Source organism: Ascaphus truei, chromosome 12 (assembly GCF_040206685.1).
Source record: "Ascaphus truei isolate aAscTru1 chromosome 12, aAscTru1.hap1, whole genome shotgun sequence".
NCBI lineage: Eukaryota > Metazoa > Chordata > Amphibia > Anura > Ascaphidae > Ascaphus > Ascaphus truei.
This window is the reverse complement of record NC_134494.1, coordinates 19,520,035-19,664,213: the sequence shown is the minus strand read 5'-3', so window position 1 is coordinate 19,664,213 and position 144,179 is coordinate 19,520,035. Positions and strand designations below refer to the sequence as shown.

Below are 144,179 nucleotides of genomic sequence, written 5' to 3'. Positions count from 1 at the left end.
TCATTATAGGATTTTTACAGAGAATCTGCAAATTAAACCCCAAAAAGGAGATTCTCGCATTATAGAAATATAACACTGTACACATGCAACTGATGGTTGTAGACTGCTTGCCAAGGAAAATCTGTGACCATCTCACAGTAACTTGTGAGATGGTCCACAGCAGGCAGTAATGGCCCATCAGATTAACACAGCGAGGGTCCCTGTGTTTAAATGGGACTCGCAGCCCGGTAGGATTCACACAGCATGAGTCCCATTGAAATGCAGGAACTCCCGCTGTGTTAATCCGATGGGCCATTAGTCTGGCTGCAGGAATCTCACACTGTGGGATGGGTTTAAGTGCAGAACTCTCAAGGCAAGCCGTCTATAACCGACAGTTGCAACTGTATGTACTGTACAGTGCTTCGGTGGTAGGTGTAAAAGAGGGATCAGTGTAAGATAAAATGCAATAGCTGTAGGCGAATTCTTGGGGATTTTAATTTTCAAATGAGATTTGCTGTCCAAGAACTGAGATTGGGTCCATAAACAACTTCATTTACACAAATGAACAACTGGGATATCATGTGAAGTTGACCACTGCCTCTGGATCTATATAATCTATCAGACAAGAAACCACATAGTGAACTAAGTGGAACCAGAGTCTACGGCAGGGGTGCGCAAACTGGGGGGCGCGCCCCCCCATGGCTGCGGGGGGCACAGGGTTTATAGAAGCCCCGCGCGCTTCCCGAAGGCACTTAAATTAAATGCCGGGGAAGTGGCGAAGTAAACTAAACTGGACTGCACTAACCTTGGCTCAGGTGGCTTTTGGAGACGCGTCGCCAGTGGGTCGTGTGATGTCACGTTACCATGGCAACGTGACGTCATGACGCCCACAACGCCGGAGCCGAGTTAAGGGGTGACACGCGTGGAGAAGGGGACAGCCGGCAGGGGTGTGCAGGGAAAAAAGATTGTGCTCCCTTGGCTATGGAATGCCTTATGATACATTGGTCAATAAAAGTTGTTTTTGCATCCTGACAATATTATTGTAACTTACAAAAACCTAGAGTTACAGTACATTCATAGGCAAGCTGTGCAATATAAATGACTGGGAAAGGGGAGGCTTGAATAGCAAATAAGAGAGACATGGAACGTGTCCAAAGAAAAGCATAGAGGCAGATGGGAGCTGACGCCACCTGGGCCTGTAATATTTGACAGGTCATTGTATGCTATTTGCAGGATTTGTTACCTCTATGGTTCAATAGGTTGGCACAGGATACCTCACAATTAGTACAGTTGAAGGGAAAACAAGGCTAGCCCAAAGATACAAACAACAGAATAAATGACTAGTATAAAAACTATTAGGCTCGGGGTAATCATCCCAATATTTGATTATCAAGAGAATTGGAGGATGAGATTTGACTCATTCGTTGGGATAATCAGGGCATTAACTGATTTGACCCTTTTTCCTTTACAGATAGGGATTCATCCAAAGCTTATCTACATGTATATTATCTCAGAAATGCGCATACTCAACCATCAATTGCATGGGCCTTTGGGACACATGACTTGGCCTCTTCTACATCCAGATAAATGTGCAAATGAACATCTTAAAACTCCAGTCGGATACAAATCTCAGTTTCACTCCATGTCTTGCATGGGAGGTGCCCTCCCTGAAGATCCTCCTACAATGGCAGCACTGGGGACATGTCATTGAATATAAGCCTCATCCTAAGCCAGTCCTCTGTTCTTCCTCAGCACTCCAGCTGAGGATCTCGTGACCAAATTGCTGGAAGGATGGGACTTTACATTACACTATGGATTCTCATTCTGGAAGTTATCTCATTCGTGGACATTGGTAAGAAAAGCAAAAGATTCATTCTAGTCAACTTGTACTGGGTTGTTGTACGTTGGTGGTGTAAATGGTTGACAATGAAGGATGACAGAGAAAAACTGCCTGGCACATCCAGGATTAGGTTGTCTAGAGAAAAAGCAGCATGGGTACATAGACAATTGTAATTAAGACTCTGGGGATGGGTGCAGTTTTTTGTAGTAACCTGTAACTACAGTAAATAACACTGTGGCTTAGTGTAGATATATACAATGCTTTCATTCTTTGGTTTGACAGTTCAGGAAACGTTAACAGGGAACAAAAATTCTATAACTACCTCTAGGACTGCAATATTTGGAGTAGGTGTTGGGTAAAAAACTTGACTCTTTTAGGTCTAGAAAGTTTGGGCAACTGTTACAAGAAATAGAAGTATAATACCTCAAATCCTCGACATAGATAAATAAAGAAATTACTGCTACTGGGTCATTTCAAACATCATCTTTTAGATAAGATTCCAGTATGGATGCCGGGCACTGAGCATATATATATCTTCGTCAACAACGATTGGCAATAACACATAGGTCACTTATGGGGGTCAGTCATTTAACTCTTCTAGTACATAAATATACCTTTGTCAGACAGCCTGCTCAGACCATGAGTTCTGTGTATTCATGCTGGTGAAACTCAATAATGTAGTTCAGCATCTCTAGCCAGCGTTTTCCTTATGTGTGCTTTGTACAGTAGGTAATACCAGACAAGTAAAGGTTTCCCATAGTGTTAGTGCTACAGGGAAAACTTGAGGGGACTAGGTTCAGTAAAAAAAGGTGATATTGTATTTAAACAACCACACGTCAAATGCAGAGACCTCCTACGCGTTTCTCACCCTTCGGCACTTGACAAAGCACCCAAGTGTGAAAAACACATACAGTAGGAGGTCTCTATGTTGTTGTTTAAATAAAATATAACTTTTATTTTAACGGAACATATTCCCATCAAGTTTCAAGTTTTCACGGTAGCACTAACCCTATGGGGAAACCTTTACTTGTCAAATGCTGGAATTCCTGGTCTCAGGGTATGAAAAGTTATGTTTTATGGAGTGCTACATTGTATGTATAAGAACTGTATAGATGAAGCAACTGCCTCAAGAATACAGAACACGTATGGCTCAGGGGATACAGGTACTGTCATTTTTCCTGTAAAACTAGATTAATCTCCATGGGATAGGACATATTTTATCTTGACACACCCAGAACTTGCCTGCTTGAGGTATAGGAATTTAAATTCTGTCAATTCTTTATAGGAAAGGGAGGAGATCAAGGGAATCCGAGCCAGGCAACCATTTAGTTTGATACTGGAGTGTAGCTCTCTGCAAATGCAGACAAAGTGAGTTTGTTGATCTCCTGAGCTGGGTATTTTATGGAATATAGCATGGCATAGGCTGACTGTGTGTATGTGTAGTGAAAAAGGGTTGTACTGCTTATTTTGTATCTATACAGTGTACTGTATACACAGAGGAGGCTGTGAATTTAATGCAACAGTATGTTATCTGTTCCAAAAAGTGCAGTCCTACTGAGCAGCAACATCCTATATATTACATTAGCAACAGAGTGAAAGCACTCAGCCATGTAACACATTTTTCTATTGCAAAAAGTGTTTTTAGTACTTGCACTGTTTCCACACAACTTCTTCAAAGTGCAGGTCTCCTCTGAGACAGAGATACAAAGTGGAGCTCCACTCACAAGTTCATAATGAAGTTCTCCATTTAATGTGGTAGCCAAGAACAGTGGAAAAACAAAGTTTCAGGTCCCGTATGGAGCTTTCATCTGAAAGGTCGATATGGGACCTGAAACGTTGTTATTACACTGTTCTTGGCTGTCACATTAAATAGAGAACTTCACTATTAACTTGTGAGTAGGGCTCCACTTTGTTTCTCTCTCTCAGAGAAGACCTGCACGTTGAAGAAATTGTTTGTCTGTGCTGTGTTGGCTGCACACGCACACTGTATAATTCTAAGCTTCTGTAGGTATATTTTCCCCTTTCACTGTAAAGTCACTAAGTGAGTTAAGCAGTCAATACTTTCTGATTCGTTTTCAGTTCTTGGGAGTGAATGTTACCAGATGGAGTCACAGAAAGAACACCAGAAGTACCTGAGAAATCAGTACGAGACAACAGGTACTGTATGGTCTCTCCAAAAATCTAGAGCCCCCTTTACTTGTTCCTGCTAAATGCCTGTTTCTGTATCACCTGTGGAAGGAGGAACACACTCAATGGGACATACAGTAAGTCCCTTAAGTCACTGTCTGCCTATAGTGGATGGGACAGAATAGAAGTGTCATGGGTCCCTCCTGGCTGTGTCACTCAGCAGTTGGAAGGGCAGACTTGATGGGCCAGGATCCCTGTATATGTCAGTTTTTCTGCCATACCCAATGAAGCACCCCGAGAGGTTCGAAAACTTGTAACAAATCAACTACTTGTTGGTCCAATAAAAGGTATCATACCCCCTTCTCCCTCTCCTCCTTTGTTACTACTTTCCTACAATGTAATCTCTACTATGATACTATCTAATAATAGCATCTTCTTGTTTGTTTTTTTAGCAGTGACTCCGTTTTAACATCACTGCTATTAATTTGGTCATAGAAGGTGTTTCTCGATCTGCCCCTTTGCACCATTGTAACCAGTAACCAAGCATGTTAAGCATAAGTGACATACAGTATTGAGGTGTTCATATGTATGGGCCGCTGTATATGGGTATACTGAGATTTTTATGTTAAAATATTTTTTAACATTTCTAAAAGTTATACATTTTTTATAGATAATTGGTATTTAGCAGTGTCCCATTATGTTTGTCCCTCGTACAGCAGTGTCAGACAGTGACATAGAGACACAAGGGACCAATGGCCCCACAATACACCCTCCAACTTTAGCTTAGTACCACAAAGCCACAGAAGACTAATGAACTGTTGAGCCTGCCTGTAGATTTGAAGAAGAAACCGGTGAGGTTTCCAAAGCTCTGTACACTATAATTGAATCTACAGTAGAGGCAACGTTTATTCTAACATTTGCTGTAAACTAGCCGGGTTACATTCTGGGTATGTTCTGGGCTAGTTTGAGGCACTTTAAGGCATTTCTGCATTGACTAACGACCCATAGGATTAACACAGCAGGGATCCCTGGCAGTCCAATTCAGTTTGAATGGGACTGCCAGGGACCCCCCGCTGTTAATCTGATAGGCCATTAATCAATGCAGAAATGCTGGGGCTAGTTTAAGGAAAGTTTAAGGCATGTATTCAGAATGTACCTGGGTGTACCTGGGTCTTTTGGGGAATTGCCACTGGTTTTTGTTAGAATAATCGCTGCCTCTACTGTATGAAGAAACCTAATGTTGGTCTCTAAATTAATCTATGAAGAAACATAATGTTGGTCCCTAAGAGGTATCACAACAGTTGACAAACCTACAGCTGCAACTGCCAGTTGTAGACTGCACTAAAACCCATCCAATGTTGCAAGATTTCTGCAGAATGCTGCGAGATTTCTGCAGCCAGATTAATGGCCCATCAAATTAACACAACGGGGGTCCCTGCATTTGAATGGGACTCACGCTGTGTGAATCCTACCGGGCTGCGAGTCCCATTCAAATGCAGGAACCCCGATGTGTTAATCCGATGGGCCATTACAGCCTGCTGTGGACCATCTCACGCGTTACTGCGAGATGGTCACAGATTTTCCTTGGCAAGAGGTCTAAAATCGGCAGTTGCATCTGTATATTTCTCCAAGACCAATACTTCTACTATAAACTTTATTGCTTAATTAAAGAAATGAGTTTCGCCTTGTGCTTCCGTTTTCCAACCTTCACAAAATGTTGGACAGTAGGAAAAAAAAACCCCAAAAAAACTCTTATGTGTTTAATAGATATTTTTTTTTGAACCCCTCTTCAGTCTTGCAAAACAATGACCGAGTCTGCAGCACCTGGGGGTACCACCACTTCAATACTTTTGATGGGAAAATATACCACTTCAAAGGAAACTGCACATACGTGTTCACCAGACACTGCCATAACTCCTTTGAGGATTTCAACATACAGATACAACGCTCCGAAGTGAATGGGATACCTGTTATTAGCTATATTATTATGAAGTTGGAGGGCTTGCTCGTTGAGGTGACCACCCACACTATAAAGGTCAACAGTGAAAAGTAAGTGCTGTCACTTTCCCCATGATTTGTGTATGCTTCTGGATCTGATGGAAGGCAAAATAAAACCGGAATGCTTGCATTGGTTAAAAATAGGCTATAGGTGACCCAATGAAAGACCCTGAGAGGTTTGAAAGCTTGTAACCTGTCAACTACTTGTTGGTCCAATAAAAGGTATCATACTACCTACTCAAATCACATCAACTAAGCGTTATTGGCATGATGAAAGAACATTTTAAGTATTGCCAAATCATGAATAACAGGGGGTAGGGTATAATGATTACCCAGTATTTGAATAACAGTGGGTAGGGTATAATGATCACCCAGTACTGCATATGAATAACAGGGGCTATGGTATAATGATTACCCAGTATATGAATACGAGGGGGTAGGGTATAATGATTACACAGCACTGTATATGAATAACAGGGGCTGTGGTATAATGATTACCCTGTACATGAATAACAGGTGGTAGTGTATAATGATTACCCCGAATATGAATAACCGGGGGTAGGGTATAATGATTTCCCAGAATATAAATAACAGGGGATAGGGTATAATGATTATACAGTACATGAATAACAGGGGATAGGGTATAATGATTACACAGTCCATGAATTAGAGTGGATAGTGTATAATGATTACCCAGAGTATGAATAACAGGGGGTAGGGTATAATGATTACCCAGTAAATGAATCACACTGGGTAGGGTGTAATGATTACCCAATAAATGAATCACACTGGGTAGGGTGTAATGATTACATAGTACCTAGGTAACAGTTAACACAGGGATGTGGGGGTTAGTGGGCGTCTCTGAGCCTGTGACAGGTGCTGATATAGTGTGCAGCCAGTTCTGCTGTGGTTTCATCTTCTCCCAGGAGGATCGCTATTTTTTTATTTTCTACTCTCCCTCCCTCCTTTGTTACTACTGAGTTAATGCAGGCGACCCTAACCAATGCACCAAGGGCCATATTTACTAAACAGTCTTCTGCCGCAGGACACCTTCCTGTGCTGGGAGACATTTTACCAGCCCATTTAAGTTAATGAGCTGTAAGGTGTCTTCCAACCCCAGAAGGCATCTTATGTCAGATGGCTGCTTAATATAGTTCTTTTAAAACCTCTCTTCACGGACCCACGGACACACTAGGTTTTTGGGATAACCAGTGCCCCTGCACACACAGGTGACTGTACATAATCTGAATATAAATAGAATGTTTGGGGGCTGCGTCAACCCTAGTGTGGCTGGGGGTCATTGAGATGAGGTTTGGGAACCACAGGTGTAGTAAATATGGGCCACAATCCCATGTATAAAGCTTTAGCACTTCTTAATATTTAAATAGATTCAATGTTTGCAAACATAATTGCAAAAGCAGACAAAAACACATTAAAGCCCACCATCAGAAACTGTATACAAGATGTAATCCTTTTTATGTCAACTGTGTCATTAACTGCATTGGTATAGCAATTTGTCACATTTTCCATATAATTGTATGATAGTAGTATAATACTACAGTATATGACAATATACAGCAGCAGACTTCAGTGTGAACCTCAACAATATCCCTAATGCCTATTGAGTACTGACCTTTCTTTTATTGCTTGCTAACAGGATTGAATTGCCATTCCAAGAGTCCACTTTGCAGATAAAACAAGTTGGCTTACACATCATTTTCTCTAGCAAAGGGGGTGTGGAGGTGACATGGAATGTGGCTGACTACTTGCAGGTAACAGAGAAGCAAAAGTAAAAGATCATTTGTGTCCCATTCTACAGTGACTTGTTGACGTCTCAGATTTCAAACTCAATAATGTAACAAAGGACTTCATGAGCGCGTTGAGGAAAATAGCTCAGTTGTGATGTCTTTAAATAGACCAGCATAGTAGTCGCTCAAATATATAGAAGTACACGAGGTCTAGAGAGTACACAAGTCCCGATGTCTTTTCTGAGTTGTGACAATTCCCCAACAGCTGATAGAACTCTTTGGGCCATAGTAATTAAGCAGTGCTAATATATGATGGACACCTTCCAGCATGGCTTAGTAAATATGGCCCCTTGAAGCCCACAGCCCAACAGTGAGTGGTTGGAGGTGGGACATCCTGGCAGACATCACTATTTGATAAAGTATCTTATAGAAATGGGGTGGCATAGCATACTGTAGCCTTTTAAACTCTTCAGCTTTGCTACAGGGAAGCCAAGGATCACAAGGCTGGCACTAGCTGGCAGTCAGACATCCTAGAAACTGAATTGCACTGGCAGAAAAGCACGTAGCCATTACGACCAGGGAGGAAGAGTAGTGAGAGTTGGAAAGAGGAGGGGGTTACGAGGAACACCAAGTGGTAGGAGGGAACATCTGGAACAAAAGGAGAATAAGCGAACATCAGGGGTAGGTATATGGAAAGAGATGCCAAGGGAATGTGCTGAAAGGGAATAATAGTGGCTGGCATGAGGGATCATTCAACATGCCACAGTAAGTATAGCAGGAAGCAAATCAGGGAGTGGATTCCGGTAGCTGGAGCCGGAATGTCTTGGCTCACGGTGTAGCCAAAGAAGTGGCTTGTTTGACACATAACAGGATATACAGGCACACAGGCAAGCACAGTGGTACCATAGCATGAGGGGAAGGGAAGTCAGACAGGCCGAGGTCGGGCTGAAGTCAAGAGCAAGGTCAGGCAGGCAGCAGGTCAGATAAATCAGAAATGATCAGGCAGCAAGGCTGAATACAATGGCTAAATACACATAGATCTGACAACCAGGAACAGGAAGCAGCCAGCTTATATAAGAAGCCAAGGGGTGGGTACAGGAGACCAATTAGAAACAAGTGTAAGCAACAGTAGGGTGTTCAGGTACAGTAAAAGTATTAAAAAAAATGTACACTGGAGCCATCCCCTGCAGCACTGAGGCCGTGGGTTCAGATCAGGGGCGTACCTATAGGGGGCCCATGCTCTTGGGGGGCCTGCTTTCCTTCCCCCCACCTCCCCCCCTGTCAGCGGCTCATCTGTCTCTCTTCAGATAGAGACAGGCTTGGGCGGGTAGGAGGAGAGCGGAGGACGCCGGCTGCGGAGCTGATGACAGAACAGCTGCAGCCGGGAGGAGGCTGCCTGGCTGCTTAACCACTTCTGGGCAGCAGGTGGCGCTGCACAGCACTTCATAGCTGCTCCTCTCTGCATCTGCTTGATGTGTGTGTGTGTGTGTCTGTATGTCTGTGTTGCTAAGTTTGTGTGTCTGTGTTGGTGAGTGTTTGTTTATAAGAGTGTGTATTTGTAATGCATATGTGTGTTTCATGCATTATGTGCATATATATGTTGTATGATTAGTGGGTGCTTTTATATGTTGAATATAAATGTGTATTTGTATATGGTGTGTGTGTTACACTAATGTTGCATGTTTGGTATGTGTGTATATGGTGAAGTGTTTGTGTGTATATATGGGAGAAGAGGCAGGAGAGAGAGGATGGGGGAGAGAGGATGGGGAGAGAGGATGAGGAGGAAGGAGAGAGAGGATGGGGGAAGGGAGGAGAGAGAGAGAGGATGCGAAAGAGAGGAGAGAGGATGGGGGAAGGGAGGAGAGAGAGAGGATGGGGGAAGGGAGGAGAGAGAGAGGATGGGGGAAGAAAGGAGAGAGAGAGGATGGGGGAAGGGAGGAGAGAGAGAGGATGGGGGTAGGGAGGAGAGAGAGAAGATGGGGGAAGGGAGGAGAGAGAGAGAGAGGATGGGGGGAAGGGAGAGAGAGAGGATGGGGGAAGGGAGAGAGAGAGGTGTTACACCGGTGCTGCCCGCAGACCAGACCCGTCCCTTATACTGAGGTGGGGATGTATATGAGCACGCACCCGCAGCAAAAGGAGCGTGTCCGGAGTGTGGTGTTTTAGGCGTTGCCAGGCCAGGTGGTGTTAACTTAAGCAATACTTGCCGGTACCGGTAAAGAAGTTCCGTAATCGTTGCCGTTAGCCAAGGTCAGGGATTGGAGAATTCCGGAAGGTCGGTGTCCAAGCAGGGATCGAGAGCCAGAGATTGAAGTCCGCCAAGCCAAGTCGTGACCTGAGTGAATAAAGACAGAAAGTGCCAGCGTAGTGATCCACAAGTGGAGACTATGTCGAGCGATGTGGAAGTGGCAGGACAGGCATAATATAGTGAGGCTGGCGAATAGGAAGAGGGGGCAGACCTTGAGGAATGCATGGAGCTGTCCTGGATAGGTTGCCTAAAGAGGAATACAGGTGAGCAGTGTTTGTGGCTGATTGACTTCTGTGAGAGTGTTGGGGGCGGGGCCTCCCTGCAGGAGCAGTGAATAAATTAAAGGGCTCTGACGTGCACTCTGTAACGGGAGAGGGAGCCTGCCTGTGTACAGAGGCAGCCGCCATGGCTCGAGCCGCTTGCGGCTCAGCAACCGCCCGCCGGGGACGAAGAGGGAGCCCCCCAACTACAGCAGCCGGACGGGGCATGCGGGGCATGCGGCTGGGACATTTGGTGAGGGGAGGTCACGCCGCGGCCGTCGTGACCCCCGGATCCTCACAAGAGGATGGGGGAAAGGGAGAGAGAGAGAGGATGGGGGGAAGGGAGAGAGAGAGAGGATGGGGGGAAGGGAGAGAGAGAGATGGGGGAAGGGAGAGAGATGGGGGAGGGGGGAAGGAACTCAAAGGAACTCTGAACAAATGTTCTTGTGTTGACAAAGTACATAGACCCCCATAGGCAGAGATCACACTGAAATTGATTAGCAGGGCAGCCAGAAAGCTTGGACTTGACTCATTACACCCCTATAAACATTAAGTTACATACTGGAGGTGTTTCAGGGGTTTGAGGAAGCAGAGGCATTACTGAATTCTTTCTCAACAACCCTCTGAGATATTTTCAGGTCTCAGAAGGTACCACCTAATACTATACAGAAGGAATTACCTGCCTGACCTCTGTATTTGGGCAGTTTGCAAATTCCTAAAAGATTCATTAGTGCCACAATTCTCTTGGATAAAAACAGACATCAAACAGAAATTTGATTTCACTGAAGAAGTCCATCCAGTAAATGCTACTTTTCTCTTCCTCCTCAGGTAGAGCTCCCGGAGAAATACAGAAATGAAACCTGTGGCCTGTGTGGCGACTTTAATGGGTTTCCCCTTTCCAGCGAGTTCTCACTTGATGGTAAGGGTCTCTAGAACTAAGGCCTACATTCAGTAAGCTCCGATAGGTTAACGTCACATGAAATAGGCTAAGTTAACACCCATTCATCATAACGCAGTATTCACTATGGCAGGTAATGTGAAGTTAACCAGGATTTTCGCCTGTAAAATAAGCATAGTATTATTTGCAACAGCCATTGTTCTAAAGGATATGTAAATTAGCTCATTACAGTCTAAAATAACCATAACTGCCTTAAGGTTAACAGCAGGAAATATTGTACTGTAACATTATGTAAGTCATACCTAACTGTGGTGCTATTCCCATCCAGACACTGAAACATGCCATTTGGAAGGGTCTCTCTGACTATCTCTCTGACTCTCTCTCATCAATATGGCGATCCAATTAATAATAATAGTCATTTTATTTCCCATAGCGCTTTTCTCCCAATCGGACGCAAAAGCGTTTCACAATTACAGTTTCGCGCAGAGTACTAGCACATAGGAATTGTTACAGACATAGTCCCTGCTCAGATGAGCTTACAATCTTTGATCTACGTGACTGAGGCACAGGGATATGAAGTGACTTGCCCAAGGTCACAAGGAGCTGACACCGGAAGTTGAACCAGCCCGCTCTGATTCAAACTCAGTGGCGTTGGTTACAGAGTCAGTGTCTTTACTCACTGAGGTGCACCTTCTCACTATTGAAGTATACAAGGACATATAATGTGTGGTCACAGAGTCACTCCTTCTCACTGATGTGTGTGTGTGTGTGTGTATGTGTGTGTGTGTGTGTGTGTGTGTGTGTGTGTGTGTGTGTGTGATTGTGTGTGTGTGTGCGAGTTTGATCATTACTTTCAACAGAGAGATTATACTGATGTCTATGGAATCAAATCGTGACTTAAATGATCCATTGAAATGAGCATTTAACATACAGTAGGAAACAAGAGAAAGTGAAGGTGTGATTAATTATCTACTCTCACGTCTTGGTTCCAGGAATGCAGCTAGGATTGGAAGAATTTGTGAACAAACACACGATTAGAAGGCCAGAAGAAGTGTGCACGACCAGGCTCTTTGAATCGTATTCATGCCAAGATACTGTAAGAACTGAATATTCTTTGTGTGTACATGGAATAAACAAAATGGTTAATGGTGTCCTGGAACAGGATTGTTCATTTCTGTTCCCCCCTTTGCAACTCTGCCTGCTAGCCCTTTATATTTCAGTTGCATGTTTTCCCTGCTCTGAAAACTGATAGTCCCTTTGTAATCAATACATTATTGTTACACATTCCCTTCTTACACTGCCAGTAGCTGGTTGCCATGTCAACCTCTTTAATCCCCCTGGCTAAGTGGACTTTTCCATACTCCCCTGCCTGTATTCACAGGTAGCATAGTCCTGTCACTATTCCTGTGTGACAAAGATTACTCACTTCCTTTTCCATCCTAAGCAGGCTGAGTGAGTACCTCTCATGCTATCTACCCCCTGGCAAGGCCATTTCGTTTTTACCTTCCCTTGATACAAAGCATTCCACATAGAGAAGCACTTTCTTATCACTCCACAACATCTACAAGTACCCTTTATTTGCTGTGACCTTCCCAATAAAGTTAAGAAAATACATAAGGACTTGTTGTGCTTTCAAAGAGGGATGAGTTAAGCTATCTGGCTTCATTCACATCCTACACGTGACCCTAGTTCCAGAATAAATGGTAACCTATAAACTGTGTAAACTATAGCTCCAAAAGATTGTATACTGTATGTATACTGCACAAAATCTAATTACAATGACATACATTTCTTAGGGAAATATGTATTGGATAAAAACAAAAAGCGAAAGTTACCGGCCACCAGGTAGTGACAAATTAGCGATCATTACAAAAAACATAAAGGTCATGTGACCTGTGAGGATATTAATGTATAAATATATGTACTGTGTAAATATATACAACACAGACTGAAAAACGAGATACTGTAAATCAAAAACAGGTGCGAATCAATATAGTGTCTATCACACACATAAGTGATTACAACATACATGTATATAGTGTATAACCTGTGTTGTTGACAAATGAGATTCTGCTGCTGTTTAATTAGGGTGGCTCAACATCCTGATAGGCTAATAGAGAAAAAAGGGCAGGAGTAATAGGTAGTAGTTACATTCAGGGAAAGAGTTGCTGGGCAGAATACAGTATTATAATGGGATGTATCAAATTACTGACTGTATTTTTAACTACCAGTTTTTCTCTCCCTTTGTAATTATAAAATTGGACAGGTCTGAGGTGGCATTAGTCTCTATACCCAGGAGTTGAGTAGAGAAAAGCTAGAATTGGCTACATTTTAAACTACTGTAGCATCATTCTTCGCAAATAGTACAGTATAGTTTCCGTAGAGCACGTATTCTGCATCATTTCTGCACAGGATTTAGAATGCAGTTACCTTGAAGTTGTGATGCCATTAATGCAGAACTGTGGACTTACTCCATATTTTCAAAACAGTCTGATCCAGTCCTTGTGTTCTACTCCTTTTCAAAATATCCAAAAGGATAAAATCTTTAAGTATAGAAAAGAGGGACGACAAATTAAAGATAGCAGCAAACACATTGATTTAAGGATTGATTAAAAAGGAGGTTTACAGTAATAAGACATTAATTCTTATCAAATGTATTCAAATTCACTTATTCATCCATCCACTCCCTATCTCTCCTCCTCTAACCCATACTATTGCTCCATATAACCGTTCCCCCAAAACTCTTCCCTTTTCTCCATATACAGCAACTGCTCCCTATAACCAATTCTATTACTCCATATAAATGCTCCCTGTAACCCATTCTATTACTCCATATAAATGCTCCCTATAACCCATTCTATTACTCCATATAAATACTCCCTATAAACCATTCTATTACTCCATATAAATGCTCCCTATAAACCATTCTATTACTCCATATAAATGCTCCCTATAACCAATTCTATTACTCCATATAAATGCTCCCTATAACCCATTCTATTACTCCATATAAATGCTCCCTGTAACCCATTCTATTACTCCATATAAATACTCCCTATAAACCATTCTATTACTCCATATAAATACTCCCTATAAACCATTCTATTACTCCATATAAATGCTCCCTATAACCCATTCTATTACTCCGTATAAATGCTCCCTGTAACCCATTCTATTACTCCATATAAATACTCCCTATAAACCATTCTATTACTCCATATAAATGCTCCATATGACTCATTCTATTGTTCCACATAACTCCTACCTAACTCCTGCTAGACACCCATACAGTATATTGTAACAGCTTCAATATTTATATTTATACTATGCATTATGTCCAAACCGTAGAAGCACTAACCATATGATTGCAAGAATATGCCATTATTATTATTATTATTATTATTATTGTGTTATAATGAAATTGCATCCCATAAGTTCCCAAGAAGGGGTGTGAATTTCACATCTCTATTTGTTTCCTACTCAGAATGAAACATGTGAAAGCCTGATGAGAAGCCCTGAGATGTCTGGCTGCATATCTCAGTTTTCTATTGATGTCTATGTCAGCCTTTGTATCAAGGACATCTGCCTTTGTAAACAGAAAGCACACCTGAGCACCTTCTGCCTCTGTGCCACGATATCAGAATACACCCGGCAGTGCGCTATCGCTAACGGAGTACCAGAAAACTGGAGAACCCCTGAAATCTGCAGTGAGTATCTGCTATATACTGCTCTGCAACACATGACTGTTCCCTGTTTTTCTGAACACCTTGAACATATATTTCTACTACTCTGACTAATAAGGAACTTTATATACATCAATATCAATATATATATATATATATATATATATATATATATATATATGTAGCCCTGGTAAGATTAGGGGCAATATATCTATCCTCCTCCTGTGTGTAAACTCTGCTAAGGGCAGATTGCCAAGAGTTATCATGGTTTTCCCCCACTTATGACAATGTGCTGAGTAAGTGAAGGTAGGTCACTTGACCTTGTGTCCAATCAAGAGGCATAGGGGCGGTGCCTATTGGAAGTTACAAAGGGCAGTGTCACTTCCTATTTAGTGTGTTGTAGTGAGTGAGTTAGTTAGGTAAGCAGCCTATGAGTAGAGCTGATAGAAGGTAGTGAGGTGGACCAAATACCTCCTACCCTGCATAGGGGGTAAGGGAAGAGCTAGCCCCACTCTGGACGGCCCTGAGTCCAGAGTGGAGGCAGGGACCATCACAAAGGAGAACAGCTAGTGGACATTGTATATCAACTGTACCTGTCTGCTGCTGCTGGAGACTGAATAAATGAGTCTGCTGTTAAAAGGATCATTGTGTGAGACTGGAATCTCTCATCCCTTGGAGGGGGATTTCTGTGGTAGGGATTCCACCCCGTATTCCTGGGGTTTACTACAGATGGAGGCGCTGCACCATTCAAGAAGAACGAAGGCATCCACCCCAGTAACCTGTCCTGTTGTTCCCCCATGACACCGCGGGAGACTCAGGCCCTCCTGTTGCCAGCAGGTATGCACCACACTAAGTCATGTAGCCAGATCACAAAACACCTTAGGGGGCCCGATCTGCGATTGGGTGGGAGTCTATGGGTTACAGTTGGAGGCGCTGCTGAGAGAATCAGGACAGGTTTTCAGCGAAGCAGAGCTGAAAGTAGTATGTACACTTTCAAAGCAAGTGCTGCAGAAGGATGGGCATTTTTGAAGACTAGGGGTAGTCAGGAGGGACTGTTCTCTTGCACAGTACACCCTAGGTGCCCTAAGAGGGTGATGTAAATTTGGGTACACTTGGCTATAGCTGTTCTAGTCGCCTTGAGGCAGATAGTGTAGGATTCCTGTGGGGGTAGCCTGGTTAACATGGTACAGGGACTTCAGCATAGGGTCAGCACTATGAGTGGCCAAAAGTAGGTTGACGCCAAGTACTTAGGAATGCCAAGTACACTAGCCAGTATCCAGAAAACACACCACAAAGTGCTTGTAATGAACTGTCAGCGAGTGCGGTGTACAAGGAGAGAGTTCTGCCTAGCCTGGGGTATGCCATGCGTTATATTCACTGGTTAGAGCACCATTGAGAGTAGTAAGTGTCTAGGAACGAGTTGCACCATAGGCACTGAGAGTAGCGCTATTGTGGGCTTAGAGGGCTCACTAAAGATGGCGGCGAGAGATACATGTGCTCTGCGGGGCATGGAGGTTAAAATGGCGACTGCTGCGCCATTCACTGCAACGCATGTTGCAGCCAATCCAAAATGGCGACTCCCGCCAAGCCTAGATCGCGCAAGTGCTGCGTGCAAGCAGGCTGCACAAAAAATGTAGTGAGAGATGCGCAAGGGTTTGGCGCCAAAACCAGAACCCCAGCTAAAAGAAGGGAGCGGCGCGAAAGCTGTAGCCGCACCCACCTGTGCAGTGACTGGCCAAAGGACGAAGCCACATCACACAAATAGAGAGAGTGCCCCTCCTCTGCTTTCCACCAGAGGGAGGGGGCACACGGAGAACCAATCCCAACAGTCCTCCCCAGCGGAAGGAGGGACAGGAAGTGAGACTGAGGAACTTCACTTCTGCTTGACTGGTGAAGGAGAAGGAGCTGATTGTCAAACCAGTAAGCTGAGCGAATCAACAGCTGCGCAAAAGATGGCTGACCTAAGTGTGAACACATCAGTTTCCAGGAGGCTTCCTGGTTGTGGAGATTGATGGCCGAAAATATCTGCGGTGCCTGTGCGTCCAATGCAGGTCACCCGGATCAGCCCCAAGTACTACGGCACGGTGCCAACAGTGTGGCACGTTCTACCTCTGGCCTATCGAGCCATGCCCTACAATAGTGACCCTGCGAGAGGCCTCTCCAGCGACGCTGATCGAAGTGGAGGAGGCGGATGCGAAGGCTGCCCTGGTCCCATATATCACCCCTGCGGTAGGGACCCAGGCCCAGCCACTAAGAAGTGCTCCGATGGAGGAGAGCGCGACCGCAGTGGAGGTACCGGAGCGGGCCTGTTTCGTACCTATACCCACTGGCGGTGCATCAAGGACCCGAGGTGACTCCCCAGCGGAGGTGCCTTTGCAGTCCTCGTCGGATGATGAGAGAGACAGCCTGTCATCGGTGGTGATGCGCTGGCCGGCGGACCACCCCAGCTGAAAAGTAGAGAATCCACTTACCCAAGAGATGGAGCAGACGAGTCCGGAGACCCCCCGACGGCGATCGCTAGTGCAGCCTGAACCGCGTAGAAGTCCCACGGCTGTGGCGACTCCCAGTGCGGCGGAGATGGGACCCGAGACAGCTTCAGAGGAACCAAAGAGCATCGCAAGACAGCGGAGCGGTAAGAGGACTCCACCACCCCCTTATTCCCGCCAGGTGAAGGAGGAACCTGTGGAGAGAGAAGGGCTTGAGGCCTACCTGCTTGTCTGCGACCCTGATGGTCCACCGCCGCCCATTCCGTACCTCGACACACTTCTGGTGCGGGACCAAGGAGCGGATGGAGATTCCGCGACGACCAACGATGATGTCACTTCTGGGTCAGACTGGCGCAGAGGCCCGGAAGCTTTGATTGCTTCAATAAGGAGAGCTGGGCTGGATGCAGAGTTCGAGGAATTTAAGGCCCAAGTAGCCAAGCGGGGAGCCTGAAGCGCTGCCGCAAGAGACAGTAAGAGAGTACCTACCGGTTGTGGCATCGCCCGACTCAGAGACACTGTAATGGACTATGGCGATCATGTGGTCACCGCCCCTAGTGCCATTGCCCCGGCCACTGCCCCTGCCCCGTCACGTGTCGTGCCACCGGGTCCTAGTGGGAGTAAGCTGGATAAGATGCCCAAGTTTTCAACTGATTGGTGGGATTGGGTGACAAGTGATGAGGGTTCTGATGGGGAGATACCATTGTCAAGTGTGATACATGTACCTAACCCCACTGTGTTTAATCCTGTTCCTAGAGGTAGGGCCCAAGGGCCCCAGTCTACTGCAAAAGCGGGTCCCGCAAGTCCCAAGGCACCTAAGATGAATCCCACGGTTTACAAGAATGTCATTAGAGGGAGGCGTAAAGGCTCACACTCTACTGAGGCAGAGACATCTGGTGTGTCCTTGCGAGCTGAGTCCGAGGGAGGTATGAGTGTGTCATCCTCATATGAGCACCGAGATAAATGGTGGGCACCATTATTCACAGGGTATGATGAGGGGATGGACCGCACCAGATTTGTATTGATAAAGAAAGATACTGTAGATCACTGGTGGGATGCAGGCACCTATTCTCCACAGGAAGTTGCCGTTGAGTTAGATAACAGGTGGAGAGACATTATGCAAAAAGTGGTCACCCCCAAAGGCTCATTTATTCTGTATGATGATATTGCGCCTGAGGAGCCAAAGTACTGGGTACTGTCAGGAAAGGCTGGGAACCGGAAACTTACTAAGTTAAGTCGAGCAGATAGAGCCATAGCGGAGAGATACCGGCAGTCTCATGGTTATGAGTTTACGTACATGCCAGAGCCGATCATGCAGGAGATCGAGGATCAAAGGGACACCTGGCTCAGAGATGCGGTCATTGAGCACCTACGAATTAAATTAGGTAGCACTGCTTACTTGAGGGAAGACAAAATATGTTCTGTAATGAAGTCTTGGAGTACAGGCAGGAACATATTTATGCACAACATATTGTACAGAACGGAGAATGGGCCTGTGCAACCTTTCTTTGTTAAGATCGTGGATCACGATGGGCAGGAAGTGAAGAAGCCTGATCCCCGTCATTATTATTGAGTTAAGGGTTCTCCGTGTTGGGAGTTTCCTGCATGTTATGTCACCATCATGGGTGTTACAGTCTCGTGTACACGATATTAATTATGTTTGTATGTTCACAGATTGTTCACCTGCAGGATGGTCCAGCAAATTAGGTCCAAGTGGGGACCATTGGATTCCACCTGAGGGAGAGTGTAGCCCTGGTAAGATTAGGGGCTATATATCTATCCTCCTCCTGTGTGTAAACTCTGCTAAGGGCAGATTGCCAGGAGTTATCATGGGTGTTCCCCACTTATGACACTGTGCTGAGTAAGTGAAGGTAGGTCACTTGACCCTGTGTCCAATCAAGAGGCATAGGGGCGGTGCCTATTGGAAGTTACAAAGGGCAGTGTCACTCCCTATTTAGTGTGTTGTAGTGAGTGAGTTAGTTAAGTAAGCAGCCTATGAGTAGAGCTGATAGAAGGTAGTGAGGTGGAACAAATACCTCTTACCCTGCATAGGGGGTAAGGAAAGAGCTAGCCCCACTCTGGACGGCCCTGAGTCCAGAGTGGAGGCAGGGACCATCACAAAGGAGAACAGCTAGTGGACATTGTATATCAACTGTACCTGTCTGCTGCTGCTGGAGACTGAATAAAGGAGTCTGCTGTTAAAAAGGATCTTTGTGTGAGACTGGAATCTCTCATCCCTGGGAGGGGGATTTCTGTGGTAGGGATTCCACCCCGTATTCCTGAGGTTTACTACAGATGGAGGCGCTGCACCATTGAAGAAGAACAAAGGCATCCACCCCAGTAACCTGTCCTGTTGTTCCCCCAAGACACCGTGGGAGACTCAGGCCCTCCTGTTGCCAGCAGGTATGCACCACACTAAGTCATGTAGCCAGATCACAGAACACCTTAGGGGGCCCGATCTGCGATTGGGTGGGGGTCTATGGGTTACATAATATATATATATATATATATATATATATATATATATATATATATATATATATATATATATATATATTGTCCGCATTATTTCCTTCATATTTTCTCAAACATTGTCTCATGTTCCTGTTCTTTGCTACTCAATCTACTATGATCCTTCTTGTAGTGACTATCTCTTTTTCCCTTCCATGTTTTCTCTGTTCAACCCCTGTATTGCTGCATCCAAGAGGTAACAGCAGAGTCACAAGAAGCGGATTTTAAGTATTTTACCTTTGTGTGTTCACGGATAGTTGATATTTAAGTAACAATCCCCGAAGAACATACAGTACTGCCCTGGCTGGAAGAGTTGAAGGCCCGAGGCAAAGCAGAGGGTCTTTAACCCAGCCAGGGCATTATTGGCCAGTATTGCCCTGTTCTTCTGGGATTATTACTATTATAGGCTAAATGTAGGCTTAATTTTTTTTAAATTTTCATAAAAAAGATAAACACTTTTGTAAACACTTTTTTAATCATATTGATTTTTACCAGCATGATCATCTACATTCTTTTACTGCATGTGTTTATTAAAAGGAAATTGTACATACTGTACACACAGCCCCCCTCTATACACACACACACACACACACACACACACACACACACACACACACACACACACACACACACACACACACACACACACACACACACACACACACACACTCTGCAGCCCCTCCCTCTACACACACAAACACACACTCTGCAACCCTCCTCTATATACACAAACACACTCTGCAGCCCCCCTACACATTATGCAGCCCCCCCCTCTACACCCACAAAACACTCTGCACCTTCTAGTCACAAAACACACACTGAACACACACACACACACACACACACACACACACACACACACACACACACAATACAGCCCCCTGTAAACCAACTAAACTGCTGACACACACACACATATACACATACCAAAACACACTCTACAGTCCTCTATCACCCTCTATACCCACAGAAGACACACACACTGCAGCCACCTCTAAACCTACAAAACACACTGCAGATACACACACACACACACACACACACACACACACACACACACAATACAGCCCCCTGTAAACCAACTAAACTGCTGACACACACACACATATACACATACCAAAACACACTCTACAGTCCTCTATCACCCTCTATACCCACAGAAGACACACACACTGCAGCCACCTCTAAACCTACAAAACACACTGCAGATACACACAAACACACACACACACACACACACACACACACACACACACACACACACACACACACACACACAATACAGCCCCCTGTAAACCAACTAAACTGCTGACACACACACACATATACACATACCAAAACACACTCTACAGTCCTCTATCACCCTCTATACCCACAGAAGACACACACACTGCAGCCACCTCTAAACCTACAAAACACACTGCAGATACACACACACACACACACAAAACAGACTGCTACCCTCTACATCAGGGGTGGGGAACCTTTTTTCTGCCAAGGGCCATTTGGATATTTATAACATTGTTCGCGGGCCATACAGACACAGACAGGCAGGCACACGGCAGGCACACGGCAGGCACACAGCAGGCATGTAGGCACACAGAACCCCGCCCCCTACCTCTGGTAGTTGCTGCTGCTGCTTGGGGGATCGTGTAGGGCGGATGCTGGGGTAAGTGCGGGGGGAACAGCTGGAGAAGCATGGGGGAAGTGCGAGGAATGCTGCGGGGGGAGTGCGGGGGAAGTACAATGGCTGCTGGGGGATCGCTGGGGCTAGTACGGTGGCTGCTGGGGATCGTGTAGGGCTGCCGGCGCCTCACACCACCTCCTCCCAATCAGGCGCGTGGCGGCCATTTTTTTAAAAATTAGCGCGACCCCGGTTATAGCAGTTGCCTTAGCAGGGCCAGACCAAATGATTTCTGGGCCTGACGTTCCCCAACCCTGCTCTACATCCACAAAACACAAACCAGCAGACACGCACTACACCCTCTGCAGCCCCCTGTACTGTAAATCCACACACTGCAGACACACACAAAACACTCTGCACCCCTCCTCCACCCACAAAACACACACAGCAGACACACACCAACAAAACAGACTCTGCTGCCCCCTCTACACCCACAAAACACACACCAACAAGACGCACACAACAAAACACTCTGCTGCCCCACTCTAGACCCACAAAACACTCACAAACCTTTATCCTCAGTGTTCTCCTGTGTGGAGCTCTTGGCAAGCAGGGTGGGGGAGGAGTCAGTGTCTGGCTGCAGGCAGGGTGGGGGAGGAGTCAGTGTCTGGCTGCAGGCAGGGTGGGGGAGGAGTCAGTGCCTGGCTGCAGGCAGGGTGGGGGAGGAGTCAGTGCCTGGCTGCAGGCAGGGTGGGGGAGGAGTCAGTGCCTGGCTGCAGGCAGGGTGGGGGAGGAGTCAGTGTCTGGCTGCAAAAAGGGAGGGAGAGGAGTCAGTGCCTGGCTGCAGCAGGGTGGGGGAGGAGTCAGTGCCTGGCTGCAGGCAGGGTGGGGGAGGAGTCGGTGCCTGGCTGCAGGCAGGGTGGGGGAGGAGTCAGTGCCTGGCTGCAGGCAGGGTGGGGGAGGAGTCAGTGTCTGGCTGCAAAAAGGGAGGGAGAGGAGTCAGTGCCTGGCTGCAGCAGGGTGGGGGAGGAGTCAGTGCCTGGCTGCAGGCAGGGTGGGGGAGGAGTCGGTGCCTGGCTGCAGGCAGGGTGGGGGAGGAGTCAGTGCCTGGCTGCAGGCAGGGTGGGGGAGGAGTCAGTGTATGGCTGTAGGCAGGGTGGGGGAGGAGTCAGTGCCTGGATGCAGGCAGGGTGGGGGAGGAGTCAGTGTATGGCTGCAGGCAGGGTGGGGAGGAGTCAGTGCCTGGCTGCAGGCAGGGTGGAGGAGGAGTCAGTGCCTGGCTGCAGGCAGGGTGGGGGAGGAGTCAGTGCCTGGCTGCAGGCAGGGTGGGGAGGAGTCAGTGCCTGGCTGCAGGCAGGGTGGGGGAGGAGTCAGTGCCTGGCTGCAGGCAGGGAGGGGGAGGAGTCAGTGCCTGGCTGCAGGCAGGGTGGGGGAGGAGTCAGTGCCTGGCTGCAGGCAGGGTGGGGGAGGAGTCAGTGCCTGGCTGCAGGCAGGGTGGGGGAGGAGTCAGGGCCTGGCTGCAGGCAGGGTGGGGGAGGAGTCAGTGTATGGCTGTAGGCAGGGTGGGGGAGGAGTCAGTGCCTGGCTGCAGGCAGGGTGGGGGAGGAGTCAGTGTATGGCTGCAGGCAGGGTGGGGGAGGAGTCAGTGTCTGGCTGCAGGCAGGGTGGGGGAGGAGTCAGTGTCTGGCTGCAGGCAGGGTGGGGGAGGAGTCAGTGCCTGGCTGCAGGCAGGGAGGGGGAGGAGTCAGTGCCTGGCTGCAGGTAGGGTGGGGGTGGAGTCAGTGTCTGGCTGCAGGCAGGGTGGGGGAGGAGTCAGTGTCTGGCTGCAGGCAGGGTGGGGGAGGAGTCAGTGTATGGCTGCAGGCAGGGTGGGGGAGGAGTCAGTGTATGGCTGCAGGCAGGGTGGGGGAGGAGTCAGTGTCTGGCTGCAGGCAGGGTGGGAGAGGAGTCAGTGCCTGGCTGTAGGCAGGGTGGGGGAGGAGTCAGTGCCTGGCTGGAGGCAGGGTGGGGGGGGGAGTCAGTGTCTGGCTGCAGGCAGGGTGGGGGAGGAGTCAGTGTCTGGCTGCAGGCAGGGTGGGGGAGGAGTCAGTGCCTGGCTGCAGGCAGGGAGGGGGAGGAGTCAGTGCCTGGCTGCAGGTAGGGTGGGGGTGGAGTCAGTGTCTGGCTGCAGGCAGGGTGGGGGAGGAGTCAGTGTCTGGCTGCAGGCAGGGTGGGGGAGGAGTCAGTGTATGGCTGCAGGCAGGGTGGGGGAGGAGTCAGTGTATGGCTGCAGGCAGGGTGGGGGAGGAGTCAGTGTCTGGCTGCAGGCAGGGTGGGAGAGGAGTCAGTGCCTGGCTGTAGGCAGGGTGGGGGAGGAGTCAGTGCCTGGCTGGAGGCAGGGTGGGGGGGGGAGTCAGTGTCTGGCTGCAGGCAGGGAGGGGGAGGAGTCATTGCCTTGCTGCAGGCAGGGTGGGGGAGGAGTCAGTGCCTGGCTGGAGGCAGGGTGGGGGGGGGAGTCAGTGTCTGGCTGCAGGCAGGGTGGGGGAGGAGTCAGTGCCTGGCTGGAGGCAGGGTGGGGGGGGGAGTCAGTGTCTGGCTGCAGGCAGGGTAGGGGAGGAATCAGTGTATGGCTGCAGGCAGGGAGGGGGAGGAGTCATTGCCTTGCTGCAGGCAGGGTGGGGGAGGAGTCAGTGCCTGGCTGCAGGCAGGGAGGGGGAGGAGTCATTGCCTTGCTGCAGGCAGGGAGGGGGAGGAGTCATTGCCTTGCTGCAGGCAGGGTGGGGGAGGAGTCAGTGCCTTGCTGCTGCCTCCTGTCCAATCAGCTCCCCTGAACACTTTCACTCTACAGCCGCGGCCCCTTTTATTCTCCAACATCTCCTCATTTTTTCGGTGATTTTTTCCGAATGCCACGCACGTCACCGCACTTCACCGCACTTCACCGCATTCATACAGCATTCATGTTGCATACAGTATATTCAATATTACGGGGGTCACGCAGTAAGCGGCGGAAAGGCACTTAGAAAAAATCAGGCCTTTTTCCTGCCTCGGATTGATGCCGGAGGTCTCCGGAGCTGATACCCATTAATAGCAGCACCGGAGGCCCCCGGCATGCATCCGAGGCAGGAAAAATGCATTTAAAGCCCACTTCATTACCTTAGCAGCTAACCGCTAAGGCAATGATGGGGTTATCCAACTGTGCCAGGTTTATTGTGGTTAGTGGGGGTGGGTGAAGGGGTTATTTGGCCCTTGGTGGTTGTTTGGGGCTTGCGGGGGTGGGGGGAGGGTTGCGGGTGCACTTAACCCCTTAATGACCTTAGCGGTTAATACCGCTACGGTCATGAAGGGGTTAAACCCTCCCGTTACCCACCCGCAAGCCCTAAACAACCACCGTTGGGGCTAATACCCCCTTCATCCACCCCCGCTAACCACAATAAAAAAAATACACACACAACAGCCCCACACTAAATAAATAAATATATATATATATATATATATATATATATAACAAACAAAGGAAAAAAGCAGCGCCTCTGCTTATGGTTAAATAGGTAAATATAATATATATAATATATAATAAACCGGCTGTGATTAATAATAAGGATCTACACTATATACACTAATAATAGTGAAAATACTAAATAATTCTAGCACAGATAATAATAGAACCTGTAACCATAAAAATTAAAAATTAAATATATAAATATAACAAATATACATATTCAAAAAAGGGAAAAAAGAGTGTGAGAACCACTCCCAGCACTCACTGCACACTGCTCACAGCACACACTCTCACTGCACACTGCTCACAGCACACACTCCCAGCACTCACTGCACACACTCTCACTGCACACACTGCACACTGCACACACTCCCAGCACTCACTGCATACTGCTCACAGCACACACTCTCACTGCACACTGCACACACTCCCAGCACTCACTGCACACACTCTCACAGCACACACTCCCAGCACACACTGCACACTGCACACAGCACACACTCTCACTGCACACTGCTCACAGCACACACTCTCACTGCACACTGCACACACCACACTGCACACACTCTCAGCACTCACTGCACACTGGTCACAGCACACTCTCACTGCACACTGCACACAGCACACACTCTCACTGCACACACTCACTGCACACACTCCCAGCACTCACTGCACACTGCTCACAGCACACACTCTCACTGCACACTGCTCACAGCACACACTCCCAGCACTCACTGCACACACTCTCACTGCACACACTGCACACTGCACACACTCCCAGCACTCACTGCATACTGCTCACAGCACACACTCTCACTGCACACTGCACACACTCCCAGCACTCACTGCACACACTCTCACAGCACACACTCCCAGCACACACTGCACACTGCACACAGCACACACTCTCACTGCACACTGCTCACAGCACACACTCTCACTGCACACTGCACACACCACACTGCACACACTCCCAGCACTCACTGCACACTGCTCACAGCACACTCTCACTGCACACTGCACACACTCCCAGCACTCACTGCACACACTGTCACTGCACACACTGCACACACTCCCAGCACACACTGCACACTGCACACTGCTCACAGCACACACTCTCACTGCACACTGCTCACAGCACACACTCACTGCACGCTGCTCACAGCACACACTCTCACTGCACACTGCACACACTCCCAGCACTCACTGCACACTGCTCACAGCAGACACTCTCACTGCACACTGCTCACAGCACACACTCTCATTGCACACTGCACACACTCTCACTGCACACTGCACACACTCCCAGCACTAACTCTCACTGCACACACTCTCACTGCACACACTCTCACTGCACACTCTCACAGCACACTCACAGCACACTCTCACAACACACAGCACTCACAGCACACTCTCACAGCACACAGTACTCACAGCACACTCTCACAGCACTCACAGCACACTCTCACAGCACAGCACACCACACCTCGCACTCCCCCTCCCTACCTTTGGTGTCAGCTGCTGAGATCGGAGTGGAGCTGGCATCAGGAGGAGGGGGGGGTGTCGGGAGGAGGGGTGTCGGGAGGAGGGGGGGGTGGTGTGGATGCCGTTAGGGGGGTGAGTGAGGAGCAGGCTGGGACTTGGAGGGCTGCGTGGGCTAGGCCCAAAACTGATTATGCCGCGGAGGGCCGGTAGGTGTGGGAGCCTCGGGGGGGGAGGAAGTGGATGCCGGTGGAGGGGGATGGATGCCGGTGGTGGGAGGTAAGGAGCAGGTTGCGGCTGGACTCGGAGGGCCGTTGCTGGGGGACGTGTAGGGCTTCCGGCCACCTCTTCCTTCCTTCCCTCCTTACTCCCTCCCTCCCGATCAGGCGCGCAGCCATTTTTTTTTAAATTAGCGCGACCCCGGTTCTAGCGAGGTCGGATCGGGTGGCCCCCGAGGACCGCGCTATAACGGGGTTTAGCTGTATATATAATATACATGTATTACAGCAACAACCCCTCTACCCCCCTAACATACACATACAGTATATGCACATCAATGATACTATAGGCCGGCGGTGGCCCTCGGGTGTTAACCCGCAGGCCTGCAGTACCAATTCTGTGCCCCCCCCAAATTAATGTCAAAACACATACATACTTATAAAGAAATAACCCCCCCCCCCCCCTAACACATACAGTATAGTAATGGGCACAATTACTATTATCCACAAATGGATAATAGTGAATGTGCCCATTTTAAATACATTAAGAACAATAAATAAAATAAATACATACTGCACTCACCCATGTCCGTCTGCCACGATGAAGGCCATCCTCATCTTCATCACCGTCCATGCCCCCTCCAATGCTGCAAAACATGAACAAGAATAAAAACAGCCAATGTAATGTCCCCTAACCCCTTATTAACCGCTACAGTCATTAAGGGGTTAACCCACCCTCACCCTCCACTCGGGAGGCCTACATACCCTCCCCCACTACCTCCCCACCCCGTGAGGCCTAACCACCCTCACCCAAAACCCAGTCGGGAGGCCTACCTACATACCCTTGGGGCCAATACCCCCTCCCCCCACCTCCAGTACCCACAATAAAAACAATACACAGCCCCACAATAAACATCATTCTATTTATTAAATACAAAAAAAACCGCATCGGCCCGCAGTTATCAAAGTTGTGCCGATTCGGCTGCATTAGGATAAAGGCGGCCGCCACTGTATGTGGATGAGAACTGAAAGCTGATTGGCTGAAAAACTTGGCAGCGTGCCAAACATTCCAGGCCATTATTTAATGGATAATGCCCAGAATTTTAACCAATCAGAGAGCAGCGATTTCAATAATGCCCGGAATTTACCAGCTTTAGCCTATAATTAAAAACACTGTTCCACAACAGGATGCTTACATTGAACTTCTCCCTTCTAGCCATAAGGTGTCCCCGAAGCATGAACTATCTCGAGTGCGGCCCAGCTTGTGAAAATACCTGCAGCAATCAAGAGAGAGAGTTAATATGTGACCATAAATGCATAACCGGCTGCTTCTGCCCAAACGGTATGTGTAACCTCTAACAACCCTTATGAACTTTTCTGCTGTCTGATACCTGTTACTGGCGGGACCCATGCTTACTTCGTACACTACACTGCTACTCACTTCAAGCCCAGGGCTACACAAGCAGCTCATCCCAGTAATTATTATTCATTTGCATGCTCCTATACAACAATTGCTTCAAGTTCTGAGACCTATTTTCAGATCTAGATGAATGTTCTTCGCAGATGTCATGATATGAAGGGGTCTGTGTTTCACGGCAATTTTACAGCAAAGCTTGGGGCAAAGAGGCATTTTTGTCTTGCACCTCTTTGTGTCAATGAAGCAAGGTACTTCATTCTAATTGTACATAGGATGCGCCAGTCTGAAATACGAGGAGTCACTTGGTGCACATAATATGCTATGATGAGACAAGTTCTGTATCCATGTTACCTGCGGTAGGATTAAAAAAATGGAACAACCGGTTCTTACCTGGGCGGCATCTAACCGCATCTCCCAGCATCTATTTCCCTGCAAAGCCTCTCAAAATGGCGTAACGTCGTGACGTCACATAGCGTCTCGTTGCCATAGCCACGGGTGTCACATGGTGCAGTTACATCACGTGGCGTGCCCGTTGGCATGGCACCGCAGCGCCATTTGATGCCACGTGACCATATTGAGAGGCTTTGCAGGGAAATAGATGCAGGGAGATGCTGTTAAACGCCACCCGCCAATGAAGCTAGATTATACACCGGTTCGGCGAAATTGTGACATTTTTGTAACAGGTTTGCATGAACCGGTGGGAACCGGCAGAATCCCACCACTGCATGTTACACGTTGTTTTTCCTTTTACTTGCAAATCAAAGTCTGCCGGATCTCAGTTCCCATAAACCTCACTGATTAGCAATTGGCATCAGATATAAGAAATCTTAATGGCATTCTTCTGCACTGATGCAGCATGAGAGCAGAAAATGGGCCAAAACACTTTTCTGTATGTTACAGCCTCAATAAGGTGGGAATGTCTCCATGAAAAACTTCCATGTTGCATAAAGATGCAGCGGCCGTTATTCGAACATTTACCTGGGTACATCTTGCGTTACCCCGCGTGGTGGACCCGAGATGGTCAGTTGCAGACTAATGGCCCATCGGAGTAACACATAACGGGGCCTGTATCCTGGGAAGTAGTCGGTCCCCGGACCTGACATCAATGCAGTTTAGCTCCGGAGACCCCCTGCTACATCACTGTAATGTTAGAATTTTAATAAAACCCCTGCGATTCAGCCTCTTGCGTCTATTTCATAAAGGCAGACCCCAGTAGGACTCACACAGCAGGGACCCCTGCTGGGTTACACCGATGGGCCATTAGTCTGATGCGGCGCAACTCGTGACGATCACGGCCATATCTCGAAATTCCATTTCGAGATTTGTCCGAATAACGGCCGCTGCATGTGTATGAAACAGGAGTCACAAGTTACAACGTAACCAAACCAACCATGTCTCCGCTGAGACTGATCGTTAATAACCCCACTGTTTTCATCCAAGCTTTTCCTTATCGATCATGCTACAATGAGCCCTTCTTTATAATGCTGGAAGTGATCAATAAAGTGTGTAAATACACATGTACAGATGTAACAGATTCCATTGTTACCCGGATAACACAAAATAGTGTATGTTGCAGAATGGCAAAGGGCTTCCCCAAGGGTTTAATGGCAGCGTTGGTGCAGAATATATTTTACAACATATCTCGCCAAAAGGGCACAATGAAGCCTATTACATCTGTTTATTTTATGATATTGTTTTAATAAAGATGGGGAAACAACTGGCAGACACTTGGAAAACTACAGTATGAAATTGTGGATACTCATAACTGTAACTGTAGAAATGAGGCTCCGATTCCTTGTTTGATGATCAAGTTCCAGCACAAATTTGCACATATTTCTGGGATTTTCTATCATTTGACAAGTTTTGATAAGACTCTTGGGGATAATGTTGATTGATGTAAAAAATACACAGCTTTTTTAGCTACAGTAACACTAACCTTTGTACCTTTGAAAAACAAACTGGGATAATATGGCATATCTTTATTTTTGAGTGTAGAATAAGCCTTTAGTCTGTTATTTATTAAGTTCCATCACTTTTGGTAGTTGTCCCACAGAAAAATATAATGCTTATTTGTATTACCTCCTAGAACAGTGGTTTCCAACCTTTTTTTGGTTAAGGAACCCTAAGTGAAATTCTGAGGAAGCCCCAACCCTCTCTATTAGCAACTCTGCGATCAGATGTATTGTAAATTCTTCTGTATTTGATACAATTTTCAAATGACAAGAAAATTGCAGGGAACCCTTTAGGGATGCCCGGGGAACCCAGCGGTTCCTAGGAACCCTGGTTGAAAAACACTGTCCTGGAGACTTGCCATATGGGAGGTGGGGGGGGTGGGGGGGAGCGGACGATTTGCTCTAAGACAGTGTTTCCCAAATCCAGTCCTCTGGGAACCCCAACAGGTCAGGTCTTAAGGATATTCCTGCTCCAGCACAGGTGGGTCAATCGGCGGCTCAGTCATTTTGACTGAGCCACCTGTGCTGGAGCAGAGATATCCTTAAAACCTGACCTGTTGGGGTTCCCTGAGGTCTGGAGTTGGGAAACACTGATCTAAGAAGTAATTGAATCACTGTTGCTGTGCTGATGATTAACACAAATTTATGAGTTAACGTTTATGTGTAACAACTAGCATTATTTAAAACTGAATTAACACAAATAATCAGGTCCAGTATGCAAATGAGATTATAACTCACAACCCATTTATGAAGAAATTATTCTTAGCGAATATGGCAGTAATGTTAAAAATGATCGCCGGAATGCCATATTCTATTTTAACCCAACATGATCGACCCGTAGTGAATCTCTGTCTTTTCTTTGCAGGCACAGTGCTTGATGACATCAACAATTTAGGCTGTATCCCTCCATCACAATGCTACTGCAAGTACGCAGGGAAAATATACCCTCCACATGGAACATTTTCTTTCTCCTGCCAAACTTGGTAAACCATTTATTTACAGGTTTTTCCATTGAATCAGTCACTCATTAAAACCTGTTGGAGGTCTTAACACCATTCTGTCTGTTAAACAATACCACCCTATTGTGGAAAGTAAAGGTAGGCCAGACAATGTATTTATTCTGGTACTGTCTCCATGTCATTGTGGTTGGAAGGATGGACTTGATGGATCATTATTGACTCTTCTGTCTCTGTAGCACTACTGTATGTTTCCCTAGAGAGGTAGATGCAGTAGGGTGTATATATATACTGTAGATTGTCTATCTATGTTGTTATGAGGTTGGAATGACTGACTTAACAGGCCAAATTATCTCTTTTTAATGCATTACTATGTCCCCATGCATTGAAATGGTGAGATTTGATGAGCTACAGTTGCGTTGTGATACTGTACTCTTTGTGACTAATACAAATGTAGCAGCTTTCATTGTCTCCTCTGGTGCATAATGGTGGCATACGATGTGATATTCTGCATCAAATCTGACACTGAATCAGATGAAAAGTAAAACTTTGTGATATCCTACTTCATCATTTGATATGTTGTGTTATCTGGAGAAACAATGTTATACACGACATCTCTAAGTGTGGTTCCTTATGTGAGGCTGGAGGCAAACATGTAAATTATATATTTATACATCTAATATAGTATCTGTACAAATGGGCAATGGGACTGTGCAGACTTTGACTGTCCGGGGACTTGCTCGGTGGAAGGAGGTTCTCATATCAGAACTTACGATAACCAACTTTACCGCTTCAATGGAGAATGTTCCTATGTCCTGTCAAAGGTAACCGCAACCGCACCTCCTAGAGATATTATTAGTGCATGCACTCGATGGGGAAAGCAACATTCTTTGCAAAGTTGGGAAACCTGTACTGGGAGAAAAAGGAACCCTATTGGATGCACACTACTCTACTTAATCAAAATAAATACTGTACATTTTATTGAAATAAACTTGAAAACAACACAAATATATTCTTATTTAAAACCTAACATGAGCGCTCGGTTAGGTTTTAAATAAGAATATATTTGTGTTGTTTTCACTTCTATTTCAATAAAATTTATTTATTTTGATTAAGTAGAGTAGTGTGCATCCAATAGGGTTCATTTTTCGCTCATGACTATTGATATGCTTTGTCCCTGATAGCACCTCTCTAGTAAGTAATTTTGTTCATTAGGCTGAGCAGGGATCCCCCTTCTTTGTTTTTGCACAAACCTGTACTGGACCAGATATTTCTTACTAGCTGTGACATTAGGATGAAGCCCTTATAGCCAAAGGGGGACTGTGGAAACAAAATCTACACTGCACTGGTACTGTAGTAAAGAGTGTCTCATTGTTTACTTAGGCCTAGATTCATTGAAACCTGTTAGGCCAAACCGCTGTGTCCACTAAGGACGAGATTGAAATGTTAAATTATGTTTTCTCCCGTAAAGAGCATAGGGTTAACCATAATGGACATTAGTAATAATGAGATGCAAATTATATGAAAATGACACATTGTCATATTATCTCTTATAAACTAAAGTCTGGTAAGGTTAACGCAGGGACATAACATTACTTTATCATGTCAGTTAAACTTGGCAATACTTCCATCCAGACACTGCAATGGGGCTTTCACTATGTCTGGATGGCTGTAATGTCTCTCCCCACTCCAGCAATTGCCCTATTCAGGGTCTGAATACGAATAACTACACGACATATAACTTCATGTTAGCCTACAATAACGGGACGTTGACCCATTGCTTTGCATATAATTAGCTTAGTGGATTGGATGTTGTCAGGGAACAAAACGCCCTATGCATTTTTCAGTACTGCTATTCAGTAAATAAGGTAATTTAATGGATTAAAGTGAACACTACCTTTGTCCTCAGAGTTAAATTTTTATGGATATGTCCTTAATGCAACAAATTAAGCAATGTGAGCCCAATGCCGTAAAGTTCAAATTAATCAGAAATTGAATTAGGATACACATTATATTTGTGAAATGGGACACACAGCACAATACCTCAAAATGCGTAGGTACTGTCTACTGCCATTGTTCTAGTGAAAGTCAGTCCAATACTGTAGATCAGGGTGCGCAAAGTTTCTCGTATGCCCCCCCCCCCCCGTCTCATCTTTCCTCCGGCTCGCGATCCCCCCCTCCCCCTGCGTGAAATGATGTCGCGGGGTCATGTGACCCCGCAACGACATTTGACGCCGGTTGCCATGGAGACGCGTGGCTGGAACTCCAGGTAAGTGAAAAGTTACAGAGGCCTCGCGCGATCCACGGCATGTATTTTAAATGCCTTGGGGGAAGCGCAGAGTTTCTGTAACAGCCACGTCCCCCCTGAAAATCTCGAGGCGCGCCCCCCACTTTGCGCACCCTTGCTGTAGATCCATCAGATAAGAACCTTTAGAGGTGTTTCTTCATTACGTTTCTTTTGGTCATGTCGTGTGTTTTTGAATCCTTCAGGTGTGCAGGCAGTCATTGTTCACTGTTCATGGAGAGCTGAGGTCATGCAACCAGAATGATGGTGAGACGTGTCTAGTGGAAATTGTGCTGGTCCTACATAACACACAAACAGTAAGAGCCATAAAAAAAACTTTTACCTACCCTTATCCAAAAATCTACTAGCTGCTTCTTCCAATCTTTTTCCCATTAAGAAATCTTCCTACCAAATGATGCTAAAATCTTTATTGATTCCCAGACCATCATGACTATTTATTTCTTGCAGTACTTCGACATCTTCATGTATAAAGACTTGTGTAGTTCAAAACAAAAATGAATGAATGTATTGCATTAAGAATGAATTTACTCACCTGAAATCATTAGCCACATATCTTGGTATGTCATTATTTATGTTCTTAAAGTTGGCACCCGCTTTCTTATCCTTTGTATAGTGTGCGTCATGTTCAGACATATGAATGCACTAATAAGTGTTTGCATCTACTTCCATTTGTCTTTTATGCCAAGAAAAACTTGATAAACAATTGTAATGCATTTATGGCGCACAGAAGTGGCTCATGGTTGTAGTGTTACATAGTTACATACCGTAGTAGATGAAGTTGAAAAAAGACGTACGTCCATTAAGTTCAACCTATGCTAAATTTAGACGGCAGATACTTTATCCTATATTTGTATTTCCAGTATATTGATCCAGAGGAAGACATAAAAAAAAAAAACCAGTGCAATATCATCCAATGATATCTCATTAGGGGAAAACTAAATTCCTTCCTGACTCCATATATTGGCAATCAGATTACTCTCTGGATCAATCTCCTTCCCATGGTTACTTATTTGGTATATCCCTCTATATCTTTCCTTTCTAATAAGATGTCCAACCTAATTTTTGTAGATATCTTTTGGATCTGCCATCACAGTCTCCATGGGTAATGAATTCCACATTGTTACTGCCCTTTTCTTTGTTGCTGGTGAAATCTCCTTTCCTCCAACCTTAAGGAATTACCCTGTGTCCTTTGTACTGCCCGTGGGATGAATAGTTCTTTTGAAAGCTCCTTGTACTGTCCCCGAATATATTTGTATATAGTTATAGTGTAATCTACAATATCCAATCTCTGCTACTAAATCCACCTCTAGCATAATTTGACGCACATACAGCACCATATCTTGCTACTCCTACAGTACTGTATGTGCATCTGTTTTACCTCAAAATCACTCAGACGCTTCATACATAGGCTACCATGGTCCGGATACATCAAGCTCCATTAAAACTGAGTTAATACCGCACCCGTCCAAAAATAAAACACTGCATCTTATTACCTCAATTTTATTACGGAAGTCACCAAGATTCTGGTAATAATTTACCGATTACGATACTTTACTCAAAGTTGTGATGCGGGACGAATTAACGCGACCGTTAATTACGCGTTTATTACCACATTGCATTGATAATATTTATATCATAGGCTTGTGTAATATCTATTAATACCCAACCCTATGTCAGGAACATTAACCGCTTTGATGCCTTTGTCTATCAAAGGGGTTAATATACCAACAAAATACACTACCTACCCCCCCTTGGCTACCTTAAGGGCTACTAAAACATTGCCACACAATGCTACTATTACTAACCCGCAATACAAGCAAAGGGTTTACTCCTACCACCTCCCTAAGGGGGGCCTAACCCACCTCCCATACCATCAACCACTGATGTCATCTAACGAGTGGGGAACACATGGTGCGTCAACCAACCTCTCAGGAGGCCAGAAGTTACTGAAGAGGCCACATCCGGTGGCTGAAGCAAGAAAAGGTGAAAGAAAAAGACATCTTTCGAAAAAACGAGGAAGAAAAGAAAAGTTGCAAAGTCTCCCTGGGTTGGGGTTGGCCAGGGTTAGCCTTTTGTTTAGCGTAGCCATTAGTAAAGCATTGCATGGCAATGATTTACTAGCCACCAAAGTGGTAGGTAGTGTATTTTTATGTTTCTATTAACCCCTCTGTACTAAGTTAGTCATAGAAACCCCACTTGGTCAACTAAGGGGTTAATATGTACTGTAATGTAATTACAGTTACAGTTAAACCAGACTGAAATGGTTTAACTTATCATATATATATATATATATATATATATATATATATATATATATATATATTGAACATCACGAAAAGAAAAAGATGTCCCACCAAAAGCACTCATATATACATATATAATGGGAAATGTATTATATATATATATATATATATATATATATATATATATATATATATATATATATGTATTTCCCATTATATACATACAGTGGGCATGACAAAAAGTGTGGTATTTCTGCCGTTAATCACGTTCCGATAATATGGCATGATAATACCTAAAAATGTGGTATATGACTATTTTTTAACAGATCCGATATATTTAATGAATACGAATAAAAATTTATTATTTTTATTGGTGCCACTATAAAAATAACACTTTTTTGGGTGCGATAATACTGCATTTGTAGGTTAACAGAGCTTAATGTATCAGGGCCTATGCCTCTTCCTACAACATTTTTAGAATATCCAAAAATCTACCTTCTCCTTATTCAGAAATCTACCTTGTTCCTCCTCCCTAAAGTTGTGAGTGGAGTACCTCAAGGATCGGTACTGGGACCCCTGCTTTTTAACAATTTTTTAACTTGGTTATTAATGACCTTGAAATTGGCATAGAGAGCAAAGTCTCCATCTTTGCTGATGACACTAAATTGTGTAAGATAGTAAAATTAGAGCAGGCTGTAATTTCTCTCCAGAAAAATTTGGATAGACTGGAAACTTGGGCTGGTAAATAGCAGATGATGTTTAATACAGATACAAGGTTATGCATTTGGGAAACAAGAATAACTGGCAACGTACAAATTAAATGGGGATAAATTAGGGGAATCCTTGATGGAGAAGGATTTTGGAGTGCTTGTAGACTGCAGGCTTAGCAATAGTGCCCAAAATCATGCAGTAGCTGCAAAGGCAAACAAGATCTTATCTTGCATTAAACGGGCAATGGATGGAAGGGAAGTAAACATAATTATGCCCCTTTATAAAGCATTAGTAAGTTAGCAAGGAATTTATTTTTCCCCTTCTGAGATATCAATAGATGATATTTCACTGGGGTTTTTTGTTTGTCTTCCTTTGGAACAATACAAATATAGGATAAAGTATCTGTCGTCTAAATTTAGCAGAGGTTGAACTTGATGGACGTATGTCTTTTTTCAACCTCATCTACTATGTAACCATGTAACTAATACAGAAATGTATCTTCTACTTCCAAATAAAATGTTCTAACCTAGAAATGTATCTTGTACATCTTTGATACCAATAAATCTACCAAATGTAGAAATCCCAAGTCAAAAACACATACCTTCTGCCTCCAAGCCCAGTAATGACATTTCCGCCACCAAATAGATCTCCTCTTATGACTTGTTGTCCTTCTTTATTTTCCTTTTCAGACACAGGTTTTGTCTATCAAACCCAATGGGGAAGTTAATGACAACTCCCAGATCGCCGAACTACCTTACCATACAAGTGAGTGATGCAATAGCATTTTCTTGTATAGCGCTGCTAGATTTACAGAGACATTTTGCAGGCACTGGTCCCTGGCCCATGGAGCTTACAATCTATTTTTTGGTGCCTGTGGCACAGGAAGATAAGGTGACCTGCCCAAGGTCACAAGGAGCCGACACCGGGAATTGAACCACTGCCAGTCAGTGTCTTTACTCACTGAGCAACTCCTTCCTATTCTCTATATACTTAATGGGAGGGTGAATTCTAAAACTGTCCAGAAAGAAAAGATTCAAGAATCTATAGAAGACCTCATGTACAGTATTTGAAAAGCACTTGATTTTTTTCTTATACCACGTGAGTGGGAAATGTGAAGTCTATTGAACATTTTGTTTAATTTTTTTTTTTAGCATCTTTGCACTATGTATATTTTTTCCTGTTTTTCTTATATGAACTCTGAGATATTTTGCACTTTGACCAGTTGCTGCCTTACTATGTAGATGTTGGGAAACATCTTTTGAAAAAGCTGCATCTGATATTACTATAGTTTTTTTTTATATTTCACAGTACTTTCACTATTTTAGCACATTTGTCCTATTGTGGATGTTTCTAGCACTTAATGTCTCTCTGTAGACACATTATCACTTTATGGAGCCTTTTCTAGTAGCTCCGAAGTGCCACAAACTGCTTTTAAAATGCAATTTAGGAGTGGCTTGGCATGCTTTGCTATTCTGTAAGTCCTTATCGCATGTCCAAACTGCATCTAAACGGCTTTTTTTAGAAGCATTTTAACTCTTGCTCTGACAATCCGATCGGTTTGTCAAAAAAGCCTCCAACTCACATTTTTTGGCAACAACTGCTATTCCCGTAGCTTCGTTATGCAAACCGCTTCTAAAAACGGGCAAAAATACCACCTCAAAGGCGGCGAGATGGGTATTGCGAGTAACATCCAGAGCCTGAAATATGGGTTTGACTGACAGAGCAAAACTCCTAAGTCAGACTGGGGATGGCGTTAGCAGCACCTCTGGTCATTCCTCTTCTAAAGCAAGTACAATCCGGGCGGTTTGTAACTTTTTGTAGACACGGTTTGCAATAGAGAATACCGTTTTTATAAAAACGTGACATTTGGCAATGACAACTTCGAAGCTAATACTATAGGCCTCTATGTCTCACTGAAGACATTCATAGTATTTAACTTTGATTGTTCTCTCCATTTGGAGAGCAATTCACTCGATCACTATAAGGGATTTTTGTGCGCTTGACTTTTCTGTTTGGTATTAAATATTGGTTGGAGAAGTGATATTTTGGTATTGTATGCTGCCTAATATTCATATTCTGGGTCAACAGGCAATTTTACTGTTTTCCAACCAACAACCTTCTACATTATTGTGCAGACCACCATTGGTCTCCAGTTGACTGTCCAGCTAGTTCCTATCATGCAGGTCTACATACACTTGGATACTTCCTACATGGGTCGGACATGCGGTAAGTTTGGATTTCACATGACAACCTCACCCAACATATGTAATACATTTAAACTTCATAAAACTAGCAAAGGAGTTTATGGGCATTACTAATGCATGCAATGACAAGAACAGAAGACATACAGGCCCATTTACTTTAGTGGCTGTTAGATGTCTTCTGGCGCCAGATTGTATTTTGTAGAATCGCACTGCTTAGTAAATATGGGCCTCCATTCTCTCAGTGATACAAGTTAACATAGCATAATACCAATAGTTATCCTGACCTCAATGCTGCATTAAACATCCACAAAGACGTTTCATTGTATTACCTACATAACACAAATTGATTTTGTATTTCAAGTTAAACAAATGTTGAGAAATGTTAAATACAATTCTTGACATTAAAGCTGCAGACCAAGCATTATCCTACGTGTGTGTTTTTTAATAAATCAGTTCTGTACTATAAAAAAAACCCAACTCTGAATGATACTTTTAATGTACTATAATGTAACAAGCGTTTTTTGTGTCTATAGCAACCATTTACAAAGTCACATCCCCTTCCTCTTCTGAAACAGGCTCGGACACACCCCTTTTTGAGCCCCGCCCTCTCTCTAGCAGGGCACCAATATCTAGTGACTGCCTGGTCACATGATCTTCCCCACAGAACTTTGCATCTTTGGTCCTCTTCTGCTGCACTGACAGCCATTTAGTGAACCCCCAAGCCGAATCTTCGCCAATCGATCCCAGGAGAACGAATCGATCGGCAACTTAGCTAATTACTTATCATTGTGTGGATTATATTGATACACATACTGAAAAAATAATAATAAAGTCCTGGCGCAAATATCATGGAGAATACCAGTCCTTCCAAAGAAATGCGGAGAGTAGAAGAATGGAGTCAAGGACAGTCCTGTTTCCACCGTTCTTTTCTTTATGTGGAGTATTCTCTTGTTCCTATTCTTTTGTCCTCCTGCTCTGCAAGGAAAAGGCACAAAAACAAAAAACCATTGCGCAGTATCTTCAGAGTGACAAATACACCTCTCCCCAGCCACTAGCTACTTACAGCAAGACTGTAGGGAATAGACACTGATTGGTATCTTTATTGCTGATTCCAGGCACCCGCAGCATACACTGGATCACTCTGCGCCACATCTTGTCTTCAAGTATCTATTCTGACACTCAAGAGTGCCCAGAGGATATAGAGGACAGATATGGTGCAAATACCGCTACAAAAATGTATTTAAAAAAACATATACACAAGACACCACAAGGTATCACACTCACATTTAAAATGTGATGGTTGGACCATGTACAATGTGCCGTCCGCTGCTTGTAAGTTTTAAGCTGCATGCACTGGTAGCTTGGGTAGGATCCCTTCCTCCCTCCTTCTCGCGGCCGCGACTCTAATGAGATCCTCCCCCGATGTAAACACTGCCAGGCTGCTGCTCTCTTCCTACATGCACGGGATGACGTCACCAATAAGCTCCACCCTACGCGTTTCGTAACTATCGCGTTACTTCGTCAGGGGCATCTTTGGAAGGCAAAATAACCTCACCGGGGAGGAAAGACAGCAGTCACGGCCGCGCAGCAAGTGAACAAGGCTGGACTGTGCTGTGAAAAAAATCTTCTTTATTATAACATGGAAGTTAAAAAAGAGAGAGAGGGAGGCACCCCCCGCAACTCTAACGCGTTTCAGCCGCAACGGGCCTTTCTCTTTGGAAGGACTGGTATTCTCCATGATATTTGCGCCAGGACTTTATTATTATTTTTTCATATTGTTGGTACAAGTCGCTGGATAGACTTGTTATATTGTCCTAAGGCTGCCATCCCACAATAGTTGTAATTGGGATTATATCACATATGTATTGTTTTCACGTTAATTACATTTATCACATTGTAGTTTAGGTTGAACGCACAGTGTAGTATATTTTCTAGTCATTGATACACATACTGTATTAAAAGGGGGGGTAGAAAATAAAAAATGGCAGCTTGGACTGCTGCTTTAAAGGCAGTTTCTATAACTGCTGAACTGATTTTTGACAGATGCTGTATAGACTTACCCCCTGAATGCAAAAACATCAGTAAGGGGCAATTAAGAAATGATGATATGATTTTCTTCCCCTATAAAGTTTGAAGCCAGCCAGCTCAATGTGTAATGTCAGGTATAACATTGGAACTATCCGAGGGGATCTGTTAATAGTTCAGATTCATCAATAATTCAGAAACAAAAGAAATTGTGCATTCTAAAGAAATCTGTACTAAAAAAATGTGACTATATATATGTGATTAAAAAAAGGTCTAACCTAAGGTAGACACAGTCTGATAAAAAAAAGGTCAAAGGTAGACAAAGTGTGATATACTGTAGAAGGTGTATCTATCCACAATAAAACAGTGTGTGTAGTAAAATACAAACATGATTAGTGATATAAAAATACAGATGGTCACAAATAATGTCCAAATTCAGTGATTCAGATGTCCTTGGTCTGCTTCTGTTGGGGTGTGTGCTGTACTCCATCTGAGATGTCCTCTCACGGCACATACAGTATAATAGTAAAGAAAAGCGCAAAAGCGCCCATAGCTTAACACAGTTTTAATGAATATAAATTATAGAAGGTAAGTGGGGAAACAACTCACAAAGGGTCTGTTAAAAATTGGCACTTTATGGGAAGTATGAAGCTTTCAGCAGGTCCAGGGAGACAGAGCCTAACGTTCTCCGCTCGGCCAGCATTTTACTAATTAAAACTGTGTCACGCTATGGGCGGTTTTATGTTTTTCTTTTCATTAATAATTCCACCTGGTTTGGATGCCTCGCAAGCAATGACATCACACATTTTATTTACATCTTTCAATGATGTTGCATCTTTCTATTGGCTGATGGAAGAAGCCTTATCCCATAGCCATTTTGTTTCCACCAGGCATGTATTGCTGCCCAGTGGACAAAACGGCCCATAGCTCAGGCAGCTCCCAGAGGTCGGAGGACATTTAAAGCAACCCCCCAGTTCAGATTAAAAAAAGAAATACAAAGTACAGCTCAACCCCCTTATAACGCTGTGCTTGGGGTCCACAGAATCAGATCGCACTATAAGCGGATCGCGATAGAAATAATGTACAATTGTATGCATTGTACAATAAAGTATTTAAGACACCAATAATCGTTTTGTAAAGTATTCATAAATACGAAAATTGGGAGCCACCCTTGCATCGCGCTATAAGCGGATTCGCGTTGTAACGGATCGCGCTATAACGGTGGTTGAACTGTACCCACCCAAATTTTTGGAGCAGCACGGACTGCAGGTTTCAAAGAAAATATATAACAACAGCCAGACTACTATTGGTTTTGGTTCTTAGGAAACCAAAATGAAGTCTCTATTAAAACCTATTCATTTTACATGTCAGAGACAGCAACTATTCTGGTTCTTCTTACGGCTGATGGACCTTCCAATCATTCCAGCGCACGCCCTGCAGATATGGAAACTGGCCTTTGCCACAATTCTATTGGTGGGAGATATGTTTTGTACTTGAAATGTCACTGGATTTGTGGGATTTCTCATCTTGATATCTCTGTGCTTCATAATCATCCAGGTCTATGCGGGAACTACAATAACATTCAGAAGGATGACTATAGAACAGGGAATGGAATGATAGCCAGACTTCCCACAACGTTCGCCAATACTTGGCAGAGTAGAAAAAACTGCAAACCTGTACCGAACCTGTTTATTGACCCCTGCACCCACAGCATTCAAAATGGTATGCAATACAGTGTTCAAATGAAATGATTGTATGGTATTATACTCTGCAATGCTTATACCCCAGAAGGGCTTGGATTTGTATTAAACATCTGACAGCCTGGAACAAGTTTACACACAATAAGGGCATGGACACCCGATACCACATCCGAGTATGTGCAGAAGGAAACAAACAGTTTCAACGTTGCAGAATAACACAAAACTTGTAAACGTTAGCTAAATGAATGATTTTTTTTTGTTGCTGCTCAGAAGCAATTAATTAGGAGATCACCATCATTTGCTATCGCTAACCCTAACCAATAGGTAAGTTATAGTTCATACGAGAACATAACGCTCAGGTTAAAGAAATAACACACATGTTACCATTGTTTTTAGTGGAGCTGCGTTATTTCTTGGGTTAAGTATTGCAGTAGCGTTAACGCTATGCATTGCATGAATTGGGCAGTATTGTCTGCTACATCTGTATATAAAAGCCTAGAGGAGTATATATATATATATGTAGCCCTCTTTCCCCCCCCCCCCCTAAGTCAGATTGGGGTGGGTAGGTGTATCTGACTACTTCTCAGTGTGGTGCTATACCTGTTGGCTCACAGGAGGGCTGAGCTTCCGCCAAGGGGAACCTGGGGCATTTATACTAGGGGTACTCACTTACAACGATGCAGCGCCTCCACCTGCGATGGCTCCCACCGGAGGGGGAGTGGTTCCTCGCAGGACAATCACAATAATCACTACTCACACACAGATATATATATTAACTAGTGACTTTACTGAACATGGAAGACAACAGATCACGGCAATATCATAATAACCTGTGCCCCTCTCTAGAGGAGACACTTACTGAGTCGCGCAGGACGCTTCCCCAACACCAGGTGATCCCACCCAGTGTCCCGAGAATCCCCACCCAATGTCCCGCACTCTAGGAGAGAACGTGGGTGACTGCGCAGTCACTATTTATACTAAGGGCCCGTTGGTGCACTTGTGTATTAGATAGTACCTGCCGAGCACTCCCGTGCTCGGATCTCCAACTGGCTTCACAAAGGATCCGTAGTGTGATGGTTCCGTCTGATCCTACACCGGACTCCTTACACGCGGACCGCCAGGGGCGATCCGGACCTGGAAACAGTCTCTGCGGACCCCAACTTGGGTCCGAACCTCTTAGCAGGAACCGCAGCGTCCGCTGTGTCCCTAACTAAGCTACCCTATTGTGACAGGATCCCTAACATAGGACCTGTCCCTACAGCACTAAGTGACACGCGCTGTACTATAGGCCGTCCCTACAGCACAGCAACCTGTAATGGCTTTGGGGAAAACTCCTAGGGGCCTACAGGGGTAATAACCTGCCCCACATCCCTAACACTCACTAACACTAACACTAGCAGCTATGCACTGCAAACTTCGGAACGCGTACAGCAACTTGCTGCACACTAGCACTATGCCTTCTTGTCAGGCCTCACAGCACTGCCAGCCGTGATCCTGACAAGACAGCACACACACATGCACTAAGGGCAGCGTCCCTATCTTGGGCCGTCCCTCAGCACTTACCCACTAACCTGGTGGGGAGTTGGGGCCTTACTTGGGATGTGGGGGACCTTACTCGATGCAGAAGCTGCACATGCTCTCTGCACCCTTCCTTCCCTCACAGCTCCCCAGCTCCAACTAACTAGCCTGCTGCATTCCCAAACAATGTATCCACTTTCTCCCTCTGGAGATCCTTGGCCCTCATTGGCCACACGGAGGCACCTGGTGTGCTTGGCCCTAAGCCTCATGGGAGTTGTAGTTCCGTGGAGGCTGCAAATATATTGGGGCCGCGTGCGCGCCTTTCCTGCGCCTGCGCGAACCCCTAATGGCCGCCGCAACCTCTCCTGAACAGTCCCTGCCCTCGCGCGACTTCCTAAGGGCTCTGGGGTTCTTTCTGCGCATGCGCGATCACTCTGGGGCTCTCCGGGCGCCTAACTATCCCTGCGCATGCGCGAGCGGTTTCGCAATGGCGGAGCACTGTACCCCAAGCCGCCGGGACCTCGGCAACGCGATCGCGGCCCTAACAACGGGCCGCTCGATTCCCCGGCAACCGGCTGCATCAGGGAACAGCGCGCGACTCCCCGCTCCGGCCCCCACCCTTGGAAGTAGCCGTCGGGCCCGGCGCTGGCTCCGACGGCACCCTCGACCGCACTGCTCCAAGGGAGGGGGGTCTCAAGGAGATTTTTCTGCGGGAGCTCCAGGCTACATATATATATATATATATATATATATATATATATATATATATATATATATATATATATATATATACTGTATAAATCAAAAATGAATAGACGATACCGTTCTGTGGCTAACGAAATGCTTTTATTTGTGCGAGCCACAGAACGGTATCGTCTATTCATTTTGGATTATTAAAGCTCGGCTAATACTGCACCGATACCTCGACATACATATATATAAATGCAGGTAAACGTTTAAGTGTTCCATTCGTTTCCTGATTTGGCTGCATTAGATGTAAAAAATTATGGTTTGCTAAAGGTGATACAGTGTTAGTTCTCTCCGCACAGAACCATTTGCAAGCTTCTTTTGTTCCAAACTGCAAGATCAAACTGAGATTTTCTCGGCATGTCATAGCAAAGTCGACGTATTAAACTTTTACGAGGTAAGTAGCCATATTGTTGATAACATTATTATTATATAGTTTCAAATGAGTGGGTGCATTGGGAATACACAAACATGGTACGAAAGTTTATTCAACTGAATGACCACTCAGACTCCATCAAGGTAATTATTGGGACGTCTCCATTCTCATTACATTGATCTGAAACAGAGGTCCTCTTTAGTAGTCATCTCTGAAATTCTCCATACAGCTCATGGCTTTTTGTCCCTTTACAAGAGAGTGATGAAGGCTTATTTGTATGTCTACGATTTACATACAGGTCATGAGCAATGGTACATTACGGTTCTCCGCTGTATTATAGAACCCCTGATTTTAAGGAAGGTAAAAAAAGACGCATCCAATCAAGAGTACATAACCGATTATTGCCACGGAAAATGCCTTTTTATACTGTGCTTTGGGTTCCATTTATTTTCCAAGTAAACATTATGTAAATAAATTAATACAATAATTCTACTGCATAGTGTGGACCCCGAGAATTTTTTTGGAAATGGTGTGTTTCAGAGTTTCCAATTCATGTAAATAAGGTGGAGGTGGAACTTCTCATAAAGTTGTTCCGCAGTGCCTTGTACTACCATGTAACAATTCTCAGAGTCATCTCCTGTGTCTCATTTGCAGAACTGCTTGTTCGATGCCTGTGTGTGTAAAAACCAACAAGACTGTATGTGTGCAGCATTGTCGTCATATGTCCGAGCTTGTAACGAGAAAGGAATCCATCTTGATGGATGGAGAACCAACCTGTGTGGTAAGTTCCAGAAAGGCACATTTCAGCTGTTGGAGTTTGGGTTTTAGTTAATGTGATCCAACAGAGCCACTGAAAGGCAGCTCGTTCATGGCCCTCCCTTCCCACTGAGGTATTTGAGGGAACTAAAGTATAGATGTAGCAGGATTTACGGTCTCCAGAGCTGTGGCTGAATAAGCAGAAAGCTGCGGCTCCGGAGACGGTGCTGCTGGGACATCGCTGCAGGAGGTCAATGCTTCCAGATTGGACCCCGCACAGCGATAATCCCCTGGAGCCCGAACAGTCACATAACTTGCCCCGTTGCCAGAGACCATAAGTCCTGCTCTGTAAGTTTATTTTTAAATGGATATAAAAACATTTCCACTCATCGTAAATCACAATAGCAGAGATCTAGAAAATAGTTGAAGGGGTGGGGGAATGAGTGTGGCGATAGACCACATAGTTCTCCCAGATAATATATAATATCCAGCGAAAATGAAGAATATCCCCGTTTTTTCAACGGATAGTGTAGTGTTGGTGCAGAAGAGATCACAAAATATCATACCATAAGCCAGGGCACCAGATGGAACAATACAGTCTGCCACATACAGTATGCACTGTATATATGGATAAAGCAGGCCTCTTGAGGTCTACATTTATTCATGTGCTGTATGTAATTTTATCTATTTCCATAAGCACGAAGAATTATTACAAGAAGTTTAGGAAATAGAACAAAAGCTGAGTGTGTCGGGTCTAGAGTTTAACAAAACCAGCCGGACAAAGAGAACGTGATCTGCGGTCAACGTCTGTTTCTTTAATATGACATTGAAATCTATCTCTAGATAATAATTACTCACCTTAGGTCTTGTACGTATAGTTATGCTATCCCATTGTGTCCCATCAGCTTTAATTAAATGATATTCTGATAAGGTACTGTATCTTCTCGGTCTGAAGGAAAGTTTGAATAGTCCTCAACTAGCAACAACAAAGAACATGAAAAAGGAAATTCCTGTCTGACTCACTTTAACTTTAAATGCCATGTATATCCCCTATCTCTAAATAAATGCCTTAAATAAGATTGGATTTGGTTTCCACAAGAGCGCATAAGCATCACCAGATGATCGTAAAAATCTCCCCTGCATGAACGTGATAAAACCATTGCATCCGTTTCCTTTATTGCTAACAGAAGGAAAATAATGTGTGTGGGTCTTCCTCTCTATCTCTTTAGACAGCTACAAAAATGCATGTCCAGAATCCATGGAGTACCAGTACTTGATTGAGACTTGTCAGCCCACTTGCAAGTCGCTGAGCGTACCGGACCCATCATGCATCGTGAACTTTACTGCCATTGATGGTTGCGTGTGTAAGGCAGGGACCTACATGAAGAATCCTGATGAGTGTGTGGAAATTGATGCCTGCCCATGTTACAACATGGGGAGCCCTGTTAACCCTGGGGATAAGGTGAACAAGAATGAAGTTACATGGTAAGACCATTGCATGTCTGGTTTGTAGGGTAGGGAGCATGAGAAGGAGGGTCAGTTACTTCAAAGCAGTATCCCCCCTTAGGTGGTGGAAAAATAAGTGTGAATAGCGCTAGTGTAAACAATATACAATATACAATATTAATTGAACCTGTGATACAGAGTTGTTAAGGTAATCCTTGAGCAGCCTGAGAGGTTGATCTGGTATCTCCCAACCAGATATAAAGTCTGTGTGGATGAAAACCTCCTATGGCGCTGAGGGAAGAATGGACGTTGATTCTCTTGCAACAGATCTTTTCTTTGTTTTTTTCAGCTCAAAGAAAAGATCTGTTGCAAGAGAATCAACGTCCATTCTTCCCTCAGCGCCATAGGAGGTTTTCATCCACACAGTATCCCCCCTTAGTCTATACTTATTGGTCCCATCCTTGCAGTATACTTACAGTAAACTGGGTCAACAAGTTTCTCTTATTCTCTATAGAGAATACTCTATACAGAGATCTCTTGTGAAATTTTCACAGAAGATAAGCTTCTATTCCATAACTTGAGTTCCCACATAGTATGTTGAATTGAAGTAGAACCAGGTCCATCATAATAAGTCTTTCCTGCACTATCCTATTATGCTGATCCAGAAGTAAATATGGTCCACATTCCTGTAGGTCAAGGACAATAAAACCCGGATTCACTAAACACTGATAAGGGTAAAATATGCGTTACAGGGAAAAATAATATGATTTATTTCTGCTGGGTAATTCATTAAAGTGAGATCGCAGAAAACAATATATATTTAACAAACAAGGAAATGAGCACGGAAATGATGTCATAACTCCAAATGACTATTTTATTTACCGTATTGGCCCGAATATAGTGCTATGTTTTTTTCCTAAAAGTGTCCTTCCTGAAAACTGTACTCGTATTATATGCGCAGCCTAACACCTTTTATTTTTCATGTAGAACACGTTCAAAACTTTAGGGTCGTATTATGTGCGAGGCAGTAATATATTCGGGACAATACGGTATTTAAATATTTTATTTATTCAGAGGCTATTCACTAAATTCAGATACCTGGAGATATCTACTGCCCAAAAATAGCAAAACATTTGATCTCCTAAACCAGGTAGGCAGTATGCCTATCTTGCCTATGTACAGATGTAGCAGATCATATTGCACCCATTAAAGCTGCAGTTCAGTCTTTTTTTATTATTATTATTTTTTTTTACTTTAATAGTTTTATGTGGGCAATCTCTAATTACCTAAAGAACTGTATAGCTGCAGGTCAATTCGTTCTCCATGTATTGATCGGCGAAATTTGGTGACATCATTAGTGAAGGGATCTGTTTTTCTTCTGCTTCTGTCACTCAGTGGAAGCTCATGAATATTCATGAGCACTCCTGCACTGACATGTGCTAGAGGGAGGGCAGGGCTGACAAAGGGGTGTGCCAGGGCTTGTGACAGGACATGAAGGGGCAGTGCCTTAGCAAATGGTTGTTAAAATAGAATACAAGAAAATTGGTCTTTCAAAGTTGTTTTTTTAAAACCAGAAAATGCTAAAAGTATTTTTTCTTACTACAGAACTGATTTATTAAAAAAAAACCCACACATGCAGGATATTGACTGAACTGCAGCTTTAACTCAGCAGTGTTGCCAAAATCATGCAACCAATTTGTTTCAGTCTCGTGGTGTATATTGCCCCAGCTTTGATACTCTGCGTCGAATTGACGGGTGCAAGCACATCTGCTACATTTGTATATAATGGCCAAGCATACTACAAACAAACACAAGCAGAGCCCCGTGCTACATCCAATGGCAAAAATACACAGTGAAATACCTATATATTTCTTGAATAAAAGGGTCATTTAGTTTAACACTTTGGCCAAAGCATTGTAAGCCTGTGAGCCCCTCCAAGGCATGACCATAATTCACAGGTCCTAACACTGATTACAATTCTTAATAACCTGTACAATACTAGGAAGAATGATCATAGTTGATCTGTCATAATCAGCTGCATGGTTCATGCCAACCCATACAGCAAAAAAAATGTCAAAAGGGGAAAAGAAGGAATGTAGTCTTAACATTGCCACGCCTCTAGCTTGAGATCAAAAGTCAGACACTAAGCCAACATCTAGCAACAAAACAATAGGTGGCGCTCTAAACACCCACAGTGATAAAGTGCACAGTGAATATAGTGTAAAAAAACAAGTGACCAAAAATGCAATAAAGTTTAGTTTTAGCAAGGTACTCCTCCACTCAACTCTTGTAAGACTGTTCCAAAGGTCTTCTCCACAACGTACTCTCCAAAAGCAAGAGGAGCGGGGGACTGTACATAAAGAGAAAACTATATCGAGTAGTATGTCAGTGAAATAGTGTACGCATAGAGAAAATACCCTCCAATGGTCCTACTCACAATGTTGGTGGGTATTAAAGGCAGAATCCAAATCAGGGGCAATCCTGATAATCTTGGTTATGAAGTGGGTGATTTGGTAATGTGCTCATGTGAAAGAAGAAAATACATCAATGGTGTAGATGTTAACAACAATTGTCAAAACATAAACTTCCAAATCAAGGCTTACATCAGCTCAGATATACACGGGCATTGGTGTATATGATGTCCCATGGACCCGGTAAGCTGCAGTCTCCCTGTCCGCTCAACATCCACCGCTCGCCTCCACGCTCGTGAGTCCCGTTTCGTCACTTCCGGGGACGTCACTTTCGGTTTTCAATATCCAGTTGCGGTTACACAGATGGGGGAGGGGGGCGAAGCCACTACTCGGGCTGTCCAGATCCTCAGCTTTCACCGGTGAAACTCCAACACTAGGAGAAGCTGCATCTGAAGATATTTTCCTCTTGTTTGCTTCTAATAAATGAAAAGGAGATGAAAGTTTGGGGCCTCTCTATATCCACAAGGAGCATGAATCACTCCCTCTGGGTTTTCTCAATCAACGTTGCTCCCTTCCTCCGTTAACACACGAGAACACTTATCTGCTCCCGGTATCACAAGGCTAGGTTTGGAATACGCATGCGCAGCACTATCACTGCTGGTTCACTTCGTTGACTCATTCAGAAAGCGGAAACCAGCACACGCCGTCAGGAAACAGTTTATTTTACTGTGGGAGCTGGCAAACTCAAATTCGCCACACTTTCATGGCCAATTCGCCACTTGTGGCGATTGGCAACAAGGTTCCCACCTCGGCTCTACAACACCAAGAGGACTCCCAGAAAAAGCAGGAGTACTGGTGTTTCTACTTGACAGTGGAAGGGGGAGGGGGGCACACTCCTGACAAAGCTTGGAAAAGCGAAACGTGTAGAGTGCGAGCCTCTGAGACACTCATAGCAACAGTTAGACGCGTTATCCAGCCAGAAGTCCGTGACCGGATGTGATATTGCCCATACCGGAAGTGACGTGCGGGACCCAGGGAGACGCTGGCACAGCCAGATACCAGCGAAGCAAGTTGGAGAGGCACAGAGGAGGTGCCTATAGAGATGCCGGAGACCCTGAGGTGAACGACCGACACAGCTGGGGACCCAGCACCGGATGCAGCAACCCACGACGGAGCGGTGGCGGTGAGATTATCGCGACGCCAGGCATTTTATACACTATTAGTGTGACACGCTTTTATATTATGCACAACATGTAAGTGCATTTCGTATCTGTTTTAATTCATAAAAAATATTTTCATTCTATCTGCACAATGGTCCCTGTTCTCCCTCTTTTCACTGAGATACCAACTTCCTGATACTTTGAAGACTGCCACGTTTGTGATATGCCTTAATTATATCACTACATTGTGAGTAGGAATTACACAGGAGCCAAGATACAAATATCTAGTCACTTATTAGAAAAACATCTGCATTTAGTTGTTTTTTCTTCTTCTTTGTTGTTGTTTTGCTTCTTTTTTGCTGTTTTGCATTTCTCCCATGCTCCCCCTGCATTTTTGAAGCAATCTTGAATCCGCAGGGACCTTCGGGGACAGTCCCTACCCGTGGGTTTGAGCAGGGAGTAGCAATTATATTTACTTAATTTCACAGTGCACTTATTTTTCACTGTGCACTTGTCACTTAATTTATTATATAAAGTCACTCATTAATAATATATTCACAATTTATTCATATTGTCACTTGAATACGTCACATTATTATGTGTATGTGTAGGAGCGCCTAAGTGTTTCACCTTCTTGTTTACGTAGAATACCGCTATGCCCTTCGCATCAGCAACGTATCTAACATTGTAGAAACGTTATAGCTTAGAAGCTGAGCCTTAGAAGTAGCAGGCTTTGTATCACTACAATCATACCCTTAGCCATCAATGGTTACTGTTGTCGATCTTACGCTTTGCCTTTCAGCACCTGCATAAAGGGGAGGCTGATCTGCGAAGCCAGAGAAAAATACCGTATAGGTAAGAAGAGCCGGATGATTTTACTGAATGTCATATGCTCAGATTGCATGCCCTTTCTTCTCTGTTCATCAGCCCAGGGGTATTTGGGAGGCTATATGGGAGGTCGTCTTCCTCGTTGTAGGTCTCTCACCCATTTACCTAATGACTGGTATTAGAGGTACACAACTTTACCCTTACTTACACTGATTTTAGAAATACTTCTTGCATGGTACACGTCCCCAGTCTTCTAGATTGGATGATCATCTTCGTGTATATGATCTATCCTACAGACTGTAAACCTCCCATGACCTATTTTAACTGCTCGGTGGAGCCCGAAGGCAGCATTGGAGTTGAATGCTTAAGAAGCTGCCAAACCTTGAATGTCGACTGTGTGAGTATAAGTAGGGGGCTGCTTTTAATCGTTCATCAAGATCAAGCTTTGGAAACGGTACATCGAGCAACGGTGTTTGTGGGCTCGTTGCCACATTGTAAGAAAAAAAATTAGCTTGAGGCTGTGAAATCAGAAGAGTTTGTTAATCAAGTTACTTGAATTTGCTGCAGATCACTAGAGAGGTTAATAATAATAATAATAATAAAAAAAAATAATAATAAAAAATAATAATTATATTTATATCGCGATTTTCTCCCAATGGGACTCAAAGCGCTTCACAGTTACAAAAGGTGAAAAGAAGAAAACATTAAGGTTATAAAAGAGACCAAACACAAGGAAAGATACAATACAGGATGGGACGGTCCTGCAGTTATTAATGCTGGACAGGTTGTGGTTCATTAATTAAATGCCTGTGTAAACCGGTTGGATTATGCCATTTTAGACATCATAAGGCTTGCTCAAGGAAAAGGTCAAAAAAAAAATATTAAAAATAATAAATAATATTATATGATGGTGCATCGGTTAACTCCGCCCATTGCTCCATATTACCGCTCTCTATAATTCTGCCTTAACTCCTTTTGCATGATGTGAAAGCTCTTTATACTCACCCCTCATATTGTTTTATAACGCTGCTCTCTAGAAATCTTTCTACAGTAACTCTACCTATTGACAACCAACATATTATAAGATGATGCACATGGGGAAAACTAGACACAAAAGGGAAGATTTGCACATAAACACCACACATTGACACACTGTACATTGTATACTGCATCAACTCCCAATAGTACAAGTTGCATTCGCAGAACATCACAACTACACCAGCGGCACATCATTTTTACACTATTCTGTGTGCACATAGTTTAAATGTGATGCTACGTGAAAGGAATTTGTTTTAAATAGAGGTGGGCGAATTCATCCAAATCCGTTTCCCGGATTTTCGCTGATGTTACCGCCAAAATCTGTTTGGCGGAGTAAAATCCGGCATCGGATTTGGGCGGTTACGATCTGCACGGATTAATCAAAAGCCGTCATTGGATACAACCCGCGGACAGATTTGTAGAATCCAATCCGCGGATTCAGCGATCCATTGGTGGATGCACAAGTGGATTGGTAATAATAAAAAAAAAACAGCAGAACGCGAATCGCCCTTTTTGAGATTGATCCGCTGACGATCAGCTGTGGATCCAAATTGGCCCCCCAAAATTCGCCCATCTCTTGTTTTAACGTGACACTTTAATAACAATTAACATGCATATCATAAAAACTACGGTTTACATAAAACAGAACACAAGTCTTATACAATACTGTACACTGTACAATATATTTTAATATCATTTTAAATTAATATTAAGACAGAAAATATCACACTATGCATCACAGCTTATTGTTAGACTGCTGATAATACCGTCCAGATGACCACAAATGTGCTGATCATTCATCCTCTAAACTTACCAAAGAGCTATTTGCACAATCCTAGATTTGTTGTAGGTTGCGAGAACTTTTTTTTTCCATAATGAAAGGTCTTCACAGGTGAAATTATAGTGTACAGTTTTCAAGACCTCTTCATCTGAATTGTCTACTCATGTTGAAGAGACCGTGTACTGTAAACTGGAAGAAGAGACCGCCGAGATGTCTTGAAAGCTCTGCACAGTATAATGTAATCTACAGTATGAAGAACACTCACATTGATCCATTAACCCATTGAGTGCCAGACGGGACACGGCACCAGCGTGTTACGGTCCCGCTTGCACAGCGCAGTCACGTGACCTTGGTGGCCCTTATCCCGGAAACGGAAGAAAAGGAGGAGTCCACTTCCATTTTCCTCTACACCAGATCGCGTCCTCCGCTCCATGGACATGAACGACGCGATCGAAGCTGGAAAAGAAAGCACTCTTTGGGCATGACGTAGCTACTCTTCCATGGGGTCCCTGGAGTGCCAGACCCCATGACGTACAGTAGTGGCTACCTCTTGGGGCGCCCAAAGGGTTAAAGTGTCCACAACGTATTTAATCCTTTTAACGGGTGTATAACGTTTTGATGCACGGATAGGAAATTGTCTCCATTCTTCTGAGAAATGAAATGTGTCCTAAATACATTTGACAAACAATTTAACATCTGTGGCTAGTTATTAATGTCCCCAAGTTCACGTAGAAGTCTATTTACCCATAAGGTGATTCATTCCAGTAATGTAGTCTCTCCTGTTCTCTTCCTATGAATCAGATTAATAACCTTTCCCTACTCTGTCTCTCATAGTACAGCATTGAGTGCATCTCAGGCTGCGTTTGCCCCGGAGATCTGCTGGCTGATGGCACTGGAAGCTGTGTTCCCAGTAACAAGTGCACCTGCATCTACAATGACAAGATATACCAACACTTGGAGACAGCCACGATTGGCTGTTCCTTATGGTATGTGCCAATAACATCTAAATTGCTGGAGAGACGTGGTGAAAGGGATACAGAACAGAGGGCCAGATAGTATGTATCAAGCAGAGCAACAGTGCTCCAAAAACTGGTGGAAATTGAGTCATTTGGTCTCTGTGCCACTGTATCAAGGTACAGCTCAACCCCGTTATAACACGATCTGTTACAACGCGAAACCGCTTATAACGCGATACAAGCATGGTTCCCAATTTTCGTATTTAGGAATACTTAACAACACGATTATTGGTGTCTTAAATACTTTATTGTACAATGCATAGAATTGTACATTATTTCTAACGCGATCCGCTTATAACGCGATGTGATTCTTTGGACCCCAAGCACAGCGTCATAAGGGGGTTGAGCTGTACTTTGTTCAGGTTTTCCTACATTGGCTCCAATAAGCCAATTTGCGGAGTGGTTATTGGAGGGATTAAGGGAAGTGATACACCATAGTCAGAACACTAGTACAATGAGATGCATCAAAATGTATTACTATAACTGGTGCTGTTTCAATTTCTCTTTGTCTCAAATAACTGCCAAGTTAGGCCGCATCCATAGTTAGCGCAACATCACGCTCGCCGCACACGAAAGCCTGTAAGGCTGTCACCTCTAGGGCTGGGCAACAAGGGATTGGCTCAAGGAAAGAATCGGTCACTTTAATTACTGTACATTTGGCAGATGGGTTAAGGGAAACACAGCAAGTCCCGTCAATTACTGGATAGTTATGGTGTTAATGCAGGGTTATAACCCTGTGATCTTGAAGATTGCGTGGGGAATTGTTAAGGAATAGCTGCTAGGGCACAAAGAGTGGACAGCACCTGTACTGGTGGCTTTGAGTATTGCGTGCAATGACATACATCTTTTCCCTTTTATGGTTGAGTGGCTCAAAGTATTGGTGCAGGGACACTCAGAGAGTCACTATTGGGACTGGATGGATAAGGGATGCGAAAAGGAAGGATGCGAAGGGATGCAAAGAGGATGCTAAGGGATGGATAGAAGAGGAAAAGATACTCCTACCTCACGGACCCAATGGATGGGTGAAAACACACAAAGGGTCTATCCCATCTAGAACTTGGTGGCTCATGATCCACTCAGTGAGGGGATGATTTCAAAAGCCTGTCAACCTCTCTGACCCACTGTCTAAGGGGATATATGCAAGATGTAAAGGTGACCTGGGCCCTTTGCATGCCTATATCCGCTGCCATTTCCATCATCATCATCATCATCATCATCATCATCATCATCATCACCATCCATCAAAATAAGAGTATGAGTTGCAGGTGTGGTGTAAATGGTAGTGGAAAGCTGCTAAATGTGTACTTACTTTTCCACCAGCACCTGTAAGAACCGGAAGTGGGACTGTGAGAAGGGAGAAATGCTGGGAGTCTGCACCGTGTATGGGGAAGGAAACTATATAACCTTTGACAGCAGGCAATACAGATACAGTGGGCAGTGTGAATATACCCTGGTTCAGGTACTATGCGAGCTGAGCACATACTTACAGGACCACTTGAGCATATCCAAGAGTATAACATATTGTAACATATTTGCCAAGCAGTATTTCGGTAATGAGACACCTTTCAGAGCTGGGAGACACTTCACAGACCATGCAAACCATTAGGCTGCGCTTACAGTGCCCACGACTGCGACGCGACGTCACTCGAAAACAAAACAATTGACTCCATCACCAGCGCTTACAGTAAGCGCAACGGCGACAGAGCACCAGAGCGCCTGGAAAATTGGTAGCCGGGTCTATTTGATTTTTTAAAGACAGTCGCCACATGTGACTCTCTCTAAACCAATCAAATTGCGCGGCCCGCCCCCTTTAATAACGTCACTGGCGACCGTCACTAAAAGAAAATTACAACTTTCGCGGGTGGCGACGGCGATGGGTGACGTCATCGGTCGCCGTCGGCAGCCCCATAAGCGCGGCCTTAGACTGTAAGGTGTCGTTCAGCACATCTGGTGTCCTATGGCAGGAGACTGCTTAGTTATTGCGGAACATTATCCATTAAAGAAATTCTCCCAAATGCAACAACCTGTTAGAACGAGGATACCGCACTGTGTGTTCGAACATTTGTATGCAAAATGCGCAGTATGTACAGTATTTCTACTACTGATAGCATACACTTTATACCTCTCGCTTCCTACTGTAAATGTGGTTATAAATAATAACTTTATTTCATATAGCGCTTTTCTCCCAATGGGACTCAAATCGCTTCACAATTACAGTATAGCGCGGGGTACGCAGCACGGTACATAGGGCTTTTACAGACACAGTCCCTGCCCTGTGGAGCTTACAATCTATGTTTTTGGCACCGGAGGCACAGGGAGATAAAGTGACTTACCTAAGGTCACAAAGAGCTGACACCTGGATTTTAACCAGGTTCCTCTGCTTCAAACTCAGTGTTATTGTCAGAGCCAGTGCCTTTACTCACTGAGCCGCTCCTTCTCCCCTGCTAATGTGTAATATATGCATAAATTACTTACAAATAATATATACCTTGTACTGCAAAACTAAAAGTCCTACTCTCACTGCTAAAATCCATTATTCAGCTTCAAATACAGCTCAACCCCGTTATAGCGCGAACCATTACACTGCGAATCCGCTTATAACGCGATGCAAGCGTGGCTCCCAATTTTCGTATTTATGAATACTTTACAACACGATTGTTGGTAGCTTAAATACTTTATTATACAATGGTACATTATTTCTAACGCGATCCGCTTATAGCGCGATGTGATTCTTTGGACCCCAAGCACAGCGTTATAAGGGGGTTGAGCTGTACCTTCATTTCAATATGCATTTCAATATGCACTATACATCTATTTCAATATTTCATTTCAATATGCACTATACATCTATTACTGTTACCATATAGTGCAAGATGTGGTGCCTACTTAGAGATAACCAGAAAAGGTCTTTATACAAATAATTGCATAATCATGACCTAAAAAGTAATTTCTTCAGAGGAACTGGGAAATCACCATCTGAATCTACACTACATTTGTCCACAACCTGTACAGTTAGTGATACTCTCTGCATACACTGTACACGTCGCACTGCTGACATACAGTATATACTAAGTTGTGATCTTATTTGCAGGATTTCTGTGGCCAAGAAGCTATGAATGGAACTTTCCGAGTTATCTCTGAGAACATTCCATGTGGCAGCAGTGGCACAACATGCTCCAAGTCCATCAAAGTTATCTTAGATGTAAGTTCTGGGCCTCATGCTTCCTATAAAATATAGGGGATGTATAGCCGCTCAGTTGTAGAACATAATGGGGTCCATGCCCTAAGGCAATTTTGGAGCAGAGTAAGTGTGCTTTGAAGTATAACCCCATTTTTTAGAGCTTTTGTAAGTTGTATCAGGAATGGAAAAAAAAAGACGTGGGATATATAAAGCTTAGCTAAATACAATTTTGGTGGAGAAGTGACACACAGAAGGGTTACAGATTCACGAGTCTTGGTGTGCCAATGTATAAACCAGATTGTTATGTGTCTTGTGGGTCAAAAATGATACCAGTGTGTGGAATTAGAGGCCGAGTTTTGGATGTTGATGTGGTGCACATATGCAAAATATCTACAGTATATAACATTTTCAAAGCATGCACTACTTGTGTGCTCCAAAAATGCTTCAGAATTGTCCTCCATGTTTTTCTTGGCAAGAACGATGAATGCAAGTGGATGTAGATTGAATGGGGGAAAAGTGACATAGAGACGTTGAATTTGATACCTCTCATTATAATCCATGCATCATGTAACTTCTCACTAACTTCTCCTTTTGACACTCCCCAAATCGCAAGCTGGTGCACAATTGGTCAAATTGCTTGATACATAGAGACAAAAGATCATTTTTGTCAATTGTGCTCCAGGAGTCACATGGCTTACTTAGTCTTTTCTAAACATCTGTGGATTTAATGTTCTTTGTTAGAATTACCAACTGGTGCTGAGCCAAGGGGAAATGCATGTGACCAAGTCGGGAAATGAGTTTGAGGCCCCTTTCCAGACTCGTAATTCTGGCATCTATTTGATCATTGAAGCCAAGAATGGACTGATCCTGATGTGGGATAAAAAGACCAGCATTATCATCAAGCTCACCGAATACTTTCAGGTGAGTTTTCTCCTTGGTGTTTCTTCTTTGCTGTCTGAGCTACACAGAATCCTGCTTGTACCTCATTACTCTGGTAAGATGAATACTGCACATCATGGGCAAAGTAATTACTGGGGCATTCAATATTTTAAGGGGGTGAGTCTTCAGAGAGGTTAGCAGAAGTGGGATGAAATATACTGGCTAGAGAAGGGCGAATCTGGCCAAATCTGAATCCCGCATTTTCTCGCATTTTTCACCCAAAATCCGCTTTGCGGTGCAAAAGCCACAAACGGATTTAAACCGGTTTTAATCCGCGCGGATTCATCAAAAAACGCCATTGGGCACAATCCGTGGACGGATTTGTAGAATCCAATCCGCGGATTCAGCAATGAGATGAATACGAGAAAAGCTTTATAGTTAACAATAATAATGCGTAGAAAATAATGAAGAGAATTACTTTAGAAAACAAAAACAGTTTTCGCGCTCATGGCCGCACAAGTACATAGTGGAACGTCAGACCAGGGACCCAAGGGTTACAATAGGGTTTCCCTGAATCTTAGCCTGTGCTGTATCTTTATCATCATGTTTAGTTATTACAGGAGGTTCGTATGACAAACTACTGGTACTTTATATTTATTATAAAGTAGAGATTTTACCTGCAACATAAACCACATTACTGTAAATATGCCCTAGGAAGTTATTCTATCATAGTAAGAGTGCCAGAAAAGAGAAGGAAGACAGAATCACTCTACTCTTTCCTAAATCTGTCTCAGCGCCACCCCTGCTGAGATCCCTCTCCTGGCTTCCAATCAAATCCCGTATCACACTCTCAATTCTCCTCCTCACTTTTAAAGCTTTACACTCTTCTGCCCCTCCTTACATCTTAGCCCTAATTTCTCGCTATACACCACCCCGACTCTTGTGTTCTGCTCAAGGATGTCTTCTCTCTACCCCTTTTGTATCTAAAGCCCTCTCCCGCCTTAAACCCTTCTCACTAACTGCCCCACACCTCTGGAATGCCCTTCCCCTCAATACCCAACTAGCATCGTCTCTGTCCACATTTAAGACCCACCTCAAAACACACCTGCTTAAGGAAGCATATGAGTAGATCCATGGCCGATAATTAACACTTTTTACATTAACCTTGGCCCCCTGCAGACGCACTTACCAGAACGCACTCCTACTGTCTCTGTACGTTCTTCCTACCAACAAATTAGATTGTAAGCTCTTCGAGCAGGGACTCCTTTTTCTAAATGTTACTCTTATGTCTGAAGCACTTCTCTCCTTTATGTGCAATTGATATTTGTTATTTATATGATTGTCACGTATATTACTGCTGTGAAGCGCTATGTACATTAATGGCGCGAAATAAATAAAGACATACATATAGTGGGATACAACACAAATGGGATTATGTAGCGGGGTAATCAGAGACTGCACACCAGACTTAAATCAAAAGGGCTTTTCTTCAGCATAATAGGCAGAACACAAAACAAAATCCATATAAATATATAAAAGATAAAAAATTTAAAAATGTATATATAAAGAGAGAGGATAAAAAAGGCACTCTCTGGTCCTTCAGGAGAACTGATCATGACTACTATGTAACTTCCCAATCTTTATTCCTACTTAAGGGAACAGTAGTACGATAGTCAGGTCCCTTGGCTCAAAACAGTAAACAGGCATTTTAAGAGAGTCACAGGTTGTGCAAAAACACCCTTGTCCAGCAGTCTCCTTGCGCTGATGTGCAGCCATAACCTTCTCCTGTGGTGTCCCTGAGCTTCTGCCTCAGCCCTGATATGGCTTTAGAAGCCCGATTAATTATCCTAGCGCACCTGGAGCTGAGGAATTACTGTAGCTGCAGGTACACTGGAAACGGAAAACTGACTCAGATAGAGCCAGTCTGCATACAAAGAAGGGGAACAGTGTATTTCCCTGTCACGTATACCCTCTACTTTGTCTGTACCCATTCATTTGTATTACTACTTTGTTTCTCTTATTCCACTTTAACAGGATAAAGTCTGTGGACTGTGTGGAAACTATGATGGCAATGCAAACAACGACTTCAACACCAGAGGTCACTGTCTGGTGGAGGATGTGATAGAATTTGGTAACAGCTGGAAGCTGTCCCCAAACTGTCCAGAGATCACGTTTGTTAAGGACCCCTGTGAGGTCAACCCATCAAGGAAGCCCTGGGCGCAAAGGCAGTGCAGTATCATCACCAGCCAAACCTTCCAGCCCTGCCATTCCCAGGTGAGGCCAATCTCACTGACATCTATGCTTAAGGTCATAGGTCAGATTCAACAAGCACTGTGTGGGTCAATGAAAATGTATAGACTCTTTCCTATTCAAGATGCTGTGTATTAAATCCTACAAATGTAGCTCTGTCACAGTTTATCATGCTGAGCACCCTCTATTCATAAACAAGGGAAGTGGCCCTTTAATACAGACCATTATCTATGCTCATAGGTGGACCCCCAAAAATATTATGAGACCTGCGTGAAAGATGCCTGTGCTTGCGATATGGGAGGAGATTGTGATTGCTTCTGCACAGTGGTAGCAATCTATGCCCAGGCTTGCAGTGAGGCCTGTGCCTGCATTGACTGGAGAACACCAACCATTTGCCGTGAGTACCGGTGGGAATCCAGGATCTACTAGTAAGTCCAGTAAAGACTGAGTATTTATTTAAAATAATGGATTTGAGGCAATGCTCAGATGCTTAAGGAACACGAGAACGTCCCTTTTCACTGAAAAGGCAGGGCAGTGTTGAGCATCTGATCTGCAAAGGGGGTAGGGAAATACAGTGATACAATTACAAGTACAGCTCAACCCCCTTATAACGCTGTGCTTGGGTATCCAAAGAGTCACATCATGATATAAGCGGATCGCGCTAGAAATAATGTACAATTGTATGCGTTGTACAATAAAGTATTTAAGATACCAATAATCGTGTTGTAAAGTATTCATAAGTACGAAACTGGGAGCTGCGCTTGCATCGCGTTATAAGCGGATTCGCGTTGTAACTGATCGCTTTATAACGGGGTTGAGCTGTACATGGGATATGCCACAAGGAACCAGAGAACTTAGGATATTGAGCAACAATTCTAAAAGCATAAACAAAAGAGGAATGTTAAGAGTAATAAATGGCCGTAATCTACTGTCCCATGCTTCTAAAACAAGTATTAACATTTTAAACCATCAAAAGGATATATTTGAAGGGCCATGGGTTCTTTCTGCCTCTTTGCCACCGTGCTGTGTGGGGAAGCAGGTGACTTTATTCAAAGTTCCCTTCTGCCTCTGTATTATTTATTCCACACTGCAGTGACAAACCTGTATATAGAGCCATTTCCCCAATCAGTGAGAGCAGCCATATCTTATGTCTGTCGTCCTATAAACACCTTCCCAGCAACACAGTTTCAAGGAATAGAAAAGATCACAGCTCATAATTTAGTACTTTCTCTTTCCACAGCTGTGTTCTGCGATTACTATAACAAGGATGAGCAGTGTGAATGGCATTATAAGCCGTGTGGAGCTAACTGCATGAAGACATGCAGAAACCCCGGAGGAATCTGTTTGCATGAACTATCAAAGTTAGAAGGTAGGTAATGGAGATTGACCTTCAGGCGGCACCCAAATGCCATGTGATGGTTATGGGAGCGATCGCATGATTGCAAATACTCACCCCCCCCCATCAAAAATGGTCATAAATAGAATGAGGCACCTAGTATGGCATAAAGTGTCCTTGGTGTGCCACTGTGCCAGTGCCATAGGTTAATATTATTTCCCTGCAGTACGTAGTATTTTGCAGGCCCCACAAACCTAACAATTTGATTTTTTGTGCCTGGGCGCCAGGAGATAAGGTTACTTGCCCTTGGTCACAAGAGGAGCTAACACTTGTGTTCATACCGATTTCACCTGCTTCAAAGCCTGTGTTCTTACCACTAAGATACTACATCAGGCCTTCGCTAAGCTTCGTCTTCAGTTCCATAAGCAGACCAAGACAATATGGCATCATAAGCCTGTTTAGGGGGTTATTATCTACATTTTGCCTGCTACAAAGCTACAGTAGGGCAACAGAATTGCACTACATTTAGCTTAGGTTAATATGGTGCAGTTCCATGTGCTGATTTTGCTCCAGTTTTGCAGCAGGATTAGTAAATAGACCCCTCCATGTCACAATTACCTGATACTATTATAATACATTTTGCAAAGCAACAAGTTCCTCGTGGTTTTCTCTTGTATAGACTACGAGAATACACACAGAGACTATGGGGATATGTACCGTACCTCTCACTGCCTCCTCTGCTTTTATGTCACCTGTTTGTTACTAGCCCAAAAGCTTGGTTTTACATAGGTTTACCAGATCACAAAAGGCCATTCTTTACATGTGATCCTGTTACATAGTTACATATTTACATAGTAGATGAGGTTGAAAAATGACATACGTCCATCAAGTTCAACCTATGCTAAATTGAGACAACAGATACTTTATCCTATATTAAGCATCCGAAGAAGAGAATATAGTTTTAGGTTCCAAAAACTCCTGTGTTGCTTGTGTAAAATATTCAAAAAAATCTTACAACCGGTTATTAAAATGCCTACTGTTTTTGTATTGAATATTATATTGTGGTGCTTTCTAGAGAGGCAATAATCAAGTTATATAAAGCTTGTGCTGGTAGAGTGGAGTAAAGAGGAGACAACGCACAGCTTATCTGAATAAATATTGACTAAGAGATTCAAAGTCAGAGTTGGAGTTACTAACTCCGTGATCCCAAGCAAGAAATGATGAAATGTGTTATGAAGAATAACTCTTCAATTAATTAGTATGCCAGATTCTCACTTTCTGCACTTCCACCTCCCTCTAGGCTGCTACCCAAACTGCCCAGAGGAAACTCCATTCTTTGAGGAAGTTGGCATGAATTGTGTGGCCCAATGTGGCTGCTATGACCAATTAGGCAAATACCATCGACCAGGAGACACAGTGAACTCATGCAACAACTGTGAGACTTGGTGAGTTCTATTCAAGGGGCGAACACCCCACGTGTTGTACTTTCATAAGAGTAATAACAGATATTGTCCAGCATATCAAGCTGCGAAACTTTACTAGTCATTTCTCTGTCTTACAGTAATTGCACCATGAGAGGGATTGAATGCACCTATGATGTAAAAGGTAAGTTAAAATCAGTGGTGGACATCTAAAGACAAACACAGCTACAATTTTATTTTGGAGATTGAAAAAGAGAAGGGCTGTTGGAATTTCTTCGATTTTAATATAACCAGCCAAGGGAAAAAAAATGGCATCAGGATATCTTTGTATAATACCGGGGGGGAAAAAGTGAGACAAATTTACTAACAACCAAAACATGTTTTTGTTTTCATTTAGATTTGTTTTCTTTAAATATGTAGTGCAATTTTTACCCTTAGATTCCATCAATTTTGCCCCACAGAAACAGTCGTGGGGCCATCAGTAAGAATGAATAAATCGGGTAACGTCCGGTACAGTACAATTTACAGATGCAGCCACGAGTATCCGAACACGTGCCTGGGAAAATCTGGGGCAATCGCCCAGTAATGCTGCAACATTTCTGTGATATTTCTGTAAACAGACTAATGGCCCATCGGATTAACACAGCGGGGGTCCCTGGCAGTCTCATTCAGTTTGACTGGGACTGCCAGGGACCCCCGCTGTGTTAATCCGATGGGCCATTAGTCTGTCTGCAGAAATGGCACAGAAATGTTGCAGCATTACTGGGAGATTGCCCCAGATTTTCCCAGGCAAGTGTTCGGATACTCGTGGCTGCATCTGTAAACCCCAAATGGGTTGAATCTTTGGCCCGGATAGATCAAGTTGAATTAAATCAAAGTTAATATCGCACCTGGCACACAAAACAAAATACAGTACTGAGTCTTATTACAGCAATGAAGGATGGAAGTCATTAAGACTGCGTTAATAATTTACCGTTATTTGACCCATATTAGCAAAGCGGGAGGGAACATGACCACTAATAACGCATTTATTACCGCACTGTGATCGCATTAATAATATTTCTATCATAGACTTCTGTAATAAGCTATTATTTCAGAACCCCTATGTTAGAAAAAACATGAATCCCTTTGATGCCTGTTGCTACCAAGGTATGCCACAGGCATCCAATAATATGAAGGTGAAACAAATGAAGGTGAAAAATCTGAGCACTTCCTGGGATTTCGAGACTGAGGCACGCTTGCAGGAATGGGGATTCAGCATTGAATAGTATCGTGAGTACTTGATGCCTGTACCTCAAAGTGGGGCTGTTTATTCATCAGCCAGTGTGGTTACAGTCGACCACTCACCTTTGTGTGGAGTTGTGAGACGTAATCTGGATACTCATCACGGGGATTTCTGCTAGTGCGGGGTCCATCTCGGTGTTGTGTTACTCTTCCCCCCTGCCCCTCTTCCCCACATGGGACATCAGGTGAGGTGGTGACTGCATGCATTCCACATGTAATTGGGCTTTGCTTATACATCATAGACCCACATTTTTTTCTACAATTCTTTATAGTTCCTTTGCTATCTTCAGAGATCTTTCAGAGAAACAGCATTTATCTTTCATTTACAACAACATATCTCAGCGAAGTTTTAGAAGCACTAATTTTTTGGCATCTAATAATACACTATCTACCACCCTTGGCTACCTTAGGGGCTAGTAAAGCATTGCCATGCTGTTGATGTTGATATTAACCAATTTTTAGCTCTTTGTAGTCAACTAGTAATGGGAACTTTGACATGACTTCTTGACCGCTTGAGCTACTACGGGGTTAATACATACTGTGATGAATTTAAAGTGAGATTTTATCATTCAACTCCATACTGGCTTAGCTTATCTTGCCTATATATTGGCCATTTTATAAATACAGAGAAAAGAAAACAGGGATACTGTATGTTACTAATAAACAGAATTAACCATATTTTAATTGATCGCCCGTGCAGGAACAAAAAACAAAGTTTCGGGGGGCACACGCCCACCCTTCGTCAGGTGGGACATCAGTGTGTATACATACTGTAGGCAAGAGTGGGGTAAAGTCAGCCTCGAGTAGGTGGTAAGAAAAGGGTGGTATTTCTGCTGTTAAGTCCGTTGTGATGAATATTGGAACGGGGATGTATGGCATGATAGTACCTAAAAAACCAGTACCGTGACTATTCTTTTTAACGGGTCTGGTAAAAATGTGTTACGCCTTTTCTGGTGATAACACCGCATTTGTTACTTTCCAGAGTTTGATGTATCTGATCATTTGTACCATATGGTTTTAAAATATTGCCACATGGCCAAGATATATGAGCATAACCACAGCTCACCAAAAAAGCAGATGATAGCAAAAAACTTACTATAAAAAATATGCAACAATATCAAAGAAGAGTCAACCTTTCAGATTTCAAATTGAGACCTTCATCAGAACTAAAAAGGTGCAGTCTGCAGTGTAGGAATTATGTTTTGATTAGAAGGATTGGTTGTGGAAGAAGCACACAGGCGCCTTTCTGTAATTTAGCTTACTCTATATTTAAGACATCAGCTCAGGTACAAGCATAACGTGACATTTCATGATAAGCCAATCCTTTCCTCAGACCATACACCCTTGCTTCTTCCACAACCAATCCTTCTCATACTTGCTTGGACCCAGCCTTGAGACGTCGGGATCAACGGAGGGTGAACACCAGGGAGGGGAACATTGATTAATTATCTTTAAAACAGCAGTGTGCCACTATTCCAACTCTATGTTTTGATTAGGCTCGTCTTTTTGCGTATTATGTGTCCTCATTTTTATTTATGGAAGTGTTCAGCATGTATAGCTTTTTTGAATTGCCAAGGTATATCCATGGTTTGGACAGCATCTATTATACTGTATTAGGTTTGTCAGTTGACTATCTCCCATCATGTCACCCATTGTCTCTGCAGCCTGTTACTGTGACTACAATGTACACATATATGCCTACAATGAAATAATTTACCAAACCTATGATGGTCAAGGACACTGTCTCACTGCCACTTGCGGAGTCAATGGGACAATTATCAAAACGATCAATCCTTGCACGACCCCACATCCACAGACCACCTTGAAAGTCTCCATTCCAGTCAAAACAACTAAAGGTTTGTTGGGAACTAAGGGTTTGTTAGGTTAAACTTTAGCTATCACACAAATAAGAACATTAAGTCTTCAGTACATGAAAAGTATTAGTGATATAATCATATAAAATATTAGAGCTATAGCATCACTTTTACAGTGACATCCGGAGTGTGTATCTCCCTCTCTCTCCTCACAGTGATATCAGGATGGAACCCACATTTCTGTAATCTCTCCTCTTTCCACAGAGACATCTACCACACATGACTTTTAATGTATGGGCAAAGATTCTCTTTAATAATAGAGGCTGTAGGAACACATAACTATCACAGCAAGCTACCAGAGTTACATAACTATCTAAAAAAAAGTGAAAGTTAGTTAAATAATCGCTAAACTCACTTATACAGGATACCAGTTTGAGGAAAGCAATGGATAATATATATATATATATATATATATATATATATATATATATATATATATATTAATGCCACCACTGGAAAGATGCTTCTCCTGAAGAAAAGACATTCCAAAGAGTCTCAAAACGAATACAGAAAAATCCAGTGGTATAAAAACATAATAATAAAATAAATCTATACAGTAGTGTAATATGTACAAATATATTAAATGGGAAGAAATACAATACAGTCTCACTCACAAAACTAGAGATGTAATCAGGCTCTTCGAAAGATCTCAGGCTTTTCAGAAGAACACCAGGTTTTCAATAAAGATGAATCCTGATGGGCTTCAGGGAAAGAGAGGAACATCATACAATAGACACCGTAAAATACTGTTTTTAGTGGTAACAAAAAGGCAATAGTATCAAAACACACTGAAAAATGACATAGAAAAACTTTCATAGAGACCCCTCATAGGGCCATACCAGAATGCAGCAGCCCTTCACCGTGGGGATGCGATCATCAGGCTCTGTCCATGGTGCTGGTGACATCCCATTCCGGGATTCTGGCATCACTGTTGGGAGCACAGTGGGTCCTTCCCAGTTCATACAATCTTGGCTGTCACCAGTCTCAATAGTCCATTGCCATACGTGTTTCGCTGATATACAGCTTCCTCAGGAGCCGTAGTAGTCCATGGTCCAAGGGGGAGGGGAGGGGGGGGGGGTGAACGCCTTTATATACTATCAGTTTATGATATCACTGGTTCTTCGAATATAAAGTGGTTCATATATTTCATAGAAACTATAAAATGAATACAATTGATATAATATACACCACGATTCTGAAAGATACAATGGAAATCAGCTAAAATGAGATACAATTAGAATATTCCCTCACCACACAGACACCAGGAACATATACAGTACCTCTCTCTATATTTCGCGCATAAATATCTCTGCCACGTTTCCTGTGATATGAAATCTCTGAAAAATGTTTATTTTATTGTTTCCCTTTTCAGTGTCCCGTACCACATACTGTGTGTCAGAAAAGTGCGCCTGGTCTCCATGGTATGATGTAAGCACCCCAAGGAAAGATAAGGATGGGGGAGATTTTGAAACATTTTACAAAATAAGAGAGAAAGGGTATGCTGTCTGTGAAGCCCCCCGAGATATACGTTGCCGGTCTAAAAAGTACCTCGGCACTCCATCTGAGATGGGTCAAATAGCGATCTGTGATATAAGTACTGGTCTGGTATGTTTAAATAAGAAACAGTTAAAACGATTCTGCTACAATTATGAGATCCAGTTCATGTGCTGTGAACCAGTTCCCTGTATAGAACCAACACGAGTTCCCACCACAACAAAACCAATGCCATCGGGCAGCTCACTTTTTACAGCTTCACCTAGTCCTTCCCAAACTTCAGCTGTTACAAGTCAAGCTACAAGCATAAAGCCCTTTACAGTCACACAAACTATTTCAGTATCAACGCCCTCAGTTACATACATGACTGGGAAGGCTTCTTCGATGATTACTGCTCCATCGACTTGGTCAACGGCAACACACATCACAAGTGAAGGATCTACAACCAAGTGCTTCTGCTATGTTAATGGAAACTCATTTTCTCCTGGTAAGTTAGGTTTCTCTATGCAAAATGATATACTTTTCGTTACCTTTTTGTTTTTATCGAGATACAGTATTTAACCAGGATTGATCCAGAGAGACGCACATCTGATTTTCACGTTTGTCTACAGGGAAATGCAAGGGGTTTGCCAGTAATTAGAGTGCAAGTGGTCCAAGCAGCAGCTTAACTAACAAAATTCTGTTTATCTATCAATGCTTTAGCCACTATACCACGACTGCTCCCCTCTTGTCACAAGAAGGATGTCTTCTCTACCCCCTTTGTATCTAAAGCCCTCTCCGGCCTTAAACCTTACTCACTTTCTGCCCCGCACCTCTGGAATGCCCTTCCCCTCAATAACCGACTAGCACCCTCTCTATCCACCTTTATGACCCACCTTAAGACACACTTGCTTAAAGAAGTATATGAATAGCACTGTGGATAATAGTAGACACATGATACATAAAGCTTGGCCCCCTGCAGACGCACTTACCTGAACGCCCTCCTACTGTCTCTGTACGTTCTCCCCACCAATTAGATTGTAAGCTCCACGGAGTAGGGACTCCTCTTCCGAAATGCTACTTTTATGTCTGAAGCACTTATTCCCATGATCTGTTATTTGTATTATTTGTTATTTATATGATTGTCACTTGTAGTACTAATGTGAAGCGCTATGTACACTAATGGCGCTAGATAAATAAAGACATACATACATATATGACAGCTTTAAGACTAACAACTAAGAACTGTCCATTGAGCACAGATCACACATCCTCTTAAGTTTAGGAGTTTTATGTACTGAATTTTCAGAAATAGAGTGCTGGCTGCTGGCATTGATATATTTACTCTATACGACACTGGAGAAGGTCCACCGCAGAAGAGTCCGCGCTCTTGTACCCCTCCCGACACTGCAATGCCTAGCGCTACTCAACGCATTGTGAAGTGCGATCGCGGAGAGTAGTGCGGCGAGTGATTGCTCTTCCATGGGGGGTGAAAATGCGCCGCCTGGCTGCTGAGTGCAGAAATTAGCCTCATGCGTACAAATATGCATGGAGTTAATTTGGAGTGATCCCAGACATGTTACAGGCATCTAAGACACGCTTAAACAAACTGTTTCTACTTAAAACGAGAAAGTATACTGTCATGTGAAACTGATTTCTGAAAGTTCGTGCCAGTGGAAACAGTTTTTTATACAACAGTGGGTTGCTTTGCATGATTTGTAGTAGCTCTTTAGGTCTTTCGTAAACAAGACAGATTAGCCACATATCATACTGTAGGCATGTGTTGTGATATATTGCTTCAGTACTGTAGCGGGGTAATCAGAGGCTGGACACCAGGCTCGGATCACGCCGATCTGGAGACATTATCCTGACAGTTATCTTCAAAGTCTTTTCTACCAGATATTTGATTTGCAGAATAGAAAGCAGTAATACAGCAGCCAGGTCCTTAGGATCAATCACAGCTTAGCACTTTGGAGGCAGTTTTAGCAACATCTCAAGTTGTGCAGCCACAGCCTTCTACTGCAGTCTACCTGAGCTTTGGTGCAGCGACACCCTTCTACTGCAGTCTACATGAGCTTTGGTGGACACACCCTTCTACTGCCATCTACCTGACCTTTGGTGCAGCCACACGCTTATAATACAGTCTACCTGAGCTTTGGTGCAGCTACACCCTTCTACCGCAGTCTACCAGAGCTTTGGTGCAGAGACACCATCCTACTGCAGTCTACCTGAGCTTTGGTGTAGCGACGCCCTTCTACTGCAGTCTACCTGAGCTTTGGTGTAGCGACGCCCTTCTACTGCAGTCTACCTGAGCTTTGGTGGACACACCCTTCTGCTGCCATCTACCTGAGCTTTGGTGCAGCCACACCCTTATAATGCAGTCTATCTGAGCTTTGGTGCAGCTGCACCCTTCTACTGCAGGTTACCTGAGCTTTGGTGGAGACACACCCTTCTACTGCAGTCTACCTGAGCTTTGGTGCAGCCATACCCTTCTGCATGAGTCTCTATGAGATTTCTGCCTCAGCTTTGATATAGAGTTAGCCGCCTGGTATATTAATTCAGTGCACCTAGAAATGAGAAATTAGCTCTTCATCTCCAGGTGCACAGGAAATCCAGAAATGATTCAGACAGAGGCAAACTGCAGATTAAAAATGTTGTCTTGCCCTGTCACAGGCAGTACAAAGGAATTATACTGCATGCAAAATTGACACTATGCTGTGATATATTGTAATGCAGTACATACTGTTCATGGCCCTGATTATATCTTTATATATCATGACTTCTACTTTCATCATGCACACTCTAATTGGCACTCTTTTTGTGGCAGGGGAAGTGATTTATACAAAGAGAGGCGATGACGGATGTCTTGTTGCAACCATATGTGGAAAATCATGCAACATTGTGATTCAAAAGTTACCGTGTGAAACAACAGCAGCTTCTGCAACATCGGTTAGAACTGCTACTGCCACCTATACCGGAACCGTCACTCTACCTGCAAGCTCGCCATCTGCCCGTATTACTTCTCCAAGATCTGCCCAGACGTGGTCACCAACGGTAACATATGTCAGCAGATCAACTTCACAAGCAACACCTGGAGAGACCACAGGTCCTAGAACAGTATCCGTCAGCACTACATTTCCCACAAAACCCTGCTTTTGCTATGTTAATGGAACATATTTCTCCCCGGGTAAGTTTCAAACACTCAAGTCAGCCGTCATTTGTGGAGAGCCTCTAATGCCGTAGACACACACGAAGAAAATAAGTAATGTTTGTATAAGTATAAGTAGACATGGGGGGAATGTATACAAATTTGGCCTGCAAATATTATTATTTTTGTTGATATTCGCACCGTCAACAAATATTCATCTGCACAGTTTCTGTTTTGCGAGAGTGTCGCAATTGCTATGCATACCACCCCAAATACACATTTAAACAACATGTGGAGAGCATACATGCATTAAAAAAAGGAGCACACCTGAGATATCTGGGAAATATACTAATGTGGATATGCAAAGTATATTCAAATGAGTTAGATTAGCATATCCTTCAGGTATCTCAGGTGTGCTCCTTTTTGTGCACAGGTATCTCTCCATGTGTTGCTTAAGGGTGGTATATATAGTAATTGGAACTCTAATAAAATAGGACACAATTTGCTAACAGTGACAACCAGTGGAATTGCATACATTCACACTAATTTTTAAAGGCTTTTTAAAGTTGGGTGAATCAACGTTTTTTTGCTCAATGAACGAATATTCGCCCTTGCAAATAAATGCCATATTCGCCGTGAATTCGAATGTTGGCAAATAATTTGCTCATCTCTACTCGATGTTTCGTAACTTCGGTGCTAGGAAGGCCTCTACAATATAGTACGAGAAATGTATTTGGTCTAAACCCTGATTTTGTCCTTCCCATCTCAAATACAGTATGTTGCTGGTTAAAATTCCATTCAATGTATCAGAAAGTGTACCTTTATAACTGCATGAGTATGAGATATGAGATGGTAAGTACAGATTTGTTATCTGCTTGTTTGCGTGCTTGTACGAGTACCAAGCTGGTTTATTCTCTGCACTTCATACTCCTGCTTTAATTTCAATTGAAAAGTATACAAAGAACCCCGTAACTGAGAAATAATTGCTAAGGTTGAGTTTGTTGACAAATGCATTATACAGCCGTTGAATGTGATTTCTTTACACATGTTCTAATTTTGACTCTTTGTGTGGCAGCGGACGTAATAGGTTCTGAAGTAGACAGAGATGGCTGTGTTACTTTAACAGTATGTGGCAAATTCTGTCGCATTGTGATTAAGAAGTTACCCTGTGAAAGATCATCAACCAAAGCTCCTGTAACATCTATTAGGACATCAATAGCAACATCTGTCGTTACTCCCACTGCAACATCTGCCAGGACCTCAATAGCAACATCTGTCCTTACTCCCACTGCAACATCTGCCAGGACTTCAATAGCAACATCTGTCCTTACTCCCACTGCAACATCTGCCAGGAGAACAATAGCAACATCTGTCCTTACTCCCACTGCAACATCTGCCAGGAGAACAATAGCAACATCTGTCCTTACTCCCACTGCAACATCTGCCAGGACTTCAATAGCAACATCTGTCCTTACTCCCACTGCAACATCTGCCAGGAGAACAATAGCAACATCTGTCCTTACTCCCACTGCAACATCTGCCAGGAGAACAATAGCAACATCTGTCCTTACTCCCACTGCAACATCTGCCAGGACCTCGAAAGCAACATCTGTCCTTACTCCCACTGCAATCTCTGCCAGGAGAACAACAAAAGCCACAACCTCAGCAGCACCACCGGCCAGCACAGGGACAGCAACAACATTCTTCTCCTCGGGGGGTCTTACTAAATCTAACTACATACATTTTTTTTCCGTAACTTCTCGCTGCCGTTGCCTTATAGGTGATCAATATATAAATCCGGGTGAGTTTGAAATCCTTTATTACTGTATATATGGGAATGTGCTATCCTCTGAACTGTGGATTAAGAATGAAAAATCAGCGTGTAGCGACGCCCTTCTACTGCAGTCTACCTGAGCTTTGGTGGACACACCCTTCTGCTGCCATCTACCTGAGCTTTGGTGCAGCCACACCCTTATAATGCAGTCTATCTGAGCTTTGGTGCAGCCACACCCTTCTACTGCAGGTTACCTGAGCTTTGGTGGAGACACAGCCTTCTACTGCAGTCTACCTGAGCTTTCGTGCAGCCACACCCTTCTATTGCAGTCTACCTGGGCTTTGGTGCAGCCATACCCTTCTGCATGAGTCTCTATGAGATTTCTGCCTCAGCTTTGATATAGAGTTAGCCGCCTGGTATATTAATTCAGTGCACGTAGAAATGAGAAATTGGCTCTTCATCTCCAGGTGCACAGGAAATCCAGAAATGATTCAGACAGAGGCAAATTGCAAATTAAAAATGTTGTCTTGCCCTGTCACAGGCAGTACAAAGGAATTATACTGCATGCAAAATTGACACTATGCTGTGATATATTGTAATGCAGTACATACTGTACTGTTCATGGCCCTGATTACATCTTTATATATCATGACTTCTACTTTCATCATGCACACTCTAATTGGAACTCTTTTTGTGGCAGGGGAAGTGATTTATACAAAGAGAGGCGATGACGGATGTCTTGTTGCAACTATATGTGGAAAATCATGCAACATTGTGATTCAAAAGTTACCGTGTGAAACAACAGCAGCTTCTGCAACATCGGTTAGAACTGCTACTGCCACCTATACCGGAACCGTCACTCTACCTGCAAGCTCGCCATCTGCCCGTATTACTTCTCCAAGATCTGGCCAGACGTGGTCCCCAACGGTAACATATGTCAGCAGATCAACTTCACAAGCAACATCTGGAGAGACCACAGGTCCTAGAACAGTATCCGTCAGCACTACATTTCCCACAAAACCCTGCTTTTGCTATGTTAATGGAACATATTTCTCCCCGGGTAAGTTTCAAACACTCAAGTCAGCCGTCATTTGTGGAGAGCCTCTAATGCCGTAGACACACACGAAGAAAATAAGTAATGTTTGTATAAGTATAAGTAGACATGGGGGGAATGTATACAAATTTGGCCTGCAAATATTATTATTTTTGTTGATATTTGCACCGTCAACAAATATTCATCTGCACAGTTTCTGTTTTGCGAGAGTGTCGCAATTGCTATGCATACCACCCCAAATACACATTTAAACAACATGTGGAGAGCATACATGCATTAAAAAAAGGAGCACACCTGAGATATCTGGGAAATATACTAATGTGTGGATATGCAAAGTATATTCAAATGAGTTAGATTAGTATATCCTTCAGGTATCTCAGGTGTGCTCCTTTTTGTGCACAGGTATCTCTCCATGTGTTGCTTAAGGGTGGTATATATAGTAATTGGAACTCTAATAAAATAGGACAAAATTTGCTAACAGTGACAACCAGTGGAATTGCATACATTCACACTCATTTTTAAAGGCTTTTTAAAGTTGGGCGAATCAACGTTTTTTTGCTCAATGAACGAATATTCGCCCTTGCGAATAAATGCCATATTCGCCGTGAATTCGAATGTTGGCAAATAATTTGCTCATCTCTACTCGACGTTTCGTAACTTCGGTGCTAGGAAGGCCTCTACAATATAGTACGAGAAATGTATTTGGTCTAAACCCTGATTTTGTCCTTCCCATCTCAAATACAGTATGTTGCTGGTTAAAATTCCATTCAATGTATCAGAAAGTGTACCTTTATAACTGCATGAGTATGAGATATGAGATGGTAAGTACAGATTTGTTATCTGCTGGTTTGCGTGCTTGTACGAGTACCAAGCTGATTTATTCTCTGCACTTCATACTCCTGCTTTAATTTCAATTGAAAAGTATACAAAGAACCCCGTAACTCAAAAATAATTGCTAAGGTTGAGTCTGTTGACAAATGCATTATACAGCCGTTGAATGTGATTTCTTTAAACATGTTCTAATTTTGACTCTTTGTGTGGCAGCGGATGTAATAGGGTCTGGAGTAGACAGAGATGGCTGTGTTACTTTAACAGTATGTGGCAAATTCTGTCGCATTGTGATTAAGAAGTTACCCTGTGAAAGATCATCAACCAAAGCTCCTGTAACATCTATTAGGACTCCAAGTACAACATCTGCCAGGACATCAATAGCAACATCTGTCCTTACTCCCACTGCAACATCTGCCAGGACCTCAATAGCAACATCTGTCCTTACTCCCACTGCAACATCTGCCAGGACTTCAATAGCAACATCTGTCCTTACTCCCACTGCAACATCTGCCAGGACTTCAATAGCAACATCTGTCCTTACTCCCACTGCAACATCTGCCAGGACCTCGAAAGCAACATCTGTCCTTACTCCCACTGCAACATCTGCCAGGACCTCGAAAGCAACATCTGTCCTTACTCCCACTGCAACATCTGCCAGGACTTCAATAGCAACATCTGTCCTTACTCCCTCTGCAACCTCTGCCAGGACCTCGAAAGCAACATCTGTCCTTACTCCCACTGCAACCTCTGCCAGGAGAACAACAAAAGCCACAACCTCAGCAGCACCACCGGCCAGCACAGGGACAGCAACAACATTCTTCTCCTCGGGGGGTCTTACTAAATCTAACTACATACATTTTTTTTCCGTAACTTCTCGCTGCCGTTGCCTTATAGGTGATCAATATATAAATCCGGGTGAGTTTGAAATCCTTTATTACTGTATATATGGGAATGTGCTATCCTCTGAACTGTGGATTAAGAAAGAAAAATCATGGTTCTTGAAGAAGTATTTGTAAACAATTTGGGCCCAGATTTACTAAGCTCTGTTAGCTTATTTAAGGTCATGTAACATAAGTTAACGCACATTAATGATGACGCAGTATTCACAAAAGCAAATACAGGAAGGTAATCAGGATTTACACCTGTAAAAACCGTGGCGTTGTTTATAAGAGCCGTCCATTGAAATGACATGGAAATGAACTCATTATAACCTTAAAAGATATTCATCCCATATTCAGGAAGCTCCGGTAAGCTTGCTGGCGTGTTATTTAACAGCAGCGCTACGGAAACCAATGGTTAAGGAGATAACGCACGCATTAGTCAAACCATACACGTTCACGATATCATACATTTCACTTTAACAGGGTTAACCATGCCTGCTACATTTGTAAGTCTTATGTAACCGAGGGAGAGAAAAAGAGAAGGGAGAGTGGGGAGAAGAGAGAGAGTGTGAAAGAGACAGGTTAGGATACAGAGGAGGGAAGGCAGGAAGGGGGCGAAGAGTGAGGTATCTATGATCACACATGATAACCGGGATAGGTTCTAAGTTGAATCATTTGAATACATTTTACATATTTAAATTAGCAGATTTCCAAGGTATCTCATCTCAAAAGCCCTATTTCAGTGTATGGATGGGCATAACGCGAAGACTTAAATAACTTAAATACTTAGACTTAAATAACATCACGTTTATTTGACGATAATGCAGCGTTATCCTGAAAGAGGATGATACTAACCCTGTGCCAATGAGCTCAATTAGGGCAGCTATTTTTGCATGTAACAAACTACCTTAGTGAAAGGCAAAAATGGTGTAAGGCACAATAACGACCAGTGCTATTTTAATTACTTGCCGTGATTTAAAGGCGCTTAGTAAATCTAGACCTTAGTGTATTATATCACATAGGCTAAGAGTCTACAATATGTTGTATCACAAACCCAATAACAGCGCCATATCAAAAGAAGCTTTAAAGGAAGGACTTCCAAATAGCCTTTCCGGTCTGTTATAAAACCTGGCACACATGTTCCTGATGCTCTCAGAAAGATAATGTATGCTGTGCCTCCTAAATCCAACTCAGGTTTACAGCATAAAATACCCCTTTGAAATCACCAACAAAGAGTCTTTGGATTTCTAATAAGAACATTAAGACCTTCTCTGATATTGATTGATGTATTAGCTTTTAAAATAAACATGAGTAAATAGATTGAATTTTGTATGTACAGTTAAATAGCCACTATAACTCAATCTGAAATTTGTGATGGGAAGAAATGGTTGACCTAATTTCTGTTGCATATGACACATATTGACTTGTTTCACACATGCTCTAATTGTGACTTTTTTTTGTGGCAGGTGGTAGCATATTTTTAGGACAGGACCGTAATGGCTGTTTTTATATGATATATTGTGATGAATCCTGTCACGCTTTTAAAAGGCTGTTACGCTGTAATAGATCATCAACCAAGGCTCCTGTAACATCTATTAGAACTTCAAGTGCAACATCTGCCAGGACCACAATAGCAACATCTGCCCTTACTCCCACTGAAACATCTGCCAGGACCACAATAGGAACATCTGCCCTTACTCCCACTGCAACATCTGCCAGGACCACAATAGCAACATCTGCTCTTACTCCCACTGAAACATCTGCCAGGACCACAATAGCAACATCTGCCCTTACTCCCACTGCAACATCTGCCAGGACCACAATAGCAACATCTGCTCTTACTCCCACTGCAACATCTGCCAGGATCACAATAGCAACATCTGTCCTTACTCCCACTGCAACATCTGCCAGGAGAACAATAGCAACATCTGTCCTTACTCCCACTGCAACATCTGCCAGGAGAACAATAGCAACATCTGTCCTTACTCCCACTGCAACATCTGCTAGGAGAACAATAGCAACATCTGTCCTTACTCCCACTGCAACATCTGCCAGGAGAACAATAGCAACATCTGTCCTTACTCCCACTGCAACATCTGCCAGGAGAACAATAGCAACATCTGTCCTTACTCCCACTGCAACATCTGCCAGGAGAACAATAGCAACATCTGTCCTTACTCCCACTGCAACATCTGCCAGGAGAACAATAGCAACATCTGTCCTTACTCCCACTGCAACATCTGCCAGGACCACAATAGCAACATCTGCCGTTACTCCCACTGCAACATCTGCCAGGACCACAATAGGAACATCTGCCCTTACTCCCACTGCAACATCTGCCAGGACCACAATAGGAACATCTGTCCTTACTCCCACTGCAACATCTGCGAGGACCACAATAGGAACATCTGTCCTTACTCCCACTGCAACATCTGCGAGGACCACAATAGCAACATCTGTCCTTACTCCCACTGCAACATCTGCCAGGAGAACAACAAAAGCCACAACATCTGGCAGCACCTCGGTATCAGTACCTGCCAGCACAGGGACATCAACAACATTGTTCTCCTCTGGAGGTCTTAGTATGACATCTACCCAGACTTCACAGCTCACAAGCTCAGCTCAATGCTTTTGCTTTTACAATGGACGTTATTTCAGACCTGGTGAGTGTTACAGTCTGGATTACTGTATATAAGGGAATGTATTATCCTCTGATTAGTGGTTGAAGAAACAAGGATGAAACAATTTGGGCCCAGATTCACTAAGCTCTTTTAGTCTATTTAACATAACGTTAACTTAAGTTGATTAATTATAACACAATATTCTCAAAAGCAAATACAGGATGTTAGCCTGAATGTACTCCTGTAAAAACCGTGGCGTTATTTATAATGGCCGTTCGTGCAAATGTTAAAATGTTATGCAAATTAACTTACAGATGAAATCTCTGGTTCGGTGTCCCCATCTTCAGGGCTCCTGTACGGGAACTCCCTCCCCCCGCATGCACTTAAAGCTTGCATGCGCTTCGCCTGTCTTTTTACAAGCAGTAGCAGGTGAACGCGCACTGTGCGTGGGGGGGGGGGGGGGCACACAAAGCGTAGCGTGGTCGGAACCGGAGCGGCTCGGGACCGGAGACTTCATCTTTATTACAACCTAAAAAGATATTCATTCCATATTCAGGAGCTCCAGTAAGCTTGCTAGCGTGTTATTTAACAGTAGGGCAGGAGGGGGGCAAATGTCATGAGAGGGTAGGCTATATATACAGTATATATATACACAGGTGTTCTGTGGTGCTGTAGCTCACCTGTTTGTTACAGGAGGTCTGAGTTGCTCCACGGATGTTGTGTAGGGAGCAGCAACAGGGCAGGCTTTTCTTCCGTCTCAAGGTGCAGCGGCTCCATCCCATGAGGATCCTGCTGAGAGCAGGATGGTCCCCACAGGCAATTCTCCTTCACAAAAACCGCAGATTATTGTTGGTACAACGGCATCTTTATTGTACAGACAGCATGGCATCGTCTCCATTCCCTGGAGCAGACCCCAGGAGCTTGAGTCCCTTATAATCTCCTTTACCCTCTTGTAGGGAAAGGGGTATCACACCATACCACACAGCTTAATCATAGCCCCTCCTTAATTTGGTGGAGTGTCAGCTTTTATACCTGGGGGGAGGGGCTTGTAACCCTGCCCCATAGCAGGGCAGGTCCAGGTACTGACAGACATCACACCATACTCATGTGACCCAGTCAGTACCCTTCCCAGGTATGACACTCCATCTATCGGTTTAGGCCTGCCCCTGGATATGTGGCAACATAGTACCCATCCAGGCTGCAACTGCAGGCTAGGCCCTGTGCAGGAGTTAAACCCCAACACTGCCTGTTCCTATCAAGACTTAGGCTGCGTCCATACAGGGGCAGACCGCGCGGACGCGTCCGCACGCTGAGCGATCGGACTGCCTAAAGTTAGTGATCGCATCTATACAGCGTGCGGGCGCGTGCACGCGGAAGCGGGAAGGGCGCGCGACGCGCGTGAAATCAGTCAAAACTGATTTCTCGGGCGGTCCCTCAGCCTCCGCGCGCCTCCGCACGGGCAAAGTGTCTAAGGATGCAGCCTTATAGTGTTGAGGCTAGTGGAAGACTATTGCAATGGGCACTCTGCTACATATATAGCTGTGCTCAAAGCTGTGAACATGCAGCAAGCTTAAGCCTATAGGGAACCATGTTTATGGTTTTGAAGTAAAAGGTGGCAATGTGTGCTGATTTACATGTCATTTCCCAGAATCCCTTGCTGCAGTGGAAGTGCTGTGTGCTGTGTGATAATGGTGAAAGGCGGGGTTGTAGACCTGTCTAAGACATGCAAATGAGCATACAGTAATATTTCCATTTTATATACACACACACACACACACACACACACACACACACACACACACACACACACACACACACACACACACACACACACACACACACACACATACTGAACATATATGCACATATTTTCCAGGTACTGTACTGATCTCAAAAGCCCTATTTCAGTGTCTGGATGGGAGTAATGCTAAGACATAAATCGCATCACATTATTTAAATAATTATCCCCGAAGACCAGGCCATTACAGACCAATAATGCCCTGGCTGGAAGAGTTGAAGGCCCTGTTCTGATGGGATTATTACTATTATAAGATAAAGTTGGGCATATTTTTTTTCTTTTACATTTTTCATAAAAAAGATAGACATTTTTGTAGTCATATTGATTTTGATCAGCATGATCGTCTACATTCTTATGCTTTTACTACACGTGTTTATTAAAATGAACTTGTGCATATACACAGCCCCCTCTATATACACACACTCTGCAGCCCTCCTCCACCCTTTACACCCACTGAAGACATACACACACTGCAGGCCTCCTCTACACCAACAAAACACACTGCAGACACACATACACACCAACAAAACAGACTGCTGCCCCCCTCTACACCCACAAAACACACACCGGCAGCCCCCCCCACCACCCACTACAGACCCCCTATAAACCCACACAATGCAGACAAACGCACACCAACAAAACACTCGGCAGCCCTCCTCCACCATCTACACTCACAAAACACACACTGCAGACACACAAACACACCAACAAAACAGACTCTGCTGCCCCCCTCTATACCAACAACACACACTGCAGACACACAAACACACCAACAAAACAGACTCTGCTGCCCCCCTCTACACCCACAAAACACACACCAGCAGCCTCTCCCCCATTACACCCACACACACATACTGCAGCCCCCTCTACACCCACAAACACACACTGCAGACACACACACACCAACAAAACAGACTCTGTTGCCCCCTCTAGACCCAAAAACCACACACAGCAGACAGATACAGACACACACCTTTCTCCTCACTCTCCTGTGCGGCGGTCTCTGCAGGCAGGGTTAGGGTGGCCAGATTTAAAAAATGAAAAACCAGGACACAACAAAATTATTAATACAACAAGTGACATACCTAAAAAATGGATCTTATAATGATATTTATCTAAATAGTGTCACCATTAATGCTGTATTATTCATTCTACCTCTTCCCAGTCTCTCTCTACCTTCTCCCCCATTCTCTCTCTACCTTCCCCCCTTCTCTCTATCCCTCCCCCCCATTTTCTCTCACCCTCCCCCCCATTTTCTCTCACCCCCCCCCATTTTCTCTCACCCCCCCCCATTCTCTTTCTCCCTTCCCTCCCCCATTCTCTCTCTCCCTTCCCTCCCCCATTCTCTCTCTCCCTTCCATCCCCATTCTCTCTCTCTCCCTTCCGTCCCCCATTCTCTCTCCCTTCCATCCCCATTCTCTCTCCCTTCCCTCCCCCATTCTCTCTCTCCCTTCCCTCCCCCATTCTCTCCCTTCCTTCCCCCATTCTCTCTCCCTTCCCTCCCCCATTCTCTCTCCCTTCCCTCCCCCATTCTCGCTCTCCCTTCCCTCCCCCATTCTCATTCCCCCTTCCATCCCCCATTCTCTCTCTCCCTTCCCCATTCTCCCTTCCCACCCCTCATTCTCCCTCTCCCTTCCCACACACTATTCTCTCTCTCCCTCCCCCCCCCACATTATCTCTCTCCCCCCCCCACATTCTCCCTTCCCACCCCCCATTCTCCCTCTCCCTTCCCACCCCCCATTCTCCCTCTCCTTTCCCACCCCCTATTCTCTCCTTTTCCTCCCCCTTCTCACCCACTCTCCCTTCCCCCATTCTCTCCCCATCCCCCCATTCTCTCCCCCATCCCCTCATTCTCTCTCTCTCTTCCTCTGCTCCTCCATCATCTCTCTCAATCCCCTCCTCTATTCTCTCTCCCCCCAATTCTCTCCCCCTCCCTCGTCCATTCTCTCTCCCCACCTTCCTCCATTCTCTCTAGCCCCCCATTTTCTCTCTGACCTGCACAGACACACAGCCACTGACTGGCTGACACACACACACACACACACACAAACACACACACACACACACAGCCACTGACTGACACACACAAACACACACACCCACACAGCCACTGACTGACACACACACACACACACACACACAGCCACTGACTGACACACACACACACACACAAAGACTGACTGACACACACACCAGGTCTTAGGAGCAGCCGTAGGGAGAGGAGGGTGTCCTAGTGTGTCCTACCTTTCACTGTACGTCATGGGGGGGAAGCAATCTTGGGCCCTGGCAGCAGACACCTCACGTCCGGCTCTCACTGTTGAGGCTCCGTTGTCACTAACCCCGCCCCCACCCTCTGCAGCTAACCCCGCCCATTTTGGCCATCAGAGAGGGGGGGGAGCAGCAGAGAGCAGAGAATGCAGGCAGAGAGGAGAGAAGGAACAGAGCAGAGGCCGGTCTGACTGCAGAGGGTCACTCTGCAGTCAGACCGGCCTCCGCTCTGTTCCTTCTCTCCTCTCTGCCTGCATTCTCTGCTCTCTGCTGCTCCCCCCCCCTCTCTGATAGCCAAAACCGGGACAGCTACAAAAACCCGGGACATTTTAAATAATGTCAGACAGTCGGGACAGACATTCAAAAACCGTGACTGTCCCGGCTAGACTGGGACATCTGGTCACCCTAGGAAGGGTGGTGGAGGAGTCAGTGCCTTGCTGGTGCCTCCTGTCCAATCACCTCTCCTGACTGAGAGTTGCTCTCACTCTGTGTGGTTGAGAACTGAAAGCTGATTGATTGATAACTTGACAGTGCCAAAAATTCCTGGCCATTACTGAATGGATAATACCTGGAATTTAAACCAATTAGAGGGATTTCAATAATGCCCAGAATCTACCAGCTTTATCCTATAATTGATGATAATGGAGCATTATCCTGATGAGGGAGATGCTAATCCTATGCTAATGAGCTAAATGTTTGCATGTAATTATCATAGTGAATAAGGCATTAACTCAGGCAAAATAACGACCTGTCCTGTTTTAATTACTTGCCCTGATTTAAGAGAGCTTAGTGAATCTACTGTAGGTCTAGTCCTAGATCAGGGGAGCGCAATCTTTTTTCCCTGCGCTCCCCTGCCGGCTGTTCCCCTCTTCCACGCCCCCTCCCCCCTCTTACCTCGACTCTGGCGTCATGACGTCACATTGCCATGGCAATGTGACGTCACATGACCTCACAGCATCATTTCACGCTGCATTGCCATGGTGACACGTCTCCGAAAGCTGCTGGAGCCAAGTTAAGTGCAGTTTACAGAGGACTTCGCCGCTTCCCCGGCACTTAATTTAAGTGCCTTCGGGAAGTGCGCGGGGCCTCTGAAACCCCGCGCCCCCCGCAGACAATCTCGCACCCCCCCAGTTTACGCACCGCTGTCCTAGATTCTACAATGTGTTGCATCACAAACCAAATACCAACTCAATATCTAAAGAAGCTTAATAGGGAGGACTTCCAAATAGCCTTTCCTTTCTGTTATAAAACCAGGCAAACGTGTTTCTGGTGCTCTCAGAAAGATATTGAATGTTGTGCTACCTAAATCCAACAGAGGCTAACAGCATCCTTTGAAATCACCAAGAAAAAACCTTCGGATTTCTAATAAGAACAGAACTATCTTAGTTGATATTGTTGGTGCATTAGCTTTTAAAATCAACAGGAGTACTGTAAATAGATTGAAATGTGTGTTTACAGGTAATCAGCCACTATAACTCAATTTGAAATTTGCTGATGCATTTGTCCAATCTTGACTTGTTTAACACATGCTCCAATTGTGTCTCTTTGTGGCAGGCGATGTCATATATTCAGGAGTAGATCAAGATGGCTGTGCTACTCTTACCATATGTAATAAGTCCTGCAAAATTGTGAGAGAGAAGTTACCATGTGAAAAGACGACGACAGCTGCTGTAACATCCATCAGCCCTACAACACAATCAGCAACACCTGCCAGTATCGCAGGCCCCACTACTGCACCGGCAGCCACATCTCACCTCTCCACCGCGCACATTTCCGTCATCACCACAAAAGGTTTGCTGGCACTTGGTGTTGATGGGTTTCTTACCTCCTCTTCTCACCACAGTATGCCATTCTGGGCTCATGTTTGAAACTCTGGGGCCTTTGTTCTAAGATTTTATCTATTATGTTTTTTTTCATGCAACAAAATGTCAGTGCTACAAAGTTATACCAGCCTTTCTAAAATGGCTGCCGTGCGTACAGTGTGACGGCTTGTTTTTTGTAATCATTTTTTCACGCGCCCATTGCGCCATGTAGAATACCGGATTGATACAATTAAAATGAAAACAGCATTATATGCCCGTGCGGGTATATTTCATTTGTAACTTGTATTAGTAAATATCAATTATTAGCGTAAATATTACTATAAGGCTGAGTCCCTGCTGGCACTGAGCGCGCTGAGTGGGCGGTGCTAGCCGTTGTTAGTTAAATAAATGTAATAGGGCAAGTCCCCGCTCACACACACGCTCACCCGCGCTCGGTGCTTAGATAAACAAAAAAATCTAACTTTCCAGCGCTCTCAATGCCCCCACCCCGTGCGCGCGTAAATGCAGGACACCTGGCGCTAATGCTTGAAGAGCTCTCCAAGCATGAGCGCACTCAGCACCAGCGGGGACTCAGCCTTATTCATAATAGCCATGCTGTGAAAGTACAGCTCAACCCCCTTATAACGCTGTACTTGGGGTCCACAGAATCACATCGCGTTATAAGCGGATTATGTTAGAAATAATGTACAATTGTATGCATTGTACAATAAAGTATTTAAGATACTAATAATCGTGTTGTAAAGTATTCATAAGTACGAAAATTGGGAGCCACCCTTACATCGCGTTATAAGCGGATCCGCGTTGTAACGGATCGCGTTATAACGGAGTTGAGCTGTATTACCTTTTGGTGAGCTATACAATAAAAACATCCTTGCTGTGTACAGTATTGGGGTTCATGCATCGCAACTTTATTCCTTTCCTTTTATGAACTGTCTTTTTAGGGTTCAAGGCAAGTTGAGCTTTTTTTTTGGCACAGATATATTCTTTTTTTATTACATATCATAACATCTGTACGCCTAGTGCAGTCCCGTTCTGTACACCCCGTCAGCCCCCAAAACATTATAATATTTGGTGCAGAAGAGATGTCAAGTGAGTACATACAGTAGGCACACACAAACACAATTTTAAATAAAATGTCTTTGCACCATAAAAGAAGGATAGAGCTCTTAGTACTGGGGTTCTCAACTCCAGTCCTCAAGACACCCCAACATGTCATGAGTTTAGGATATCCCTGCTTCAGCACAGGAGGCTCAATCAGTGGCTCAGTCTTCATACAATGATCCCTCTGTACTACTGAACATACAAAGCACTTCCATTTAATTAGTACATAGCAAAATTACATCTTATATAGTGTCAGGTGGGGAAGGGAGGGGAGGCACATAACACAGACCCCTCCTGTTCCAGGGACAAATACAAGTGTTATTGATCCCGCTGGCAAATTATGGTGGAATAGTTCTGTATGTGATATTCTGTGTTATCACTGAATTGAATCCTATGGACACTCTGTGATATTCTGCATTATAACACAGTATTCTGCATTATCAGTAGATAGAATAAAGCTGGCTACATCTACACAACTCCCTCTCTTCCCCAGGTAAAAAAAAAGCCATGTGGACTAAGCAGTGCTACTCCATAAGGCACCTTCCAGCACGTCTCATAAAAAGATGGCCCCCTGTATTCAAGTGAACGGGCGGTAAGGTGTCTTCTGGACTGGAGATGTTTTATGGAGTAAGGCTGTGCTTATAGTGCATTCACCCGCGCCGTGATGGTAATGCTGACGTCACGCTGCTGTCGTTGGAAAAATCAAATTGACTTGACTTCCAGCGACCGCGCCGTCGCCTCGCTTCTACTATAAGCGCATGCGACGGCGGCAATACATTTGTTTTGCCGCAAAGTCGCGTCGCCGGCACTATAAGCGCGGCCTAGCACTGCTTAGTGAACAAGGTCTTTTTTGGTCCATTTACTTGAATAGGGCCTTGAGTCGTCTAGTAGAATTTCTTAGTTAATATGTCCCAAAAAGACATCAGAAACTTCCCGTACAACCACTACTGCATATATAGACAACAGAGATTTGAAACATTGCCGTGACAACATAAACACCATGGGCAAACGCATTCCATCTCTTTTGTTTTTTCGTATTGATTTCAGCTCTGCGGAGCCCCTACTTCCTGAGATAACTACCTCCGTAGGGGGCGCCGGTAGCAGCTCTGGCTGGGCTAGTTGGGGTTATCGGAACGGGGGCTTAAATTTCCTGAATCACACAGGCCAATAGGAAGACGTGACATCATCCCTTGTGTCTTCCTATTGGCCTGCGTGACTGGGAGATTTAAAAAGCAGAGCGATACCGGCACCCCCAATGGAAGTAAGTAACTCGGGAAGCGCGGCGTACCTGGAGCTGAAATCAAAGAGGTTCAGCTCCGGAGACCCCCTGCTTCAATCCTTTTTTTGTTTTGGTTTTTAGAAAACATGTCGCGTGGAGCGCTTCAACTGATACCTTTTTTTTAGGTATACTAAAGTATTTACTTTTTGTCATTCTACAGTGTCTCGTACCACAATGAGCTCGAAGGCTCCTTCTGGTACATCCTCGACCAGTGCAGCTACTTCAGCTCCCATAAAAACATCCAAGGCTCATGTGACCACGGGAGCAGTCACATCTAAATCTGTCAGTGCCACAACTCCCAAACGAACATCTGTCAGTGCCAAAGCTCCCACTGAAACACGCTTAAGCACTGCAGCTACTTCAGCGCTATCTGTCAGTGCCACTGCTCCCAAAAAGACGACTGTCATTGTCACAACTGCCAAAAGAACATCTGTCAGTGCTAAAGCATCTACTGGGACATCTCTTAGCACTGCAGCTACTTCCCCGCTATCTGTCAGTGCCACTGCTCCCAAAAAGACATCTGTCAGTGTCACAACTGCCAAAAGAACATCTGTCGGTGCTAAAGCATCTACTGGGACATCTCATAGCACTGCAGCTACTTCCCCGCTATCTGCCAGTGTTACAATTCCCAAGAAAACATCTGTCAGTGCCAACGTTCCTACCAGTACTCCTGTGACTACTACAGCTACCACACAAATATCTGTAAGTGTCACAACTGCCAAAAGTACATCTGTCAAAGCCACAACTCCCAAAAGAACATCTTTTACTGTCACAACTACCAAAAGAACATCTATAAGTGCTATAGCTCCTACTGGGACTTCTGTCAGTGCTAAAGCTTCAACTGGAACATCTATCAGTGCTAAAGCTTCAACTGGAACATCTCTTAGCACTGCAGCTACTTCCCCGCTATCTGTCAGTGCCACTGCTCCCAAAAAGACATCTGTCAGTGTCACAACTGCCAAAAGAACATCTGTCGGTGCTAAAGCATCTACTGGGACATCTCTTAGCACGGCAACTACTTCACCGCTATCTGTCAGTGTTACAATTCCCAAGAAAACATCTGTCAGTGCCAAAGCTCCTACAAGTACTCCTGTAACTACAGCAGCTACCACACCAATATCTGTAAGTGTCACAACTTCCAAAAGAACATCTATAAGTGCTATAGCTTCTACTGGGACTTCTGTCAGTGCCAAATCTTCTGCAGGAACACACTTTAGCACTGCAGCTACTTCACCAATTCCTGTCAGTGCTACAGCTCCTCAAAAAACATCTGTCAGTGCCAAAGCTCCTACTAGTACTCCTGTAACTACAGCAGCTACCACACCAATATCTGTAAGTGTCACAACTTCCAAAAGAACATCTGTCAGTGCCAAAGCTCCCACTGAAACACGCTTTAGCACTGCAGCTACTTCCCCGCTATCTGTCAGTGCTACAGCTCCCATGAAAACATCTGTCAGTGTCACAACTACCAAAAGAACATCTGTCGGTGCTAAAGCATCTACTGGGACATCTCATAGCACTGCAGCTACTTCCCCGCTATCTGCCAGTGTTACAATTCCCAAGAAAACATCTGTCAGTGCCAACGTTCCTACCAGTACTCCTGTGACTACTACAGCTACCACACAAATATCTGTAAGTGTCACAACTGCCAAAAGTACATCTGTCAAAGCCACAACTCCCAAAAGAACATCTTTTACTGTCACAACTACCAAAAGAACATCTATAAGTGCTATAGCTCCTACTGGGACTTCTGTCAGTGCTAAAGCTTCAACTGGAACATCTGTCAGTGCTAAAGCTTCAACTGGAACATCTGTCAGTGCTAAAGCTTCAACTGGAACATCTGTCAGTGCTAAAGCTTCAACTGGAACATCTGTCAGTGCTAAATCTCCTACAGGAACACAATTTAGCACTGCAGCTACTTCACCAATTTCTGTCAGTGCTACAGTTCCCAAAAAAACATCTGTCAGTGCCAAAGTTCCAACAAGTACTCCTGTGACTACTACAGCTACCACACCAATATCTGTAAGTGTCACAACTGCCAAAAGAACATCTGTCAGTGCTAAAGCATCTACTGGGACATCTCATAGCACTGCAGCTACTTCCCCGCTATCTGTCAGTGTTACAATTTCCAAGAAAACATCTGTCAGTGCCAAAGCTCCTACAAGTACTCCTGTAACTACAGCAGCTACCACACCAATATCTGTAGGTGTCACAACTGCCAAAGTTCCCACTGAAACACGTTTTAGCACTGCAGCTACTTCCCCACTATCTGTCAGTGCTACAGCTCCCATGAAAACATCTGTCAGTGTCACAACTGCCAAAAGAACATCTGTCAGTGCTAAAGCATCTACTGGGACATCTCATAGCTCTGCAGCTACTTCCCTGCTATCTGTCAGTGCTACAGCTCCCATGAAAACATCTGTCAGTGTTACAACTGCCAAAAGAACATCTGTCAGTGCTAAAGCATCTACTGGGACATCTCTTAGCACTGCAGCTACTTCCCTGCTATCTGTCAGTGTTACAGCTCCCAAGAAAACATCTGTCAGTGTCAAAGCTCCTACTAGTACTCCTGTTACTACTACAGCTACCACACCAATATCTGTAAGTGTCACAACTGCCAAAAGAACATCTATAAGTGCTATAGCTCCTACTGGGACTTCTGCACGTGCTAAAGCTTCAACTGGAACATCTGTCAGTGCTAAATCTCATACTGGAACAAAATTTAGCACTGCAGCTACTTCACCAATTTCCGTCAGTGCTACAGTTCCCAAAAAAACATCTGTCAGTGCCAAAGCTCCTACTAGCACTCCTGTAACAGCAGCTACCACACCAATATCTGTAGGTGTCACAACTACCAAAAGAACATCTGTCAGTGCCAAAGCTCCCACTGAAACACGCTTTAGCACTGTAGCTACTTCTCCGCTAACTGTCAGTGTTACAGCTCCCAAGAAAACATCTGTCAGTGCCAAAGTTCCTACAAGTACTCCTGTAACTACTACAGCTACCAAACCAATATCTGTAAGTGTCACAACTACCAAAAGAACATCTGTCAGTGCCAAAGCACCTACTGGGACATCTCATAGCACTGCAGCTACTTCCCCGCTATCTGTCAGTGCTACAGCTCCCATGAAAACATCTGTCAGTGCCAAAGCATCTACTGGGACATCTCATAGCACTGTAGCTACTTCCCCGCTATCTGTCAGTGTTACAATTCCCGAGAAAACATCTGTCAGTGCCAAAGTTCCTTCTAGTACTCCTGTGACTACAGCAGCTACGACACCAACAGCTGTCAGCTTAACAAGTCCTAGAAGGACGTCTGTTAGTACTTCTTTTACGATTACTACTCCCACAACATTGTCGACTGCAACTACAACTAAGTGCTTCTGCTATGTTAATGGAAAGTACTTTTCTCTTGGTAAGTTATGTCTCTCTAGGATGAATGAAATGCTTTTTCTTTTCTAAATTTGTTTATCAAGATTCAGAATCGATCCAGCAAGACGCACATCTGATTTTAAAGCATGTCTACATAGACATCAAAGGAATTGGCCAGTAATTAGAGTGCAGGTGGGCCATGCAGCAGCTTAATGAAGAAGATTCTGTACAGCGATTAAATGCCTAATCCACCATGCCACGACTACTCCCCACCAGCCACAATCAAATCATCATTATGTATCAGGAAGTTGAGATGAATCATTAAGAATTGGTCATTCAGCACGGATGACACAGCCTATCTAGCACTCACTTTCCCTGCTCCAGTACTGTCCCACCCCCTTGATGATGTAGATGACCGAATGAGTATCTACATCATGACGGGGAATACTATAGCCATATTCATCATCTACATCATAAAGGGTTTGGGACGGGACATTTAACACTGTCCTACCCCCTTGAGGATGTACATGTCTGAATTTGGTCCTGTAGTAATCCCCCTCAAGATGTAGATACCCATATTCGGTCATCTACATCATAAAGCGGGTGGGACACTGCTGGAGTGGGGAGTGGGGAGTGCCGGCAATAGCTGCAGGCGGGTGTGTGAGAGGCAGAGTGCTCCCTGGCTGCACATGAGATGGGTTGGACAGGAGCGAACGGAGAGGAGGTACAGTATGGGGGTAATTGCACTGAAGCAAGGGAAGGATTAATGCTTCATGGGATCCATCCAGAAGCATGAACCCCCAAACTGCATCAATTCTTTCTATTTGTGGTGCTGCAATTGGCGCAGTCACGATACCACACGCGACCGGGGCACCAAAACAGTAAGTCTCACTACATCTGTAGCGCGCCAGTCGGAGCAGTAACCCTTGCAACATCAGTACATTATAATACATACATGGCCCGGATTACTTCTCTATATATTATGACCTACTGTACTTTCATGCTCTAATTTGCACTCTTTTTGTGGTAAGTGAAATTATGTACACAAAAGAAGACCATGACAGATGTGTTGTTGCAACCATACAGACCTAGCAATTTTATGGTGGGATATTCTTTGATATTCTACGGTACATTATCACCGCCATTGAATCATATGGATACTCTGTAATATTAGTAGGCAAAAAGAAAGCTTGCTACATCTACTGTATATGAAGAAAATTGTGCCACATTGTAAGTCAGAAGTTATCATGTCAAGATTAAGAACAACAACAGCTGCTGAAACATCTGTAAGAACAGCAACCCTCACCTCTGCCAATAATGCCACTTGACCTGCATGCTTGATTAGGATATCCACTGTGACATCTGTCTAAAAACAACATCTGGAAATATCACAGGTCACTACTGAATTTTCAACGAAGACCTGTTTTTGCTTTGTTAATGGAAAATATGTTTCCCTGGTAAGTTTCATATAATAAGTCATACTGCATTTGGAGAGTGTCTCTAATGCCATAGACACATGAGAAGGAAGAGTTGATTTACTCAAAAGGACATTTATTAATGTCACTGCTAGGAAGACCTATACAATATAATTACGTGATTTGTTTCAACCCTAATTTTGTACCTCACATCTCCAGAACATGTACAGTACACTAGGTTGCTTGTTCAAATACTACATTTATAAGCAAATGTACCTTTACAACGACATGAATTACGTTGTAAACGATCTTCAACCAAACTTCCCGTAATATCTGTCAGAACTCCAAAAGCAACGTCTGCCAGGATTTAAAGAGCGACATTTGCCAAGACCTAAACAGCAGCATCTACCCGTACTAGGACCACAAAAGCAATATCTGCCTGGACCACAAAAGCGACATCTGCTAGGATCTTAAAACCAAGATCTGACAGGACCTAAAAAACAACATTTGCCAGGATCTCAAAACCAACATCTGCAAGGACCTCAAAAACAACATCTGCCAGGATCTCAAAAGCAACATCTGTCAAGACCTCAAAAGCAACATCTTCCAAGATCTCAAAAGCAACATGTGCCAGGATCTCAAAAGCAACATCTACCAGGACCTCAAAAGCAACATCTGCCAGGATCTCAAAAAACAACATCTGCCAGGACCAAGAAAAAGAGGCAGTGAGATTCAAGCACAAATACCATTATGTGTTAAACCCAGTGAATACACTAGTGAAGAATAAAATATATACAACTGGAAATAGTGTGGCTCCAGAAGTGGACTCAATCCAAGTCCAGATGGGTACACAGAAACAAAAAATCAGGAGCGCAAATATATCCAGGACTATGAAAAAACTAAGGAAAACACATATAGTGCAATTATGTTTGAAAGAATCAGGGATAAAAGCAAAATTCATAGGTATCTCACTCACATATTCGTGAGTGGTAAAAGCAGTGCGGTTCTGATGAGTAACCAACTTTTAAGTGATTCTTCAGGAACTCTCGAGGCAAGATGAGTAGATTAAACAATATTCCCATATGTGAAAATAGAGAGGGCACAAGGATAGTGCACATTGCTTTCTATAGGAGGCAATACAAGTATTACACTTACAAACAGGCTGTATATGCAGGCAGTGAGATCACCCAGACAATGGAGGAAAATAGCAGCACTCCTTCCTTCATTGAAGCTCCACCTATGACGGCCGTCTACAGGGGAAGATCATAATGTCCAGGGAAGGGAGAACCAAATCTTGGCTAAAGCTCCTCAAAAAATGTTCACAAATACTTGGGGATCTTCAAACTGACTGTAATGTTCACCATACGCGTTTCGTTCCACTTGAGCTTCCTCAAGGGACAAAATTAACCCCTGAGGAAACTTTAGCAGAACAAAATGAGTAGGGTGAATATTACACTCAGTTTGAAGACCCCCAAGGGTTTGGTGGATGTTTTCTCAGGAAAAAAGGTGTGAGCTGTGTAGCACTATTTGATATATAATAATTGTATATAAACAATAAACTCTCTGTCAGAAATACAAAGTGAGTTAAATATCATGGGCTGCCTCCTAAAAAAACACTTAATACCCAAAGTGAGTGATATAACAGGAAAAAACAGAAACTAGGGGCTCCCTAACATCTGTGTGTAGTGATACAAATACAATCAACAATAAACATAAAATATTACAACAAATTAAATGTGCTCAAATACAACCGTGTAAAAACAGTGGATAATGCTGAAGTAGTCCTCTAAAGTTCAAAGATGTTGAAATACTGGAACCAGTCGTTGCTCAGCACATGGAATGAAACAGTGGATGGAGGCCCCTTCCGGACACCCAGCGGGTCTGGACAGGAGAAGGAGAGGGTATCCAGATACCATACTCGAAGCGGAGGAGCAGCCATTCAGACAATTATTCACGCGCATGACCTACTTGCAGTTTGTAAGTAGGATACTAATGGATGCAGGATTAGTTGATGTCCATTTGTTTATTTTTTAGCTTTTAGTTTTTTGTCTTTGTAATAAATAGTCTTTTTATCCATTTTTTAGTGCTTGCTTAATCCATCTTAATATTTATTATTAGTTTTGTTTTGTTTTCTCTGGTCATATGGTTTTATATTTCCATATTATCAGTATAGGTGCTGTGTATTCTAATAGTATCACACTATGTTGTTTTTTATTTGTTTCATTCCATGTGCTGAGCAACGGCTGGTTCCAGTATTTCAACATCTTTGAACTTTAGAGGACTATTTCAGCATTATCCACTGTTTTTACACGATTGTATTTGAGCACATTTAATTTGTTGTAATATTTTATGTTTATTGTTGATTGTATTTGTATCACTACACACAGAGGTTAGGGCGCCCCTAGTTTCTGTTTTTTTATGTTTTCTCAGGAGCTTTAGCCAAGATTTGGTTCTCCCTTCCCTGGACATTATCATCTTCCCCTGTGGACGGCCGTCATACGTGGAGCTTCAGTGAAGGAAGGAGTGCTGCTGTTTTCCTCCATTGTCTGACCCAGGGTGGTCTCACTGCTTGCATTTACAGCCTGTTTGTAGAGCCTGAAGTGTAATACTTTAATTGCATCATATAAAAAGCAACCTGCACTATCCATGTGTCCTCTCTATTTTCACATATGGGAATCCTGTCTAATCTACCCATCTGGCTCTGAGGGTCCGTCATCTCGAGAGTACCTGAAGAATCACTTAAAAGTTGGTTACTCATCACAACCACACTGCTTTTACCACTCGCGAATATGTGAGTGAGATACCTATACATTTTGCATTTTCATTTTCATTGATTGTTTAAAACATAATTACACTATATGTGTTTTCATTGTTTTTTCATAATCCTGGATATATTTTTGCTCCCGATTCTTTGTTTCTGAGGATCACAAAAAAAGCAACATTATCCAAGATCTCAAAAGCAACATCTGCCAGGATCTCAAAAAGCAGCATTTGCCAGGATCTCAAAACCAACATCTGCCAGGACCTCAAAAGCAACACCTGCCAGAATCTCAATTGCAACATCTGCCAGAATCTCAAAAGCAACATTTTCCAGGACCACAAAAAGCAACATTTGCCAGGATCCCAAAAGCAACATTTGCCTGGATCTCAAAAGCAACATCTGCCAAGACCACAAAAAGCAACATTTGCCAGGATCTTAAAAGCAACATCTGCCAGGATCTTAAAAGCAACATTTGCCAGGACCACACACAAGCAACATTTGCCAGGACCTCAAATGCAACATCTGCCAGGACCTGAAAAGGAAAATCTGCCAGGTTCTCAAAAGCAAAATCTGCCAGGACCACAAAAAGCAACATGTGCCAAGACCTAAAAAGCAATATATGTCAGGATTTCAAAAGCAACATTTGCCCGGACCACAAAAAAGCTACATTTTTCAGTATCTCAAAATAAATATCTGCCAGGACCACAAAAAACAACATTTGCCAGGATCTCAAAAGCAACACATGCCAAGACCTCAAAAGCAATACTGTATCTGTCAGGACCACAAAAAGCAACATTTGCCAAGACCTAAAAAAGCAACATTTGCCAGGATCTCAAAAGCAACATTTGTCAGGATCTCAAAAGCAACATCTACCAGGATCACAAAAAGCAACATCTGCCAGGACCGCAAAAAAGCAACATCTGCCAGGACCTCAAAAGTAACATCTGCCAGAACCTCAAAAAACAACATTTGTCAGGATCTCAAAAGCAACATCTGCCAGGACCTCTAAAGCAACATCTGCCAGGACCTCAAAAGTAACATCTGCCAGAACCTCAAAAAACAACATTTGTCAGGATCTCAAAAGCAACATCTGCCAGGACCTCTAAAGCAACATCTGCCAGGACCACAAAAAGCCAAATTTGTCAGGATCTCAAAAGCAACATCTACCAGGATCACAAAAAGCAACATTTGCAGGACCACAAAAGCAACATTTACCAGGACCTCAAACACAATATCTGCCAGGACCTCGAAAGCAATATCTGCTAGGACCTCAAAAGCAACATCTGCAAGGATCTCAAAAGCAACATATGCCAGGACCTCTAAAGCAACATCTGCCTGGACCACAAAAAAACAAATTTGTCAGGATCCCAAAAGCAACATCTACGTACCAGGATCACAAAAAGCAACATTTGCCAGGACCTCAAAAGCAATATCTGCCAGGACCAAAAAGCTATATATACCAGTACCTTGAAAGCAACATCTGCCAGGACCACAAAAAGCAACATTTGTCAGGATCTCAAAAGCAGCATCTACCAGGACCTCAAAAGCAACATCTGCCAGGATCACAAAAGCAACATTTGCCAGGATCTCAAAAGCAACATCTGCCAGAACCACAAAAAGCAACATTTGCCAAGACCTAAAACCAACATCTGCCAGGATCTCAAAAGCAACATTTTCCTGGACCACAAAAAAAGCTATATTTTCCAGTATCTCAAAATGAACATCTGCCAGGACCTCAAAAGTAACATCTGCCAGAACTTCAAAAGCAACATCTGCCAGGATCACAAAAAGCAACAAGTACCAAGACCTAAAAAGCATCATCTGCCAGGACCTCAAAAGCAACATGTGCCAAGACCTAAAAAGCAATGTAAAGAGGGTTAAGGCTGCACTCCACAAATAAAATAAGACATACAGTTTACCGGTGCTGCTGGTTCAAGGAAGTACCTGCCAGGCAAAATCCAAAGTACACTCAGGAAAAAAGGGATCCAGCGCTCCACGGATTTCTAAATAAGTACATTTATTGTGCCACACAATGTTTCGACCAATAGGTCTTTCTCAAGTCATGGAGCGCAAGACCTAAAAAGCAACATCTGCCAGGATTTCAAAAGCAACATTTGCCCGGACCACAAAAAAGCTACATTTTCCAGTATCTCAAAAGCAACACATGCCAAGACCTCAAAAGCAACATCTGTCAGGACCACAAAAAGCAACATTTGCCAAGATCTAAAAAGCAGCATCTACCAGGACCTCAAAAGCAACATCTGCCAGGATCACAAAAAGCAACATTTGCCAGGATCTCAAAAGCAACATCTGCCAGAACCACAAAAAGCAACATTTGCCAAGACCTAAAACCAACATCTGCCAGGATCTCAAAAGCAACATTTTCCTGGACCACAAAAAAAGCTATATTTTCCAGTATCTCAAAATCAACATCTGCCAGGACCTCAAAAGTAACATCTGCCAGAACTTCAAAAGCAACATCTGCCAGGATCACAAAAAGCAACATTTGTCAGGATCTCAAAAGCATCATCTGCCAGGACCTCAAAAGCAACATCTGCTAGGATCACAAAAAGCAACATTTGCCAGGATCTCAAAAGCAACATCTGCCAGGATCTCAAAAACAACATTTACACGGACCACAAAAAAGCTAAATTTCCCAGTATCTCAAAAGCAACATCTACCACTACCTCAAAAGTAACATCTGCCAGGATCTCAAAAAACAAAATTTGTCAGGATCTCAAAAGCAACATCTGCCAGGACCTCTAAAGCAACATCTCCCAGGACCACAAAAAGCCAAATTTATCAGGATCTCAAAAGCAACATTTACAGGATTTCAAAAGCAACATCTGCCAGAACCAAAAAAAGCAACATTTGCCCGGACCACAAAAAAGCTACATTTTCCAGTATCTCAAAAGCAACACATGCCAAGACCTCAAAAGCAACATCTGTCAGGACCACAAATAGCAACATTTGCCAAGATCTAAAAAGCAACATTTGCCAGGATCTCAAAAGCAACATCTGGCAATACTACAAAAAACTAAATTTGCCAGGATCTCAAAAGCAACATCAGTCAGGACCTCAAAAAAAATCAACATTCGCCAGGATCGCAAAAGCAACATCTGCCAGGACCTCAAAAGCAACATCTGCCAGGACCACAAAAAGCAACATTTGTCAGGATCTCAAAAGCAGCATCTACCAGGACCTCAAAAGCAACATCTGCCAGGATCACAAAAGCAACATTTGCCAGGATCTCAAAAGCAACATCTGCCAGAACCACAAAAAGCAACATTTGCCAAGACCTAAAACCAACATCTGCCAGGATCTCAAAAGCAACATTTTCCTGGACCACAAAAAAAGCTATATTTTCCAGTATCTCAAAATGAACATCTGCCAGGACCTCAAAAGTAACATCTGCCAGAACTTCAAAAGCAACATCTGCCAGGACCACAAAAAGCAACATTTGTCAGGATCTCAAAAGCATCATCTGCCAGGACCTCAAAAGCATCATCTGCCAGGACCTCAAAAGCAACATCTGCCAGGATCACAAAAAGCAACATTTGCCTAGGATCTCAAAAGCAACATCTGCCAGGATCTCAAAAGCAACATCTGTCAGGACCACAAAAAGCAACATTTGCTAAGATCTAAAAAGCAACATTTGCCAGGATCTCAAAAGCAACATCTGCGAAGACTACAAAAAACAACATTTGCCAGGATCTTAAAGGCAACATCTGCCAGGATCTCCAAAGCAACATTTGCCAGGACCACAAAAAAGCAACATCTGCCAGGACCACAAAAAATGAACATCTGCCAGGACCTCAAAAGTAACACCTGCCAGGATCTCAAAAGTAACATCTGCCAGAACCTCAAAAAAAACATTTGTCAGGATCTCAAAAGCAACATCTGCCAGGACCTCTAAAGCAACATCTGCCAGGACCACAAAAAGCCAAATTTATCAGGATCACAAAATGCAACATTTACAGGATTTCAAAAGCAACATCTGCCAGAACCAAAAAAAGCAACATTTGCCCAGACCACAAAAAAAAGCTACATTTTCCAGTATCTCAAAATCAACATCTGCCAGGACCACAAAAAGCAGCATTTGCCAAGACCTACTGTAAAAAACAACATTTGCCAGGATCTGAAAAGCAACATTTGCCAGGACCACAAACAACCAACATCTGCCAGGACTTCAAAAAACAACATTTGCCAGGACCTCAAAAGCAACACCTGCCAGGACCCCAAAAGCAACACCTGCCAGGACCTCAAAAGCAACATTCGCCAGGTCCGGGCAAATGTTGCTTAGTTGTGGGTTGTGTAGATGTAGCTTTTTAGGTCCTGGCAAATGCTGCTTTTTGTGGTCCTGGCACATGTTGATTTTGAGACAACAAACAACCACCATTTGCTAGGACCTCAAAAGCAACATTTGCCAGGACCTCAATAGCAACATTTGCCAGCACCTCAAAAGTAACATCTACCAGGACCTCAAAAGTAATATCTGCAAGGACCTCAAAAGTAATATCTGCCAGGACCTCAAAAGTAATATCTGCCAGGACCTCAAAAGCAATATCTGCCAGGACCTCAAAAGCAATATCTGCCAGGACCTGAAAAGCAATATCTGCCAGGATCTCAAAAACAACATTTGCCACGACCACAAAAAAAGCTACATTTTCTAGTATCCCAAAATCAACATCTGCCAGGGTCTCAAAAAACAACATTTGCCAGGACCTCAAAAGCAACATCTGCCATGACCTCAAAAGCAACATCTGCCAAGACCACAAAAAGCAACATTTGCCAAGATCTCAAAAGCAACATACTACCAGGACCTCAAAAGTAGTATCTGCCAGGACCTCAAAAGTAACACCTGCCAGGATCTCAAAAGTAACATCTGCCAGAACCTCAAAAAAAAACATTTGTCAGGATCTCAAAAGCAATAACTGGCAGGACACAAAAAGAAACATTTGCCAAGGCCTTAAAAAGCAACATCTGCCAGGATCTTCAAAGCACCATTTGCCAGGACCACAAAAAAAAGTAATATTTGCCAGGATCTCAAAAGCAACATCTGCCAGGACCTCAAATGCAACGTCTGCCAGGACCTCAAAAGCAACATGTGCCAAGACCTAATAAGCAACATCTGCCAGTGTTTCAAAAGCAACATTTGGCCGGACCACCAAAAAGCTACATTTTCCAGTATCTCAAAAGCAACACATGCCAAGACCTCAAAAGCAACATCTGTCAGGACCACAAAAAGCAACATTTGCTAAGATCTAAAAAGCAACATTTGCCAAGATCTCAAAAGCAACATCTGCGAAGACTACAAAAAACAACATTTGCCAGGATCTTAAAAGCAACATCTGCCAGGATCTCCAAAGCAACATTTGCCAGGACCACAAAAAAGCAACATCTGCCAGGACCACAAAAGTAACATCTGCCAGGACCTCAAAAAAAAACATTTGTCAGGATCTCAAAAGCAACATCTGCCAGGACCACAAAAGTAACATCTGCCAGGACCTCAAAAAAAAACATTTGTCAGGATCTCAAAAGCAACATCTGCCAGGACCACAAAAAGCCAAATTTATCAGGATCTCAAAAGCAACACCTACCAGGATCACAAAATGCAACATTTACAGGATTTCAAAAGCAACATCTGCCAGAACCAAAAAAAGCAACATTTGCCCAGACCACAAAAAAAGCTACATTTTCCAGTATCTCAAAATCAACATCTGCCAGGACCACAAAAAAGCAGCATTTGCCAAGACCTACTGTAAAAAACAACATTTGCCAGGATCTGAAAAGCAACATTTGCCAGGACCACAAACAACCAACATCTGCCAGGAATTCAAAAAACAACATTTGCCAGGACCTCAAAAGCAACACCTGCCAGGACCTCAAAAGCAACACCTGCCAGGACCTCAAAAGCAACATTCGCCAGGTCCGGGCAAATGTTGCTTAGTTGTGGGTTGTGTAGATGTAGCTTTTTAGGTCCTGGCAAATGCTGCTTTTTGTGGTCCTGGCAGATGTTGATTTTGAGACAACAAACAACCACCATTTGCTAGGACCTCAAAAGCAACATTTGCCAGGACCTCAAAAGCAACATTTGCCAGCACCTCAAAAGTAACATCTACCAGGACCTCAAAAGTAATATCTGCCAGGACCTCAAAAGTAATATCTGCCAGGACCTCAAAAGTAATATCTGCCAGGACCTCAAAAGCAATATCTGCAAGGACCTCAAAAGCAATATCTGCCAGGACCTCAAAAGCAATATCTGCCAGGATCTCAAAAACAACATTTGCCACGACCACAAAAAAAGCTACATTTTCTAGTATCCCAAAATCAACATCTGCCAGGGTCTCAAAAAACAACATTTGCCAGGACCTCAAAAGCAACATCTGCCATGACCTCAAAAGCAACATCTGCCAAGACCACAAAAAGCAACATTTGCCAAGATCTCAAAAGCAACATACTACCAGGACCTCAAAAGTAGTATCTGCCAGGACCTCAAAAGAAATATCTGCCAGGATCTCAAAAACAGCACCTGCGTTGACCCCAAACAGAACATCTATCAGAATCCAAAACACAACACCTTTTAGGACCCCAATGCAACATCTACTAGGACCCCAAACCTAACTTCTGCCAGGAGAACAACAACAATAATAACATCCACCAAAACACCAGTAGCAATACCTGCCAGCACAGTGAGAGCAAAAGAGACACTGTTCTCCTCTACAGGTTCTAGTATTGATCTACAAACACTCCATTATTCACAACTCACTTATTTTGCTTAGGTAATGGACAGTATATTAGTCCTGGTGAGTTTGAAAGCCATGATTACTGTATATAGGGCAATGCAATATCCTTTGAACTGTGGTATAGGAAAGTGATCAAAGATCATGGTTATTTAAGTAGTCTTTTTTTTTAAACAATTTAGGCCCAGATTCATTATGCTCTATTAGAATAACGATGTTAATGCCCGTTAATCATAACGCAGTATTCACTAAAGCAATGCAGGATGCTAAGCAGGTTTTAATCCCATTAAAAGCATGACGTTATTTATAATGATGTATAGAAAATGGAGTAACAGACAGCACCACCTTATAATGTAAATCACAAGCTCAATAATGATTTAGTACATTGGTGCAAGGGGACCTAGTGGAATCCCTTAAAACCCCTCAAGAATAACAATCCAAACAACAATAGTGCGGTCTCCGTACTCAAAAAAGGTGTACAAAGAAAGGGAATACCAATAGAGTTTGGGAAAAATGCAAAAGTTTATATACAAGTACTGTCCCAGCCAGCTTTACTCTAAAGCTTGCCGGGTTAAATGCGGGCCAACCGCGGGGCTTGTCTCCGATTTGAATCGGAGTTTCCCGCGCAGCGGCCGCTTCAATAGATAAGCGCTAATGGCGCTTATTATTGAAAGCGCCCGAGGCGCGGGAAAACCGGCCGAAAAACGGCCGAAGATAGCCGCGTGCTGCCCGCGGGTTAAAAATACCCGCGGAGGCAGCCCCTTTAGATTAAAGCTGGCCGCCACTGTAATAAAGCATACACTGTTGGATGCTATATAAACAACAATAGCGGTCAATCCAGTTAATATGAAAGTGATAAAGCATACACTGTTAACTGTTATATATAACAATAGCCGTTAGTCCAAATAGGCTATACAAAGAAATGACTAGCACACAGGAAGCATATGTGCAAGAGAGACTATGGAGGACTTACAAGCTGTCTCTTACAGGTTATACTGAGCATTCTCATAGTAAGGTACCAGCTGTCTCTTACAGGTTATACTGAGCATTCTCATAGTAAGGTTCAAGCTGTCTCTTACAGGTTACACTGAGCGTTCTCACAGTAAGGTACAAGCTGTCTCTTACAGGTTATACTGAGCGTTCGCACAGTAAGTTACAAGCTGTCTCTTACAGGTTACACTGAGCGTTCTCACAGTAAGGTACAAGCTGTCTCTTACAGGTTACACTGAGCGTTCTCACAGTAAGGTACAAGCTGTCTCTTACAGGTTACACTGAGCATTCTCACAGTAAGGTTCAAGCTGTCTCTTTCAGGTTACACTGAGCGTTCTCACAGTAAGGTACAAGCTGTCTCTTACAGGTTACACTGAGCATTCTCACAGTAAGGTTCAAGCTGTCTCTTTCAGGTTACACTGAGCGTTCTCACAGTAAGGTACAAGCTGTCTCTTACAGGTTATACTGAGCGTTCTCACAGTAAGGTACAAGCTGTCTCTTACAGGTTACACTGAGCATTCTCACAGTAAGGTACCAGCTGTCTCTTACAGGTTACACTGAGCATTCTCACAGTAAGGTACAAGCTGTCTCTTACAGGTTATACTGAGCTTTCTCACAGTAAGGTACAAGCTGTCTCTTACAGGTTACACTGAGCATTCTCACAGTAAGGTACCAGCTGTCTCTTACAGGTTACACTGAGCATTCTCACAGTAAGGTACCAGCTGTCTCTTACATGTTACACTGAGCATTCTCACAGTAAGGTACCAGCTGTCTCTTACAGGTTACACTGAGCATTCTCACAGTAAGGTACCAGCTGTCTCTTACAGGTTACACTGAGCATTCTCACAGTAAGGTACCAGCTGTCTCTTACAGGTTACACTGAGCGTTCTCACAGTAAGGTACCAGCTGTCTCTTACAGGTTACACTGAGCGTTCTCACAGTAAGGTACAAGCTGTCTCTTACAGGTTACACTGAGGGTTCTCACAGTAAGGTACAAGCTGTCTCTTACAGGTTACACTGAGCGTTCTCACAGTAAGGTTCAAGCTTTCAGGTTACACTGAGCGTTCTCACAGTAAGGTACAAGCTGTCTCTTTCAGGTTACACTGAGCGTTCTCACAGTAAGGTACAAGCTGTCTCTTACAGGTTACACTGAGCGTTCTCACAGTAAGGTACAAGCTGTCTCTTACAGGTTATACTGAGCGTTCTCATAGTAAGGTACAAGCTGTCTCTTACAGGTTATACTGAGCATTCTCACAGTAAGGCTGATTTTGAACATTCATTGCAACTAAGATAAGGAAAGTACCACTTGTATTTTTGTGGTGGGAATGGGCCTGAAGAAAGGGTATTCCCCTGAGACGTTGCCGCCCTTACGCCTCTCCTGTTGTATATAGCTATTTAGTTAATTATTTACTTGGTTGTTTACTTTCTGTTTTTTGAGTGTTGTTTACCCCTTTTAGTTTTGTTTTTCACATTAGTGGTAGTTTAGTTTCTGCCCCTCACCATTTTTTTGTTTGTTACCGTGGTGTGCTTTGTAAATATTAGGTTCATCCTCCATAGGGGCCTATTTACTAAACAGTGATAAAATCAGTGAATTGCCGATCGACTTTGCATTGTTTTATCGCGCTATAAAATATCTGGGTCAAAATGATATTCAATAAGAAAAAACAGCATTTTTTTAAAGTTCGGTAAAAAAAATGCAGCATCGGACGGCTTGTTTTTTTCTTTATTTTTTCTAAATGTTATGGCGCTATAAGTCCTATCGATAGGACACTGTTTGTTAAAACTGCAGCCTGGAAGAGCTGCAAGGAGACGCTGCGTCTCCGTGCACGGCTCCTACAGGCGATAGTGCAGTTTGAATATTAGTTTTAATTGTAGGGTGTGGGAGTAGGGGGTCTCCTGAGCTGAACCTCATTGATTTCAGCCTCGGGGAACACCTACTTCCCAAGATACAAGCCCCGGTATGGGAGCCGGTATCCCCACCATTTTTAAATCCTCTGCGTCACGTGACCGGGGGATTTAAATACTGCAGGAGATACCGGCACATCATAACGGGGCCTGTAACTCAGGAAGCAGGGGGTCCCAACGGCTGAAATCAATGCGGTTCAGCTCAGGAGACCTCCTACTCCCATACACTATTAGTAAAAATCCTATAAAGCAGTTTAATCCCATACACTATTAGTAAAAATCCCATTAAAGCAGTTTCATTACCTTAGCGGCCAATCAGGAAGGCTAATCTTCCCTCCCTTTAAGATGACGTCACCAAAAACAAAATGGCTGCCATCATATGTTACTCCAACCAATCGAATTGGGAGATACTGCATACCATGTAAGGCATCACATGGTACACACCCAATCTGATTGGTTGTAGTACCATGTGACAGCTTCCATTTTTTTCAAAGGATGTGACGTCTCAAAAAGGGAGTGACGTCACATCCTTTAAAAAAAAATAGAAGCTGTCACATGGTTTACTACAACCAATCAGATTGGGGGTGTACCATGTGATGCCTCACATGCTATATCTCACAATACGATTGGTTGGAGTAACGTGGTGGCAGCCATTTGTTTTGTGACGTCATCTTAAACGGAGGGAAGCAGAGCCTTCCTGATTGGCTGGCTTCCTTCCATTTTCATGACGTCACATCCTTTACAAAAAAAAAAAGACTCTGTCATATGGTACACCATCCATTCGGAAATCGGATTGGGGTGTATCAATTGACACTCAAATGTGACTTTAGAGGCCGTATATAAGGCCTGTCCCGTCTCATTTGAACGTAAGAAGTCGACAGGACCACATCCGCCCAATGGATTGGATTACAAAGAAAGAAGAAGAAGTTACCTGAAGTTGAGGAGCATTGCGTTGAGGATTGAGAGGTTCCTGCTGCAGTCTGAATCGGAGGGGAAAGTCATCAGAGGTAAGAAAAACATTGATTGTATGTTATTTTTGTATTTTTTTTTATGTTGCCCATTGATTGCTCATGCATTTCTCTATGTCCCTTTAAGGGTATAGATATGCACAGTGACAAGCAATGTATTTTTTTGCAAATGCTTTGTTTTTATTTAATTGCTGTTTTGGCTTTGCGGTTGTTTTTATTTAAATGTATTGCCTTTGTGGTTGTTCTTTAAATGTTTTGACTTTGTGGTTATTGGTTTGATTTAATTGTATAGGATTTTTGGTTATTGGTTATATGTAATTGTTCTGGATTATTGTTGATTGTTTTTTGTATGTTGCCCATTGACTGCCATAGTGGCAAAGCATGCCCATATTATATGGACAAGGTTTAACACTGTGCCAATCAATGGGTAGTGGGGGTGGAGGTAGTTGCCCCGGGGAGGGTGGTTAGGCCTCCCGAGTGGGTAGCAGACGAGGGGAGTTAACCCCTTAATTACTATAGCGGTTACTAAGCGCTAAGGTGATTAAGGGGTTAGTTGCCACTTGTTTGTTTTTTTATTTTAATATTCCTGCCCACGGGGACAGGGAGGATGGGGAAAAAGATGAGGACAGCCCTCATCCTGGTAGGGGTAAGTAGAACTTTTATTTACTTTATGCTGACTGGCAGGTTTTATTTTTAATGAGCAAATGTACTATTATCCATATCTGGATAATAGTAATTTTGCCCATTGCTGTACTGTTTATGTTGGGGGGGGGGGGGGGGAAGAGGGTTGTATTTATGTATTGCACTGTAAAAAAAATTAAATGGGGAAAAGCTCTATTATTTGTCTTTAGTTAATAGCACTTTTACCCATTCCTGTTATTGGTACAGGTTGTGGGTGAAGCTTGTAGTTGCCCCAAGGTGGTGTTTACACCCTGCGGGAGGGTATCGCGAGGGGTTGTAACAGCTAAGGTAATGAAGGTGTTCACTTCTACTGCCACCCTCCCACACCCACTCTGGGGCAACTACAAGCTTCACCCACCCCCTGTACCAACAACTAGTGCCTGCTATTTAGCCCTTTTATTACCTGCAATTTTATTTTTATTGCACAGGATTGATACCAGAGGCCGTCAGGGACCCCCAGGGACCCTTGGGGGTCTCCGAACGGTCCCCAACTGCCTTCGGTATCAATCCTGTGCAATAAAAATAAAAGAAAATGCTTTTATGCATCTTGTAATATCTTTAGCACCAGCCTTTAGCTGGCGCCAAAATATTGCAAGATTTTAAAGTTCGATATGCTTATCACTGCTTAGTGAATAGCAGTTTCTGGCAAAAAAAAGGTATTTTGGTATTTTTTTGACTTCTCATACGACTTTTTTTTGTCAGAGTGTTAAAGCTCGCTAAAAAGCCTTTATAGCGCGAAACTGCCCTGTTATCGAGGTTTAGTGAATAGCAAAATTTATAGTACTATAAACCACTGTTTAGTGAATGAGCCCCATAGTCTCTCTTGTACATATGCTTTCTGTGTGTTAGTCATTTCTTTGTGTAGCCTATTTGGACTAACTGCTATTGTTGTATATAACAGTTAACAGTGTATCCTTTAGTAGTCTTTGTCCATAGTGCAGGATACGGCGCTAGCTATGTAGCTCGCGCCAAAACAAACGCTAGAATGCCAATGCATATACGCATAGTACAGGGAGAGCGATGCTTCGCAATACAAACACGTTTGTATTTGAAGCGCAACGCCAGGAGGAGAAGGAAGCGCGGAAGCTAGCGCGTTCTACTATGGACGCGACCTTACTTGTACCTTTTTTTAAGTGCGGGGACTGCACTATTGTTGTTTGGATTGCTATTTTAAATGATCTTTTATTTTTAATAATATGCAAATTACCTCATTATAGCCCAAAATGTATTTATCCCATATACTCTAAACGCCAGTCAGGTTAACGTACGCCAGGAAATAACAATGTTATTAGTCACCCCATAACTCTGGCGTAACTCCCGTCCGGACGCAGAAAGAGGGCTTTTGCTGAAGGGAAGGGGGGGAGGGGGTGCAGGGGGAGAGAGACTGAGAAAGAAGAGTAGCGAGAGAGGGGGAAAAAAAGAGAGTTAGAATAGGAGGAGTGGGGGGAGAGAAATAAGTAGGAGGCAGAGAGAGGGGAGATACCAAAACACGCCTGAGAAATATGCTATTTAAAAAAATTGAATACATTCATTTAGCCTATTTCCGAGGTATCTCAGCAAGTGCAGTACTGTATATCTAAAAAGCCCTATTTTATTTTCTGGATGGGAGTAACTCCAAGGATTAATTAACATCACTTTATTTGAAGTTATCCTGAAATAACGTGACGTTAGCCCTATCCTAATAAGAACAATTATGGCCTATTTAATGCATATAGTTACCTTAGTAAAGAAGACATTGAATGGCTGTTTTGCCCTGATTTAATGAAGATTAATAAATGTAGACCTCAGTGTTGTGTATTATAATACATCGTCTAAAATTCTATGCTTCAGTGTCTACTTTCAGTTTCTCACATCACCAACCAAATACCAACTCAATACCTAAGGAAGCTTTATGGGAAGGACTCCCGAAAACCCTTTCCAGCCTGTTATAAAATCTGGCACACGTTCCTGGTCCTATCAGAAAGATACCGAATACATTGCTACCCAAAAGTCTGCACCAATTACATCCAACTGAGGTTCACAACATAACCCTAACCCTAACCCCATTAAGATCCACGAAAGAAAAAAAAATGTGGATTTCTAATAAGAAAATGTCAAGCTTGTTTGGTGTTGATTAGTGCATTGGCTTTTACAATAAACAGGAGTACATAGATTTAAGTGTGTGTGTGTGTGTGTGTGTGTGTGTGTGTGTGTGTGTGTGTGTGTGTGTGTGTGTGTGCAGGTGAACAGCCAGTATAACTCAATCTGCAATGTCCACATTCTTGATGCATGTACAGTAACAAATCTTTACTTGTTTCACACATGCTCTAATTGTGATTATTTTTGGCAGGTCAAGTAATAGATTCTAGAGAAGACAAGGATGGCTGTGTTACTGTAACAATATGTGGCCCATCTTGTCACGTTGTTAAAACGAAGTTACCTTGTAAAGGATCATCGACCAAAGCTCCTGTAACATCTAGCAGGACTCCAAGCGCAACCTCTGCCAGGACCACAATAGCAACATCTGCCCTTACTCCCACTGCAACATCTGCCAGGAGAACAATAGCAACATCTGTCCTTACTCCCACTGCAACATCTGCCAGGAGAACAATAGCAACATCTGTCCTTACTCCCACTGCAACATCTGCCAGGAGAACAACAAAAGCCACAACATCTGGCAGCACCTCGGTATCAGTACCTGCCAGCACAGAGACATCAACAACATTGTTCACCTCTGGAGGTCTTAGTATGACATCTACCCAGACTTCACAGCTCACAAGCTCAGCTCAATGCTTTTGCTTTTACAATGGACGTTATTTCAAACCTGGTGAGTTTGACAGTCTGGATTACTGTATATAAGGGAATGTATTATCTTCTGATTTGTGGTTTAAGAAATAAATATCATGGTTCTTTTAAAGTATTTTGAAACAATTTGGGCCCAGATTTAATCAATTCTGTTAACCTATTTATTGTCCATTAATCATGACACAGTATTCACAAAAGCAAAAACAGGAAAGTAATCCGGATTTACACCTGTAAAAACCGAGGCGTTATTTATAATGGCTGTTCGTGCAAATGTTATGCAAATCAACTCATTGCAACCTAAAAAGATATTCATCCCCATATTCAGGAAGCTCCGGTAAGCTTGCTGGTGTGTTATTTAACAGCAGCGCTATGGAAATCAATGGCGAAGGAGATAACGCAAATATCATTGAAATGCCTGCTACATCTGTGAGTCGTAACTGAGATAGGCAAGATAAAGAAAGATGGGGGGAGCGGGGAGGAGAGGGTGTTAAAGAAACAGGTTAGGATACAGAGGAGGGATACGAGAGGGTAGGCAGGAGGGGTTGGGGGAGGGGGTGAGAGAGAGTGAGGTATCTATGAACACACAAGATAACCTGAGATGTTTTAAGTTGAATCATTTGAATACATTTAACATATTTATATTAGCACATTTCCCAGGTATCTCATCTCAAAAGCCCTATTTCAGTGTCTGGATGGGAGTAACGCCAAGTCTTAAATTACATCACGTTTATTTGACGATAATGCAGCGTTATCCTGAAAGAGGATGATACTAACCCTGTGCTAATGAGCTCAATTAGGGCAGCTATTTTTACATGTAACTACCTTAGTGAATAAGGCAAAATAACGACCAGTGCTGTTTTAATTACTTGCCCTGATTTAAAGGAGCTTAGTAAATCTAGACCTTAGTGTATTATATCACATAGGATAAGATTCCAATATGTTGCATCACAGACCAAATACCAACTCAAAAAAGAAGCTTTATAGGGAAGACTTCCAAATAGCCTTTCTGGTCTGGTATAAAACCAGGCACACATGTTCCTCGTCCTGTCAGAAATATACTGTATGCTGTACTACTGAAATATCTGCACCAGTTACATCTAACTGAGGTTTATAGCATAAAATACCCCTTTAAAATGAACAAGAAAAAGCCTTTGCATTTCTAATAAGAACATTAGTACCTTCTTTGATATTGATGAGTGCATTCGCTTTCAGAATAAACAGGAGTAATGTTGTGTGTATACAGATAAACAGCCAGTGTAATAAGTCACTGTGACATTTGTGGTGCGAAGGAATGGTTGAGCTCATTCTTGATGCATGTGACAGATCTTTACTTGCTTCACACATGCTCTAATTTTGTCTCTTTGTGGCAGGTAGTGTGATGTATTCAGGAGTAGACGGGGAAGGCTGTTCATATTTTGGCTTATGTGATGAGTTTTGCGAAATTGTGCTTTCGATATCGAGATGTCAAACAACAGCTGCTGTAACACGGATCAGCACTACCGCACAATCAGCAACACCTGCCAGCATTGCAGGTGTGTATATATTTATTTATATAGCGCCATGCATATACATAGCGCTTCACTGCAGTAATACACGTGACATACCTTTAATAATGTAACACAAGGGGAATAAGCGCTTCAGACACAAAAGTAACACTAGGAGGAGTCTGTGGCAGATTGAAACAAATGGCAAAACTCACCCATGCGCAGGAGTGGCCAGCGTCGCTCGCGCATGCGCACAAGTTGAAACCGCTGATCACGCATGCGCACAAGCAGAAAACACCGATTGTGCAAGCGCGGGGCGGCAGACGGGCCTGCCGCCTCCAAATTCTGCGGCCCCCCAAAATTCTGACGCCTTATCGGGCATAATGGCAAATCTGCCACTGGGAGGAGTCCCTGCCCTGACGAGTTTAAAAGCTAAGGGACCTATTCTCGTAGCTTGGAATTGTGTCAATCCATGTCTAAAGAGCTGTGTCCAATGGGATTGGTATTCCTCCCTATTCTGTGAAGGCTGCACGCATGTCCAATCTGTGCAGAAAATACTTTTTTAGAGGCGGTTTCACTCCGGCTCTACCAAGAAAAACTCAATTAAAAAAAAAAAAACTGTAATTCTCGTAGCGCCGTTCTCAAAACCGCTTCTAAAAACTCGCATTTTCATTCCCGCCACCCCCGAGATTGGTAATGCAAGTACAGTACCACCCGGAACCTGAAATATGGGTTTTGCTGAGAGAGAGCAAAACCCATATCTCAGCAAAAGCCATATGTCAGACTGAGGATGGAGTTAGCACCACCTCGTCATTTTGCTAAAAGAGCAATTACAATCTGGGCGTTTTGGTTGTTAAACCATGTGGTTCGTCATAAGTTCTGTGGGGAAGATCATGTGACCAGGCAGGCACTAGATACAATTGGTGCACTTCTAGAGAGAGGGCAGGGCTCAAAAAGGGGTGTGCCAGAGCCTGTTTCAGAAGAGGAAGGGGATGTGACTTTGTAAATGGTTGCTATAAAAACAAAAAATGCTTGTTGCATTATAATACATTAAAAATGCCAATCGGAGTTGCTATTAAAAAAAAGTGTTTTCTCATAGTATAGAACAGATTTATTATTAAAAAAAAACACACATGTAGGATATTGCTTGGTCTGCAGCTTTAACATCTCCACTGCTCACATTTCCGTCATCACCACAAAAGGTGTGTTGGCACTTTGTTTATGGGTTTCTTACCTTCTCTTCTTACCATACAGCAGCATGTAATTCAGGGCTCATGCTGGGAAACTCTGGGGTACTACTGTATGTACTAATATTATATTAATAGTCTAAGATTATATTGACATTTTTTTAATGTGTGTATAGATACTACAGGGCGCATAAATGTATTATTTGAAAATATTTTTTCACGCATCGTGTGATGTAGAATAGTAGAGTTTTGTGTATATATTTTATTTTTAACTAGTATTAGTAAATATCAATTATTAGTTTAATATTATTTTTTTAAATAGTCATACTGTGAAAATAATATATTTTGGTCACCTATAGAATGAAACATCCCAGGGAGGGGCAGAAGAATGTATGGACTTAAAAGTGAGGAGAAGAATTTTGTGTGTAACACAGGATTTGATAGGAAGCCAGGAGAGAGATTTCAGCAGGGGAGACGCTGAGACAGATTTAGGAAAGAGTAAAGTGATTCTAGCAGCAGCGTTTAGGATAGATTGTAGGGGAGACAGGTGAGAGGCAGGAAGGCCGGACAGCAGAAGTTTACAATAGTTGAGATGGGAGAGAATGAGGCCTGCGTTAGAGTTTAAGCAGTAGAGTAACAGAGGAAAGGGCGTATCTTTGCAATGTTACGGAGGAAATAACGTCAGGTTTTAGCTACTGTACATTGTGAATGTGAGAGAGGAGTCAAATGTGACACCTACTGTAGCAGCGTGTTTGTGATACTGGGTGTATGATAGTACTGTAGAAGGTGGCAGTAGGGCCAGGCTTTGAGGAAGACTTGTGCATGTTGATTAGTGAAGAAAATTATGTTTGGGTAGCCTGGGAGAGGGCAGAGTTGAAACAGGATGGGATACATTTTTAGGGAAGGAAGTCTGTGTCGGGAAGAGCTATGGCAGGAGTGTATCCCAGTGGCCAGAACCGTGAGGAGTAAGCGAACGCGTATTGTAGGCCTGCACAACTCGAGTCCTCAGGTTTTTAGGATATCCCTACTTCAGCACAGCTGGCTCAATTAGTGGCTCAGTATGACGGAGCCACTAATTGAGCCAGCTGTGCTGAAGTAGGGATATCCTGAAAACATGGCCTGTTTGCGGCCCTCGAGGACTCGAGTTGTGCAGGCCTGGCGTATTGGGTCACAGGCAGGCAGCACAGAGGCATCATCAGGGTCACTGGCAGAGGTCAAAGGTAAGCAGCAAAGAGGTGTCATTGGGTCACTAGCAGCGGTCGGAGGCAGGCAGGCAGCAAAGAAGCAGGAACAGGACTGGAACACAGGGACAGGACTGGAACACAGGGACAGGACTGGAACACAGGGACAGGACTGGAACACAGGAACAGGGCTGGACCAAAATAACAGGGCTGGCACAAGGGAATAGGACTGGAACAGGGAAACAGGACTGGGGCATGGGGACAGGTCTGGAGCACGGGGACAGGACTGAAACATAGTAACAGGACTGAGACATGGGAACAAGACACAGCAACAAGGTACAGGAATAAGCAGGATCCGTAGCATGTACAGAGGGAACCAGTATAAACAGGCACCTGGCTGCAGGAACAGGAAGTTTATTAAGGCAGCCTGAGATGATGAGATTACAGAGTGAGAGGGAACGCAGAGGGGTATTCCAGTAAAGACAGGTGCAGCAGCACTCCTGGTGGAGGTGTATGAGAACTGCAGACCAGAAGGTCAGGAAGAACTTGACAGTCTGCGAGTGTGAGATTTCTTCCAGAGGCGTTCAGAGCAACGATTGCTGGAATGCATGCATGCGTGTGCGGCAGTTTACCCTTCTGTGGGGTTAAAAGGGCGACAACGGCAGAGAGTAAGATGTATACTTTGTATATAGTAAAACGACTTCCAGTATGTACAGTAGTATACCCAGGCATATGGCAGAATTCAGAGGCAGCATAACTACTGAATCCAATGAAAACTCGAGGTATGTTCAGGTATCTAGGGGAACAATAAGGGAGGCTACATCTGTACATCAACCTTTCAAATACCAAATTATTCCTAATCTTCTCTTAGATTTTGTGAGTAAGGTTTTATTACAGTAGACCAGGCCTGCCCAACTCGTAAAGTGAGAAGGGCCAAACTGCTCCAAGGAAAAAAAATTTGGGCCGCACGGGTTAAATCATCATCATCGTCATCATCTCTCCTCCAGCACCTCTCATCATCATCATCAGCCTCATATCTCCCCCAGAACCCCTCACTATCAATCTTTACGATACTCCCCATCTATCTCTCATACCCCCATCTCTCCCCCTCACCCACACAATACCACCCTCCACATCAAACACACAATACCCCCCTCCACATCAAACATACAATACCCCCTCCACATCCCCCCAGCCCATTCCATGTCAGCATCCCTCCCCCACAAGTCAGCATCCCCCCATGTCTCTCTTCCCTCAATATGACACACTCTCCCCCTCCCCTCAATATGACACTCTCCCCCTCCCCTCAATATGACACACTCTCCCCCTCCCCTCAATATGACACTCTCCCCCTCCCCTCAATATGACACTCTGCCCCTCCCCTCAATATGACACTCTCCCCCTCCCCTCAATATGACACTCTCTCCCCCCCCCTGCAACTCACATCACACCCTCCCCCTGCAACTCACATCACTCTCACCCTCCCCCTGCAACTCACATCACTCTCCCCCCTTGCAACTCACATCAATATCTCCACCCCCCTGCACCTCACATCACTCTCTCCCTCCCCTGCACCTCACATCACTCTCTCCCCCCCCCCTGCACCTCACATCACTCTCTCCCCCCCCTGCACCTCACATCACTCTCTCCCCCCCTGCACCTCACATCACTTCCCCCCTGCCCCTCACATGTTAGCAGCCCAGCCCTCCACATACATGTCAGCAGCCCCCCCCATACATGTCAGCAGCCCACCCCCTCACATGTCAGCAGCCCACCCCCCCTCACATGTCAGCAACCCACCCCCCCCTCACATGTCAGCAGCCCACCCCCCATCACATGTCAGCAGCCCACCCCCCCCTCACATGTCAGCAGCCCACCCCCCCCTCACATGTCAGCAGCCCCCCCCCCTCACATGTCAGCAGCCCACCCCCCCTCACATGTCAGCAGCCCACCCCCCCCTCACATGTCAGCAGCCCACCCCCCTCACATGTCAGCAGCCCACTCCCCTCACGTCAGCAGCCCACCCCCCCTCACATGTCAGCAGCCCCCCCCCCACCAGCCGTTTTTCACACCCACCCCCCCACCAGCCCGTTTTTCACACCCACCCCCCCACCAGCCCGTTTTTCTCTCTCACACACACACACACACACACACACGCCCCGCCCCCGGCATGCTCTGACCTCCCCGGCAGCCTGCTATTGAAGAAAAAAAACACATGGCTGCCACATCCTCCTCATGCTGCTGCTGCCCCCGCACACCGCAAAACCTGGGGGCTGGGAGGGAGGGGGAGGGGTCTGGAAGGGAGAGGGAGAGAGCTGGGAGGGAGAGGGAGAGAGCTGGGAGGGAGAGGGAGGGAGGAGGGATGAATCGCCGCCATTTTTTTAAACTTTTTTTTAAAATATATTTAATTAACTTGCGCCCGGCCGGAGTCATCGCGGGCCGCACAGAGAGGCCAGACGGGCCGCATGCGGCCCGCTGGCCGTATGTTGTGCAGGCCTGAAGTAGACTAAAGTATTTACTTTTTGTCATTCTACAGTGTCTCGTACCACGCCTCCTACTGCCACAGCAAAATCTGTCAGTGTTACAACTGCCAAAAGAACATCTGTCAGTACCAAAGCTCCGACTGGAACACGTCTTACCACTGCAGTTGTTTTTACTCAATCTGTCAGTGCCACGACTCGCAAAATTACATCTGCCAGTGTTGAAACTACCAAAAGTACATCTATCAGTGCCAAGGCTCCTACTGGTACACATAGCACCACTTTTACAACACGAGCTTTAAGCAGCATGTCTCCAACTTCTTCCCATACTTCCATGAAGACCAAACCTTACTCTGCAACTCTAATCACAGTTTCACCTAATACTACTGTGGGGCCAATTACGACTACGCCATATCATCAAAAAGACCTCAGTCGAACCACTGAACCTTCAAAGGTAAATACAAAATACCATCCCTTCTCCAGTCCAACACTAACGATCGGGCTACCATGCTTCCTGCCATGCAGCAGTAATGAACACTTACATCCACTACATCAACTTTTTGAACATACAGTATCGGATACAAAACCCAGTGAGAATGTTTCAGATGTTTTTGGGTAGGGACAGTTGCCCCAATAACTAGATATGTGATGGACACCTTGAATTTGTGAAATTCAAAAGGCAATTTACTGCATGTAGCTAGCCAACGGTAACACAACATATCCAGTTACATCATAGAATATGACAGTGTTTGAATTGGCAGTGCTGGTGCAGAATATCACAACATAGCCTCCCATATCCCACCAGAGGGAAGAATGAAAAGCCTGTTACATTTGTACATAGGGTTGCCAGGTGGCTTCTCCGAAAATACTGGACTCAATGGTGAAAGGTGCGTCAGGTCACTATAACCAGGGAGGAAAATACCAGACACATACATGTCTAGTATTACAGTATCTTTGATTTTTTACTGGACTGAGTATCCAAATACAGGACAGTCCAGTTCAATACCGGACACCTGGCAACCCTATTTGTACATTGTGCCATGACAAAATTTTGACGTAAGTAAGTTTAAAGAAATGTCATGGTACTACAGTGCAGTACATATACTGTGTGTGTGTGCGTGTGTGTGTGTGTGTGTGTGTGTATATATATATATATATATATATATATATATATATATATATATATACAAGGAAAGGGAAACACATGATGTTGTTTTATCATTGTCTCCAACGTGCTGTTTTCTTCTTCAGCACACTGTGACCACTCCATGTTTCATTGCAAAATGCTCACCAAATGGTACGATAGATATTGCATTTATGAACTGTCCAGAGGTCGAACTCATCACCTGTGAGAGCAGACTGGAACCAATGAAGATGTTTGATAACAAGGGATGCTGCTTTTATTATGAGTGTCCATGTGAGTAAATGCTTGTGAAGGGCCCACTCCTCTCCTATAATCATTTCAACAGGGTTCCCTGATGAATCAAATTCTTCAGGGATAAGCTAGGGAATGCAGAATAAGATACCGAGTCAACATACAGTAGAGTGGTGGGGTACTGTAGCCACAGAATGGGACGCTTGACCGTGGCCAAGGCTTCCGCCACGTCACCTCACCGAGGCGCACCCCGCCACTGATGCCATCTTTAACTGTCAATGTCCACTGCAACTCCAGCACGGGCGCCATGTTTAAACATTTAAATGTGTCAATGTCCCCTGCAACTCCGGCCTGTAATGTCCAATGCACCATGTTTAAATGTCCCGCCACTCAGACGCACCAATGTCCCCCGCAATTTAGCCATGAGTCAATTTATAGTTAGTGGATAACTCCAGAGATGAATAGTTTTAGTAATCTGATGAAACGAATAAGGACAGTGGATATTTAAGTAATAATCCCTGAAGAACAGGGCATTACTGGCCAATAATGCCCTGGCTGGAAGAGTTGAAGGCCCGAGGCGAAGCCGAGGGACTTTAACCCAGCCTGGGCATTATTGGCCAGTAATGCCCTGTTCTGAAGGGATTATTACTATTATAGGCTAAATGTAGGCTTATTTCATAAATAATAGACACTTTTGTATAGTTAAATAGATTTTTTTATTAAAATAAAATGGTAAATACATGTGTAACGGGTTTCCCCCCCCCCAATCTCACATTGGCCCGGGTACTTTAATAATCAACCCCCATTACGTGTGTGTTTGGTGGTGCACCTGTAGGCAACAGAACTCCTGAGTCTCCCGCTTGATGTTAGTAGGGGATTTCCAACAGAACAGGTAGCTGAGGTAGTGGGTGCGAGTTCAACTTACATCATGTGCAGCGCCTCCACCTCATCAGGGTCTATGCTTCCGCAGGGAGATGGTCCTGGTGAGGAACTCCTTCTTGGTGGTGCCATCCACTGCGGAGTAACTTCACACTCACACAGTGGGGGTATCGTTAACAAGGTCATCTTTATTGTAGACGGTGATGTAGCAGACTGCCACATGCAGCTGCCGGCTCTAGCCGCACATCTCTCCGTGCTGTCCCTTCGCCAGGTACGCCCTCCCAAATTGGAGTGGGATTCCCTCTTCTCCTAGGGAGATCCTCTCTGTGCCAGGTCCCTAGACACAGAGTGGCTTAGACAGGCTGATTGGTCAACCTGGACCTCTAGTTACGTCACTAGGGTCACAAAGTGTTCCTACAATTCCTTATGCAGGACAATACAACTTCCTAACAGCTTTCCACCGCTGCCAGAACACACACTAAACCTAACTGTGTTGTGCCTTATATACTTCAGGAGGCAGGCGCATCCCTGATGTCACTATCCAGGGACCCAGAGCATACAGCCACTCCCCTCCATACATAGGGCACATCACCATTGGATGAGGGAAAACCTCCATAACTACTGCTGGCATACCTGTTCTTACCAGGACTTACTGCCAACAGAGAGGAAAGCAATATACCATTATTATGCATGGCTATACATGAAACCACCTCTATATACGCATACACTGCAGCTATCTATATCCACACACTGCCGCCCCCTCTGTGTACACACACACACAGCAGGTCACACACAAACTTCTGCTACACACACACACAGCAGCTCACACACAAACTTCTGCTACACACACACACACACACACACACACACACACACACACACACACACACACACACACACACACACACACACACACACACACACACACACACACACACACACACACACACACACCACACTGCCTCTACACACATACACACACTGGAGCTCTAGACACACAACACAGCACCTCCTCTACAATCACTACACAGCACCTCTACACACACAGCAGCAGCTCTACACACACACACAAACTCTGCTGCTACACACACATGCTACAACCATAAACACTGCTACTGACACACACACACACACACACACACACACACACACACAGTAGCTCTATATACACACACACACACACACACACACATCAGCTCTACACTCACACAAACTGCTGCTACACATACAACAGCACAACACACACACACTGCAGCCACAATAAAAAATGCAGCCACTTACTTAACTTTGCACTCTCCCCCCCAGCTCTACACACAACACAGCACCTCTACACCCCCCTCCCCCCCCCCACACACACACAACACTGCACCTCTATACACAACACACTTACTTCGTTGCAGTCTCTCTCCCCCCCTCCCCTCCCCTCCAATTCAACTGAATCTGCTCAGAAAATCTCAGTCAGCTCGGGAGGGGGAGGAGTCAAACCGTGGCTGATACTTGTTGACCAATCCCCTGCCATGTCTCAGAGCTTTTACTTAATTCAAACCAATCCCCTGCCCTGTCTCAGCTGTTCTGAAAGCTGATTGGCTGGAAATAAACAGATTGAAAACTGAATTTTGCAAACTGCTGAAATTCAGGGCATTACTGTGGATAATGCCCGGAATTTTAACCAATCAGAGAGCAGGGTTTTCAATAATGCCCGGAATTTTACTGCTTTAGCCTATAATTCCAAATAAAGACTATATGATGAGTTGCCACAATATGGGTTCACAATATGGCTGCCTATTTCAAAAGAGAAAGTGCTGTGGCTTCCTAAATTACTGGTATAGCAACTCAAGGAAGCTTAATATGTTAAAAATCATTAAAAAAGGGCACAACGAGAGAAAAATTGTGTTAAAAAAATTCATTAAGTATTTTTTTATACTACAGAACTAATATATATTAAACAAAACACGTAGGAATTTGAATGTAATGATTCTTTAATATCTATTTTCTGTTTTACAGCTTGTGTAGCTCCTGATGGGACCAGGAGAAAGGTAAGTATACAAATAAATGAAGCAGGCTGTAAAATAGTAATTTAGAGCAGCTACAGTATTTATTGTGCTTGTGGAAAGCGTAGAAAGAGACTTTTACATCAGATAACAACTACTTGGTCCACCTACTCTGTCCATTTTACAATCTCTTGTAACACCGCACACCCTATTTGTTGCCTTTCTTATATATAGCTCAACCCCCTTATAACGCTGTGCTTGGGGTCCAAAGAATCACATCGCGTTATAAGCGGATCGCGTTAGAAATAATGTACCATTGTATGCATTGTTCAATAAAGTATTTAAGATACCAGTAATCGTGTTGTAAAGTATTCATAAATACGAAAATTGGGACCCATGCTTGGACCGCATTATAAGCGGATTCGCGCTGTAATAGATTGCGTTATAACGGGGTTGAGCTGGATTTAGGATAGTCTTATGTCTAGCCCAAGCATTTCTCAATTCACTTATTTTATCAGCCTCTACTATCTCTGCTTGGAGGCTAGTACATGCATCCACTTCCGCTATCCGTGAAGAAGTTCTTCATCACAAACTCCTTGAGCCTGCGACCCTCCAGCTTCTGAGCATCACCTTTAAGTTTAAATCGTATCCCTCCGACCTTCTCTCCCCCAAACTGTACATGAGGACCATGTTTATCATGATAAACATAACAATGTTATTACTGATTACGCGACGAATGCTAGAAACGTGTCACTACACTTCCTTACATGTCATGCATATTCTGAATGCTTGGCAGAGTGGTGGCACCACAAGCACAACAAGTTCTAGACATCTGCACAAGTCAACGGGACATTGTCAATGATCCTTTATTGTGCAGCGTGATGTCACAGCGAAGGCGCAATGTTTTCCGGATAACCGTGCATCGGGTGAAACAAAAGTGGTTTTGGTGAGCACAAAACTCCATCACGTACCCAATAGTGACAGTGGAATCTCTCCCTTTCAAAATGCGCGCTAAATATAATGTCTTTATTACGTTAGCCTCCAGGTCTATAATATTCTGTCCTACCGAGGAAATGGGCAATGCTATACATATTGTATGTAGTATAATATACAGGCATACCTCGCTTTAAGGACACTCACTTTAAGTACACTCGCGAGTAAGGACATAGCGCCCAATAGGCAAACGGCAGCTCACGCATGCGCCTGTCAGCACATCCTGAACAGCAATACTGGCTCCCTACCTGTGCACAAGCGGGGAGACTATAGAGCCTGTTACAAATGCGTTATTTACATCAGTTATGCACGTATATGATGATTGCAGTACAGTGCATGCATCGATACGTGGAAAAAAGGTAGTGCTTCACTTTAAGTACATTTTCGCTTTACATACATGCTCCGGTCCCATTGCGTACGTTAATGCGGGGTCTTCCTGTATACCACTGTTGTAGTCCATAGTAGAGTAACTATAAGTATACAGTACATGGTTGCAAATAGGAAAATGAGTTCTAATGAAACAATTGTATAAAAACAGGTCATACATTGTGTACGTGTCTAGTGTATAAGTGGGGCTAACTAACGTGGAAACATAGGGGAGGTATAAAAACACACTGTTCTACAGATTAAGAGGTGCAGATAGTGTACATGGGTAATTGAAAACATGGTATCAAGTATAAATGTGAAACAGTTAAGTGCGCAGCTAATATAAACTAACAGTGATAAAACACAAATAGTGACTAATTAAAACACAAGGTGCATACCCACATACCCAATTGAGGGGATATAAATGTAAATACAAAACCGTATAGGGTAGATTTAAAGCGTCTGCAGCCATTTCAAGAGAGTGGCTCATACCATCTGCACTAGAGTCAAAAACAAAAGAGAACAGCGCAAAATGCACATAGCGAAGTACATAAAGATACATTTTATATATAAAAAGGTAAGTATTCCGCATACATCAGATAGGTAGGATAAAAGCATTGACTGTGATAAACACAGAGGTTACCAATCAGCGGAACAACACACAAATGGAGATCATCTAGTCTCGATGGTACCAGGGGGTCGTCTCGGCTCACAGACAGGTGACCATCATTGTATCTCCGTCATAATTACGTCATTCCATGTTCGATCTCTCAAGCAGGTAAATCACTGCAGGGTATCAAAAACAAGATTGTTTTGTTTGACCGGGCTGTAGAAACACATGATGAGTAGAGACAGGTACTATAAGGCCACGTCCCAGTGATCGCGACGGCACGTGGGACAGCATGCGTGGCGCGAACAAGAGACGGCCCTCTATGGGGCCGGCCATATCCGGCGTGTGCGTGCGCATGAACAAGCGCGATAGCGCAACCACATTTCCCAAAGACAAGACATTTGTCTTTTGGCGCGGCGGCCGAGCGATGGCCACATCACGGCGGCGGTTCAGCCAATGAGGGCGAACCGGTCGTCGTCACGAGCACTTCAGATTGTCTGAAGTCCACAGGTGGCTCGGGAGAAGGGAGCGTGCGCCGCCATGCGTTCCGTATCGCGTGTGCACGCGCCCACTGTGGCCGTAGCCTAAGTAATTCAGTGAGTGTGGAGTCAGTCCGAACCAAAAGGTACAGATGTAGCAAGAGACTTTCTTCAGCACCAGGGCAAGCTTTGGTCATGTAACCATGGCTTCCCCAGAGTTAGAGGATTAATGCTGCAGGGGCTCTGATCCGGAAGCATGGACCCCCCACAGTGTGACAACCCACAGTGTGGCAGATACTGTATCTGGAGCCACCGCTGTTTGCTTTTCCAGCCATGGCTCCTGAGGCAGTAAGTCTTGCTACATCTGTATACACACAAGGGCAGTGTAATAATACCAGGGGTGATTGGACGGGAATAATGCCTTCTAATACAATGTATAGTTACTGAGTAAAACCTCTTCTCATATCAGTGTGCTAATAGCATCAGAAGAAATTCCAAAGCAGGAACCTTCCCCTGCTTACACTGCCCTCATTATAGCATTGTAAAGGGGGGCACTTTCAATCACCTGCAAACATGGAAACCTTTCAACTTCCCGGACTTTTGCCGATGTAATTTATGCATTGAAATGCCCTTGAGTAGAGATGGGCGACTTTTTGGGGCAAATTTGGATCCGCAGCGGATCGGCCGGTTCCTTTGGTCTGCAGATTTCAGGGGATCAATTTAAAAAAAAGAGCGATTCACGTTTTGCATATTTTTTTATTATTATTACCAATACACTCCGCGGATTCTGCAACCCGTGGACGGATTTGTAGAATCCAATCCGTGGATTCAGCAATCCATTGGCAAATTTTTGAGAATCGGCCAATGGATTCCTGAATCCGCAAATTGGATTCTCCAAATCTGTCCACGGGTTGTATCCAATGGATGTTTTTTGAAACCCGCCCAAATCCATTTGCGGATTTTATACCGCAAAATGGATTTCGGAGGTAACATCAGCGAGAATCCGGGAAACGATTCCCCCATCTCTACCTTTGAGGCAAACTTTATTCTGTATAGGACAAACTTTAAAACCTATGAAATTATGAGCACAAAAATGATATTCACATAAAGAAAAAAGAAGAATCACCTGTGGTACGGCATTTAAGAGACAATGACCATAATATCTCACAATGGTGATTCTTTATATTTGAACAAGTACACAATTCTCTGAGAGGAGGTGACAAAAGTAAAACACTCCTACGTAGGTAGGCATATTGGATCTTCAGCTTGGACTATATGCACTGTAAAGGTCTTAATGCTGATAACAGCCTACAGTGCTTTTGGGAATTAGGAGTCAGTCGGTCCAACAAGTTATAACACTATGCCTGGGCTACTTATACAGTAGTTGTAGGCCCCTGCTTCATAGGGAAGCCTTCAGGGAGGGTAATTAGTTTTCCATTACCCATCTTCAGTGTTATATCTCCCCTCCCACCAAACCTACCTAATCAGTAGATATGGGTCCCTTCTATTAGGGAAATCCTCAGGGTTTACTGACTTCTCTCACTTAGACTTGAGAAAGGGCTGATTGAGAGCCCAATGAATGTTTGGATACGTCTTGCAACCAGTTTGCAGATCACAATCTCTGGACACCAACAGCATAAAGATTCAGGTCTACACTTCAACTACCTTTTTAGATACCTTACCTGATTGATTCTACATTACTGTGGACTGGTTTGGGCATGTTCAGCCATCTGATTTAATATACTTTTTACTGTACTAACCTGTCATCATTTGTTTGCCTTGTATGGCACCACATGTACTCTAAATTAAGCAAATACATCCCCGTTTTTTGATTCACCATACAGTGTGTGTACATTTCCTTTTTTTAGTGTTGGAGAACACTTACATATTTTTCTACATTCATATATAGAGATCCATAAATCTTTGGTCTTTACTGTACCTCACTCTGGGTATATTATACTACATATATAATTGCCAGTTTCCTCAGTATAACAGACTCGTATAGACCTTGGAGCTGACGTCATGAATACATTGTGGGCTGTCGATGTCATGAATACATTATGTTTGGCGTGTATTCTGAAAGGGAGAGATTCCACTGTCACTATTGGATTTTTAACTGAGTTTTATTCTCACCAGGACCACTATTTTTTCACCTGACAAAGGGTTATCCCTGAAACATTGCGCCTTTGATGTAACATTATCCTGCTCACTAAAGGATCACTGATAGCGTCATATTAACTTATGTAGATATCTTCTTTGTGTGGCAAGACCTGTTGTTCTAATTATACCAACGTGGCTGCAGATTCCCATATTCTTTGTACAAGCACAAGACTCCTAACCTTCCTAATTCTTAGTTGACGACTACACAACAAGGCCATCTTTTTCACCATAGAGATGTTGCATCACAACAGATCTGGTAGATTTACTTCATGCATAAGAAGGGAAGACACATAAAGTCCCCAGGTACAGATCATAATACATTTCATAACAACATTTGCATCTCCCTTATTCTTCATATCACAGCATAGATATTACCAATCACCAAACAGATCACTGACTCAACCATTCTACAAGAGATATTCACAGTGACTCTTCAAGTGTCAATTTAATTAAAAAAACAAAAACAAAAAAAAAAAACATAGTTTTAGGGATTGATACATATGTTCAGATACAATACATAATCCTAAACCTTAGTGCACATAAAGACCCATACATAATTGACACAGTTCAGTAAATGTGGTTTATACCGTAGTCACTGAAGTCTGTTCCTTAGCCCACACAATCTTTCACTGCACAAAGTGTCTGCAGACTATACTACAGCTCAACCCCCTTATAACGCTGGGCTTGGGGTCCAAAGAATGAAATTGCGTCATAAGCGGATCGCATTAGAAATAATGTACAATTGTATGCATTGTACAATAAAGTATTTAAGATACCAATAATCGTGTTGTAACGTATTCATAAATACGAAAATTGGGAGCCACGCTTGCATCGCGTTATAAGCGGATCCGCGTGGTAACGGGGGTATAACGGGGTTGAGCTGTACTTCAATTGTTGATCTGAAATTAATTTAATCTTTCAGCCGGGTGACTTATGGACTGACAACTGCAAGACCTGTTTATGCAATGAATTCACCCTTCAAGTCATTTGCGAACCATTCTTCTGTGCGACAACAACACCAGCTACCTGTAACTTGCCGGGATATGAACTTATAGCGGTGTTGACCCCATCTGATCGTTGCTGCCATGAATATGAATGTCGTGAGTATCCAACACTGTGTACAGCCTGCAGACATAAAAATGAAGGCCCCCAAGCCCAAAACGTAATACATCTTGTTATGGCATCAACATCAAATAACTCTTCTCTAATTCTTCTTGTTACGATTTGCTTATACAGTGTAAATGGAAGTGTGTATTGGTCATTTACATGGAGATGATCAGCTTTATCTCTTCATTAGTTTTCCAATTGAGCGGAGCGCTGTGTAACTCGTGAACATGAAAGAAAAAAATATATATAATGGTGCAGATAGTACAACAATAGTAATCTAAAAATATATAGTCTCTGCAATGGTTGTACTCACAAATGACAATGTCAAAATAGACGTATCAGAGACCCTTCTCTCTCTGACAGGAGCCCTTTAATGGATGCCCCCTCAGAGTGGTTTCTTGATAGAAATTCAGGAAGCTTGTGATATATAGATGGTCAAATTTTCTCCCAAGGATGTATAAAAGGAAAAGAGAGAACGCACAATAGTATAGTACGGTCTAAAATTGTATTAGCAGCAATGAAAAATATGTATGATACACTCACATTTCAAATATGATATATGTTCGAGGGAGAGGACAGCTGTAGTTGGAGAGTGCCGGTATCTCCAGGAGCGGCGGAGCACTTCCGCATGCGTCACGTGTACCCGCGTCACGTCCTGTGACGTCTCAGGTCAGGGCGGAAGAAGCTGCCTGGTGTGTCCGTCTCCGTTGGATTGCCAGCACCTGTCTCCAGTGTTCTCCCCAGCTCAGTCACCTCCCACAGCTGATCGATTCTACGCGTTTCGCTGTGGCTTCTACCACGCGTTGAATCGATCAGCTGTGGGAGGTGACTGAGCTGGGGAGAACACTGGAGACAGGTGCTGGCAATCCAACGGAGACGGACATTGATATTAATTGAAAATTATACATCACTGTCACCTATATTATATAGATTAAGCATTATTCACTATAGTTTAAGAAGCGCCCGGTTTTTAATTTTGTTTTTGCTTATCTCTTCATTGCCTCCTTATGTCTCAAACAGGCTGCAACCCCAATCTATGTCCAACCCCAAGCACATGCTCAACTGGTTATGAGACAACTGTCACCAGGGCCGGCTGCTGCATCAATGTTGCTTGTGGTAAGTGTCCAGGTCATTTAGTGTGGGCACAGAATTCATTAGCTGGAGAAATGGATGATGGGATACGGTTTGTGCAGGAGATACTGCACCTATTATTTCTAGTTTGTATGTACAGTATGTATATCTTTATTCACATAGCGCTTCACAGTAGTAATACACGTGACAATCATATAAATACCAAATAATACAAATAACAGATCATGGGAAGAAGTGCTTCAGACATAAAAAAAAATATTTAGGAAAAGGAGTCCCTGCTCTGAAGAGCTTACAATCTAATTGGTAGGAGGAACATGCAGATACAGTAGGAGGGTGTGCTGGTAAGTGCGTCTGCAAGGGGCCAAGCTTTATGTATCAGGTGTATAGTGTTAGCCACAGTGTTACTCATATACTTCGTTAAGCAGGTGTGTTTTAAGGTGGGTCTTAAAGGTGGATAGAGAGGGGGCTAGTCGGGTATTGAGGGGAAGGGCATTACAGAGGTGTGGGACAGTCAGTGAGAGAGGTTAAAGGCGGGAGAGGGATTTGGATATAAAGGGGGTAGAGAGAAGACATCCTTGAGTGGAACGCAAGAGTCGAGATGGTGTATAGCGAGAAATTAGGGCTGAGATGTAAGGAGGGGCAGAAGAGTGTAAAGCTTTAAAAGTGAGGAGGAGAATTGAGTGTGTGATACGGGATTTGATAGGCAGCCAGGAGAGCGATTTCAGCAGGGGAGGCACTGAGACAGATTTAGGAAAGTGTAGAGTGATTCTGGCAGCAGGGTTTAGGATAGATTGTAGGGGTGACAGGTGAGAGGCAGGAAGGCCAGATAGCAGAAGGTTACAGTAATCGAGACAAAGAGAATGAGGGCCTGTGTCAGAGTTTTAGCAGTCGAACAACAGAGTAAAGGGCGTATCTTTGTGATAATGCGGACAAAAAAGTGACGGGTTTTAGATACGTTTTGATTGTGAGAGGAGAAAGTGAGAAAGTAGTCGAGTGTGACCCCTAAGCAGCGTATTTGCGCTACTGGGTGTATGACTGAACTTCCAACAGTAATGTGGAAGGAGCTAGTGGGGCCAGGTTTGGGAGGAAGTATGAGGAGCTCTGTTTTTCCCATGTTAAGTTTAAGTCGGCGGAGGGCCATCCAGGATGATATCGCAGAGACACATTCAGAAACTTTGGTCTGTACAGTAGGTGTAAGGTCAGGGGTTGAAAAGTACATTTTTGTGTCGTCAGCATAGAGGTGATATTTGAACCCAAGAGATGTGATTAGGTCACCTAGAGAGAGTGTGTACTGAGAAAAGAGGAGAGGTCCCAGGACAGAGCCATGGGGTATCCCCACAGACAGGTCAATAGAGGAGAAGGAGGTGTTAGCAGAACAGACGCTTAAAGTATGATGGAAGAGGTAAGAAGAGATCCAGGATAGAGCTTTGCTACGAATGCCAAGAGTATGGAGAATGTGAAGAAGAAGAGGGTGGTCCACAGTATCAAATGCTGCAGAGAGGTTGAGTAGTATGAGCAGTGTAATGACCTCTGTCTTTGGCAGCATGGGGGTCATTAGTTATTTTAGTGAGGGCTGTTTCGGTGGAGTGAGCAGTACGGAAGCCAGATTGTAGAGGGTCTAGGAGAGAATAGGTGTTGAGAAAATGGAGTAAGCAAGAAACTACAAGACGTTCAAGGAGTTTAGAGGCAAAAGGCAGGAGGGAGACAGGCTGATAGTTAGAAAGACAGGTATGGTCAAGATTGCTGTTTTTGATTAATGGTATGACTGTTGCATGTTTGAAGGAAGAGGGAAAGGTACCAGAGTAGAGGGAGGAGTTAAAAATGTGTGTGAGCTTAGGGATTATAGTAGGAGAAGAGGTTTAAGGAGATGGTTCTACATACTTCTATGGATAAAGCCTGTATTTGTAGAAATGGACAGATCTAAAGATGAATACTGTACAATAACAGTGAAATAATCACTGAGTGTCACTGGGAACGTATATAATGTTGGCTACCAAATATTGGCCACCAAAGTCAATGGATACATGCAGAGATATCATGTTTAGCACTTCTGAAGATGTACAGTTCTATGAAAGAACCCTGTAGAGCAGACAGTTTAAACAATGGATGCCATATAGGTCATGTCCCTGCTAGAGATCGATTACCAGATAAAGGAATATGATAAAATAGAGTACATGCAGTCTGAATGCTTCAATGAAAGAACAAAGATAAAAGGCATGTCTTGGATAGCCCAGGGGACCATAATAATAGGACCTGTTATCGTTATGATTGTGAGACTCAACAAATAAGTGATCAGATGGAGAACCTCTAAGATGCACATGAATCAATGGTCAAGATGTTGAAGGCCAAGCACTTACTTATTTGTCTTTCAACCCTACAGTTCTGAAGGATGTGTGCGTGGAGGATAATTTTGAGTATAAGGTATGATTATAAATATATATATTTTATTTTAGTTACAGTAGAGGCAACTCTTATTCTAACAAAAACCAGTGGCAATTCCCCAAAAGACCCAGGAAACACCCAGGTACATTCTGAATACATGCCTTAAACTTTCCTTAAACTAGCCCCAGCATTTCTGCATTGATTAATGGCCTATCAGATTAACAGCGGGGGTCCCTGGCAGTCCCATTCAAACTGAATTAGACTGCCAGGGATCCCTGCTGTGTTAATCCTATGGGTCGTTAGTCAATGCAGAAATGCCTTAAACGTGCCTCAAACTAGCCCAGAACATACCCAGCACATACCCAGCACATACCCAGAATGTAACCCGGCTAGTTTACAGCAAATGTTAGAATAAACGTTGCCTCTACTGTATGTTCAAATGTTGCTTTGTTTGGTCACTTTAAAGGGGTTTCAAATAACATTACCTAAAACTGGCTTGCAGTATCTAACAATACAAAAAAAAAACAGCACGCAGAAAGTTGGGTGTTGGTGTGTAATGGTAGGTGCATAACAGGGTAGAGAAGAGGACCATGAGGATATTATGATGTGTACTGGAGGAAGAGCAACAGGTTATTTGGGTATATAGGGAGGGTATAACAAAGCAATGGATAAGACATCAGATTGTTGAGGCATAAAGGGCACGAAGCAACAAGGAAACATGAAGGAAAGCTGGATACTGGGCTATGTATGGTAAGAAAGGATAAAAACAGAAGTTGTAAGGGTATGGTAATAGAGAGGTACCACTAGCATAACGAAAAAGGTTGTAATGCCACTTTACAGATCCTTGTTCAATTTTCACCTACAGATTATACCGATTGAATTGTCTATGATTTAATGCTATGCTTTTTCCCACATGCCATTAAATTTCCCTTTGCAGCCCGGTTCAATAGTTCCTTCCCCTCCAGGGAGCTGTGAGGAGTGTAACTGCACCTCTATGAAGGACCCTCAATCCCAGAAGAACCTGGTGGCATGCCAGTTACTCACCTGCAATAAAGACTGCGCCCCAGTGAGTTATACCCCAACACCACTCATTCTCACTAAAGGGTAGATCCACAAAGCTCTGTAACCAAGTCAGTGTAACTAACGGGACATTACCTAAATAGCTAACAGAGCTAGCTTCCCTGAGTTTAACGGAGATTCACATAGCTAAATATATGCAAAAACAATAAGTCTGTTAGGGCCATAATTTGCATATGTCTGATGCTGGCTGTGCCAGCTAACATCGGGATGAAACACGCCGGTGATAGCTGCAGGTAACGCTGGCTCGTGTTAGCCATATTCTAAGGAAGATGCAAGGTATCTATGCTATGGGTTAAGAGGGCAAGGGGTTAATCACTCTCTGAATCCCCCCAGGTGGCCTAACATCCCCACATGGGACACCAACCCCCATAACACACCTATCCCTACCCCTCCAACAAACTTAACCCCCTCTACAGTACTGACCATTAGCCCTAATATCCAAAGGTGGCTTAATAGGGCCAATGGGCAACAAACATAATATATACTGTAATAACACCCCAAGCAAACAAATTATAATACAATCACATATTATGTATGTATTATTATGTATAATATATATATATATATATATATATATATATATATATATATGTCAGATAAGGCAGTTGGCACTCCAATAGGTGCTGGTAAGCCACAGGTGCACAGACCCTGAGGAAGGTCCCACTCTGTAGGACCGAAACGTTGGGTTTCTGGATGTATTTTTGCTATCACTAATACACTTTGATTTTCAACATTGAGTGCTGTCTCTTGTTTACCAATCCTTGGAACGGTAACGTATAACTATTTAACTATATATATATATATAAAATATGTGTGATTGTATTATAATATGTTTGCTTGGGGGTGTTATTATATATTGTGTATGTGTATATTGTGTGTGTGTGTATATATATATATACATACACACACACAATATACACATACACAATATATAATAACACCCCCAAGCAAACATATTATAATACAATCACACATATTTTATATATAGGCTATACGATACCGTGTGAGCGAATAAGTCAAATAGGCTATACGATACCGTGTGAGCGAATATCAGAGGCAGCACTCCAGAAGGTAGTCAAAAAAAATTGTATTTAGTGTGACATATATATGTCACACTAAATACAATTTTTTTTGACTACCTTCTGGAGTGCTGCCTCTGATATTCGCTCACACGGTATCGTATAGCCTATTTGACTTATATAGGATTTGCACCCACCTATATCTACCTGACGGAGTGCCTTGTTCTCATCCATTCACTATACACACATAGAGATATATATATATATATATATATATATATATAGGATGAGAGAGAAAAGAAGGCCCTAAATAAAGCACTCTAGTATGTGTATAAGTACAAATCACATATGGTTTATTAATGTATTGTCACAGAACAAAAATGGTTAAAACAAAGCACAGAAATGGTTAAAATACAGCATGGATCCCCTGTTCATTACAAAGCTAAACAAATCCTCCAAAAAGATGCCCAAAATACACTCAGATAGTATTCTGAAACACCTGACAAGATAAACCTGGTGTGACACCCAACAGACTAAGTAGTCACGGCTAGAGCTATGTGATCATCAGCAAAAGGTCAAATATGCCTACTATCCCCTGCAGTATAGGGTTTGTCTGTCGCTTCAGACAAACCCTATACTGCAGGGGATAGTAGGCATATTTGACCTTTTGCTGATGATCACATAGCTCTAGCCGTGACTACTTAGTCTGTTGGGTGTCACACCAGGTTTATCTTGTCAGGTGTTTCAGAATACTATCTGAGTGTATTTTGGGCATCTTTTTGGAGGATTTGTTTAGCTTTGTAATGAACAGGGGATCCATGCTGTATTTTAACCATTTCTGTGCTTTGTTTTAACCATTTTTGTTCTGTGACAATACATTAATAAACCTTATGTGATTTGTACTTATACACATACTAGAGTGCTTTATTTAGGGCCTTCTTTTCTCTCTCATCCTATTTTACTGCCCTTATAGCACCACCGACACATCACTGTAGTTTGGATTTATCCAGTGTCGGTACTTACAGTAGCTGTGTTTATATGTCTTGTGGATGCGGGGTCCTCTCTTTTTCTCATATATATATATATATATATATATATATATATATATATATATATATATATATATATATATATATACACATATATATATATATATATATATATACACACACACTATACAAAATATACAGTACAAGGCATTCCAATGAAAAGATTTAGCCACTGACCAGCTAGTGTATGTGTCATAGAAATAGGACCTTCCTCAGGACCCGAATGTTTGTGTATTGAATGATAAATGTTCCTTTTTGATACTTTGACTTACAGTGCGGTGTCTGATTCATCTAATTCTAGAGGAGTAATATATATATATATATATATATATATATATATATATATATATATATATATATATATATATATATATATATATATATATATATATATATATATATATATATATATATATATATATATATAGGCACACCCCAGTTTAAGGACACTCACTTTAAGTACACTCGCGAGTAAGGGCATGTCGTTCAATTAGCAAACGGCAGCTCGCGCATGCGCCTGTCAGCACGTCCTGAACAGCAATACCGGCTCCCTACCTGTACCGAAGCTGTGCGCAAGCGGGGGGAGACTATAGAGCCTGTTACAAATGCGTTATTTATATCAGTTATGCACGTATATGATGATTGCAGTACAGTACATGCATCGATAAGTGGGAAAAAGATAGTGCTCACTTTTCAGTATATTTTCGCTTTACATACATGCTCTGGACACATTGCATATGTTAATGTGGGGTATGCCTGTATATACACACACACATATGGTTGCAAATAACCAAGTGATTGTGAGTGGGGCAACATAGCCTCTCTCAAAGAGAACTTAGGTAATCATAATGGCACTCAGTGGAAACACTGAAATAAATATTTTACTCACTCCATCCTAGTTGACAGCCTCCATCTTCAGGTCAAGGAGCCAACACCTAATCCACCCAAAGGGGCCGATGCCCAATCATAAAAAATATATATATTTCAAAGACCCAATGGTTAAAAGCCATAAAAAAAATGTAATTACCAAACCAGCCTAAAACAACAATCCATATGCCCGATGGCAAAAATAACAAAAAAAAACAGAAAAATCAAGAAGCCAAATCAATCCGGGCCCGATGGCCTATTTGTAATCCATAATGCAGTGTTAACATTAACCGCCTGCTGTGGATATGCGTTGAGGTGGTCCACATTAACGGATGTTAAAGTATAGGCAGGTTGTCTCAGCTGTAAGACAGCACTTAACACATCGTTAGCGAGCTTTGAAGATCCCTTGTAGCACTTAATAAGAAGTTAACTTAATATAACGTCTCATTAAGTCACTAATGGAGCTTTTTGAATCTACGTCTTGGAGTTTAGCTGTCTCGCATTTTGCTGTGCTCCTGTTATAAAATGTAAGCTCTACAGTATGTTGCTGTCTCACTGTGGACTGCCCATCTCTCTCTCACTATTATGCACAGGTTTTTTCTATCAGATGCCCAGACAGCAATCTCTCACTCCACTTCCCTCTCACTATATGACTACTGTAGCTCTCTCTTAATTTTTCTCAGGTGTATGTCACTACAAGAGCCAAAGCTACAGTACAGTATATCTCACTCTATTTGTGCAAGATCCATTTTTGTTCTGCTTTCCACCCCTCTCACTAAAAGGTACACAGCTATCTCTCATGCTGCTTCCCTCTTTATACAAGATGCACAACAGCGGTCTCTTACTCGACTGCTCTCTCACTATAACATGCACAGATATTTCTAGCCCTGCTCCTCTCTGACCTCCCAGCTGGTGTCCTTACTTTGAGTAACACAATTCTCTTCTCGCCCCAGGGCCAGACGTATGAGGTTACTACTGGAGAATGCTGTGGACAGTGTGTGCAGACTGCATGCGTTGTAACAACTTTCAGTGGAAGCATTCAGCTCCTGGAGGTATTTCTTTTACCTGTGTCATTATTCAATCCTGCAGCTGATGTAACCGTATAAATACAACGTATTTCAAATATGAGAGTTACTGACTCAATGGACAATAGGCTCTCTGTGTTATTATGTCAATCGGAGAGGAAGATGTAGAGAGCGCGCCGAAATTCGAAAGATGAAATAAGAGGAGTGGTAGCAACCATGTACATTTAATTATAACATTTACGGTATACAGTATGGCGCCCTTATTTTGGACATTAGTTAGTAAAACAATGGTTGAGTTACATATGGAACATTTCATGTGATGGACATTGAGTAATGGTTAAGATGTATTTGTGGTGGGCAAGGGTGTATACATTATGGCCGGGTATGGGTTAGGTGCATTGAGAGCTTGCTTGGTTGGTGGGCAGGGGTTGGGCTCAGGTCTCTGGATTTTGTCATGTCGGTGGCATGGTGATGGGTCTGACAGTGGAGGTAATTGTATCGGTGAGGTGGGTGACTTTGGAGGGTTTTGGAGAGACTTTAGGAAGGGGTGAGGGTAGGGGAGATCATGGACTTTGGGGAAGCTGGGGGGAGGTTAGGGATGGGATAGAAGGAGGTTCACAGAGGATCATGTAATGCGATGGAGAAGAGATGAGTTTTGAGTTGGCTTCTGAAGATAGTTAGGGAAGTGCAGATTGAATATGGTGGGGGAGCTTGTTCCAATGGATGTCAGCGAGTAAGGCAAATTATTGGAATTGAGAGGAGGCACAGGGGCTGGGGGGGTGGAGGAGGAGGGGGGGAGTGGAGATTGCACCTTGCTTTAGTAATACATTTGTATGTTTTTTTGAATCCTGTGTTGGCTTTGGACCTTTTTCTCCTCAACTACATTATGTGACACAAAAAAGAATGGATAACTACTGCTCAAGGTTCCAATTTCAGTGAATCTAACATAACCAAAAACTGTGCAGTGCTCCCTCCTCACTACATCGCTAAAATTACAAAAGAAAAACAGCTGGTGAAACAACGGGCATTCGCATCGATCCCTTGACTAAGAGATGTAAATACAATCAACTCACACCCTGTTTTCTTTTTTTTTCACACAAGCTTAACAGGATGTTGAGCCACCCTTTGTAATCAGCAGCAGTATCTCATTTGTAAGTTGAGGATTACTTTTGTTAGTCAAGGGATAAATACGCCCATTGTTTTCTCATCTGTTTCTTGTTGTAGTCAATTGTTTTAATTACATTATACTTTCGGTGTCTGCACACCCAAGAAATAAAGTAACATTTTTATGTTGCTCCACTGGGAGGTATCACCATCTGCCCAAGAATCTAGTTTTCCGCGGGACCCATAGCTACTAGACATTTCCACCCAAGTTTGTGGGGTATTAATCGCTGTCTCCGTTTTATTTATTTTATAAAGCTTGGAGAAACATGGTCCCCAGATAATGACACCTGTACTTCCTACACATGTCAAATGTCACAGGGACAGTTTTCCACTGTTGTGATGAAGAGGACCTGTGGTGATTTAAAACCAGAGGACTGTGAATCTGTAAGTTACCTGATCTACAAGCTCCTCTATGCTGAACATTTGTAGAGTCTAATACTGGAGCAAAGATGTTAAAAGCGCATTATTTCTTTGGGTGCCCCTAGTCCTTTCTCAAGCAGAAGCTTAATGTGCTGCAATATAACTTCCACACTGTAACTGCCAACGGAGTCTTCAGCTTAAAGAAGGGAAGCTCAGACAATATATTAAACTTTCCCGGCCTCTAACCCCCTACAAATACAGTCCCATTAGAGAGACCTTTATTGAGAAGACGTCTCCTCATGTGCATTCCTAAAGCTGCGGGCATGGTCAGCGCTTAGCCGCTGAGCCGCGCTGAACCGCGCTTATGCTTGTCAGTGAGCCCCTGCAGCCGCAATGAGGGCAGCTTTAGCAGGGGCTCACGCACGCTTCCGCAGGCGTGCGGAGGCGTAGCAGACAAAAATGTTTTTGTTTCCGCACTGACGGGAGCGGAGGGCTTGCCATGTGAGCGGTTCGCCCAATGAGGGCGAACCAGCTCCGTGATGTCACTGGCCGGCCCCCAGACACGCCCCCAGATGGCACGCAAAGTAAGACCAGGGAAAGCACCCGCACGGCTGGAGTCTCTATGAACTCAGCCTATTGCTTATAGGGAATCAACAGAAGAAAAAAAGCTGTGCAAGGCTAGGGGGTAAATGCTACAGTATATATTTCAAAGATGCCATTCTGGCCATTTTCGGACTGAGAATGCAGATTTAAGTCTATGGGAATTTTTGGCCAAAAGCAGCCAGTACAACAACTTTGAAAGCTATAAAATTACCCCCGAGAGACACCAAAACTATTAGACAATGACCATGTACATATTTCGTTAAATCATTGCCCACAAACGGCATATGACCACTTCATAGCTCACGTATGACTAACATCTAATTTCTTTATTATGCTTGGTACTAGTTATCAGATTTCTGATTGATGATCTTACATACATACATTCTAGATTCTGCTGGGATGAATGCAGGTATTCAGTTTACTCTTTCAGGAGGTTTTGAGTACATGACAAACATGTCAATTAAGGCAGGTAATGTGATTTTACATATGCATCTCTTGCTCAAACTAGTAACAATGCTCTGAGATGGGTAGAAGGTCAAGGGTGTAATAAAGATGAATAAGAAGGGACAGCTTCTATGGTCATCTTATCATATATGGTATTTTTTTTAACAAAATGTCTGTTCTGTCTAGGGTACTATTGAGAAGAGCCCAGATGGCTGTTGCGAAATATGCAAGGGTAAGGATGTTATGTACATGCACAAGATATCAGTTATTAAGATTTCATTGACACAGTTTGAAGCATGGCAACTAAAACATTGTGAGTGAGGGGACCTATGACCCATCGTGCATGTATGTCCAACCCATGGGTGATGCAGATGTTCCTTTAGCCCCAAACTGGCCTCTTGTACCCCCACACAGTGACACTATGGGGGCTATGCACTAAGCAGTGATAAGTCATTTTAAGAGCGCAAAGTGCTCTTAGAACGTGAAGTTCCGCCGAGCGCTATTCACTAAGCCGCGCAAACAGGCACTTTGCGCTCTAAAACTGACTTTTTCCTGGAAATTTTTCAAAGTCCAACTTTACTCGTACGATGAGCTGTTTGCGCTGAATCCTTCCCTTCTGCGGGATTCACTAAGCAACGCAAACTTATCGTACGTGAAAGTTGCGCTGAATAAAGCTCACCAGCTAAAGGCAGGTGATAAAAAAAGTAGGACTTAGAAAAAAAATTTTGCAGGCGCAAAACCCATACAACAGGCCGGCGGGTGTCCCCGGCTGACCCCGCGGGGGTCCCCGAGGGAGGCCAGGGGTCGTGCGGGTGTCCCAGGCTGACCCTGCGGCCGTCCCGGGGTACCCGCGGGCCTGCGGTACCAATGTTGTGCCTACAAAAATACTAAACATTATTTCTAACTAAATACACCCCCCTAACACATACAGTACAATAATGTGCAAAATAACTATTATCCAGATATGGATAATAGATTATTTGCCCATTATTAAACACTGCATTAGCATACCTAAATAAAGTAAATAAAACCAGTAGCCAGCTAATCCAATGAATACAAGCAGTAACAACATCAACAATGAATTAATTAAACCATTAACCAATGAAACCAATTAATTCCTAAACTAACTCAAAATGAATAGTAACACTAACCAATCAAACCAATGAATTACTACAACATTAATGAATGTAAACATTAAAAGACAAAGAAATAAATTCAAACAATATCTGAAATAACCATAAAACTCATTAGCTAACATAATACAACATTAACTACAAACGAACACCAATCGCAAACATTTTATTACCATTAAGCAGGAAAAAAACAAACAATCACATCCACATAAGAAATTGAAATTAAAAAAACCAACAGCAATACCAAGCCACATATGCCCCCCAAATATCATCATAATAATGTATTAATCTGTACCCTAAAGTTGTACAGATTCATATATTATCAGTCAATGTGCCTCCCCCCAAAAATAAAAAAACACATCCAATGAAGAAACCTGTAAAAAGAGACATTTACAAACATTCAATATATTACTTACCATTAAGTGTTTAATAATGGGCAAATAATCTATTATCCATATCTGGATAATAGTAATTTTGCACATTATTGTACTGTATGTGTTAGGGCGGCGTGGTGGGGGGGGGGGGCGGTTTGTGGGGACGTGTATTGATGTTTGTTAAATCTAATATACATGTGTTTCATAGTGTAGATGTGCAGGGGGTCTCCGGAGTTGAACCACATTGGTTTCATATCCGAGGACCCCCTACTTCAGGAGATACAGGCCTGGTTATGGGGTGCCAGTATCCCCCGCACTTTCAAGCGTCCGCGTCACGTGACCGGGACATTGAAATTCTGCAGGGGATACCGGCACCCCATAACGGGGCCTGTATCTCCTGAAGTAGGGGGTCCTCGGACCTGAAACCAATGCTGTTCAGCTCCGGAGACCCCCTGCTCATGTACACTATTATTGAAATGTATTTATTTAGTGTACGATCGCCTGTAACAGCCTTGCATGGAGATGGCAAATCTCCATGCAAATGTTACATGCGGCTTTTTTGAAGTGAAACCCCTATTCTGATGGGGTAAAACTGGACAGTTGGAGACGAAATGTGAAACGGAAGTGACGTCACGGCTTAACCCCTCCCCCCCCCACGTCTGCTGTGACATGCGGTGGCGGCGGCGATAGCCACCGGCGCCACTCCTAACGGCCGCTGTTCCCCCCACATGTCGCCGCCGCCGCTCCTAACGGCCACCGTTACCCCCACACGTCCGCTGCCATGGGTATACCAAGATGGCTGGCGCAGAGCTTCCGGTGCTGCGGGTGTAGTAAGATGGCGGAAGCCCCGCAAGTCCTCCAGCTGTGAGAGGAGGAGCCGCTGCTCAGCCTCTCACCTCCCTCTTCTCTACCTCTGCTTCCCCTTCCCTGTGTCCCGCTGGAGGAGGAGAGGAGCCCCGGGATCATGGAGGGATCGTCATCATCGAACTGCCGCCGCTCCCCCCACACAGCCGCTGACATGCGGCGGCGCTCCCCTCCCCCCCCCCCCCACCCGCTCAACATTTACTCACCGCTGCCACTCCTAACGCTCCTCCACACTGGCAGCCGTCCCCCTAAACGCATGCGCAGAGGCTCTGTCCATAGCCATGTTGTGGATGGCAGGTTTCGTGGGGGTGTGATTGGCAGAGGGCGCTGCTGGGAGGCAACTGGTGATTGGCTGTCGCGTCTCGCTCGCCGCTGACTATTGGTTGAGGGGCTGTCCGTCGGTTAAGGGGTCCCTTCATCCCCATCTGCCGGCACGGGCTCTGCGGTGCTACCTGCTGTGGAGTACGCTGCTCCGTGGTGGGGTAGCTATCTGAGGCCGAGGCTCCACCCCCTGCCCTGTCGCTCCTGCTCCGGTAACGGGAAGAGAGGGGGGGGAGAGAGGAGCGGGGGGGTGTCGCCGGGGGGCTGGCTGCAGCAGGACACACAGCCGTGTCCGCAGCTCCGCCGGGGGTAGTGGGAGTCGGGAGGAGAAGGGGGGAGGAGGACACGACACAGAGAGACATTCACACAACACAGAGAGAGAGACGTACACTGACTGACACACACACTCACTCACACACTGACTGACACACACTCCCACACACTGACTGACACACTCACACACACTGACTGACACCCACTCACCCACTGACTGACACACACTCACACACTGACTGACTGACACACACACACACACTGACTGACACACACTGACTGACACACATACACACACTGACTGACATCCACACACACTGACTGACACACACTGACTGACACACATGCACACACTGACTGACACACATACACACACTGACTGACACACATACACACACTGACTGACACACATACATACTCTCTGACTGACACACATACATACTCTCTGACTGACACACATACATACACTGACTGACACACGTGTGCCGAGCACGCGCATTATAAGTCAAATTTATTTGCGTTTTGTCAATGAAATTGTATTTTCATTTTTAATTAAAACATCACCAACACAAATACTATTTCTGTGACAAAAGTCAAAGAAGTTTCACTTACTATGCGCGTGCACAGCACACACAGCTTTTTTTTTAATATAGTATTGGCCCTAAAAATGTGTTTTCTTTTTTTTTCTATCAGCTAGCATACGGGAAGTTTCAGTGCGCTAGCAGAGGGAAAAAACATTGCACGCAGGATAAGCCAGTTTTGGGTAAGTCCGATAGAAAATGGGCTGAGGGCCTTAGTGAATCGCCCCGCCGGCTTAATTTTTTATCGGACGTGATAATTTTTTTCAGGCCGGCGCGAAAGCACGGAGCTTAGTGCATAGCCCCCTATGAGATAGATGCAAAAGATGTCTACAGTATGGTCGCTCTAGTTAGTCTTTTCCAATGAAGTGGGAAAAAGTGAAGTGACTGACACCGCGGACAAAACGTATCCTATATATTCTTCCTACCAAAGGGTTACAGTGACAGAAAATAAAGGGAACCTATTTAATCTTTGACGTATTAGCAGACAGAAACTATGCCCATGTAACGCACAAAACTATAACCATTAAACCTGGTGGAAAAATCTCCAAATCACTGCCAAACAGTCTCAGTAAATAATGTTCTCTTTCTCTAGCCCCCAAGCTTTGCAAACGCTTGTTCAAAACGACAGTCCTGCAGAGTGGGTCGTGTAAGGCTACAGAAGACGTTCCATACTGTGAGGGTCTTTGCCTTAGCAGCTCTAAGTGAGTACAATTCTTTCCAGCTCTGTAAGAGTTGAGGCCGCAATGTGGTTTCCAACATGAGAAATGAAAACCCAATGATTTAATTATTCCTTTGATTAGTACATATCATATAGTGTGCATTATCTTGGTGGTTCACCAATGCAAAGTTACTAAAAGCTAGAGCAGAAAAAATCTTATTTTTAACACTACTTTTTTTTTTTTTTATGTGCAGGACACGTTCATAGGGAAAGATAAAACATTTTAGAGTTATACTCCGTTAGGTTTCTTGAGGGATTGCTACTTTGAGAGACATTTGAAAGCAAATAAAATCTTTATCTGGAATGGTAGGAGTTAGAAACTACATTATGTTATAGAAAGAAAACAGGAATTGTATTAGCACAAAAAATAGAAGTGTGTCAAGGAACTACAGAACCAAAATTCCTCACAATTGAAGTTAGGATAAAATACAGCAGCACAGGGTAATAAGTTTTAGCAACAACTATTTTTTCCATAAATCTTCACAGAAACCTTCATAACATGTAAGGAAAGCAATATCTCTGTGGAAAAAATGTATTAGAAACAAAAATAGCCCGCTATCTGCACTAGTTTGTCTAATATGCTTCTTATCTTCTTCGCAGCTATTCACCAAAAAATAACAAAATGGACAGAAACTGCCAGTGCTGCCAGGAACACACAGTGGAGGAACAAGAGGTGATGCTGCAGTGTCTTGATGGGACTATCTTGCTCTACCCAACTACCTACGTGCTGAGTTGTGGCTGTGAGCCAGTCGAGTGCATATTGTGAATATGTCCCATGAAACCCTCCCATCACAGCCTCTCCTCTTTAAATCCCCGGCTTTCTGAAATCATCTGTGCATCCCTCCTCTTTTTATCATCTCAAATGGACCCATGGAAATTGGCAGCAGAGACCAAGCCCAGATTATATGCCCATTTTCCAAAGCTGCTGTATACCCATCTTCTGCATATTTTGTGACTACATTACATATCAAGCATTTTTTAAGTATGCCTTTAATGTATGAACCTCCACCCACCTTTAATACACCTGTTATCACTAGCCTTTCAGTGCAGATGGACATCTTGATATTTTGTCCTGGGCCTCCCACCTCCCAGCTTCAGAGCATGACATCCTTTACTAGCATTCTTCTTTCTATGAAAAATGAATCAATCCCACACACGGTTGTTACTCATGATGTACCTGAAAGTTGCATTCAGAAATGTGTGCCATTCTCAGGCTAGTCTCCTACAATCTCTGGGTGTGGCGAAATAGTCATTCGCTAATACAGCTCAACCCTCTTATAACGCTGTGCTTGGAGTCCAAAGAATTACATCACGCTATAAAATCGCGTTAGAAATAATGTACAATTGTATGCATTGTACAATAAAGTATTTAAGATACCAATAATCGTGTTGTAAAGTATTCATAAATACGAAAATTGGGAGCCACGCTTGCATCGCGTTATAAGCGGATTCGCGTTGTAACGGATCGCGCTATAATGGGGTTGAGCTGCATCATACATTTTTTTTTCCCAAACCCGATTCCAAGCCAAATTCTGCACACAGTATGTATAGTAGTAGTCTCTCTTATACTGTATGGCGTGGATAGTGTTCATAGTGCTGTACATAGACTTTTGCAGTCACAATGAGTCTCTGCACCATAGAGTTTACAATATGGTACCCGAGATGCCGGAAGATAAAGTGACTTGCCCAAAGTCACAAGGAGAGCGGACACTCAGATTTAAAAATGGTACGCCGACATTCAAAGGCTGTGAACATTACCTCTTCGCTACTCCTTCAACCTGTTTGATAATACAGTATTATACAGTTATTCCATTGATAATTACAATTCTTAGTCCCCGAAAATCTTCCTCTGCTAGAACATAATCAGCATAATTTGTATCCATAAAACTTTCCCAAAAAATCCCTAAACTGTGTATTCCAAAAAACTCTTCCCTAGATATTAAGAGAGATTTAAAAAAAAATCTGTGCTTTCCTAAACCTCTTCCCCTGATAAGGAAAAAAAAAAAGAGGCATACATAAAGCGCTAGCACTAAACAATACTCTGTATAAATGCAATGTTGTGCAAAAATTAAATAGATATACAGTTCAAAATGTATGATGCAGCTCAACCCCGTTATAGCGCGATCCGTTACAACGCGAATCCGCATATAACGCGATGTAAGGGTGGCTCCCAATTTTCATATTTATGAATACTTTACAACACGATTATTGGTGTCTTAAATACTTTATTGTACAATGCATACAATTGTTCAATATTTCTAACGCGATCCGCTTATAACGCGATTTCTTTCTTTGGACCCGAAGCACAGCGTTATAAGGGGGTTGAGCCGTATATTGTGCAAAAAAAATCTAAATATACTGATAAGTCCAAAGAAATGTCTCTGAAAGAAATAAATATTCTGCAGCCTAAAAAAACCTGGGTTCTCTCGTAAACCCAATTAGGACATGGTTGACGTACTGTAGGTTCTCTTGAGCACGGGATGATGTTCCAGAAGATATGTGGAAACAAGAAAGATAAAGAACATATAGTGTAGTATGTTCAGGAAAGAACGCACAGCTTGCTGATGCTCCTATAGAGTTTAAAATCACACTTTAGTCATCTTAATAATAATAATAGCATGTTCTTGTATAGCGCTGCTAGTTTCACAGAGACATTTTGCAGGCACAGGTCCCTGCCCTGTGGAGCTTACAATCTATGATTTTGGTGCCTGAGGCACAGGGAGATAAAGTGACTTGCCCAAGGTCACAAGGAGCTGACACCGGGACTTGAACCAGGTTCCCCTGCTTCACACTCAGTGCCAGTCAGTGTCTTTACTCACTAAGCCACTCCATCTCCAAGGAGGTTTATTTACCATTCCGTATTTACCAACGTTTCAAGCATAAAACTCAAGACGACTAAAGTGTGAGTTTAACTCTGTAGGAGCATCAGCAAGTTTTGTGGGGTTTTTTTTCTGAACATATTACACTATACTGTATGTACTTTGTCTTTCTTTTTTCGACATATCTTCTGGAACATCCTCCAGCGCCCAACAGAACCTACGCCAACCACCTGTAAACTCTATGGGGCAGAGACTCATTGCGACTACAAAAGTCTATGTACAGCACTATGAACACTATCCACGCCATATAGTATAAGAGAGACTATTACTATACATACTGTGTGCAGAATTTGGCTTGGAATCGGGTTTGAAAAAAATGTATGATATTAGCGAATGACTATTTCGCAACACTCAGAGATTCTGATAACACCGAATTCGGTACATCACTGAAAAATTCCCCCTGACATTATAAACATTCCACGCAACGCTGAAACCCCCTTGATATTTCCTTGAAAACTATTGTGCCTTGTGTTGACAAAGTCTGCCCCATATTCCCTAAACGGTGCTCATCTTTAGCACGCCTTTAATCTCATTCATTTGAATAGAAGTTCAGGTTTAGCACACTTCAGTGAATCTGGGCTCAAGAGTTTCAGGCTCCTATTTAATATGTTGTGAAGGTGTTCCCCAGTGCTGGAGAAGAATACAGCTCCATTCAAATACATTGGACTGCAGTGTTGTCCAGCACAGGTTAGCAGCGTTATTGAACAGGGTAATCAGAGAGACGACAGTTACTTGGACATAATAAATCACTCCAGTAGTTACATTACTGCTCGATAATCCCATTACTCTTACTTAAAGACAAAATAATTTGATAATAACCATACTCCTCTGGAGCCCCAATTCTGTGAAAATTGATAGTGTATTTATGTGTGCCTGTCGATGTTGAGGGGAAAGGGAGATATGTACACGTTTCTTATAATCACTGTATTGTGAAATACTGCAGCAGAAAAGGCTTTCCAAATGCATTGTGAAAACTTGCTATTTAATTCTGCTTTCCTTGTGCCCTGTAAGGGATCTCACATGACTGTGAATAAATGCTGTTATTGAGATCACAATGCAGCAAATCCCACATGTCAATTCAGGTGTCCGGGTTGGTCAATTCTTACTGGTTGGTTCGAAGTCAGTCTCATCGTCTCACTGGCAGAAGTCAGAACGTTGCCAATAAAATGCTATTGTTTGGTCCAGAACCATTCCATCCTAAGGATTCAGGGGGTGGAGGTGTCTCCAACATGGAGCACTCCTGATTATTCCTGATTATACCATTGTTGATAGTATTTCCATAATAACAGCCTGAGCCAATCCCCATGCTCAGTTATCAAAGTCTAAGTAGCTTTAGAATGTTGCACTCATCCTCAATTCATAGGTGAGATCATTTACATGTAACACACACATTTGGGGGGAAATTCTAGTAGTTCAAAATAGCTGTGCTGGCTGTTTTCGGCCGAAAATCACCATTTGAATTTGGGGATTTGGGGGTCAAAATTTTTTTTGGTTTAATTTTGAACCCTTCACTGCCATATAGACCTGCATCCCACTACAAGGTAACATATTACACAACAACACAGGGGTTAATGCATCAATATTTTTAATTAATAGACTT

At 43.6% G+C, this 144,179-nt stretch overlaps 3 protein-coding genes across 3 annotated transcripts; all 3 read left to right on the top strand.

Moving 5' to 3' along the window:
• The first annotated feature begins 31,384 nt into the window (after positions 1-31,384).
• LOC142463849 (mucin-5B-like) lies at positions 31,385-55,770 on the top strand. Its single transcript, XM_075566661.1, has 13 exons — positions 31,385-31,440; positions 31,585-31,723; positions 33,390-33,500; positions 36,848-36,923; positions 38,247-38,384; positions 41,945-42,109; positions 44,655-44,749; positions 45,383-45,509; positions 46,714-46,969; positions 51,304-51,356; positions 51,626-51,726; positions 53,983-54,134; positions 55,485-55,770. Exons 1-13 carry the CDS (start codon positions 31,385-31,387, stop codon positions 55,768-55,770), a joined length of 1,755 nt encoding a protein of 584 aa, XP_075422776.1.
• Positions 55,771-57,019: 1,249 nt separating this feature from the next.
• On the top strand, positions 57,020-71,343 carry LOC142463953 (mucin-5AC-like). Its single transcript, XM_075566869.1, has 10 exons — positions 57,020-57,366; positions 58,087-58,266; positions 60,259-60,498; positions 60,715-60,871; positions 61,715-61,843; positions 63,111-63,255; positions 63,372-63,415; positions 66,180-66,371; positions 67,762-68,370; positions 70,690-71,343. Exons 1-10 carry the CDS (start codon positions 57,277-57,279, stop codon positions 71,103-71,105), a joined length of 2,202 nt encoding a protein of 733 aa, XP_075422984.1. The 5' UTR covers positions 57,020-57,276; the 3' UTR covers positions 71,106-71,343.
• A 6,296-nt stretch (positions 71,344-77,639) lies between these two features.
• On the top strand, positions 77,640-140,537 carry LOC142463848 (uncharacterized). The gene is made up of 17 exons (XM_075566660.1): positions 77,640-78,213; positions 83,792-84,028; positions 86,601-89,855; positions 107,605-108,081; positions 109,430-109,591; positions 114,448-114,845; positions 115,643-115,808; positions 118,650-118,681; positions 124,167-124,344; positions 125,372-125,467; positions 127,824-127,864; positions 128,763-128,891; positions 132,794-132,892; positions 134,285-134,413; positions 135,623-135,668; positions 139,575-139,683; positions 140,301-140,537. Exons 1-17 carry the CDS (start codon positions 78,135-78,137, stop codon positions 140,464-140,466), a joined length of 5,799 nt encoding a protein of 1,932 aa, XP_075422775.1. The 5' UTR covers positions 77,640-78,134; the 3' UTR covers positions 140,467-140,537.
• Positions 140,538-144,179: the final 3,642 nt, after the last annotated feature.

Excerpts from the sequence above, each read along its gene's own strand:
- LOC142463848 (XM_075566660.1), top strand. The coding sequence starts at position 78,135 with ATGACATCTACCCAGACTTCACAGCTCACAAGCTCAGCTCAATGCTTT. Across the intron at positions 108,082-109,429 it reads TGGACGTTATTTCAAACCTG|GTAGTGTGATGTATTCAGGA; the intron begins GTGAGTTTGACA and ends TCTTTGTGGCAG. Across the intron at positions 118,682-124,166 it reads CTGATGGGACCAGGAGAAAG|CCGGGTGACTTATGGACTGA; the intron begins GTAAGTATACAA and ends TTAATCTTTCAG.
- LOC142463849 (XM_075566661.1), top strand. The coding sequence starts at position 31,385 with ATGGTGGCATACGATGTGATATTCTGCATCAAATCTGACACTGAATCA. Across the intron at positions 31,724-33,389 it reads GTTCCTATGTCCTGTCAAAG|GTGTGCAGGCAGTCATTGTT; the intron begins GTAACCGCAACC and ends TGAATCCTTCAG. Across the intron at positions 33,501-36,847 it reads TCCTACATAACACACAAACA|ACACAGGTTTTGTCTATCAA; the intron begins GTAAGAGCCATA and ends TTTCCTTTTCAG.
- LOC142463953 (XM_075566869.1), top strand. The coding sequence starts at position 57,277 with ATGAATGGAACTTTCCGAGTTATCTCTGAGAACATTCCATGTGGCAGC. Across the intron at positions 60,872-61,714 it reads GAGAACACCAACCATTTGCC|CTGTGTTCTGCGATTACTAT; the intron begins GTGAGTACCGGT and ends CTCTTTCCACAG. Across the intron at positions 61,844-63,110 it reads TGAACTATCAAAGTTAGAAG|GCTGCTACCCAAACTGCCCA; the intron begins GTAGGTAATGGA and ends ACCTCCCTCTAG.